This window comes from Spermophilus citellus (genome assembly GCF_964194105.1).
Source record: "Spermophilus citellus genome assembly, chromosome: 18".
In the NCBI taxonomy this organism is placed as follows: Eukaryota; Metazoa; Chordata; class Mammalia; order Rodentia; family Sciuridae; genus Spermophilus; species Spermophilus citellus.
This window is the reverse complement of record NC_138200.1, coordinates 41,217,613-41,360,214: the sequence shown is the minus strand read 5'-3', so window position 1 is coordinate 41,360,214 and position 142,602 is coordinate 41,217,613. Positions and strand designations below refer to the sequence as shown.

Sequence of the window (142,602 nt, the reverse complement as noted above, 5' to 3'; positions counted from 1 at the left end):
TGAGCTTCCCGATTCCTACAGAGGAGTCTGCTTTATAATTGGGGTTGGCACGGAATCAACGGATCAATTTAAGGAGAATTGACAGCTTAACAATATTGAATTTTCTGATCCATGAGCATGTTCTCTGCATTTATGTGGGATTTGTTTAATACGCTTTAGCAATGTTTTATGTTTTCAGTGTGCACATCTTGCACAGCTTTTTAAAAACTTATCCTTAAGTATTTCAGATTTTTTTGATGCATGGTCTACTTTATTTCAATCATTCATTGATACTATGTAGGGATATAATTGACTTTGGTAGATTGCTCTTGGAGTGTTTACATAGACAATTATATATAGTCTTTTAATAAAGAGAGTTTCTTTTTTTTCTCTCCAATGCAGACACTTTTTAATTGTTTTTCTTGCCTTATCACACTGGCTGGATCTTCTAGAGCAAAATTAAATACAAATGATGAAAGTGAACATATTTTGTTTTTGATTATAGAAGAAAAATAATCAGTATTTCATCATTAAAGTGTAGCTGAAGGGTTTTTAAAAAAATATTTTTCAATTGTCACTGGACCTTTATTTTATTTATTTATATGTGGTGCTGAGAATTGAACCCTGTTCTAGGCAAGCGCTCTCCCATTGAGCCATAACGCCAGCCCCTAGTTATAGGTTTTTATACCAGCCCTTATGAAATTGAGAAAGTTTTATTTTATCCACAATTTGCTGCGCATGTATGTTTTCAATCAGGAATCAATGTGTGGTTTTTCAGTGTCTTGCATGTGTCCATTGAAATATTTACACATATATTAAAAAATGTGTTAATATAGTGAGTTGCATTAGATAATTTTCAAATGTTAAACCAACTTTGCACTCCTGGAGAAAACTCCAATCTCCAAGTATTACCCTTTTCTTTTTCATTTATTTCCTCTTTTTAATGGTTCAGTTCTTTCCTGTTTACTTTGGGTTTAATTTTTATTCATAATTTTTTTCTAGATTCTCAAGTTATAAGCTGAGGTCATTGATTTGAGACCATAATTTCTTTTTTTTTTTTTGTTAAAGAGAAAGAGAGAGAGAGAGAATTTTTAATATTTATTTTTTAGTTTTCGGCGGACACATCTTTGTTTGTATGTGGTGCTGAGGATCAAACCCCGGGCTGCACGCATGCCAGGTGAGCGCGCTACTGCTTGAGCCACATCCCCAGCCCCCATAATTTCTTTTTGCTATAAATTTTCCATATACTATTTTAGAAGGATCACATTTATTTTCATGTTTTATCTTTTCACTTACATTCATTTAAAAAAATATTTTTCATTTTCCTTTGATTTCTTCTTTGACTCATGGTTTATTTAGAAGTGTTTATTTAGTTTCCAAATGTTGGGGTTTTTTCCTAGATATTTTTCTTTTAATTCTGATGTAATATCATGTGGTCAGGGAACATATTTTGTGTTTTTAAGTCCTGAGACTTGTTTGAAGACCCTGAAGATGCTCTAGCTTGGTAAATGTTTATTGTGAAGAATGTGTGATCTGTTGTTGTTGGGTAGAGTGGCCGAGAAGCGTCCAAAGTTGATTGACATATTTACACAAATCTTAGATGAGCCTTACAGTTTTTACATCTACTTCTGTTATGGAAAGAGGGCATTGAAATTTCTAACTGTAACTGTGGATTTGCGTATTTCTCCTTGTAGTTCAATTAAGTTTTGCCTTATATCTTTAGAAGCTCTGTTATTAGGTACATATATGTTTAAGATTACTAGATCCTCTTCAGAACATGACCCCATTTATCATTATGAATTGAAGTTCTTTGTCTCTGCCAGAACCAGGGCAGCGTTTAGTCTGGGACTAATTATTCCTCCTATCAAGGCAAAATCAACCTGAGCCATCTATCCGATGTCCCATACATTAACACAGTTTTCCACTCTAACTGGTCAGAGTAGGCCTATTTCCAGTGCTAAAGGAGCTTCAGAAACCATTCCCTTTGATCCTTTAGGAAGCTGTCTCTGCCCACTTACAGAGCTCTCTTGCATGCATATCTGGATCAGTGCTGTGTAGTAGGGTCAAGGGACATCCTGCAGATCTGCACGCGGGTCTTGCTTCTCCTATCCGCTTCCTTGAGCACCTCAGGTGCCTGGTCTCCCTGGGTTACTTTCCCAACTCAGGGGATCCATGAGGCTCTGCCTGGGTTCCTTCTCCCTGTGCCCTGGCCTGGTAACTCTCTCCAGGCAGTGAGCAAAGCAATGACAGAACTTGCCTCATTAGATACCCACAACTCGGAGATCAGCATCCTTCATTATTCCATATGCAACATCTTCAAAGCCACCATTTCATCAACTTTGTCTGATTTTATCACCATTTCAGCTGCAGTATCTAGCTCCTGTGATTCTAGTTTGCGCTACAAAAGGAAGTCTGCAGACACTTTTTTTTTTTTCGATGTGTTCATTTTTAGGAATCTGTGCCAGCCTCCTGCTCCTCCACCTCCCCTCCTCCCCTTCCCCCTCCTCCCAATATAGATCTGCTTAAAAGAACATTGAATATTCACATTTTATGACTTTGAAAATATCACTCGCAGCTGAGTCAGATGGGTACTGGGACTGATTTCCTTACTCTTACATCTTTAACTTGTCAGGAGAGTTAATATTTGCTTTCTTGAAAGGCCGGCTTCCTTGTCTAATGGTTTATTCTTTTAATTTAGAGTTTCAGACTCAAATAACATGAAAGTCAAGAGCCTGGAGGAGGCGGGGGCTGCGAGACCTGGGCTGCGAGGGAAGAGGCTGCTCTGTGTCCTTGGCTGAGCAGAAGGTTGGGCAGGGACTCTGGCTCTGTCACACAGCCCCGGCCTCTGCTCATGCCCCGGCATATTCTGGGATGGAGGGAGGACTTGCAGACTGGGGTCCACAGAGAAGGCAGGAAGTGTGGGTACAGAACAGAACCACATTTTCTGGTTCTGCCTTGTAGCTAACATTCTGTGTGACCACAGCGCGTCCCTCCCTCCCTCGGATGATGTCTCTGGCAAGGCCGTGAGACGAGATGATGCAATGGTCTCCTTTAGACCTCCGAGGTCCTGCAGGGATGGAGTCACCATGGAGACCCTTTAGGGCCTGAGAAATGCTCCGAGTGCCTTCCCCACGTCTGCAGGGCCGTCCTGGGTCTAGGAAGGAGCAGTCGTGTCCTGGGGATCGTCCACAATCCCATGGAAGGGAGCCCCAAGGAGCAGGCTTCAGACCAGGAGGATGGACAGAGGAAAGGAGGACGCCTCTGCGGGTGATGAGCCCTGTCGCTGGACGTGTCTGAGCAGAGTTGGGCCACCCCCGATGAAGCCCTTCATTCCCTCTTGTCATTGTCACACGGAGTCCTCGCTGGCTGTCATCTTCACCGGCCCCTGGATTGGACTGCCAGCCCCACGAGAGCTGAGACTCTGCAGGGGAGCCCAGTGGTCCCCAAACAGGGCAAGTTCCCTCCCGGGGGACACCGGGAGACACCCTGGGCGTCCAGGACTGAGGAGATGCTATGAGCATCTGGCAGGTTGGAGCCCAGGGTGTGGCCCGGTCGTGGAGGCCCAGGGCAGGGCCCAGGGCAGGGGTTCTCTGGGGGAACGTTGGTAGCGCTGCCATTGAGGGGCTGGTTCCGCCAGCGACCCCAATGCAGCACTAGACACAGGAGCCGGCACTTGCGAGGTGATGGGTAGAACTGGGAGAATAAGTGACAAAGCTGGGCAGGGACTCCAACTCTACAACAGCCCCCGGGGGGCACTCAGTCCAGAGCACTGCACATCTGCTCGGGCTCCACAGGGCCAGCTGCCCGGCATGGCCCAGGGCATGGCAGGTGGACCCTGTCTTAACCTGGCCCTTCCCTCCGTGGGTCATGACCCCTCCCATCCAGACGGGGCCTGGGCTGGCCCTCAGCTCTTCCATGCTCCTTGGCACTAAATGTTCCATGGTCAGCCACACGATCCAAGCCGAGGTGTCCTCTGGGCATCTTTGGGCATTGGGATGGCGGCCCCTTGCACCGTGGGCCCATCAGGAGGCCAAAGGGTCAAGGTGAGAGGTCACATTCTTTCCAGGGCCGGAGGGAGGATTCATTTCTCCACCTATTCAGCAAGTATTTATTTAGCACCTCCTGTATGCAAGGCCTAGAAATTGAGAATGCAGCACTGAACCTGACAGACGTAAAACTTCTTGCTATCACGGAGCTTACACTCTAGAGGGAAAGGGAAGCAAGAAATAATGGCCATGGTCAGTAGATGAAGGAAGTGGTGGACATTATGACATCAAGAGAGAAAGCAGTAGTCCAAGCCAGGCAGGGTCCAGGGTATGAGGAGCCAGTGGGGTGGGGGGAATTTAAGGGTTGTATACAGAGGAGACCTTGTTGGGGAGGTGCAGTCTGACCCGAGGCTATCTGGAGAGGAGGGTCCAAGCAGAGGGAAGGGTCAGTGCAAAGGCCCTAGTGAGAAAATGATCCTGGGATGCTAGAGGACCACAAGGAGGCCCTGTGGCTGGGCAGAGTGAGCGAGGTAGGTGGCAGGGGGACAGAAGATGAGGCTGAAAGGTGACAGGAACATGTCACTGGGGCCTGCTGGACACCCCTGACATGGATACTGCCATGAGGAGCCACAGAAGGCAGGACTCGGGGCCTCCTTCTTTTCCTTTTGCATCTGGATCCACTCAGCACAGCCCCGAGGCCTGCACGTGCCCAGTTGTGCTCTCTCAGCTCTGGAGGCCAGGAGGCCGGTGCCCGGCTCAAGGCCGGGGCTGCTGGGCTGGTTCCTGGGCTTTTCCAGCTGCCTGGGTCACTCACGGCCCTGGGCTTGTGGCCCCCCACAGCCCTCTGTCTCTTCTTCCCGGTTCAGCTCACACTCCACCTTCATCTGCTTCTGAAACCTGCTCCGCCATCTCTCCCTTGTAAAGACACATGTGATGTCCTTGGGCCTCAAATAACGGGGCAGTTCTCCTGCCTCGGGGCCTTCCTCCCACACCCGAGAAGTCCCTTTGCTCCACAAGGAACGGATGTATCACAGGGTCCCGGGCATAGGACGTGCCCACCTTGGGGAAGCTATTCTTCAGCTCCTCGCAGGGTCAGGAAGAGAACAGAGACACTCGGGGGCCAGAGGCACAGCCCAGTGGCCAGGACCAGCCATGAAGCCATGGGCAGACTCCACCCTGGGGTAATGCCTCCCCCCCCAGGGTCCTCCTCAGTGTCCAGGACCCTTCAGAGGTACACATCCTGGGGAAAGGACACATGGATCGGTTCATGATGATAGTCCCTGTGTGACCTCAGGCCACCTTCTTTCACCAAACCCGAGTTTCTGCTCCAACATACAGCAATAATGAACCCCGCCCTGCCTTCAAGACACTTTTTAAATCAGAGGATCTGTTCCCCACAACCTCCTGCCCGTCTCCCCTCCCTCTATCTTCTTAGCAGTACTTACCCCAGGACCTTTGCATTGGCTGTTCTGCCTTGGATATTCTTTCTCAGACACTGAAATGACTAGCCTCTCATTTTTTCCATTTCTTTGTTCAAATGTCCACTTTTCATACAAACTGTCCCCACCAACACCACACCCGCTCACTCTGTCCTCTGGTCTTGCTTGGTTTTCCATATCGCCTACTTGTTTGCTATCAGACAAGGTCTTGGGAGGAAGCAGAGGGCGTAGTCGGCTGAGATTCTGAACACGGAATAGGGATTATTTGCAGCGCCGAGGGCAGAGTTTTAGAGATGAGCAAGAGAGCAGAAAGATGAGCCACACAGCAGAAAGTGATTCCTATTCTTAGGACTGCAGGGAGCAGGATGGGGGAAGTAGTATCAGAGCCCAGAGAGAGTGGAGGTGTGGTGTGGTGGGGTCCTGGCAGAGCCAGAACCACTGTGCCAAAGCAGGAGAGCAGCAGCCCTGGCCTCTTTCTCCTCTGATGAACCAGTGCATATGGCGGAACTCATCAGAAGTCCGTGAGAGACGCCCTCTGCGGGACTCCTAGGCATGGAGCAAGGCAGAGGGGGCTCCAGTGGCAGAGGCCTTGGTGCCCACCGTCTGCTTAATTTTTGTAAAATCTGTTTGCCCATCCAGCGTGGAATACCCATGAGGACAAGATCTTGTGTCTTAGGAGAATGACCGTGTCCCCAAGCACCTTGACATCGCCTGGGTGCTGGAAGGAGCCCCATAAGTGGTTGCTAATGAACACAGGAAGCAAAAACAAATAAAAAACAAAACCCTAATGTGCTATGAGCAAGACAGCGCTGTGTCTCTGCAGGAAGGGTCGTCATTTGGCTCTGCTCCTTCTTTCCAGGTGACTCTGAAACAGCATAAGTGAATGAAGGGATCCATCCTGGCCCTGGCTCCCCCTGCCTCTGCCCATTTCCTGGCTACACCTCACCCCGAATCAGGTCAGGTTCCAGGAGACCCATGCTTGCCCCAGGCTGCAAAACGCAGATTAGAGGAGAGGAAGGGAAAGTCCAAGCCCTGTGCCCCTGTTTTACAAAGGGGACCATATGCCCCAGTGAGCTGTGCTTTCTCGGGGTCCCAGGGGATCATTCCTCCGAGTCCCCTCTTGATTCTGGCAGGGGTGCTTTCTTGAGGACCTGGGATGTCTTTTAGCTGACACCAAAATTTGCCCAGGACAACTGCAGGGTGGCCAGTTAGTCCTGGGGTCAGGGGGCCTGAGTTAAAGCCCCAGAGCCTCCTCTTGCCAACTATGTCACCTGTCCTTGTCACAAACCCAATCCCGCCCTTCTCCGTGGTTGCTCTAAGCATTAAATAACCTGAAACTCCCGCCAAGTGCCGCGCACACAGTAGGCGCCCCCAGAGGGCTTCCTTTCTCTGGCTTCTCCTCTCAGGAGTCCTGGGAGACCCCTTCTTCCCCGAAGCAGGGACAGTCGCCAGAAAAGCCAGCCCATCCTCTCCCCGGATCAGCCTCCGCGCGTTTGAAAACTTCCAAGGCAGGAAGACTTCTGTCCCCAGGCCGGCTCTGTCGCCGGCGCGCCATGAAAGGCCCTCCACCTTTCCCCCACGGGCCCGTCGCCGTCTGAAGCAGCCCCGGCTCCTCGGCAGAGCGGCGCGTCGCCGCCAGGAAAGCAGGGAGCAGGGGGGCGCGCTAATGGGGGACGCGGCGGAGCGCGGGAGACACGCGGATGAAAGGCGCGAGCGCGGCGGCGCGGCTCTTGTTTGGAGAAGAAGGGGCCGGGGCCGCTTTATAGCCGCCGCTTTGAGAGCAGCAGCGCTGGGATTTCATGGCCGAGGTTCCGCGCGGAAATCAATCAGCGGGGCCGCTGTTTGGAGAGGCAGCAAGAAAGGCCACTAACGAGGCCAGATTGGAACAGTTCTGCGAGCCGCCACCGCGCTCACCTTACACGGCGGCCGCGCTGCTAAATAATACATCACAGCGCGGCGGCGCGGGCTGCCGAGCGGCGCCATCAATTATTCACCGCGCCCGCAGCCATCGCCGGGCCGCGCCGCGAACAGGTGCCCGCGCGGGAGGCCGCTTCCCCGCCGCCCGGCCGAGGAGCGGGCAGCCGTCGGGGGCCGCGGCCCGCGCCCCGCCAGAGCGTTTTGCCCGACTCCGGGGCTGGGAGCAATTACCGGCGGCCCGCGGGCAGACGCGTGCGCGCGGGTGTGTCTGCGAGTGCGCGCCTGAGGGCATGCGCCGCTGCAGCAGGCGCCTGTGTGAGGGCGGGTGCGAGGCCTGTGTGTGTGCACGTGCGTCTGTGGTGCGAGTGTGTGTGCCTACGCGTGCACGTGAGCTTCATTTGTATGCACACCCGGTTTCCTTGTGGGCATGCGTACTAGGATAGGCACGCATGTGTGTGTAAACGGGGCACGTGCACTTAAGTCCAGTTATGTGTGTGTGTTGTGTGTGTGTGTGTGAGCGTGCCAAGAGAGATGCGCAGGGTTACTCCCACACACGTGTGCATCCCTCCGTGATGCTTACGTCCATGCAAGAACGGTGCATGTGTGGGTATGTGTGAGGTCACTTACGTGTGTGGGCAGGCCCTGCAGTGTGTGTGTTACACGTGGAGGACATGTGCACCAGCAAATATGTGTGGTTATGTCTGCAGCATATGCAGACAGGCGTATGAACACAACAGGGTGTGTGTACGCTCGTTCCTTCCTGTGTTTTGTGCGTGTGTATGCGTGCACATACGATGTGTGTGGTGGGCTTATGAGGGGCACAAGTGTAGAACTGCGATATGTGCACACATGAGCATGCATGTCATTAGACATCTATGTTGCACATGCGTTCATACATGCGATGCATGCGCTGGAGCAGATGTGACTCCATATCTGTGGAATTTTAAAGGCTTGTGGTGTGGATACATGTACATGTACCAATGTGCTCACGCACGTGTGCGGAAATACATAAAGGGAGGGACCGGGGTTGTTGAAACTTGGGATCTTAGAGGCCTGGGATGTCCGAGGAGGGGGGCCTCTCACCTGGCTGGCACTGGTGTCTCAGGGGATGATGGAGGGCTCCATAAATCAAGGACCCACCGGGCCAGAGATGGGGTCCTGGGGCTGGGGTTGGCGCCTCGGAGGAAGCACAGTGAGGCTTGTTCCACAAGAATTGGAAAAACTGCAAACAGGGTTCCAGGGCACCCGCGGGGGTGCTGCTCCCAGGCCCTCAGGCAGCAGGAAGTAGTCAGAAGGGGCAGGTCCCTCCTCCCGCCCAGGCGTCTCTCTCTGGGACCCTGTTCTGGAGCCTAACAGGGAACCAGAGTGGTTTGCAGAGCGCCAGCCCCGCGCAGCCGACTGCGCCTGGAAGGGCAGGCAGGAGCCTGGAAGGGCAGGCAGGAGCCTGGAAGGGCAGGCAGGAGCCCTGGAGCAAGTTTGAGCCCTCGAAGTCCGCCCCCTGGCTTCCCGCGCCGAGGTCCATCATCTGAACCTGAACTTGTGCACGCTCAAGACGACCCTGGGTTTCTGGCTAACTCTACTTTATTCCTAGAAATAAAAAGGCGGCCCCTTCTCCCCAGGCGCCCATAGGCAGTATTCCCTTCTGCCCTTCTCACTGGGGTGTGTCCATCTCCAGGAGGCCCAGCCAGGGCCACTGTGGGAACAGCAAATCCACATTGACCTTCTTTTTTTTAATATTTATTTTTTAGTTGTAGTTGGACACAATATCTTCATTGTATTTGTTTGTATGTGGTGCTGAGGATGGAACCCAGGGCCTCCCACATGCTAGGCCAGCCCTCTACTGCTGAGCCACAACCCCAGCCCCCACACTGACCTTGATGACAGTCCCACAAGGAAAAGCCAACTCTGCACCTCGAGGCCAAAGGTGTGGGCTGTCAAGGTGGCAGGAGTCCAGGCCCCACAGTGTTGCCCGGCCACTTCCCCACTCTGACCCTCAGGTTTTCATCGGTCAAGGATCCCCACGGCAGCAAGATCCCAAGGAGGCATCAGCCTGCAAGAAAGGCTTGTGGGGGGGCAGGACAGCGGCCCTAGAGTCAGACGTCCTATCCACGCCGCCAAACTCTGACCCCGAGGGCTCTGACTTAGAACAGACTTGGAGAAGGTCACCACGGACCCCAGGGCTGTGAGCTAGACGCCAGGAAGGCATGGACACTGACTCTTCCCATGGGGCTGAGGAAGGCCTCCTGCCACATCCTCGCAGTGGGGCTCAGATGCAGAAAGGCACGCGGAAGGTGGAGGGAGTGTCCCCTTGCCACCTTCCTGCCTCAGCCTCTGTCTGTGCCCAGCCTCATTCTATTTTTTTTTTGTTTGTTTGTTTTCTTTCTTTTTTTTTGGTGGGGGGGATAACCAGGAATTGAACCCTGGGGTACTTTACCACTGAGCCACATCCCCAGCCTTTTTTATTTTGAAACAGGATCTTGCCAGGTTTCTGAGGGTCTTGCTAATTTGCTGGGCACTTCAGTGCACGCCTGTAATCCCAGCGGCTCAGGAGGCTGGGGCAGGAGGATGCAAGTTCAAAGCCAGCCTCAGCAATTTAGTGAGGTCCTAAGCAACTTAGCAAAATTCTGTCTCTAAATAAAATCTAAATAGGACTGGGGATGTGGCTCAGTGGTTGAGCACCCCTGGGTTCAATCCCTGGTCCCCAAAAAATAAAAAATAAAAGCAGGAAAAAATAGGTCATGTTGCGGATGAGCTATTTCAGGTACTTCCCATGCACCAACTCAAGTGGGATCATCAGTAGCCCCATTTTCGAGGTGGGAAACCTGAGGCTCAGAGAGGTTAAGTAACTTCCTAAGGGTCACAGCTCCCAGGGGTTAGAACTGAACTCCAGCAGGCTCTACCCACTGTGCCCCCCTGCCTGTCTGAAGGAATAGCCTCGGAGCCTTGCACGGAGTTCTGAAGAACGCAGCCATCATTATAGTCTGGGAATTAGAACAGGGCTCGGGATTATTGTGAGAAGTCACTGTCAGCTGTTCACGGCAGGGGCCAGGCCCTGTCCTCCCCCAGGCCAACCCCTGGGTCTGTAGGAACCTGAGGCCCTGAGGCCCAGCCCTCCTCCCCAGGCTTCCCTTCCCACCCGCCCCCACCCCGCTGGGCAGCTGCAGGGCTGCGGCTGCCAGGTGTTTAATTGGTCCAAGCCCTTGCTCAGCCCTGGCTGGGCAGGATCAGCTTCCCGTCTGGGGCCCGTCGGGCTCCCTGTAGGTGGCTTTGGAGAGAGACGTGAGAGTCTAAGGTAGGGAAGCACGTTTCTCCCTTCCGCGTGCAGGTAAAATGACGAGGGGCCAGGGGTCTTCCTGTGGATGAAGCCCCAGGCTGCCCGGGGGTGTATGGATGTGACTCATTTGCAGCCAGGTTCTGGGGCCTGTGTGGATGCTCCTAATCCGTGGGCCTCTGTCCCCTCATGCCAACAACCACAGTGAGCCTCAGAGGGTGGCAGGGCCTGGGTGAGAGTGATACCCCACGGCCCTGGCTGGCCACAGGGATTCCAGGACTCTGGGCGGTTTCCAGAGGTGTGTTCATTAGTCCAGGCCCTCCAGGCTACGCAGAGCTCTAGGCAAGTGTGTTGTTTTATGATTTTGTGCTGAGTTCCTCCACTGTTTTGACAAATGGCCTTTGGGATTATCAGTGGTATTGTTAGTGACAAGCCTGCTTTGACTCCAGGTTTCACCATGGACAGACTGTGTGACATTTGGCAAGTGACTTGACCTCTCTGTGCCTCCATTTTCCTATTTATAAGACAGGGATGAAAATATCTATCTCGTAGGTTACCATAAGGAGTAAATATGTTATTCCATGTTGAGTTCCCAGACCAGTGACCGTGCAGAGTAAAGACTCAAGACCCTGCATTGTCATTATTTGTAGTATCTTCACACTATGCTCTGATACAGGGCCATTTAGCAGAAGTGTGGTGTTATGATATATTTCCTTCGGTGGGTTGGGGGTTTGTGGTAGCACCATGCTGGTTTAGCATTTGCTATTGGTCCCATGAGATGAGGTCGCACGGTGGAGCTTGCTGGACTCAGGGTTTTTCGTCCTAGGGGATGGTCAGTCATGGCTGCCTGGCAGCATTCAGAGCAGGAGTATGCAGCCTCTTTGAGGCCAAGAGGAACAAGCACGTGATTGACTAGTGGTGTCAGCTACAGGCACGGGGAGGTGAGAGTGGCTTCATTTGATTTGCCCCAAGGTGGGACAATGACAAGATGGGTGCAGGGGATGTTCTTGGGAGGCAAGGCCCTGAGGCCCAGTGAGAGCCTGGGGGACAGGAATCCAGAGAAGAGGTGGGCTGCTCTGGGGGCCTGCAGGAGGCTGGGGCACTGCTCTGGAATCCTCACCCCACCCCGCGGGCGGGAAGCTGGGGTGTTCAGCCGCCACTGTGGCCGCTCCAGGGTGGGGGTGCGCTGTGCCACCAGCTCCTTGGCTCCTGCGCCTGTCCCAGCGTGGCCTGAGGGGCCCCACAGCCAGCAAATTTCCCTGGAGCAGAGATGCAGAGCCTGGAGAGAGGCCAGGGGTCTGCAGGGGCTGTGGGCAGGCTGGGCTCTGGCCTAGGGCCTGGCACAGAGGCAGCCTAGAGAGGCGGGAGGAACTGGCCCCGCCCCTTCCCCCGACCGCGCCTCCTCCCGACCCCACCTCCCTCCGCGGCCCCGCCTCTCCTGGGGCCCCATCTCCCTCCTCGGCCCCACCTCCATCCCTGGGCCCCGCCTCCTCCCCAGGCCCCGCCTCCCTCTGGGTGATGAACCTTTTTTTAGTGGTGGGTCCTGGGGATTGAACTCAGGGGCACCCAACCAGTGAACCACATCCCCAGCCCTATTTTGTGTTTTATTTAGAGACAGGGTCTCCCTGAGTTGCTTAGAGCCTCACTTTTGCTGAGGCTGGCTTTGAACTCTCAATCCTCCTGCCTCAGCCTCCAGAGCCGCTGGGATCACAGGCCTGCGACAGGCGCCGGGGGGCCTCACCCTCCTCCTTTATTATTCCCTCGACTCCTTCCTTGTCCTTCTGCACCCAGCTCTGTGCATCTGTGACCCTGGGGCCATGCGCTGGGAACGAGGGACAACGCATAGTTATGAGCGCCTGTCTGCCCAGTACCAGAGACGGCAGAGACGGGCTGTGTCCCCAGAGGGCGCAGAAGACACCCAAAGCCATTAATAAGTGGTTCCAAGTGGCTCCTTTTCAGCCACTTTCATTTCTGAAAGCAGCGCCCAGGGCTGAGCAGGGCCGGCAATTAGAGACCCAGTCGCTGCACTTGGGAGAAGAGGGTGCGGGGGATGGGCAGCCCCCGGAAAAAGTAAACTTATTAACAGAGACGGTCTCTCAGAGCATGAAATTCACAAAAGCTCCATGCCAGGGAGCACTAATGGCAGGCCACTGTCTTGATGTTTAATTCAGACGCGCAGCTAAAGCAAGAGCTCTTCCCCCGGAGCAGAAGGGGGGGCGGGAACTTTTCTTCCTAATAATTTACTTAAATTGAATTTTATATGGGAAATTAATTTTCCTGGACTAAAACCAAGACATCACTCAAAAGTAAGGAGTCACCTTGGCTGGGTCTGCCACTGTCTCCTAGGCCCGGAAGATCCTATTTGGTGGGTGCTGGGTGAAGGTCCCAGGGGTAGAGGGAAGGACAGGTCTTTGGGGGCCACATTCGTTTTTGTCTTGTGCTCCAAGCCACAAAAATTGAGCAGCTGGTGTGAGTGAGTCACCCAAATTGATCATACGGTTTCATGAACCCTGAGCCTGGGAAGGGGCAGCCGTACCTTCTGCTGAGGTCCTCACCTGAGACCTCTATCAATAGGGTAACCAGGGTTGGGTCTCATTTGATCTTCAGGGTCCTTTGCAAAGCTCATTTAGGTGGTTGTGGGACTAAAGTGCCTGTAGAACTCAAGGGGACTTTCGTCTTCCTAGAAGCCAGCAGGAGAAACGTCTCTTGCACCTCTATCCCCACCTAATTAGGCCAGGCCCATCCTAGATAATCTCCCTTTGGCTAACTCAAAGTCATCCAATTGGTCATCTAATTATAAGAATAAAATCTCAGGGTTTTTTTTTCCATATTCCAAAGGAGGAAGATGGACAGGGTGTGTATACCAGTGGGGACAGGAATCTTGGGGACCATCTTTGAATTCTGTGAACCACAAACAGGACAGCTGGATCCTGAACTTGCACCAGGACTGAGACTTGAACAAGCTGTTTCATGCTGCTTGGCCTCCGTGTTTCCATCTGTAAAATAGGTTAGCAATCTACTCCTTCTCGGGGGGTACTGGCTGGCAATTGAATTCAGGGGGACTTGGCCACTGAGCCACATCGCCAGCCCTATTTTGTAATTTATTTCAAAACAGGGTCTCACTGAGTGGTGCTGGCTTTGAACTTGCAATCCTCCTGCCTCGGCCTCCTCAGCCGCTAGGATGACAGGCTTGTGTCACTGTGCCCGGCCAGAAGCTTCTGAAATGATTAGCTTGATTAGGAATTCGAGTCATCCAAAATGGATCTGAAATCTTTAGAAACAATGTATGCTTACCTATTTGAAGCATTTAATTTAAACAGAGAGGTGAATGGGCATGCCTTGATCTTTTCACAATAGACCACAGAATTTCTTAGAGTTTATCCCTCTGCCTTCTTGCATGAAGGAAGCCACAGTGTTCCCCTATGATGTCCAGCCCTGCCCCGTCCCGAGACCTCTTGCACATGCAGAACAACGTGGAAGCCAATTTTGCCTGTTTATCTGCCCTTGGGTCCTTCTTTTGTTCCTTTCCAATCTGACAACACATTTTCTTTCCAAATTTGCCTTTACTGCGACTTACCTGGAACCCGCCGCCTTGGCTTTGCGGCCTGTTTCATTGGTGTGTGTGATGCTTGACGTATTTGTGCGATGACAGTGACGAAAACAACTGGCACATCAGCACGTTTGGGAAGAAACTCAGCCACAGTGGTGGTCTGGCCTTGCCCAGCTCCACCCCAGCGGCTGGGGGAGCGCCCAGCCGGACTCTGAACGTGACTCGCTGCCCGAGGGCAAAGCGAGGTATGAACCTGAAGGACTCTCATGCTGTCCCCAGGGCTCCTGTGCATTGGATTCCTGGAGGTCAGACCCTCTGCTGGACATCAGGGGTGGGTAAGTCCCCCAGGGGAGGAGAGGTCACCAAGGGGGTCTCCTTGGGCTCCTCCAGCCAGGGTGGGCCTCTGGCAATTGTAGGAGAAGCTGCTGACGGACACAATCCAGAACTGAGTCCCTGATCCAGCAAAAAGCTCTTGGTTGCTCAGATCCGAGGGAGGGAGGGCCCCTGGGCCAGCCTCCACCCGCCCCGCCGTCCCTGGGAGCTCTGGGGGACCCTAACCAGGCAAGGAGAGCCAAAAGTCAAAGTCCAGCAACAGATACGAGGATGAAGAGGAGGAGGACAGCAGCTACCACTGTTATTATTATTTGTCCCCTGGCGTCTGGTTGTGGAGCACATCCCAGGCTACATGTTTTGTACTCCCGAGTCTTCGCCTTACCTTAGCAGGTCAATGTGGTCGTCCCCACTGTACAGATGAAGAAACCAAGGCACCAAGAGATTTGCTAAGATCTGCCGAGCAAGAAAAACGGTGCAGCTGAGGTTCAAACCGAGATCTCTGTGACCCTGAAGCCGTTACTCTTCACCCTACAGAATCATATCTCGGATCTTTTGGGGATCGAGTACCAGAAATTGAACTCAGAGGCATGCGACCACTGGGCCCCATCCCCAGCCCTATTTTGTCTTTATTTAGGGACAGGGTCTCACTGAGTTGCCTGAGGCCTTGCCAATCCTTGTCCAGAGGCCGCTGGGACCCCTCCCAGGGAGAACTGCGTGCCCCAGGGGTCACCCCAGATGGGATCCCAGGACGTGGGCTAGAGAGGGCCAGCAGGCGAGTCTGCCTCCATCCCCAGAGGGTCTCATTCCTCCCAGCTGACTCTAAGGCACAGTGGAATTGAGACCCCAGAGCAGGGGAAGAGCTTTCCCCAGTGTAAGGAAGCCCGTGCCCCCTTCCAAGCTGCCCAGGGCAGGAAAGCCCACCCCAGAGCTCCCAGGGTGGAGCCGTGGCCGTGGGCTTGACCTAGGAGGGCCACTGGCAGGATGAGAGGGGTGGGGACAGGTGGAGCGTGGCAGCCTCCAACTCAGAGGGTCTCTACTGCAGCGAGGGGGTGGACCCTAGAGGACAGAGGGCAGGAGGTCACAGCCACACGGAGGCCAGATCCAGGCCCCACGGTCTTCCCCTTCAGGGGAAGGGGCAGCTATCCGCTCTGTCACCGCTCAGCTGACACAACAGGACAGGACCCCTGTAGGTCATGCGCACAGGACCCTGTAGTTAGGAGGACCCTGCGGAGCTGGTGATCAAGGGTCCAGTTTACAGATGGGAAGACTAAGTCCCAGAGGTGCTGGAACTCACAGCCAAGGTCTCCAAGGATTGGAACCCAGCAGTCAGATACTTTGCCTTTCTGCTCGACCAGCTGCTTCTGCTCAGATGCACGCACACACACACACACACACACACGTGCACACACACACACGTGTATATGTGTGTGCTCCGTAGTGGAGCACAGATTCCTCTGCACAGAAATAGGAGCGCCTGCGTGTTTGCCCGTTCTTCTCTGCCATGCCCTCGTTCTCTGTGCTGTCTGGTCATGTGCACGTCCCAGCCCAGGGCTGCTCGGTTCTAACCCTCCTCCAGGATCCTCGAGTAGCCCCATCAGCCAGCCCAGCTTCACGGTTCCCAGGGGGTGCGCTGCAGGGGGCCACCTGTGCCAGCCTCTGAGGAGTCCTCTGTCCACCTTGTCTGCAAGGGACGCCCCAGGAGAAACTTCTCGATACACAAAGGGCCAGAAGACCCTGCGTCTTTTCACTGGAAGGCCACCCGGGGGAGAGGGTGGGGTAGGGAGGAGGTGCCGATCGGTGGCATGGCCCCGGTCTGCCCAGGCTGAGCAGGGGTCGCCTTCCTCTCCCCTCCACTTGCACAAAGATGTGGCTCTGAGGTTCATACTCACAACCACCAGCATCCAGTAAGCCTGGGCGAGCGGGGACAGGGTGTGTCCAGACGGCATGGTCCCCATTGCACAGAAGGAGAAACTGAGACCCTGGCGATCCCTAAAAGCTACTCAGTGACCTGGAAGTGGCCGAGGCAGGAATCAGCTCAGAACTTGGAGAAAGAGAACTCCGTGGGGAATTCTTGCGTTCCACCCACGGGTCCTCAGAGCAAACGGACTCCCTCCTGAGGGTCTGTGCTGGGACCCGGTGGCCGGGTGTGGTTCAGTGGGAGAGCACTGGCCCAGCACTCCGGGTCCATCCCCAACACTGCAAAACAAAAAACCAACTCCTTTGCTCATGGAATCCCACCCCAGCTCTAGGATGGACACGGTTGGGAGACGGCAGAGACGGGCCAGGGGGAAGCTGGGGGTGTCCAGGTGTGTTACACAGGACCTGGCTGGACGTTGGGGGACCCCAGCCCAACTTCCAAATGGCCTTGCTCAACAGTGGCTCCCTGCACCTCGCATTTCCAGTGCCTGAGATGGAATGCTCCGCTCCGATGCCCGGGCCCTGTGCGGCCATCTCGCCATCTGATCCGTACCTCTGCCTCTGATGGATTTACAAGGCCGGGCTTGGCCCTGATTCCTCTGTGCCTTTCTGTGTGTTGCTGCGTGCGGATGTCTTAATACGCCAGCTGAGACTTCTTAAATCCACATTGAAACAACTGTTGGGTTTTTATACCGTTGTAAAACTCTTTGTAGGGTATTCATAGAAAATGTTTTATTAATTGCCATATGTTTATTGATTTCTCTTTCATGTCGGTTCTTTTGTTCTTTCTTTGTAGTGGCAAAAGATCTCTCTGCATCATCATTTGCAAGTTATCTAAAATGTCAAAGGTGTTCTTTTGAAGTTTATTAGAGATCACATACCATGAGGCCCGGACGCTGGGTATTTCCAGCGAGGGGGGAAATTCCCGCATGGACTTTCAAAGCTCACAAAAGAATTGAGATCATATTGGTTTAAAACAAGACACACACACAAAACCCCAATTTATCATTTTTTACAATTTTTTTTTGAGTGGTGGGGGTGGGTATCCCAAAGAAATTTCAGCCAGGAGAAATGATCCAATGTGTTGGCCTATTTATGTTGGAGGGGGGGGGGCTCCCTCTCCATCTTGCAATCTCCTAACAGTTCAGGTTATTCAATTTCTCCCCAACTTTCACCCAGACCTTGCAAACCGGCATCAGGGTGCCCCTTCCGTTACCCTAAGAAAGGGGGACAATCAAGCCCCCTTTTGTGAGGAGACAATAGTGTGTCTGCACCTCAGTGTCACAGAGCCCGTAAGGACCCAGCAGGGGGTCTGCAGGGAGCATCTGTTCCCACAGAGCACAGAGCCCCAGGTACCTGGGCTCCGCCCCCTGGGACCTGAGGGGATAAGGATTGGGGGAAGACCAGTAAAAAGGGAAAAAATGTTAATAGTGCAATTCCCCAAGTTTTAAGTGAGCTATTGATGTCTAAGTCAGCAGAACATTTTCTTTTGAAAATCCGAAAGTCATTTTTTTAAAAGCCTAACCAGGAAAAAAACTCGCACTTTGATCTAGACGGGGTTCAAATGAGATCCACGCACACTTATCTCCTGCACTCTCCCCCTCCCCCAGGGAGGGAGGGGCAGGATCCCCAAGCTGGTTCCAACCAGGCTCCAACAGGGTCACGGGGATGCCCTTGGGCCGCTCCCTGACTCTTGGGGAGCGTCATCAGGAGTCCTGGCTGACCTCAGCCTCCACTGAGACCTAGCAGGACGGTGGCTGCCTCCTCCACCTCTGGGAGATCCGCCAGGCCCCTCTGGGTGCTCAGCCTCCTGCGGTCTGGGAAGCCATGGAGGGGTGCAGAGGAGCGCTCAGGTTGCAGGCAGCGTGTTTTGCATCTAACCTCAACCAGCTGTGCCTTCCTCTGAGCCTGGGCAACTGGCCCTGGAGCTGGAATCTGGCAAGAAGAGGCCGAGGGGGAAGAGGGCCTGGGGGCCCATGCTGGCTCTGCAGGAGAGGGGGAGAGGGAGACTGGGTGGAGGAAAGGGAAGCTGGGAGCCGGGCTGGAGGCTCCCAGAGACGTGCTGGGGGAGGCCCAGCGGAGGCTCCTGCAGTCAAGCCAACCTCAGGCCTCTGCACCCCGCCTGCTCTGCTGCCTGCAACCCTGGGCCTGGCTCCCAGTTCTGCCAGCAGCATGCTTCATGCTCCTGAGTGCTTTCCATCCTGGGTTGGAGCCTCAGTTTCCTCATCTATGAGATGGAAACAGGCCTAGGATTGGCGGAAGGCGGCGATCAAAGTGCACCCAGGACACAAAATCTAAGGAGACACATTGAGGACTCCTGCAAGTTCAGAGGCAGCTCCTGACAGTGAGTGCCTCCATCCTAGTCTCAGCCCTAAGTGAAGGGCCACGTTCCTGAGATTTGTGAAAATCTGATGGGCCAACTGCTCACAGTGCTGCTGCTGCTGCTGTGTGTGTGTGTGTGTGTGTGAGAGAGAGAGAGAGAGAGAGAGAGAGAGAGAGAGAGAGTGTGTGTGTGTGTGTTTTTGTGTGTGTGTGTGTGAGTGTGTGTGTGTGTGTGTGTGTGTGTGTGTGTGTCATTCCAGGAGGGGGTTGTCCAGGCTCTGGAGCCAGATCCTGGCCCTACTGCTTTTCACCTGTGTGACTTGATCAAGTTACTAAACCTCTCTGATCCTCAGTTTCTTTGTGGAAAAGAGGAAGTATTCTTTCTTGTGAGTTTATAATGAAAGCTCAAATAAGCTATTGGAGGTGATGGGCTAAGCTAGAGCCCGTGACACAGTGAGGCCATAGTAAGTGCTTGCTGTTATTACTGGCTGCTGTGGAGACCTCCCATGTCACCTCTGATCTCTTCTGTTCTTGCCACAAAAAGTGCTCCTACCCCTGCTCCGTGTGTTGGCTCAAGACCCTTTGCCCTCCTCCTCTGGGCAGGATGAATGGGACCGAGCTACCTCTGCCCAAGAGGCCCAGGAAAAGGCAGGTGAAAGGACCCTGGGGAGGTTGCTGGGCGCCCCCCCCCAGGTCTCAAGTACCTTGGGCGCCTGGGAGGGAAGAGCACCTGAAGCTAATTTTGTGCCCTCCCTCCCCCATTGTCCACCGACTGCACACAAATTCCTCTTCTCCTTCCCCAGAGCCGAGAGCTGCAGGGGACCCAGGAAAGACCACCGTGCTCTGCCCATTCAGCCTCAACTGACCAGGTCCTGTGCTGGCTCTGCTGACCCAGTGATGCCCCTGTCTGTCCCCAGGGGGAAGGGGACAGGGGGAAAAACCCTCCTGGTGGCACCTGGGGCATGCCTTGTGGTGGGTGCAGGTGATAGAGGTGGCAGGGTGGGGTCAGCAAGGCTTTGGAAGGACAGGGGCACTGGCTGAAGAGAACCTGGAAAAGCTACGTGCCCCCAGGGGTTCCTGGGAGAGGAGATGGCCTGTACAAAGGTGGGGGCCAGGGGAGGAGGGGAGACCACTGTGCCGTCCAACATCCAGGAGCAGAGAGGCCCGGGGACGTGGCAGATGAGCTGCAGCAGCAGGCTGGGGGCGGGCAGGGTGGAGGGCCAGGCGGGCAGGGATCTGCCCACACCAGGTCCTGGGGCGAAAGCCTGGCTGGGCCCAGGTTCCAGCTCACCCACCTGTTACAGGACAGGGTCACGTTCAAGGCCCCAGGGACAGGATTCTCCATCATCTGGGCACTTGTGGACACCCTAGTGCAAATCCCAAAGAAGTCCCAGGGCCCTGAGTCTCCCGCTGGTGGGTCACCAGGTGGCTGCAGGGCGGGGGGATTCAGTTGACCGCCTTGCAGGAGACCTCAGGAGCCTTGAGGATTCGACTCAGAGAGGTCCACTTGGCCTGTTTCCAGGTCCCCGACCCACGAGGTGGCTTAACAGACATGCGCAGCTCCCGGGAGCTCTCGAGGGGCCTCTCAAGGGCACCTCAAGGGCAGCATCCAATTGCCAAGGTCTGGAAACGGGGCATTGGGTTTGAGTTGAGAGAAGGCGTCTGAGAGGTGGCCTGAGCCGGGGCTCCGGGGCTCTGACCTCCACTGCTTCCTGCCCGATCCTGTCTCTTCAGCAGGAGAGTGAGGTCCATTGGTTCATAGGGACAGAGCCCAGTTCAACTCTCAGGACCTCCTCACTGTGTGTGACCTTGGGCAAGTTGATTGAAAGAAGCGGCATCTGTTTTGTTCCCCAGACCCAAAAACAGAGCAGCGATTGTGGCGCACATGAGACGGTCATGAAGCTGCCATGGACCGATGGGCGGAGCCTCTTCAACCCTTAAACGCTCCCATTTCCAAGTCTGTAAAACGGGCAGGAAAATATCGGCCACCACCTTAATGGCAAACAACCTTCAAAAAATAGGAGACCGATTGACAGCTATCCCCTGCACGACCGCCCACCGCAAAGATTGGCTGTAAGGGGCTGGGGATGTGGCTCAAGCGGTAGCGCGCTCGCCTGGCATGCGTGCGGCCCCGGGTTCGATCCTCAGCACCATATACCAACAAAGATGTTGTGTCCGCCGAGAACTAAAAAATAAATATTAAAAAAAAAGATTGGCTGTAAGTATCAAACGGAATAATCCATTAGAAGTGCTAAACCCGGGCGGGCCTGGGGTGCAGCTCAGTGGCAGAGCACCTGCCTCGCACGTGTGAGACCCGGGGTTCCATCCCCAGGACCTCCCCACACCAAAAAAAAGTGGCTGCGTGCAGTTCACAGTGCTCAGGAACTGTAAGGGAACAGGAGGATGCAACCAGGGCTCTGCAGCGCTCACCACCCCCGCCCCCCCCCCCCCCATGCTCAGGCTTTACAGCCTCCAGAACACGTTCAGTAATGTGACTGCCCAGGACTCCTGCAGGGATAGCTGGGTGCTGCACTGAAGTTCAGAGAGGTCAAGACTCTGCCCCCAACACCCACACTCCCCTCTCCTCACCCCTCTCTAGGGAGGGGGACCCTGACTTCTGCTCCTACCCCCCGGGCTCAGGCCAGCCCAGGGCTGAATGGGGGAGTCCTTGACCAGACTCGGGGCTGAACGACCTGCCTACAGCTGGGATAGGATCAGAGGAAAGGTCAGCCAACTTTTTCTAGAGTCCAAAGAATTCCTCTGTGGGGCTTGGGGAGCCGCAGGCAGCCTCGGTGTCCACAGCTGGATGCTGCCGGTGTGGCACCCAGGAGACGGCAGACAGTGTATCAATGAGTGCCTGTGACTGTTTCCAATAAAGCTTTATTGACAAAACAGCCAGCGGCTGAATCTGGCCCACGGCCCATCCTGGATAGAAGAAAAAGAATCTAAACCAAGAACATGGATCTGGTCTCAAGCATCCAGCTCGCTACCCCGGGGCTCAGTGTCCCCAACAGCACAATAGGAGAGGTGCCCTGGACCAGGGGGCTCACAGTGAAACTCTCTCCAGGGCAGGCGGGCAGGTGTGGGACATGGACAGGGGAGGTGGGGGACAGGCAGGAGCCCTCCTGCCACTGTGAGCAGTCACGTGGGAATGTGTCCAGGGTGGCCAGCTCTCTGGGAACCTGGGCAGGCAGAGACCTGTGCGAAATGCTCACCCTTTTGAGATCTTTTTGTCAAAATATAACACACCAAAAAAAAGTGCCCGTCTGTGTCCTCCTGGTCCCCCTTGGTGAGTTTTCCTAGCTGAACCCGCCCACGTGACCAGCACACCAAAGCCTCCCTGAGCCCCTTGCCAGTAACCGGCCCCAAGGGGACCATTTCTCCAGCTTTGTTCCAACGTTTAGCGAGGCGCCCATTTCCGCTGGGTAAAGACCCCACAAGTGGATGGGCCAGTTAGCTGCACCCGGCTCCCGCCCTGCCAGCACAGCGCCACTGTGACCTGGGAGTGACAGTGGCCTGGGAGGGGCCAGCAGAGCTCACAAAGCCTGCTGCGTGGGGCAGGGTGGGCAACGCCCCGGGAAAGAGTGGGGAGGGTCCTTTTGTCCCCTTAAAGGCGAGCAGGGTGAGCAATCACGGTGACAATGTGGCCCAGGGGGCGTCCTAAGTGCCTTCCGAGGAGGGCGGCAGGAGGAGGCCAGGCCGGGCAGGCGCACTCTGCTGGCTTATTAAAACGACTTTGATCCCTGGCCGCTTTGATATCCCGGGTCTTATAAAGAATTCACTTTCAGGGGTAAATATAGGTAGTTCAGAGAGATTTTTATGCCATACGGCACAGACTCCTCTTCCAGAGACTTATTTAATTACTGAGCTGGGGAGGGCTGGGGGGACAGCAAAAGTGCTGATGGAGAGGGGCTGGGCTTCCGCGTCCCCTCGCCCACCAGGGCACAACGGGGACGACCCACACCCTGGGTAAGGTCCTGCGGCCTGGGCTCCCTGCACTAGCCCCTGCCACAGGAAGGATCCTCTGTGCCGGACGCCCTGCCCAGGACCCACCGAGGCCGGGGAGGGCGGGAGGGGCTGCTTCCTACAGCTAAGTCCTGGAGGTTGGGAGAGGAACGGAGTGGGGGCATCGGCAGTGCTGCCTGGTGGTCAGCGCATGCGCTGCTCAGTCCTGGGTTGGAAGGCGGACTCCCCTCCTAGGGGAGAGGTGTGGGGGTTGCATGCCTTGATGGCCGCTTAGTGGGGATCCCGCTTCCCCTGCTCTCTGTGGCCCCAGCACAAGGGCATTCCCTCCAGGCCGTGGCACAAGTCGCTGGGCTGCGGGTGAGTCGCTCCTTCCCGTCCAGAAGGCTCAGATCCCTTCTCTGTCCTGGAGTTGTCCCTACCCCGTGCCAGTCCGGCAGTGCACACTTGGGAACAAGAAAGACTCACGGGAAGAGCTCTGGGAGGCAGGTAGAAGATTCGAGTGGCTGGCCAAGGGCAAGAGAGGCCAGGGAGCGCTTCCTGCGTGCGCGCGCGGAGCTTAAGCGGGTTGAGACTCTGCGGTTGGTAGGGAAAAGCAAGCTCCCCGGTGCATCCGTGATTGCTGTTCCCGGTGTGCGCAGAGTACCCAGGGTCTCTGCTTCTGCCAGGCTTCTCCCCAGAGGTGAAAAGCACTCTGGGACAGTCTCGGGGAGCACGATCCAGAATAATTTCCCGTCTGTCCCCAAATTCCCAGGTTGAGTCATCCAGAGAGATGACATGCCGAGCCTGTGAACACAGATGGGACTGAGCGTTCAGATGACCACCATTGAAGTGGCTCTCACTCTGACTGCCTCTCAAGACAGGCTTGGCCTCACACGCAGGGGCGTGTGCAAGGACCCAGAACCCATCAGGGGCTAGCACCAGGGCTAGAGGTCAGATAGGACGACTGTCCACCCACGGCTGGCCCTGTGGAATCCCCTCTGTGATTCTGCATACCTGTCCACACTCACACTGCCCACACACATGCCCAGGCTGGTGCCTGCCCTTAGAACTCATTCTTTTTTGCCTCATACAGTTACTTGGTTTCTCCACCTAAATCCTCCCATAGCTCTGCACTTCTAGGAGGCAGGAGTCACATCTGATCCATGGGTGATACCCTAGAGCCTAGCACAGGGACTGGCCTACAGTAGGTGCTCTATTAATGCTTATTGAGTGACTGAATGAGTGAGGACAAGAAATGGCAAGTTGCCAAATATGCCTTGAGACGTGCAGATTTGGGTACTTTTCCTGGTAATCTGGCTAACTAAGGCCCCCATTCTTTCTGCCCTCTGGGAGACAAAGACATATAGAGATTTAAGTCTAGAAAATACTCCCTTCCCCTATCATGGACTGCTGTTTTATCCCAACTTCCCCAAACTGTAATCATATGCAAATTCAATGAAAACAAACTTTGGAAGCAGAAATGCTTCCTAGACAGAGGATGAGAGCCAGGCATTGTTCATTCCAGGGAGCCCCAGGACCTTGGCAACGACCTTGCACGAAGTAGCTGCTCAGTGATGCTCCATGAATAAATAAGCTGGCACTGGGTATTGTCACCAAGGAGGAAGGCGTCTGTCCCCGTGCCCCTCGACACATCTCTCTCCCTCCGTCTCTCTCTCACACACACTCCACCCCTCGAGCCCCCTGGCCACGGGAGAAGCAACCTACTTGGAGGTTTAAGGGACCTGGCACCCATCAGTCTGGGGACAGGGGCCCTCTGAGTGTCTCTCTCTGTCTCCTGGCTCGGCTCCTTGCCCGGGGGCCGAGGCAGTAACTAATATTGTTTCCTGGCCTAAATAGATAATTGCCCTTCTGGCTGGATAAAAGATGTCTCGCAGAGCCGAGTGAAATATCATTAATAAGGGAGACTGATTTACTCAGGGATTCCTCCAGAAGTGAGATTAATAAGCCGTCCCCCGGTGTTAGCTATCATCTCAGGCCTCTCCTCGCGGCATGACTGATTTTTCTGCAACAGCGGCACTATTCTGTCATCAATCATGACAGGAGGCCAAGAGTTGATCTAGGCTCATGGGCCTGACACCCAGCACAACAACTTTTCCTCCCACTTGGCCGGGGAGAAACTCGGGGAGGAGGTGGGGGTGCCGTTCATCAGCTGTGTGACTCCTCTTCAGGAAATAGCTCCCACTTGACCCAAGAGCCAGAGTCCATCCATACTCCCGGCAAAATGAACCGAGGTGCACGAAAATGGATAGGGTGCGGCGTTAGAGATGCGAGGGCCTGCAGTGGGTCACGCTGAGCGTGGCCACGGGCCCAGAGACGCCCACCTTGCGCTCCAGTGCGGGCTGTGTGCTAATCTGTACACGCCCCAGGTCTCCCTTCATCTCCGATTTCCCTTTTAAGTTCAGTCACCTGTGCTTAATCAGAGTCTGAAAATTCTAAGAAACGTCTAGAAAAAAAAATCGTAAGTTTTAAATAGCTTTTATTATAGTAAACTGTGATAACTGTTCTACTTGATGATTGGTTGGTATTGCTCATCTCTCCCCGTGCCTAATTTACAAATTACACTCGTCTTAGGCACGTGTGTGTGGAAGAGAGCAATGCACAGAGGGCTCAGGGCCGCCCGTGGTTTCAGGCATCCTCTGGAGGTCTTGAACTGCAGCCTCCCCCGTGGTGGTGCAGGTGCTGCAAACATGTATGTGCTAGGACCCTGCATGCGTAGACGTGTGCGTGGAGCGCAGCGCAGTGGCTAGGGAGGCTGAGGCAGGAGGATCAGGAGTTCAAAGCCAGCCTCAGCAAAAGTGAGGCGCTAAGCAACTCAGTGAGACCCTGTCTCTAAATAAAACACAAAAAGGGCTGGGGATGTGGCTCAGTGGTCAAGTGACCAAAAATTCAATCCCCGTGATTGTGTGTGTAAATACACATGCCTATGTGTGCTCTTGTGTGTAGATATGAGTGATTTTAGCATGTACATCCCAGCTAATGACTGTGGGCCCAGTAAGTATCTACTGTACTAAATAGAAAAACAAACTGTCCAATCTGAAAACAAACAACAACAAAAAATAACTAGAAGACTTACCCAGCCTCTGGAATTACTGGGTTTCCCCTAACTTCAGCCAAGTTCCCTAAAAGCAGAACCAGGGAAGAGATTCCGCTGCCTGAGATTCATTGGGAGAAGAATAGATGTCCGTCAGTAAAGGACGGCATCTGAAGAAAGCAGCAGATGTGGGCTGTGGAGGTGCCTGCTCACAGTCTCTGGGGTGGGCACAGCCACCTGGTCAAGAGGCCTCATGGGGACCCCTGCCCAGTAGAGGCTGGAGCAGGAAGAGGTGAGTACTGAACAACCAGGTTGTGGGCAAAGGGACCAGGAAGATCTGCAGGGAGAGGGCAACTGACAGACGAGCTTTGGGGGCTCCAAGAGCAGAGCCTGAGCCAGGCGAGGTGATATACACCTGTAATCCCAGATGCTCAGGAGGCTGAGGTAGGAGGATCACAAGTTGGAGGCCAGCCTCAGCAAAATTGAGGCAGTAAGCAACTCAGTGAGACCCTGCCTCTAAATAAAATAGGGAATGTGGTTCAGTGGTCAAGTTCCCCTGAGTTCAATCTCTAGTACAAAAAAATAATAATAATAAATAAATAAATAAGCCAGGCTCCAGGACAATGCCCCTGGGTACACTCCGGGGTTGGATTAGAGAAGAAAGAGCTGGAAAGAGCTGGAGAGACCGTGGGGCATTCACAGCAGGGTTGGGCAGTAAGAGGACAGCACTCCTGCTAAACCTCCACCCTGGTGCCTCAGGAGCGCACGACTACGGTGCCCAGCAGGCCCCTCCACGCGGGCACAGAGCCGGCCACCCACTGCCACCCTGTCCCTCACATGAAGGCGATGCTGGTGACCCTCAATGGTATCATTCAGTCCAATGGGTTCCCATCCCGCGGCCACAGCAATGCCTGATCCCAGCGGGAAGACGAGGGGACCACTGGTGCATATTTATACACCAACCTGCCTGTCCCCGCGCCGGGCAGCGAGGCAGTGCCCTGTGGGCAGTGGCCCTGGGCCCCGCTCCGACAGAGCCCGTGCTTGTCTGGGCTGGGGGAGGCCGCCAACCTGGGCCCCCAGCCTGGGCAGGGGCCAGGCGGAGGCGGTGGCTCGGGTTGCAAGCTGGGCCCCCTCCCCGGGCCACAGAGGAGCGAGGGCGGTGGTGGTGGCCTTTCCGATGTTGTCTTATGAAACCCGAGTGCTGAATTCTGAATGATGGCCGCGCTCCGGCTGAGCCGCTGGTGACCGGGAGGAATGTGGACGGGGGCCTTCAGGCGTCCCTGCCAATTGTAGCTCAGAGCCTGCGGTATTTGTCGGTGGAATTAGAAGCAGCTTTCATGTTCGCAAACTGAAACGAGCAGGCTCTGGTTTTGTAAAATAAACTCCTCTCGGTCCAAGTGGCCTGGTGGTGGCCCAGGCTGCCGAGGCCCACGCCCGCACTCACACCTGAACCACACCCAACGCGGCCACTCGAGGGTGCATTGAAGGGTCCAGTGGTTAAGACCTCAGAGCCCGGCTCGGGTCAGATCCAGATGGAGCCACTTGAGGAATGAGCCGTGTGACCCGAGCAGCTGCCTTAGGCTGACCTGTGAGATGAGGCCGCCAGGAACTCTCTGTGACAGTGCCTCGGAGGCACGCGGCTTGAGTGAGCTTGTATTTGTGCAAATGCTTTGAAGCGCATTTATGTAAGTGGGCACACCTGGGGGTCTCTCCCCGTCTCTGAGGGATCTGTGAGTCCCCTGGCATCTAGGCCCCCTTCATCTGTTAGTGAGTGTGACAGAGAAAGAACTTTCAGGGTGCCCGTGGTGGCTTTCAGTGTCCATCCCTCTCCGGGTTCAAGGTAGGAGAAGGTCTCAGCGCCCGACTGGTTCAGCCCCTGGGTGCTGAGCGCTGTCCGGCCTGCAGACCGCTACTACCATGGCCTCAAACCCTGGGCAACCCCAGCACCAGGACACCGTCCGAGAGCTGAGGCTTCCCGTGTGCATGGAACTGTCCACCTCCCTCCGCCTCTGCCCACCCAGCTGGTGGGATCTTCATTTGGGGGAGGAGGAGGTCAAGCTTGAGGGATCGGGTGACCTTCCTGATGGGGCCCGATTTCAAAGCCAAGCCACAGAGCGGATCACCGGTGCTGCGTGTGGGCTCAGCAGTTATTGGGGAAGGCCCCTGGACATGGCCTTAACCCCACCCATCATGCAGGAGCCTTTGTGGGTTTTCATCTCTGGAAGACACGGGAAAGGAAGTCCTCAGTGGCAGGATATCTTCCCGGTTCCTTCATGTTTTCTAATGTTTCTTTGCAACACAGAGAACCTCGCCTTGAACTTGGAACCTTGGAGTGGCCTTGGACTTGGACCCTTGAACTGGCCCTCTGCCATCTAGGATGGAAAAAATAAGATTCTATTTTCACTGTGCTCCTTTTTATCATTATCTGCTATTTATGCCAAAGGACATTGATCTTTCCATTTCCGGTAGCCATCAAATGTTTCTTTTTAAAGTCAATTACAATGGAGAGTGAGCTGATTTAATCATAACTATGGAAGCCAGGGAGAGAGGAGGCGTCTGTGGCTGCGGGCATCTGGTGGAGGTCTTCAGATGACTTGCGGGTGGGAAAGGCTGCGTTTGACCTCTCTCTCCTGCAGACCCGGGGCACCAGCTGGGGGGGGGGCCTCTCTGTGGGGGTCTGAGCACAGGGGGCCGTCGATAAATGGATTCCTCCAGGAGGGGTGGCTGGGGCCTGGACTGCCCAGGGCCCTCACAGCATGGAGGGGCCCCTTCCCTGCTCCCTGCTGGCGGGCGGGTACTACATCCCCAGGCCAGCTAGCCTGCAGGCCTGCGCTGGGGACCTAGGAGTTGGAGAAGACAGTCTAGCTGGGGGGGGGGGGGGACCAGGTCGAGGCCCCGGGGGGCTGTAGGCTGCTGGAGCCCTTCCCCACGGAAGAGTCCAAACACGGAAGAAAGAAAAAGGGGGACGCAGGGCTGGGACTGTGGCTCGGCGGCAAAGTGCTCGCCTAGTATGTGTGAGGCCCTGGGTTCGATCCTCAGCACCACAGAAAAATAAAATAAAGATATTGCCCAACTACAACTAAAAAATAAATTAAAAAAAAAAGAAAAAGAAAAAGGGGGACGCAGAGGGCAGGACCCATACCCACACACAGATCCTGCCCAACACACACACACACACACACACACACACACACACACACACAAACCCAGATGTATGTGCGGACACATGGACACACACACACACAAGCCTCTGTGTGTGGACACACGGCCATGAGCGCACACTCTGGCCATGTCCTCCTCCCTCTAAGCACCTGTACTGCTGGTGGCCGAATGTGAGGAGCCCCTGTCCTCCTGAGGCCTGCTGCCTGTCCAGGGCACCCTCCTCACCTCTGAGGGGAAAATGGAGCGGCTCTGCTCAGCGCCAGCAGCAAAGGTATTTGTCCGTCCTCTAATCACGGGGCCGCCTGGGCCTGGCCCTGCCTGGCCTGCCCGCCTGCTTTCCTGTGGGCAGGGGGCATCTCTGGCCAAGCCGTTTCCCGGACACGGTGTCCATTAGGCCTCAATCACCTGGCAGGGCCATGGCCTTTGAAGTGGCCACCGGGGCCTCCCGAAGGCTATTTTTCTCTCCCCTGTCACCACGTATTTTCCTGGGCTCCTGGCCTGTGGCCGGCATCTCTGACTCATGGGGATTAAATAATCCGCTGTGATACAAGGGCCCACGCCCAGCCCTGGTCAGTCGTCACCGGAGTCATCAGGCCTCAGCCAGAGTTGGCGGCCCCTCCCTGTGGCAGGGTGAAGGAGGGCCGGGCGGCACATTCTGGAATTTTTTATTGCCTCCTCCTTAGGACTATGATCCACAAACACGACCGCTAATGAGAGGGCTATGAGGACCTCGGGAGAGGAAAGGTTTCATCTGGGCTAGAGAAGGAAGCCATCGTCTGCCCTGAAATAGCAGCGCCATGTCTGAGGCCCTCTCCCCTCCGACAGCCCGTGTCCCAGCCAGCGGTGGACCTTGGGGTGGAGGGGGTGGGAACGGGACCTGCCACAGGAATGCCCCTGAGTCACCAGGGAAGGTGACATTTGCTGTACACTCCCAGGTGCCCAGGCCAATGCCTCATCCCACCAGGCAACCACATAATTCATCCTACAACGGGGACAGGCCTGAAGGTCGAGCATGGCACTGGTCACCACTTTTGCAGAAGAGCAGGCATTAGCCAGGCCCATCCTGGGCCAGGGCCAAGATGGAACCCACGAAGGACCCACTTTAGGTGGGAAATTCAAGAAGGTGCCAAAACATTCAGGATGCATAACATCACACCTATATGTCTTTGTTTTTTATTTGTTCTAATTAGTCACCCCTGACAGGAAAACGCATTTGGACACATTGTACACAAATGGAGCACAACTCTTTTGTTCCTCTGGCTGTACATGGGGCTGAGTCACTCCAATAGTGCGATCCTACATGTTTATAGGGTAATAATGTCTTCCCATCCCCACGGCCCCACCCCTCCCCTTACTCCCCTCTACACAATCCAAAATTCTTTCATTCTTTCCTATACCCTTGCCCCCAATTATGGATCAGCATCCAATTATCAGAGAAAACACTTGGCATTTGGTTTGGGGGGGTGTTTTATTAGCATGATAGTCTCCAGCTCTATCCATTTACCTGCAAATGCCATAATTTCGTTCTTCTTTAAGGCTGAGTAATATTCCATTGTGTATATTTACCACATTTTCTCTATCCATTCATCTACTGAAGGGCATCTAGGTTGGTCCCACAGTTTAGCTACTGTGAATTGTGCTGCTATAAACATGGATGTGGTACATTACTATAGCATGATGATTTTAAGTCCTTTAGGTATAAACCAAGGAGTGGGATAGCTGGGTCAAATGGTGGTTCCCTTCCAGGTTTTCTAAGGAATCTCCACACTTTCCAGATTGGTTGCACCAATTTGCAATCCCACCAGCAATGGATGAGAGTCCCTTTTCCTCACATCCTCATCAACACTTGTTATTACTTATATTCTTGATAATTGCCATTCTGAATGGAGTGAGATGGAGTACATTTGATTTGCACTTCTCTGACTGCTAGAGATAATGAAAATTTTTTCATGTTTGTTGATCAATTGTATTTCTTCTTCTGTAAAGTGATCATACATAACATCTTTTTTTTTAAAGAGAGAGTGAGAGAGGAGAGAGAGTGAGAGAGAGAGAGAATTTTTAATATTTATTTTTTAGTTCTCGGCGGACACAACATCTTTGTTGGTATGTGGTGCTGAGGATCGAACCCGGGCCGCACGCATGCCAGGCGAGCGTGCTACCGCTTGAGCCACATCCCCAGCCCCATACATAACATCTTAATGCAGCATTTCAAAACATTAAAAACTGATGCAAAAACAATCCACAAGGAACAGAATAGTGAAGTTTTAAATGCGGGAGCATCCTCCAGGCCCAGGATCAGGATGAAGAACTCCGGGCCAAGTCATGTCAGCACAGGGTCAGATCCTGTCTTTAGAGATGATGTGCTGTTCATCATGGATTTTGTGCATTAATTCTAACTTTTTAAGATTGCATGGAGATATTATTTATCTTAATTGAAGAGTATTCCCATCCTCCTGAAGTTTTATTTCCGACTTCTGCTTCATTTGCCTCTTCCTAACCCCACCCTGCCCCATCAGGATGGAGAATGGAAAGCGACTCTGCCTCCCCAGCCTTCTGTCCTTGGACAGACAGGACCTGCTCAGCTCCCAGTCTCGCTCTCTCTCTCACTCACTTCTGAGCCTCCGCCTAGGCTGTTCCTTCATCCGCAACGTCTCCTGTCCCTGTCCCTGTAACGGTGGCAAGATGCACATTCACCGCCACGTCCAACACATTAAATCCTGAGCCAAGGGCATCACACACCTGAGCCCCTTAAGCAAACTCAGCACACACACCCCCAGGCAGGCTTGGGGAGGACCCCCTCTTCACAGATGAAGTAAACAAAGATGAGGCACTTACTCATGGCACATGGTCCCTGAGCGGTGACGGCCAGAACTGGGACTTCTAACCCTGGTCTTCTCTTGTCCCTTCACTCAATGGTACCCACAGGACACATGGTCATGGTCAAGAGTAGGGGCTCTGGGTTCCGATTATGCCAGGATCTATTTCTGGCTGCAAGCCTCAGTCCAGTTACTAAACTTTGCCGGGTCATGACTTCCTCATCTACAAATGGAAACAGAATGACGCCCATGTCATGGCTATTGCATGGAGTAAGTGGGTTCATAAATGGCATGTGCTCAAAACCAAGTCTGGCATGTGGGACTCTCCTAGTTTAGCCCTGTGGGTCCGACATCCCAGGAGCGCCCCCAGTTGAGGGCAAACTGGGAGAGCTGGTGGCTCTAACAGGACACATTCCATATATGCTCATTGTTATCCCACAGCTCACCTGGAGTCACTGTGCCCAGGCCTCTTCTCTGACGGCCCACCTCTCCCAGCCCCAAGCCTGGGTTCCCTTCTTGTGGCTCCATAGTCCCTTTTATTACTCTGTCATTGCACAGGGCACGCAGGATGACTGACCCAAGTTCCTTTATCTCTCTTCTAGGAGCCAAGGACTTCTCACAAGGCAGGACTGTGACCGTTCATACCTATTCCTCTGATTTGTAGAGCAGTGTCTATTACGTTCAGGTGCTCAACAAACGTCTGTTACATGGATAAATAGGTGAATGAGTGGATGAATGAATGAATGAATGCAGTCGAGTTTGGCATGTAAAACCAAGCATCAAATATCAGAAAGTAGAAGCATGCTGTCTTAGCCTGTTTTCTGTCGCTATAACAAAATATCAGAGAACAGGTAATTCATACAGAATGGAAGTTTATTTGGCTCACTTCTCTGAAGCCTGGTAAGTTCACGAATAAGGAGCTGATATCTGCACAGCACCTGGTGAGGGCTCCTGGCTGCATCATAACATGGCGGAAGGCAGCACATGGAGAGACAGAGCCCATTCTTCCCCCTCTGATAAAGCCAATGACACCATCATGGGGGCCCCACCCTCTTGACCTCATCAAATCCTAATTCCCTCTCTAAGGCAGCACCTCCAAATACCATTAATATGTGAATATTTGGATTATTTTTAGCACATGAACTTGGGGGAGAAATTCTCAAATCATGACAAATTTTAAAATGCCAAAAAGAACACAGAAATCCTCCAGCCCCACCCCTCCTTCTTCTGCAGAAGGGAATGGACCTACCCTGAACCCCACAGGCAAGTGGTGAGAGAGGCAGAGTTGGGAGGTTGAGCTGGGGCCTTTCTTGCCTTGGAGGGAGAAGGTCGGGGTATTACCACCAACATCCCAGCACTAGTGGGAGATAAAGTGAACCTCTGGACTGTCCTGCCCTGGGAGATCCAGAAGAAGCCTGACCAGCTGCCAGGAGTCCTGGGTTTCAGGCTCATTAGGGAAGTTAATTGTCCCCCACTATCCTCAGCTTCCTTAGCTGACAAATGGCTGTGCTATCTGCCCATCTGGACTCCTGGGCTATCAGGATTCGAATATGCAGCCGACTAGGAGAGAACTTTAGAAACTTCACAGTGTCTCTGCAGACGGCCAGGTGAAGAGACTAAAGCCCAGAATGTGTGCCCCAGTATCAGGAAGCACAGCACCTGAAGTAAGTGAATCCATCTTGAGACGCTAGAGTTGAGTCTGAGAGTGGTGAAAGTCAGAAAGATTCACAAGAGAGATTCTACACCTTGGTAAACAAAGCCTGGTATGTAATAAGTGAAATTTCCCAAAGAAGCTCGACATGATAAAGAAAAAATGAGATGAGGCAATTTAACCATTTTATAATTATAATTATAAAATTATACATCCAATTATTATGACATTAATCATAATGCAAGTGAGCTCCACTTTTAGTCAAGTGCTAACAGCTTTGGATAAATTTTTTTTTTAAATGAATGGTATAAGGTGAGTTACCCACAAGGCACAGCTAAAACTGTGATAGCAAATTCAGTCTTTTAGTTTCAAATAAATACAGAAAGAATAGTTTTTGAGACAACTACAGCCACTGAAGAACAAAAGGTGAACCCCGGAAAGGAGCAAACTTGTGAGCCCCCAAACTCAGTAAATTAACTCTGCCTGCATCTTACACGTTCGTTGAACCATGGGCCAGAAGACAGTCAATAATAAAAGATCTGAACAGAGTTGACTTGCTTCCAAAAACAAAATTTGTGGTTTAAGTCTAACCAAGGTAATTGCTTTCTAAAACAAATAAGCACAAATCAACACTCTTCAAAGGAATATAACAGAGTCCAGAATCATCATGACAACATTTACAATGTCCCTTGTATAACTCACAATTTTGCAATCTAAAAGAGAACAAGAATAAGGTGACCTATTCCTGAGCAAAAATGGATAATCAATGGAGACCCATGGTGAGATGACTCTGCTGTTAGAACTAATAGACAGAATGTTTAAAGCAGTTAATGTCACTGTGCTCAAAGGAAAATGTACTCATGATGAGTGAGATTCTGGCAGAGAAATAAAACTTTTTTGTCATAAACAGAAGTTTGAGAGCTGAAAAATAAAATATGATATCTGAAATAAAAACTAGTTAAGAAGGCTTAGTGGAAGTTTCTCTCTGAATAGTAAAGATTGAAAAAAGAATACAGAGATATAAATATTTGTGGCTTCATATCAGAAAGGTGTATGACACATGAAACTGGAGTTCTGAAATAGATAATAAAGCATAAAAAAATATTTTTTGAGGAAATAATGACTGAAATTTCCCCAAATTTGGTGACAGATACAAATTTATAGATTTAAAATAGTTCAATGAATCCCAAGCAGAAAATATAAAAAAGAATCCACACCTAGGCACATCATAGTCAAACTGTTAAAAACAGAAAAATAAAGAGAAAATCATGAAAAAATTTTAAAAAATTATAATAGGTACAGGGAATGATTTGAAATTTCACTAACTTCTTATTGGAGACTATAAAAGCCAGAATATATTGAATCACATCTTCAAAGTACTGAAAGGAAAAAAAAAAGCCAGCCCCAAACTCTATATCCAATGAGACTATCTTTTAATAATAAAGGTGAAATAAAAATATTTTCAGATAAAAGGAAATTTGGACAGTGTGTCCCTATCTGAACTTTACTACCAAAAAAAAAAAAAAAAAAAGGAAATTCTTCAAACTAAAAGGAAGTGAATAATCTCACCAATGGTAAATATCCAGGTATATTGAGAAGATAATTTTTTCTCTTAATTTCTTTAGCATGCATAGAGTTCGTTAAAGCAAAATAGCATCGCTTTAGAAAGTGGGAATTATGGTGTATGTCAGTGGACTTTATATAGCACTATAACAGGAGGAACGTGGGGATCCATTCCTGGGTGGTCAGTAAATGGATCTATATGGTTGTAAACTTTTTACATTTTAAACCAAGTGACATAGTATTAACTCACAGGGTACTGGGGAGATGGAAGGGTTGCATCAGTCCTTTTGGGATGCTATAACAACATACCCTAAACTCATGTCTTAAAAAGAGCAAATATTTATGCTTCACAATTCTGGAGGTTGGTTAGTCCAAGATAAAGGCACCAGCAGATTCGGATCTGCTGAGCCCCTGTTTCCTGTTACATAAATGGTACCTTCTCCTCATGTCCTTAGGGTGGGAGGGACGAGCTAGCTCTCCAAAGTGTCTTTTGTAAGGGTGCTAGTCCTAATCATGAGGCCTCTGTCCACAGGATCTGGTGGTCTACCAAAAGCCTCATACTCTTGCTTTGAGGTCAGGATTTCAACATGTGCATTTGAGAGGACAGAGACATTCACACCAAATCTACAAGGTGTGCTGAGATCCTTACAGCACCCATTAAAAAATAAAAATAAAGTTATGTAACTAAACAAACAACAAATAAGTCAAAGCTGGATTCTAAAAATATATTCAAATCATCCCAAATAAAGCAGGAGGGACAGAGGAACACAACCCAAGGGAACATAGAAAATAAATAAATAATGACGTGGAGGACCTTAGTTCAGCCATAGCAATACTTTCATGAAATATTGGTGACAAGGCACAGGTATCGATAAGGATCAAGATATCCAAGACCAGAAAAGCCACTGGACCGGCCTGACCCTCACCTGGAAGTGCTGGGGCAGCCCACCAACTCTAAGATACTGAAGGACTTCAGCTCCCTGGCCGGGAGCCCCGGGCCCCCTCCATCCTGGGCCTCACCCCTGTCCCCAGGGATCCCCGGCCCCACCACCCAGCAGCTCAACTGTTCACACCTGGCACAGGCTCGAGACCGGGGCCCTAGTCCAGAGTGGAGGCCACTGTCCTCTCCATTTCAACAGTTCCAGAGCTGGACCAGCTGACCACCATTGGACTGTCCCCGAGGATGAAGGTCAACATTTGAAACCCATCATTCAGACTCCTCCCACGGGGCCTTGGCAGCCTCGGTGACAGGGTTGGTACCTGTTTCTTGTGCGCGTCATAAGCATGTCCTGGCTCACACAAGCGTGTGGTTTCAAGGGACAGTGGTCTTTATTCTCTCACCAAAACTTCAACGTGAAATCTCAGGATGCACTTCCATTGAACTAAGACCTGCTGAGGAACTCTATCCCGTCATCCCCCCCACACACACACAAAAGACAAGGAAGCCAATGTGGAGGCACAGGGTGACACTTCAGTGCTCTGCAGGAGGACCAGGGGGAGCCAGCTTTGACCTGTCTTTGGATGATTGTCATTCTTTGTGGCATCGTACTCACTGCCGCATCTTAAATACCTAAGAGGAAGTGGCAGTAAGAAGACTGAATTGGTCATGGGCTGCCAAGGCCCCCCGACCCTGTGCTTTCAACTTCTCTGTTCTCTAGAACAAAACTGCCGGGGCAGGAGGATGGCAAGGAGAGCAAGACCCTCCAGGGCAACCTGGTGAGGCTCTGTCTCTCCATAAAAAATAAAAGGTCTGGGGATGAGGCTCAGAGGTAGAGAATACTGGGTTTGACCCTCAATATTGAAAAACAGAAGTACACGCGCACTTGCGTGGGTGTGCAGGTGAGTGTGTATGTGCCGGGGAGTGTATGCATGTGAGCGTGTGAGTGTGGGGCGTGGGTGTGCACACATGAGTGGGGGTAAGTGTGCAGGTGAGTGTGGGGGTGTGTGCCGGTGTGTATGAGTGTGTGCATAGAGTGTATGTGAGCATGTGGGTATGGGTATGTGTGTGCATGATAGTGCATGGGTGTGTGCACACAGGTGTGAGTGTCAGAATGTGCGTGGGTGCGTGTGAATGCACATAGAACCACAAGCCTCTCTCACAGGGTCACCTGGCAGAAGGGGGAACAGCCTGTTTTCCTGAGCCTCTGCCCTCTGCTGGCCTCCTCTGCTGGCCTCCTCTGCCCTGCAGGGAGGGAGGTCACTCCCACAAGCCCAGGGCAGGCCGCTTGCCTCCCTGTGGGGTAACGCTGGCCCCAGCCTCTGAGTGCAGAGAGGTCAGCCAGTGGGGTTTTAGAGACACTCGTGATTAGCTCCTGGGTGACCGCCGAGACGGGCCTGTTTGGGGCTGACACCTGTCTAAACATAGCCTGGGAGCAGGGTTGACATCCTGTTCGTCACCAAAGCCACTTTCTTACCCACCCAGACAGCCACACACCAACGGGAGCCACTTACAGCCACCTTCAAAAGGGCCCGGCTGGGTGCAGTGCCCAGGGGAAGGGAGGGCCTGGCGTGGCGGCCTGCGGCCTCTTGACCAGAGAGGAACCTTTGGAACTTCAAGGAGCCGGGGACTGGGTTCAGACTCCACCTCTGCCCGCCAGGTGGGCCCTCTCCTCTCCTCTGAGCCCTTTCTTCTCCCTGGCAGTGGGGACAGGAATGTCCTGTGCTTTCCCGAGGCCCTGGCTGACCTGGCAGACCCCCCCACCCCGCCTGGGGCTGTCTTAGATTTGGTGCTCAGAGAGATCTGGGAAGGTGGCGGCTGGGGCAGGGACTGGGCATGTGAAGAGTGTGGGCATGCGCGGCCGAGGTCCAGTCCACCCCCTGCCACGTGGACATTCCTCTTCCGGAGCCCCAGTTCTCTCAGCTGTCCTCAGGTCCTCCCGGGACTTTGGTGAGGCCTGGTAGGGCACTGGCCCTGGGGACCCTCGTGGAACAGGTCCCCTGGGAGGCGTCTGAGGCCCCCGGAGGGCCTGGCCTTGCTTCCCACAGTAGGGAAGGCCGTCCCCCTCCTCCGGGCCACAGCCTCACTGTCACCTGGGCCCGGAGCTGCTGCTGCCCTCAGGCTCCTGTCAGTGCAGATGAATTGTCTCCAAGGTGGCCCAGGCTGCGAGTCTCCAGATGCAGGGTTTTTTCAAAGTGGAAACAAAGGGGTGACACTCCAGTAGAGCCACTGGGCATGGGTGGCCCCTGGGGCACCCATGGGGAAGATGTCTAGGGACTGAAACCCCCTCCCTCGGTTCCTCAAGTCACAGGTGAGTGCTAATGCCCTGTCCCCTCACCTGCAGGGCTTTCTGCCCCGTCTGTCCCAGAGCCACTGGGCTGCAGGAGAGATGGGATCCAGGAGACCCGGCTCCAGGGACCTCAGGCAAGTCACAGTGAGCAGACCTTCTGCCCAGGTGCTCAGCCTCCTGGGACAATCTGCCCTGAGGCAAGGAGCAGCCCAGGACAGCCAGGGAGCCCCCGGCTTGGGGCCAGGGAGGTCGCACTTGCATTCTGTGTCTGCCCCCAAATTAGCGCCTTGGGCCAATGCTCCTCTCTCTAACCTCAGTCTCCACATCCGCAAAATGGGAGTGAGGGCTTCCCCTGCTGGGGCTGTTGGGAGGTGTGAGAGGGCCGGCCCCTTCCTGCTTCTGGCAGGGCATCTGGGCAAGGTCAGAGGTCTCCATGGGGAGGGGAAGACAGCGAGGACGGTGGCAGTATGGCGCGGGGATGGCAGGACGTGGCCCAGGGCTGTCAGTGGGAGCTGCGCTCCTCTCTCTGCCGGTGACGCTCTTTGCCATCAGCGACATCTGTTTCTCTGCCCTGGATGTGTATTAGGGATGATCACCTGTCCCTTTAAATTCTGGGGGCTGTCGCTAACAGGTGCCGCGGTTTATTTGCCACAGTTAACTTCAGCTGGTGCAGACCCTGGGGAGGGGCAGCGGACAGACACCTGCTGGTGGGGTTCATTTCCATGCGAGGCCAGCGTCCCAGGGAGAGGAGTGGGAGGGCCCTTGCTGGCTGGCAATGAGTCCCAGGAGGCAGCCTCCCCAGCCTGTGGGGATGGGCTCTCATCCCACAGAGCGGGGAGGAAAAGCCCTTCTTAAAGACGGAGTCCAGTGGTCGAAAATTAGGGGAGAGGAGAGAACATAAGATGCCAACCTTGGGGTAAAGATGGGTGGCGGGCTTTGGAGGAGGCTAGACCGGGGCTCAGGTCACAATCAGTCACATTCTGGGGTACACGGTGGTGCACATTCCTTAAACTCTCTGCAAAGAAGAAATGCAGGGCCCTCTCCCCAGTACATGCACACACACACACACACACATGCACACACACACACACACACACACACACATACACACACACATACATATGCACACGCGCATGCACACATATACCCACACGCGCTGGGAGAACTCAATGGGCTAAAAAATGCTGGATCCAAAATGGAAAGTTTGAAAATATTAGGGCCAACAGGAGCATATGAGCACCAAGGTCCAGAAGCCCCGCCCACCCTCTCACACCCCTCCCCAGTCCCCTGGCTCACTGTCAGGGGCTCCTCACCATCCAGTGCGGACCCTGTGCCCACCCTCCAGTTGTGCCCGCACTCCTCCATCCCACACATTGGCCCTGATCCACCCTCAGGACCTCAGGAATGGGGATGCACTCACCAGGCACAGAGCTCACCTTGGGGAGACAGGCTCAGAGCGTCAGCCACGCAGGCCTCCAGAGTCATCTGGGCAAGCACCCAGGATCCCAGGCTCCCCGAGCCCCATCTAGAAATGGGGATACAAGTTCTATCTGTTCTTTTTTCTTTTCTCTTTACCGGGGACTGAACTCAGGGGCACTCGACCACTGAGCCCCGTCCCCGGCTCTATTTTGTATTTTATTTAGAGACAGGGTCTCACTGAGTTGCTGAGCACCTTGCTTTTGCTGAGGTTGGCTTTGAATTTACAATCCTCCTGCCTCAGCCTCCTGATCTATCTATTCTTATACCTCCACTTAACACCACAGATGCGGGGACCCCTGGCACCCAAGACCCCCCACCCTGTCAGGTGGGGCATGGCTTCAGGATATACAGAGCTGGGCTCAGAGAAGGGACCCCTGAGGATAAATGACACCCATCGGTCACTACCAATGAGAGCAGAAAGGAACACACCTCTTTTGTAGGCAATTTGACAGTGGCCACTGAAATCTGAAACATACATAGACCCTGTGACCCCACAGTGACATCTTTGCCTGGCTACCCCAGGAAAAACTTACCACTGTCTCTAAAGAGATATGGGGAGATCTGAGATGATCACATGGTGTGATTTGTTTAAAGGTTTTAAAAAATCAAGAACAACCTAAATGTCCATTGGGTGGGGAATGTCTAATTAAAGCACAGCATAGCCCACCCTGGAGTACCAAGCAGCCACGGAAAACAGCACTCGGCTTTCTGCTTTCTCACAGGGAGCGACTGCGAGGAGGCGTCCCTGGGTGAAAAGCAGGGACACTCTGAGTCGGTTTCTATCAAATCAAAACCAAACGACATCTGTGTGTCCCCAGGTACAAAGACATACATGTAAACACACAAAAACGTGTCTGCAGGAATTGGTGACAATAGCAGAAGTTATGTCACCAAGGGAATGAGGGGGAGGGGACCAGGACTGGGGACAGAGCTCAAAACTCTGTTAATTCTAAACCATAATTTATGTATCTCCTCATCTGTGCGCACTCCTGTGCTAACTAAATTTCAACCTAATTTTTTGCGAGTGGGTGTTCAATGAAATCCATCAGTGTCCCCTACCCATTTGTCTTTAGAGCACTTGAAACTTTCCAAATCATTTCTCACCCTTAGTTAGTAAGTTAGTGGAGCCAAAAGGGTCCCATTATTATAGATGGAAACTGAGACTCATCCCAGGAACTGATCAAGGGTCCCTAACCTGCTCCGAGGGAGGACTCTGTACCCAGGGACAGTAAGGGAAGCTCTGAACTTAATTAATGGGGGAGAGAAGTGAAGGGTCCCGTCTCCTTCTGGCCTCTCTTCTCCTGATCTTCTAACTGCCCTGCTTCTCTGATGGCCTCTGCTGGGCCCCTCGGCTTGCCATAATTATCTCCATCCTTCTGACCATCGGTGGCTTGCCCATCCCATCTCTCCTCCCTCTTCTTCTAGATTAGCTAGAACCAGCGTACCCATAAAGACACTTATTGTGCAACTACTATAGGCAACTTAAAACGCACCATGAACCACTTAGGAAACATCTAAACGACAAACGGAATGGCACTGAAAGTTAAGTGACTCAACAATGAACACTTTCGCAACCTCAGCAACCCAAAATACAACCCAAAAAACCCACTACACCTTTGTTGCCGTCCGTGTCCACTGGGCTCTCCTCGGCGTCCTCCTTAGGGCCTAATTACTCTTGCTCGACAGACAATTCTAGCAGAGTCAGTGACGTGGTTTCCAAACCTGAAGAAGCAACAAATTAGAACGGGCAGGTGGCGTTTCCGCAGCCTGTGCACCGGTCCCGGGTCGCAGAAGGGGCCGCCCACATCCTGACAGGGAAATGAGAGGGGAACTCGGGTTGCAGACAGGATGCGTGAAAAAATGCAGCCCCTGGGGACATCAGCATAAGGACAAACGATCCTCCCTGCTTCGAGGGTCTGGGACACGTCCCCACTGTATCCAAGCAGGGAATGGTCATGGATACGGGTATTTCAGGTCCTTCCTGGAGGATTGAGTCATGTTCAAAGTTCTCTGGGAAAATGAAGGTGTACATGATCTCTATTAGAATGATTTTTATATGAAAAAAAATCAAATAAGAAAAAGTTGTGTGAAGGGCCATGTTCAATACACAATCTTCAAATAAGGCCCCGGGGCCCCATGATTCTGGGTGACAGGCAGGATGGTCCTGACCATCGGTCCATGAGTCCGTGAGGGCTGGTCTTCCCAGGCTTCCTGACTAGTTAAGCTCTTGCTCTGTGCCCACCCTGAGGGCCCCAAGTAGGAAGATGCCCATGTGCCCATGGTGCCAGCTCCGTACTTCTTCACACCCTGGCCCTGCCGGTCCCTGAGCCTGGAGTGTGGCTCTGGCCCTGAGACTCTGGCGGGATAGAGTGACCAGAAATAGGTGATGGTGCAGAGAAGGGAGGCCTCTGGGACCTGAATTAACAAACCCTGAGAGGAGTGGGGGAGGCAGGTTCGCAGACAGGAACACGAGGAGCGGCAGGAATGTCAACTCCACATCCTTGAACATCAGAATTGCTCCTTGAGAACGTGGAGATTCCGTGTGGCCGAGAGGGCTGCTTTGGCTTGCCGACTGCCATCACTTGCTAATGTCTGGTCCAACCAAGCCAAGCCGGTCACAAGTGATCGGCTATCTGTTATTGATGTCTGCCACAGGTACAGAAATAGGGAGAAGGGCAGCGTGTGTCAAAGATTTGTCCTACTTGACCTGGTCCACTGCCCCTTATAGATGGCACAGGGAGGTATCTGAGGTCACCCGGCAAGAAGGGCAGAGATGGTTTCAGGCTGTGCTGTCCAGGTAGGTGCTAGCTGCCTGTGGCCACCAAGCCCTGGAAATGCAGTTGGTCCCAATGAAAATGTCTATGTGAGTTTTAGATGAGAGCCGTATAAAATACATTGTTGACATTTTTATATTGATGACATATGGAAATGATAATACTCTGGACACTGAGTTAGTCTATTATTAAATTATTTTAACCCATCCATCTTACTTTTTTCCACGTTTTACTGGCGCATTATAATTGTACATAATGGTGGGGTGTGTTGTGACAGTCACACGTAACTCTACGATGGAATGTGGCCACTATCCCTGAAAGAACGAACAAGGCTCGTCGTCAGAGAAAATGCCCATTTATTGATCAACAGCTCTGCATATTTATAGAGCCGGAGGTTATGACAATTATGACAGTTTGACAGTTTAATGGTTTGACAGTTGGCACGGGATGCTTTCTGATTGGTGGGTAAGGATCATGTGAGCAGCAGAGCTAGTCTGATTGGTGGGTAAGGATCATGTGAGCCAGCAGGGCTCACCATTGGATGGCTCTTCTGTGGGGGATGGGGAAGTTAGTCTTTGAAGCCGGGGTGACTCCCAACAGTCCCTACCCAGCACTTCCCCTGCCTCCCCTCTGCCCCCACTTAGTCCCTTTCCTTTATTCACTGAGCTCCCTTTGATTTTCATGAGATCTCCTCTCACAATTTTCTTTTTCTTTTTCCTCTTCAACTTCCACCTATGAATGAACGTTTGACCTTTGACCTTCTGGGCTCGACTTATTTCCCTTACCCCAATGGTCTCAAGTTCCATCCATTTTCCTGCAAATGCCCTCATTTCATTTTTCTTTATGGAGGAAGAAAACTCCACCATGTCTATACACCACAGTCCCTTATCTGATCCTCCACTGATGGACACCCAGGCTGGCCTCATAGTTTGGCTCTTGTGAATTGCATCTCACTCTTTAAAAAATGTAGCTGCTAGAGAGCCTCAGGTCACTGTGCACACGGGGCTCAGCTGGCTATTCTTTTGCCGGAGAACTGAGGAAAGGCGCTTTGCCGGTCAGAAGGAACCATCGATGGGGGACTAATCGTCCTAATCTGGGAGGCCACTCCATGGGAGGGGGAGACCCAAGAAGGTTTGGGCAAATCCTTGATGCTTGGCTGCTTTTCTCTTTTTGAAATGATAAAGATGTTGGAACAAGTTGAGAGAACTCTGCAGGTGTCAGCCAGGGAGCCCCGCACTGTCCCACAGCCCCTTCTCTGGTCCTGCCATTGGTGCCCGTCTCTGTCTCCACCCTAGAGCTGCCCCAGCCGGGGCTTCGAGAGGTTAGGTGACTTGTCCAAGTTCACATGGAGGGCAGTGGCAGAGACTCTCCCGCCGTGCGGGGTCAGGGAGAAGGAACCCCTTGGCTGGCGCTTACTAGGAGGCCAACCTGGACCAGGGCACCGGGAAGATTCTCCTAGAAAGCTCCGAACGGAAGGCAACCTCTCAATAAGGCACGATCCAAACCCGACCGTGTGTCAGGGAAGGGAAGAGCTCCAGCCCCACTCTCCTTGGGGGTCCAGGGGATAGCCGTCCCTGCCGTAAGTGTAAGACCAGCCCTGAGTGGCCAGGGCAGCTGGTGGCCCTGCCTCCCCCAGAGCGGATGTGATTCTGCTCAGCCCCTCCATCTTTCCAATTCCAGAAAACCTGCTGAGCTTCAAGTTGGACACTGGGTCACTGGAAAGGCTCAGATCTCGGGACAGTTGTGTGGCGATAGTAGAGATCTAAGACCAGGGTCATGACCTGCTTAGCGTCCCTGCCCTGGGGCACTGTGTTCCTCACTGGGCACCGTTGTGCAGGCTGTTCACTGCCCCAGAGCCTCCCTGATGGCCCTAATGAGGCCCATCTCTAGCGCGTTCTCCGAGGAGCCCATGAAATGGGGTGCGAGGTGTAGGCTGGGCGTTTGCCCCGGGGCAGGTTAGGACTTGGTACAGAGACACTCTCGAAGCTCGAGAGGCCCCATGTCCCTCCTCACTGTGCTCACTCCCCATGACGACTCCACTGACCTCTTCTCTCTCAGTGCTTGAGGCCAGGGACTCATCATGTAGTGGGCCTCCCCCTGAGCGCACCAGCCCTCCCCACCTCTTCCTAAGACCCCAACAGCAGACCCTGGTTTAGTGCCTGTTCGTGGACAGTCGTGGTCTAAGGCCAGAAAAACATGAGCATCTGTCATGACCTCGGAGCCTAAGGGGTGCAAGGGACGGGGCAGCAAGGGACACTGGTGTGCCCGGAAGCCAAGCCACCAAGCAAAGGGACCCATCTACAGGCCTGGGCTTGGAGAGCCTCAGGGTCCTGGAGCCACCTGGCCCCCGTGCCCTGTGTGGCTCTGGACAGTGACTTTCCTTCGGAGCCTCAGTTTTCTTTTCTATCAAACGGGAGTGGGTCGCCCAGCGCCCTGTTGAATCCGTAGAGGGCAGTGGCCATGGAGCACGTGGGGGACCCAGGAGGGGACGGTGGCAGGGGTCAGCACACGCCAGGAGCCCAGCTCCCCTCGGGGACTCCCCAGAGGACCCAAGCAGCTCTGTCCTCTGGCTTGTCACCCACAGTGCCCTCCTCTCGGCCCTCAGCACCTCCCCTCCACAGAAGCCCTGTACGGCTGTCCTCCCACGAAGCCATCTCCAGGACAACGGGACACAGGGGTGGCCAATGCTTTTCACAGAGCGAAGGAATCGTCAGCCCCATCTTCGCTGGACCTGAGGTCCCCTCCCTGGGCCTCGTCACACTGGGGTCTTTGAGACAGCTGAGGCTCTGTCCTCACTCTCTGTCCCAGTCAACGGCACAGAGAACGGGGTTTGGAACCCTGGGAGACATGACAGGGTGGCCCACCCCTGGGACAGGCCCACAGTCCAAGCTCCCTGCCACAGCTACACCCTGGGAGACAGGAGTCCCTGTGACCCATCTGGGTCAAGGTGGGTCTCCGAGCCCCTGTCCACTGGGTGCTCCCCTCGCTGCAGTGCCAGAGCTGAGCCGAGGTGACGGGGCTCATCCAGGCTTGTCTGTGCAGCCCAGGGGGGTCCCTGCTCCCAGACACAAGGCCAAGCCCACGTGACAGCTGCATGGGATCTAATCAGCGGCCATCGAAGGCACAGGGATCAGGAAAGAGGACGCTGACCCAGGCACTTTCTGTAACTGGGATCAAGGGCCCTCTAGTCTCTGGAGAGGAGGTGCCGGGACACAAAAGGTGGCCAAGCTGCCCCCCAGCTCCTAGGAAGATGGGGTCCCAGCCCAGCCCACTTCCAGCAGGACCTAAAGCCACTCCCCCACGATGGCCCCCGCCTCAGCCGCCGGCCCCACAGCTGGGGGAGCAGGAAGCCACCTCCCCCATCCCTGTCACCCCCACCCCCACCTCCCTGCATAGTGGGGAGAGTAGCTTCACATCACCCAACTCCTGGGTTCTGCAGTGCACGGGCGTGTCCCTTGCCACCCTAAAACACCGTGGTACTTACTGCTACTACATAGGAAGGGAAATGGACATTGGCAAGAGCATTTTGTCACCTCCTGAGAGTCCCATCACGTACCCGTGCTGAGCTGAGCGCTCCTTTCTTCACGTGGCCTGTGACAGTCCTCACCTGCGATCCACCTGCTGGGTTCGATTGTCCCCGGGTTTACACGTGGGGGAGTCCAGGATCAGGGCAGAGGGTGCGGCCGTCAGGGTTGAGTCTGGCTCCCCACAGAGCCTGCTCCTGGCGGCTGTGCCCAGCGGCCCTGCTGACCCGCTTGGTGCCAGGGGCTTCCACCTGGACTGAGCTGAGCCCCGCCCCTGATCCTGGTCTAGCTGTCCACGGTCACCCTCCGTGAGGCCCATCTCAGGGCCCGCGCTCCCAGGGGCTGGCAGAGGACAAGGGGGCGACTCCTGGGTGTGCCCTGGGTTTCCCTTGGCAGCCCCTTCACTGGCCCCCCGGTCCCCTGCTCTGTGCCCTGTGTCCCAGCAAGGGCTAGACTCTTGCAGCTGCCCCTGAACTGAGAGGCCACAGTCCCACCTGGCTGACCTCCTCCTCCTCAGGGACGTGGAATCCAATGGCATCGAGCTGCCCTTTGTACAAGGTCCAGGGTTGAGGGAAACACACCATTTCCCCCAGTTCGGCCCCACCTGGCCCTCAGGTCACTGTGCCAAGGAGGCTGGGTCGAAAACCTTGGGTAAGAAAAACTCAGGGAGGTGAGGGCAGCCAGGCCCCGGGGGGGACCCTGGAGTCAGGAGGGGGCCCGGGGTGGGAGGACGCTGATGTCTGACACTGGGGACCCTGACGGCTTCCGGCGCCACTGGAAGGCACCTGGCTTCGCTCTGTGCAGGAGCAAGGGACGGCAGGGGACGGGGGGCCCACATGCTCGGAGATGACGTGTCAGAAAGTCATTCAGGCTGCAGAATATTTACTGAGCACCTCTGATGTTCAACAGGCTGCCCCAAGATCTGGGGACAGAGTGGCGAGCAAGCCTCCCGATGCCCAGATGAGCCCGCACCCTCCAGGATGGCTGGGGACGCTCAGGAGGGGACGCTCAGGAAGGGTCGCTCGGGGGCTTCAGTCCCTTCCCACTTCCTGGGCACCCCCTCCCCAGCAGCCACTGCAGATGGGGGTGCTGCCCACCCCAAAGCAGATCACACTGTCCCCAGGCAGTTCCAAGACGTCCTAGCCCAGGGCCAGCTCCAGTCCCTCTCACAGGAACCTGACCCCTCTCTGTGCTGCCAGCCTCCTCCATCTGCTGGGTCCTGGTCAGTCTCTGCCGGCTCCTACTTGCCACCATTTTTTTTTATTATTGTGACAAAATGGAAATAACTTACAATTTACTATTTTCACTAGTAATTTCACTTTACTGCATTATCGAGGTGCACGGGAGGAGTTTCAGCTTATTACCTCATGGGATTGAACCCAGAGGCACTTACCCAGGGTGCCACGTCCCCATCCCTTCGTAGATTCTATTTAGTGACAGGGTTAATCCGAGCTGAGGCTGGCTTTGAACTTGTGACCCTCCTGCTTCAGCCTCCGGAGATCCTGGTCTAGAAATTTCTTGTCCCTTTGAGCAGCTCTCCATTTCTCCCCTTCCCCCAGGACGTAGGAGCCACCGTTGGATTTCCCATCTCTTTGAGTTTGGCTCTTCTAGGTGCCTCCTGTAAGGACCATCGCTCGGGATTTTAACCAACAGGTCACCGTAATGGTGGGTACATGCCACACTTGTGCCCAAACCTAAGAATGCCCAGCGCCGTGACCGAACCCTCAGGTCAACATGGACTTGGAGTGCTAGTGATGGACAGGCTCGTCACTGTCACCGTGACCTGCCTTGGTGGGGAAAGGCAGGGAGGGTGGGAGATGTCTCTGCATTTTGTTGTGAACCAGAAACTTCTTTAAAGAAATAAAAATCATTCATATAGATATATATATTTTTTTTTAATTTTTTCCTCTGTCTCTGCTGAGGGCCGTTCTGACAGGTGGCCCCTCAGGAGCTGCCTTGAGACTAAAGCCCTCGAGAGCAGTTGGTGTCAGGGCCAAGACCAATTCGCAGGTGGGGGCTCAGGCTGTGCTCGCAGGACTGTGGCCAAGGGGATCGATCCTTTCTTGCCTTTGGAGCGGTGCGTGGTGTGTCCGTGGGACATCAATGGGGACGGTCAAATGGAACAAAGCATGACATGGTGCAAGGGCAGCCTCCTCATGGACACTCAGGATAAAAGCAAAATGGCTCTAACAACCAGCTGACACACAGCTCCTGGTGGACCTTGCCGTGATCCGCGGGGCCTGGGGGCTGCACCGTGGACAGTCGGGCCAGGTCACTCCTCCTGACAGGGGCAGTGCCCTTTGTACAAGGTTCAGCAGCCTCCGTGGCCTCTGCCCACTGGGTGTCAGGAGCATCTTCTCTCCCAGCCATGACACTCCAAACTGTCTCCAGACATGGCAAATGTCCCCAGAAATGGTGGCACAGGATCTTCCCTGGCTGAAAACCACTGGTGTATCCAAGGGCACCATTTGCCACGAGATGCTGTGGCCACGCTGGAAGGGCCCGTGGACGGGGAGAGCCGGGGGCAGATGCAGTCTTGGAAACAAAACTGGCCTTCAGGGACTTCCCGGGCCAGTGGCCACTGCTCTGTGCTAGGGATGAGCCATGATGGAACAGGACCTGGCCAGTAGCCTCTGCCGCTCTGGGTGAGCTGGGCCCAGGAACCCGGGAAGAACATCACTTTCAAACCCAGAGCAGAGTCGGGCACCTTGGGAGCCAAGGTGGGTGCAGGGGGAGCTCCCTCCTGCTGACTGCTGGCCCCGGCTTGGGGTGGAGGGCAGCTCTGGGGGAGATGGGCCAAGGCCCTCCCAACTGCCATCGTCCCTCCTTCCAGTGGAGCAAATGACCTCTGCCAGGTGTGTCAAGTAGGGACAGCCTGGTTTCCAGGGGTGCCCGGCCACTCCTGTCCCTGGCTGGTGTTGGGCAGCACTGAGGGATCTATACAGCGCTTCCCACGAGTGACATCGGGTTTAGCTTCAACGGGGTCCCCGCGTGCCGCAAGGTCAGCTCCACCTGCCCTGTGCAGAGGGCCGCCTGTCTCCCCTCCCTGCGTCCCTGTGCCACTGCGTGGCCAGCTGACTGCGCAGGGCTGGGCCACCACTCTTCATGATCATGTTGCCTCTGGGCGTGGGTCAGACCGCGGGCTCCCAGGGGCCTGCCAGGCCGCGTTGGCGGGGGATGGTCGGAGGGAGAGCGGGTCCCTTCACTTCGGGAACCAACTGGACGGGCCAGAAATGGGTTCCCCTCGGATGAGACCACGGTCTAGAGACTCCCGGGGAGAGCCCTAGAGAATGAGGTTCTGCAGCTGGGTGGGCCCGAGTGGGACCTGAGGGGCTCCTGGGTAAGCCAGGGTGGGAACCGAGGCTGAGGAGTGGGCTCCGGCATCCTGGGGTCTAGGTTCAAAACCAGAGCCCCTGTGTGAGTGTGGACAGGTCACTCAGCAGCCCCCACCTGGGCCTCCTGGCTTGTGGATGGAGCTGACGAGGGGACCCTGGTGAGGAGGCCGTGAGCCGACCTATGGAAAAGACTAGAACACTCCCAGGACACAGCAGGTAGCTCCTCCCGTCCTCCCAAGCTCCCCAGCCTCAGTTTCCCCTGTACAAGGTGGAACAGCACGGCCTTCGGAGGAGACGAAATTAAACAAGGGGACACGTGGAGGGCGTGTCCAGTCCGGGGCCCGGAGCGCAGAGTGATCAGGGGTTGTCAGGGGTTATTTTTATATTATTGACAACACCACGTCCCCAGCTGCTGATCCCTCTGCCTTCGAATTGGGCTGCTTCCTCTCCCTCTCGGGCCTGACGGAGGAGCTGGGGACGTTTCAGATCCCGTTTCCTTCTCCAGTAGAAAGATCCGTGCGAGTGGCTGTGGGTCTGTCCAGCGAGGCGAGATGTAGGCCCCTTCCTGCCCCCCTTGGCGTCTACCTGTTCTGCGACCATCTCCTTGGAAACTGCTGATGGCCGCTGAGCAGATCACTGGACATGGCCCCATGTTCCTCTCCGGCGAGACAAATGGGGCAGCCCTCTGGCCCCAGGAAGCCGCCCAGCCACTGAGGTAAAGACGGTGCCTTCTGATCAACACCAGAGACCCCTAGCCCTTCTTTCTGGGGCCCTTGGATACTATGGGGACCCTGGTGTGTTTGAGCCTCTAACTAGCAGGATGACCCTGGGCCAGGAGTTTGTCCCATGGGACCTCATTTTTCCCACAGAGAAAGGCTGATGCTGTGAGATCCCAGCACCCTGTGAGGGCTTTTTGGAAAAACTCAAAACACAGGCCTTGGTTCTTCTGCTCTAATTCAGAGGAGGGTGAGCTGGACTGGAATTCAAGGGACGAGTTCTTGCCCAGGCTGTGTGACCTCAGACAAGCCACCCCACCTGCCCAGCACTTGTATTGCATGTTTGTAAAATAAGCATTACACACATGCAGGAGTTGTTTGTGTTCCCAGCTATTTATACTCTGCCTGCTTCCAAAAAGGATTTGAGACAGCTTGTAATCAGATGTTGTGAAAATAGACATGGAAAATCAAAGACCACGGAGGGAAGAGGAGGAAGACGCAAATAAAAACACCAGCCACAGGACCGACATAGTTTCTGTGGTTCATCTGACCCTTTTTACCTTGCATCCCAGGAAGCTCGGAGCTAAATTTATTTATTTTGGAGTTACGCAATCTGGACAATGACCTGTTTGGAGAAAATCTACTCTTACCCGTCGTTCAAGAAAGACACGCTTTTTCCCAGAATGAAATTCTGAAAATAATCCACCGAGGTACCAAACTGCAGAAAAGTTCCCACCAATATTAGGCTCTGTGGGCAAGCACTCGTGTGCCCAATCCTGGTGCACCAGTCAGTGGCCTGAATTCATAGGACCCCGTGAAAGACATGTTACACTCGCATCCGTGATCTGCTGCCGGTCGCCCCCCTGGGAACCGTGGCCAGGCTGAGGGCCCCGAGGATGATCCCATGGGTACAAGTCCTGGGGTTCCTGGTGCACCTGGTCTACCTCACACGTGTGGCGGGCAGGGGAGAGGGTCACAGCACACCTGGAAGTGGGAAATGGGACCAGCACCCGAGTCCCTGCCTAGACTCAGGGTGTCCAGGGACACTGCTGGCCCTGGCTGTTAGGAACTTTCCAGAAAGTGACCCTAAGCCCAAGGCCTGCTCATGCCCAGAGCCCAGGACAGGCCCGAGGATGGTACTTCGAGGGAGAGGGGGTCACCGGGGTGAGCGGTGGTGGCAGCCTGGGGCAGGTAGTGGCAGAGCCAGGAGCAGAGTGGACTGATTGGGAGCCAGGTACCCACGGGGCAGGCGGAGAGGGTCTTCTAAGCAGAATGTACGGCGGCAACGGCTGGCAGGGTGCTGACGAACACTTGGTTTTCTTATTTGAGGCCCTCGGCATGATCATACTTCTTTGTGCACTTGAACTTGGCCATGTGAGTGGCTTTAGCCAAGAGACGCTGTAGAGACCGCGCGTGGTTCCACGTCTTCTTCTGCAAGATGGAGCTTCAGTGAGACCCCTGGGGAGACAAACCTGCCCCGACCCACCGAGGACAGGCCGCGTGAGTACAGAGTGAACCTTGCTTTGGAAGCCTCTGAAATTGGGAAGGGGGTTTATTTGTTACTGCAGCCTGACCCAGCCCATCCTGACTGGCCCTTGGCTGGCCCAGGCTGGAGTGCCATCCAGTTTCCTCTTGACCTTGACCTTGACCCCCTGAGCCTTCCAGGCCTCCAGCCTCAGTGGGCAGCCCGTGGCTGGGCCTTCCATGTTTTCTAGAATGAAAGCAGGCCAGGAGAGAGTGTGTGCACGGACCTCGCCCTGCGGGCTGGCCAGACTGGGCGCCGTGCCCCCACCCTGGCTGTGGGCTCATTAGATGAAAGTACTATCACCTGTCAGACAAACTGCTAGAACTGTGATAAATTAATGATCAAATGGAACCGTCGGCGCAGCTCCTGTACTGCCTCGGCCAGTTACAAGCCGGCCGGGTGCTTAAAAAATGCAGCCGGCATTAAAAAAAAATCAGGCGTTAAAGGAAAATGTCACCCAGCTTTTCAAAAAGGATCTGTTTTAAAATGACCACAGACAGCTCGGTTTCAGAGTCTTTATTTGATTCCCGTTCTTTGTATTTTGTTTTATTGCTCTCAAGGAAGGAAGGTGGGGGGGGGGAGGGGGGAGCCAGGAGAGGCGAGGAAGGTTGGAATTTCTGTTTCCCCAGCCTCTGACCTGGGGTAAGGGCCCGGCAGGAACCAGCAGTAATTGCTATACAAATATAATAGTTATAGGAGGGTTTTTTGGAACTGAGATCTCTACTTTCTTATTTCATTACATACTCGGCCATTTGTCAGATAAGAAAACTGCTACTCAAAAAGTCACGGTGACTGTATTTTTCAACATCCGCTGACTGTATTTTTCATGGGCACATCTCATGTGATTGCTACAAGAACTCTGGGTGAGGATAACTGGTGTGATCTTCATTTGAGAGAAGAGGAAAGGAAGGATCAGAGAGGTTAAGCGGCTTGCCCACTGTCACACAGCTAATAGGCGGTAACCAGAAGGACTGAAGAGTTGTTTCTGGTTCCTGGGACCCTGGGATCTCATCCCTGAGGAACTAGGTGGACAATTTCCAAAAGAGTAAGTGGAAAAAGGTCGCCCTTAAAAGTTCAAGCCCAAACCTGGACTCCTAATCACGGAGCAGACTTGTTCCATAAATGCATAGATTCCCTCTGTGAGCGTGTCGGCCCCTCCCGGCCCTTCCACCTATGCTTTTATGAGCTTAATTTATTCTTTTTAATATAAAATCTCATTACCTGAACATGATACTCCCACTTCCACTTTATCTTTGATATAAGAACAGAGAGAAACCTAAATCAAACTTATAAATAAAGTCTATCATCAGACTGCACTTTTACTTACTTTTCAAATTTCTAAACAAAATTAAGTGGCAATACCTGGAGGAGAGAGGGCGCGGAAGGAGAAGGGGGTGCAGGAGGGGCGCCGGGCAGGGAGACTCCCCAACCTGGACCCCCCGGGCGGCCACAGGGGACGTGATTACTCAGAGAAGCCGCTGCTCTGCTGGGCGCCCGCTCCGTCCGCTGCTCTTAGCCTCCGCGGCCCAGGTTTGGAGAAGGAAATCCGACGGGGTCCGCCCCAGACCCGTGTGTGCCGGGCATTGATCTCAAACAGCCATTTGCCTGCCCTTGATCTATTTTTCAAGATACTCCCGTCCAGTGTTAATTTTCATAAAGGGGAGATTGATGATCAGTTTAAAGGACACAGTTGAGGACTCTGATTCCCCGGGAGCTGGCGGGGACGAGGCCAGGGCAGGAGGGTCTGGGCAGGACGAGGGTGGCGGGTTCCTGGGAGGCCAGCTGCTACTGGCCTCCGGGGCCCAGGCTGTCCAGGCCGAGAAGGGGCCCGCTGCCCAGTGGAGAAGGGCGAACCCCAACCGCGCTGTGGTCTGGGGCCTGGGAGGGGCCCGAGGGAGGGGCAGCGGACCCCGGAGTCTCTGAAAGCGGATTCAACAGGTTGGTGGGGTCCCGGGAGGCAGGTTCCCTGGAGCAGGAGGGTCTCCTCTAGGAGGCCACCTGTCCAGCATGTCCATCTGAACAGGAGCAGACCCAGGACCCTGAAAGCTGGCCCCTGATCTGAGGTCCCCCAGACCCCCAGTGAGGGTCCCGGGAGTGGAACCATCATGGGGAGTGGGCTGCTGGCCTCGGGAGCAGGCCGGGCTGTGGAGGGGGAGGTCTGGTTGTCAGCTCTGCCGCTGGCCTGTCAGGGGAGGGGGCCAGTCATGGAGGCACTGAGGGTCTCCCTGAGTCTCCCCACCTGGGCAATGGGGGCCAACTCTCTCCATCTCATGGTGCCAGGCTGAAGCGGACCAGCCAGCCCTGTGTCCACCCCCAGGGCAGGGGACAGGCGTGCTAGACCTGAGAGCGCAGACACGGCTCCTGCTCTTCTTCCCTCAGCACACCACTCACCTCAGGACCAAGCCAAAGCCCCTTCTCCTCCAGGGAGGCCTCCTTGATTGTCCATCGTGACTGGGGACACGCAGGTTGTCACTTCCTTTAGCCCTTGGGTGAGGAGCATCAGAGCCTGTGAGAGGAACAAGCAGCTGCTGGCAGCAGCCTGGGACCAAACCTGGCTCAGTACGACCTTGCTTGTGACCTTAGAAAAGTCATGTCACCTCCTGCGCCTCTGTTTCTTACCTGGAATTTTTCTTAAATCTCTCCTTCACAGTCGTTCCGATTAAACGAGTTCCTTCCAGCACCAGGGTTTGAAGAATGTCAGATACAAAGCAAATCCCAAGAGAGGCCAGCTGGTGACGTCAGTGTCGTCACTACCACCTCCCGAGGCACCTGGGCTCAGGACACTGCTGGTGACGTGCGTGTACTTAGGCAGGCGCGTGCGCGTCTTACCTAGCTCACATGTTCATGGAATGAGGACAAACTGCAGTGCACGCATGGGGAATGCACGGCTCCAAGCGCTTTCCCAGAGAGAACACGGCTGTGTACCCAGCTTTGGGGTCAAGACACAGGTGGGCAGGGGCCATCTCAGAAGACCCCTTCCACCCTTACCCAGGAGAGGAGCTGGCACAACAGAACCCTGGCAGGTGCTGGTAAAAAGATCTGCGCTACAAAGACTCGGGAGAGGTCAGAAAAGGCCATCGTGAGAAGAGTCCTCAAGATGATCTACAGCAGCTGTCCCCACGGGTCTAGGCTTTGTCACTAACTGCCTTTGAGGCCACAGGATAAATGTCCTGCCGTCTCTGGGCCTCAGTCTCCACGTCTGCACTGAACACATCACATAAGGTGCGCTCTACAGCCCTAAGAACAGAGTCAGCCGTTCATTTCCAAATGTTTCTTGAGCACCTACTATGTGCCCCGTGCCGTTCTAGGCTCTTGAGGAAACAATACGCGAAACAGACCCGCATCCTGGTCCCTGGGATTCTGTACTCCAGCAGGAGGAAGCGATGATGATCACAGGCATTCTAAGTAGATGGCGAGTGATTCCACGGTTCTATGGAAGGGCCCAGATAGAAGGTGGACGGCCTCCCCCCACACAGCTGTCTTCCTCCTCGGGTCCCATTGGGTCTGTGACATGCCAGGCCACACGTGGCTCCAAAACTGATTTTCCTGACCCTCGTCCCCGGGGTGTGGGCGTCAGCAGCTCCCTAAGGGGATGAAGATGCTGGGAGAGGTTTCCCATCTGCATCTATTTTCCCCCATCTGTCCCAAGAAAGACAGGATATTTCAGACATACGGACAGAGGAGCAGTGAGACGGGCAGGATCTGGTCAGGTGGCGCGGAGGCTCTTTGACATCCCTGATGACATGAGGGACGATGTCGCCTGATAAGGAACTCCCCACCCCCCTGCTTGGTGGATCTGGAGAAAACAGTCCCGTCTCCCCACACAGTGGCCATTTCCCTGAAAATGAGCACTTGGCCCTCAGGGGCCCTGCTCTCCTCCCAGAGAAAGATGTCATCAGATGCACAAGGAGGTGACATTCTGCAGGGTGCACACCGGCTCTCACCTCCCACGGGCAGGAGGAGGAGAAGAGGTTCAGCTGGGCCGGTGGGGGCCCTGGCTGTGGCCCAGCCCGAGGGGGAAGAAGCAGCGGTGGCAGGTGTTGGGGACCCAGGGAAAGGCTGGTCTTCAAGATTTCAGGGAGGAGCCCAGGGTGGGAAAAGGGTCCTTGAGCCACAGAGGTGGGGGACGTTCCAGATATTTAACACATTGTTCTGCGCAGGCCCCGCAGGCTTCTGGGAATAACTTCCAGGTGGCCGAGCCGAGCCAGGCTTTCTGCTTTGCTTGATGGATTGATGGGAATCTGGGGCTCCTAAGAAGGGCCTCAGACAAGGGGCTCCAGATAGCAGTCTGATGCCACTGGATGAGCTTCTGTATTTATTTATGGTACCAGGGATTGAACTCAGGGGCCCTCGACCACGGAGCCCTATCCCCAGCCCTGTTTTCTATTTTATTTAAAGACAGGGTCTCCCTGAGTTGCTTAGGGCCTCGCTGTTGCTGAGGCTGGCTTTGAACTCCCCATCCTCCTGCCTCAGCCTCCGGAGCCCCTGGATGACAGGTGTGCGCCACTGTCGCCTGGCTGATTTGGATGTCTTAACGACCAGTGTGGCTTGGGCCTGGGCGTGACTGCGAAGCATGAACAATGCCCCCCCAGAAAAGACCATTCGTGTGGGGCACCCACAGAGTACAGAGACTTCTTTCCCGAGTTTTCAGGGTGCAGCTTCACTCAGAGCCCAGAGGCAGTGTCTCGGTGTCGGGAGCCGTTTCAGGTGCGTTAAGGTCCCGTCACCTGAGGACTGCCAGTTGGCTGCCCTCAGTCCCCTAAATTCTTTATTTGAAACTTCAAATGTTTCCTTTAAAACGATGGTTCATTTGTGGTCAACATTTCCAAATGGGGGAATTTCACCTAAAAACCTGACCTTCTGGCAGCGCAGCTGTAGGCCCAGAGCAGGTCCTACCTGGTGCCTGGAGCAGCAGGGGGACCCCCCAGCCACCAAGGGTACACACCCTCCTGGCCCCCAAGTCCCCCATGGTCCACTTCACTTGCTTCTAGCCAAGTTCAAGTGTGAAAAGAGACGGGCTCAGGGCCAGCCGTCCGGGTGGGTGACTCGATCCTGCCTCCCAGGCTCAGAGAGACTCTCGGAATCTCATCTGCAAAATGCAGCTCGTATCATTTCTTCTTCAGGAAAGTTGTGAGGTCCGGATAAGACGTGAGGATCACTGAGAGAGGGTGGCATGGGGACAGAGAGCGGGAGCATCTGACTCAGGTTGCTTTTAAACCCTGGAAACCGCCCAGCGCTGTGACTTCAGATCCACCGCTTACCTTCCTGTCCCTCAGTGGTCTCATCTGCAAGACGGGTCTGGTGAAAAGTGAGCCTCACAGGCTGTTGTGAGGACCCCGGGGGCTGACACAGGCCACACCGTGTGTACCCGTCAACGCACAATTTAAAATGTTGTTATGAAGATTACTATTCTGTGACTTCATCCTTTGGTGCCACTAAAACTTACGCCCTGGATCTGAGATCTGTCTGCAGAACATTCTGAGTATCAATTTCTTTCTTTTTACCCAGAATATTGTCCCAAGGGAAGAGAAATCTTCAATTGGACAATTATCGTTTAAAATAATATTGGTGTCAATGACATAAGAGCGAGTCCATCAGCGATCAGGGTCAAGTTCAGGGGCACGGTTGGGAAGGGCTTTTTATACAATTCCCCAAATGCCTCAGGAATCAAAGCAATTTATCAGTGTCATTGTCCTCTACTCATTCTTTGGACATCTTCCTGGGACGCGTTGGCTGTGAGCAGATTAGATGACCAGGTTGTAATATTCCAGACACAAAACACGACAAACCATTCATCATGGGCATCTTCCCCAGGAGCTGAGAGTCACCCTGAAGAGCGGCTTGGGCCATGCTCAGAACCACCATGTTTTCTATCCTGTCTCAAAGCTGCAATACAGGATGTCCCTAGCATTGTGTGACAGAAGCAGCCTCCGTCCCCTGCCCAGAAGCAATCCAAGGGGCTTAATGGGCCACCTCGGATCAGAATCCAAGGCCCCGATGTCAGATGCAGGTCACTGTAGCCCATGCCCTGCGCGGGCTACGGAACCAGGGCCACTCGGGTGAATGGGGCAGGCACCAACAAATCGCGCAGACACAGGGAGTATCTTCCTCGGGGTGTAAGCTCCAAAAGGCGGCGAGAGAAAAACCAAGGGAGGCAGGTGGGAGACAGCGAGCTCGTCCTGAACCTGGTCTTTATTGAGGAGGGCTGTTCCCGTAGAACATTCCATCCAAATACAGTAAAGGGTAGCATCCAAGGAGACGAGGAGGCAGCCACTCCCATTGGGTGACGCCCACTGCCCCTGCCCAGCAGAGGTGAGATCCACCTGCTTTTCCGCCCATTCCACTCTCCATTGCTCAAGGCTACGGTCCGGTTCAGCTCCCAGGCAGCAGCTCCTGACAGGTCCTGCCTCCCGGAACCTGCAAAGGACTGAACCAATCTCATGTGCCATGATGTCAGCTCCTTACCCCCAGTGTGTCCTGTCCCTCCCTCACCTGTGCCCATGTTCCCAGCAGAAGGGTACCAGGTGGGTGCTTTTGATATCCAGTCAGTGTGGCTCCTGCTCTCTGTTTGCTCAGGGCTCACAAAAAAACAAACAAAATAAAAAACAGAAAACAAAAGCAAACCCACCAGCCGAGCAGCGGAGGAGAGAGAAGCAGGGGTCTAAAGCAGCTCTGGGAGATGGAAGAGGGGACACAGGGAATGGGCTGGGGTCCAGGCGGGGTGGGAGAGGAGGAGCGAGAGAGAGGTCAGCTCCTACCCAAACCAGAGCCGCGGGTTCTCGGCTCCCAAATGCCTGCCCTGGGAACGTTTCCAAGTGGATTCTGAGTCCGGGGGCCTGGTGCGGGGCCCAGGTCCCTGCATTCCCACCCATCTCCTGGGGGACGCTGCTGCCCCTGGCCTGGGACCACCCTGGCCAACAAGAAGGCTGTGGGGCTTGCCCTGTGGCTGCGAGGCTTGGCTCTGGCCTGGTCAACGCCTGCATCTGCAGATCAGGGATGTGGCTCTGCTGGACTCAGGGGGGTGCATCCCACCTGCCTGCACTTTGCTTCAGAATCAAGTTCCAGCTTCTTCCCAAGACCCAGGGAGCCTTTAGCACCACCCACGATCTGCCTCAACCCTGTGTCCTGAAACAGCCTCCTCCATGGCTGAACACCGCCCCCCTGCATTTCTAGGCCTTTCTCATACGCTGTTCCTTCTGCAGGTGACATCAGTACGCGTCCCTCTGCGTGGTGAACTTCCGTGCCTCCGGGTTCCACGTGGACAGCCGGGTCTCCAGGGAGCCTTGCCTGCCTCTGACAGTTACTTTTAAGAGTCAACTTGACTGGGCCACGGGGTGCCCAGACATTTGATCAAACATGATTCCAGGTGTGTCTGTGGACAGGTTGACCCTGCAGATCTTAGACAGAGGCAAGCAAATCGCCCTTCCTAACGGGTGGGCCTCGTCCAATCAGACGCCGACACTCCCCCGAAGAAGGGGACCTCCTCCTCCTACCTGACTGTCATCAAGCCAGGACACTGTTGTATTCTTTTGCTTCCTGTCTTTAGATTTGAACTGAAATATGAGCTCTCCTGGGTCTCAGGTCTTTGGACGTAAAAGTACATCACGGGTTCTCCTAGGGTCTGAGCTATACCTCTGTGGACTTCTGGGCCTCCCTGATCTCATGAGCCAATTCCTTCTAATCAACCTTTTTCTAGGTTCATTCTACTGGATCTGTTTCTCTGGAGACCCTCACTAATCTACTAGCCCACCCAGAGATCTCACCCTCACTTGTGATACTCTGGTATTCTCACCTTACACCAGGATTTATTGTAGGCCACTAAAAATCCCTTATTTTTACCCTAGAGATACACTGTCCAATGAGGTAGGCTCTAACCACATGTGGCTATTGCATAATTAAAAATCAGGCAGGTCTGAATCGAGATGTACGACAAACAGAAAATACGCATTTTGAAGACGCCACAGGAAAAGAGAATGTAAAAAACAAAATCTTGTTAACAATTTACTGTATCGATTACCTGTTAACATGACAATGATTCTGATAGATTGGGTTACATCAGATACATGTTTAAAATTAGTTTCGCCTGTTTCTTGTTTCCTTTCTCATACAATTATTGGAAAATCTTAAATTTTGCTCGTGGTGCGCGCTTCTGTTTCTATTAGACAGGGGTCTCCAGAGCAAGACAGCTACCCAAAAGCCTTCTTAGCTCTGAGCACCCTCAAGATGGATCTGTCATAAGACCTATCCCAGGCTCTAGAACCCGGGTCACCAGCAGCCTGGGTGCAAATCCAGCCTGTCACCTGGGTTTGTAAGTAAAGTTTTATTGGAACATAGCCGCGTTCATTCAAGGACACCTTCTATGGCTGCCTTGGTGGGACAGCGACAGAGACCATCCGTCCCTTGGTGAGAGAGTCTGTGGAGCCCTGCCCGTGGCCGTGAAGGGGAGGACTCTAACTCTGGGAGGCAGAATGGCCGGTGCCTACTCTGCTGCTCAGGACCTGGGGCTGTGGTCGGACACGTCACCTGACCCTCTGAGCCTCAGTTTCCCTTGTTTGTAAAATGGGATCATTGCAATAACGACTGCATGGAGTTGCCGTGAGGCCAGAGCGGGGTTGGGCGACTTGAGAGCTTGCTACCTGAATAACAAGAAGAAAAGTTTTAACAGCTGCTTGGTTTGTCCGTTTTTTGTTTGTTTGTTTGTTTTGCTGGGTTAGAGGCCCCACTCTGTGCCTCCACTGTCCCCTGCAGGGCTGTGCCTCTGTAAGGGACTCATCTGCTCCCCATTCTGGCCTGGGGGGTCTGGGCCCTGCAGAGAACAGGGCCTTGCCAGCCCCATCAGCTCCTCAGGGTGCCTCTGAGTCAGTGCCAGGCCCGAGCCGGAGTCCAGATGTGACGGAAATGTATTTTTAGCCCCTATTGATCTCTCTTGCCCCAAAACCATCATTACCCTGGTGTCAAAAGCTCCCAATGGCAGCAGCCTCTTGGCCCCTCTGGCCAATGGGTGCCCAGCAAATTACTCCCAGCCACGAGGCGGAGAAACCAAAATAACTCCACCAGACGGCTGCTCCTGGGCAGGCCTGTGGGCCCCCCCGGGAAAGGGCTCGTTGGACTCTTGCTAACATTATCCACAGCTTTTCTTGTCGTTTGTGAAACCAAGAGGAAGCCAGTCTCTAATTGGCCTGTTTGCCGTCGGCTCTGCCGGGCAGCTGGGCAGAGGAAGGCCCTGGCCAGGGTCAAGCCCAGGGGATGCTGACCCCCCAGGAGGCCTGGCTGCCCTGGGGGCTCCGGGCTCACAGAGCAACAGTGGCCTCATACACCAAAGGAAACCCAGCCAGCAGAGACGTGATGTTTTGTCCCCTCGGGCCTAACTCCCCCTCACCTAATGGGCCAGAAATAAATCCCCACTCTTTGGAGTGGACAGAGCTCACCTCCTGTGCAAGGGGCACTGCGGTGGTCAAGGACGATGGGGAGAGGCACCCACTCCCTAAACCCTAATGCAGGGATCACAGGCTTTATAATTGGACCTGGGTGAGCCCGGTCTCATGATGAACTGGTAAATATTTAACGACCAGCTTTCTGGGGTAAGGGGAGTGTCTGTGGTTTTTGCCGATTCCCGTGGTGTAAATATCAGCACTGTGGGCTAATTCAAGGCACCAGTGTGATTGAACACAGAGTCGGGACAAGATAGGAACAATCGCAGGCTCTCATGAGCTGTGCATGTCACTGTGGTTCACCACTGTCACTTAACTTCTTTGTGCATCAGGCCTTCAAGTGTAAAAAATAGGGACAATAATCGTTATCTACGTTCTCTCTTAAGATTATCCTATGATTTAAATGCCTGAATAAGAGCCCCATGCCTGGTAGATAGAGAGCGCTCAGTAAATGTTGGGTAGGGTTAGTATCACTATTGTTATTGTTAAGTTCAGAACAGAGTTGGCAGAGCCTCAGTCAGGCAGACAGACGTGTGCACACATGTTCTCAAGAGACAGTGAGTCACTATCTTGGGAAAGGTCAGGCAGAAAGAGCCCGGCAGGTAGAGCAGTTCTGGAAGGCTCCCTGGAGGTGGTGGGATATGGATGGGCGGGCCCACCTGCACTGGCAAAGGGGACAAAGGACTGTGAACCCGGAGGAACCCGAGGGAGACGGCTGGCGCTGCAGTGGAGGTCCAACAGAAGTATAGGCTAGGCTCTTTGGTTGCTCAGATGCAACTTTGGCACATTTGGCAAAAGTAAGAGAAAAAGAAAAGCCGTGAGCAGAGGGTTGGGGGTTGGGATACAGAGGCGGAGGCCGGGAGGACCCAGGGCTGCTCAGGAGGGTGTGGAGGGGGTGACAGTGTGCCACCTTGGTGTGAGCTTCGTGGTGCATGGGGGCTGCTGTGGCCCTGAAGCTTCAGACCCAAGTCCAGGCCAGGAAGGGTCAGACAGGACACCTTGGGGGATCTTGGGCTCCTCCTGCCCGTGCAGCACACGTCCTGGGGAATGGCCCAGCAGCAGGTACTCAGGCCCAGGGGCCCCGGAGTTCCCAGCCACGCCTCCCCACGCCCGCCCCAGCAGCCCCCCTGGCCTGACTTGGGTAATTGCGAGTGATAATTACTAAGGGCACAAAGGCCGGGCCTGTTTCTCAGGCGGTGGGGCCAAGGGCAGCTTTGTTTGGGCCAGGACTGGTCGCCTCTGCGAGCCGCTGTCTGCTCTTTGTTAACATTCCTGCGCACCCGGCTCCTCGGGGACTGCAGACAGGCGGCACCCAGGCCCTGCGCCCCAGCCCCCCTCCTACTCCCCAACTCCTGGGAACTCTAGTCCTCTCTCCTTCTCCCCAGACCCTCTGGGAACAGACCCTAACAGGTGGGGAACAGACCAGAGAGCAGCCAGCTCACCTGGCGGGGACAGGACCGCCAGCCCAGGCAGGGGCCTCAACCCGGGCCTCACCCGTCACCCACTCGGGCTGAAAACAGTCATTAGCTGTCACTTTCCACGGCCGCCTCTCTCCCTGGGAGCAGTGGGATAATCACACACCTGGCCCCCAGGACAAATGCTACCCAGGTCCTCCGGCCCTGGCGCCCGTGCCCACCCGCCACTTACCCAGCCAACAAATGAATGTTTTCGCCTGTCCTGGGTTCACATAAATAGCCACAAATTCCTATAATTAACTGCAGTGAGCAGGCGGGGCCCAAACAAAGGCAGGCCTGTTTACTGGATGTCCTCAAAGAAGCAATTTCCAACATTACAGTGTCAACTGCTGTCTTTGTCTCCCTGAAGCCAGGGAGGGGGACAGGCGGGGGGACAAGAGTGGCGAGGGGCCGGGAAGGGGCTGCATGATGGCTTCCGAGGGCCTACCAAAAAGGCTTTGTCCACCCACCGGTCGAGAGGCCTCTCTGAGTCCCCAAGGGTCACTCACCCACCAGAGAAGGACAGAAGAGCCAGGCAGAGGGGGGCCTGTGCCCCCCGGTCCTCTGCCAGGCAGAGAAGAACCCCCTCCTCGGTCACTCCCTGCAGAAGGGTCTCTTAGGCTCACTTGACAACAGTCCTAAATGTCCATCACAAGGTGAGACTGGACTTGAGAGACCACCAAGCCAGGCTGGTTTTTCTTTTTTTCTTTTCTAGACAGAGACACAAAGCCCCAGAGAGCTGAAGTAGCTGACTGGCTCAAAGTCACTCAGTGAGTTCAAGAGGGACTTGAACCCAGGTTTTCCAATGACAAGGGAGTCATCAAACTAGGGTGCCCTGGGGCCAGTCCTGTTTGCTCCTTGGTGAGCCAAGAATTTTTTTTAAAACATTTTTAAAAGGTTGGGGAGGAAAAAAGTTAAAAGGAGAATAATATTTTATGGTATCTGGATATGACATGAAATGGAGCTGTCCGTTTAAAAGAAGAAGTTTTACTAGAACCCAGCCACTCATATGTTGTCTGTGGCTATTTGTGTGTCACAACAACAGAACTGGACACCAAACCCGGGGACCTTGGAAGGATTCCCATGTGACCCCTCCCAGGGCAAGTTTGCTGACCGCCCCGATTCATGAGATGTCACTCAGTTGCTTTATTTAAAAGAAAAAATTTAGAGCAGATTGTGTCTCTGTTGATGGGACCCCTTCTTCAATCACACCTCGGGCAGCCCCTCAATAGGTAAAGCTGTTCAGAGACGGTCCCTCCTGCTGGATGCTGGGTGGGGCGGGGTGGGAAGAACCCACAGGAAACTTCCGGGCCCTCCTGCCATCAAGGGTCTAAACTTCCAGACAGAAACAGCTTCCGTCTCTGCCGACACCCCCATTACCCCAGAGCTGCCGGAAGCTGCAAGGAGACCTTCCCAAGGAGGTGGCCTTCATCCACAAGTGTGTCCTGTGCTCCTCCGCTGGGTGCGGTGAGGCTCTGGGGACACAGAGGTGAACAGAACAGGAAAGGTCCCTGTCCTCGGTAGAGAGTCTAAGGAATGGAAGTCGGGTAATTACATGGTATAAGGCAGGAAAGCAGACCCTGGGGTTAGAGAGAGACAGGATGTCCCACTAGACAGAAGAGGAAAGGAAGGCTGGTCTGGGGGTGTCAACTGACTGGGGAATGAGTGAAGGAGTCAGTCAATGAATGAGAAGGTGAAAGGAGGGAGAGAGATCCGAACTTGTGGTTGGTCGGGGACAGAATGGCCCACGTAGGTCACAAGACACAGGGTTCAGGAACCTGGGGAGATGCCGATTGGATATTGAAAGATGACCTCAAAATGTCAAAATTTGTGCTGGTCGCAGAATGGTGGGGGGAGGGGTTCTCCTGCAGACACAGCCTGAAACCCTGTGTCCCCCCTCTTGCAGTCCTAGCCAGACCCTGAGAAGGCACCCCAAAGCACAGACTCCTGTTCCCATTGGCAGGCCAGGCGGGGATTGGGTCCCCAAAGATGCTGGCCAACAGGAAGGACCCTGGAATCTGGAGCAGCCCACCAGGCCAGGGCAGGCTGCTGAGGCCCCGGGTCATGACTAAGGTCACACAGTGGATGTCTCGTGTCTGCAGCCCATGCTCCTGGATGGGACTCTGTGAAGTCCAATCCCTTATTTATTTCTTCATCTTGAAGTTGCACCTTCAGGGTCTGCCATCAAGGCCGCTTGGAGTGTGGCAGGGTGACAATGTACCTAGAGGTCAAGAAGGTTGGAGCTGGGGCTGGGGCTCAGAGGCAGAGCGCTCACCTCACAAGTGTGAGGCCCTGGGTTCGATCCTCAGCACCACATAAAAGTAAATAAATGAAATAAAGGTGTTGTGTCCAACTACATCTAAAAAAAAAAAAAAAAAAGGTGTCCAACAGCCACCCAGCCGGGCGGCAGCCTGCCAGCACAGCTTCCGGGGCCAAGGGCCTCGGAACCTGCAAAGTCAGCAGACTGAGCCAGAACTGGGGAGAGGCACCAGGAGCCATGGAAACAGAGGGAGTCGCCGGCTCTGCCCAAGGTGACCTTAGGCAGGTGGTCCCCAGGCTTCTAGTGCCACCTCGAAAAACCAGAGGTGGGATGGGGAGATGGTGGTGCACTCTCTTAGGGTCACCCTAAGAGACACACTAGAGCCCGTTGAGGACAGTGAGAGAGGCCCTGAGGCCAAGACCAGAGTGGGGACAAGGAGAGCCCGGTCTAGCTAAGAGGAGGTCCAACCTCACCAAGCCCAGTTTCTCCGTAGGCGGCCGGCTATGTGTGCAGAAATCACCCAGGTTCCCTGGACGCAGGCAGCTTGGATTCAAATCCAGCCCTGATCTGCGGAGGCCCAGGGATTTGGGCCAATAGCCTGGTCTCCCAGGGTCTCGGCTTCATCCCCTCGTGGTGGAGATAATGATGGTCTCAGTCTTGGGGTTTCTGCCAGAATCGCCTGTTCCTGGTGTAAATAAAGCAGTGAGAATGTGCTTTGCTCCTTGCTACGAAAGGGGACCGTGTCTGCTGCCCCAGGCGGTCACAGAGATGGAGACGGAGTCAGCAGACATGGTGGGGGGCACAGGAAGCAAGACATGGTTGGGGTACTTCGTGGGTTTGGTGCTGTGGAGCCTCAGCCTCTTACTTCTCTCTTCTCCCTCTCTCTCTGGCTTTTCACCGCAGGTGAGAGCAGGCTAGATCTGTGGTGCGGAGATTCTTTTCTTCTTATCGAATTATTTGCTAACTAAGTGACAATCATTAGTTTAAAACACAGTCAGAAACAAGGAGACCATCTTTTAAACAATAAATAAAATGCAAACAAGTGAGGGGCTGGCGACAAGTGCTGGTGTAGCCAGAGCAGCCCGTGAGGGATGGCCTCCCAAAGGCCTCCTCCTCTGGGACCCTCAGTCTCCTCATCTGCAGACACACGGCACCAGGAGCCTGAGCAGGATATTCCCCTGGTCACTGTGCCCACTTTGCTACTGCCTTGTGGGGAAAGGTCCTACTCTGTCACCAGGAGTCAGACTCTAAAGTGTCCCCAGCCAGCTCCGGCACCTGGCTCCCTGCACAAGCAGGACAATCAGCCCTGAGGAGAGCTATGTTTTTTTTTTTTTTTTTTTTTAATTAGGGTCAAAGATACAATTAACAACCTCCTCTCCTCCTCTCAGGTCTGGCCCAGCCTCAGGGCCTCCTGCTCAGGGCTGACTGACCAGCAGGAGGGAGAGGACCTTTCCAGTCCCCCTCAGTCAACGGCCAGGGCTATTTTGGTGGCTGCTATTTGGTCAAGGAGTAGGCTAGTGGCTTGAGGGAGGAGGGACGAAGGCAAGATGCTAAAAATATTGGAGCCAGGCTGAGGTAACAGTCCCTCCCCGCACAGGGGCCCGGCCTCTCTCTGTGGGCAAGGAGAGCCTGATCTGGGTCTCAGGCTGCTGTGGGTTCAAACCCATATCCAGGAGCCGTGGATTTGGCTGATCTGAGTCACGGCCACCATTAGTCAGGAGGTCCCAGAGATGAAGTGGCCTGCAGAGGTGACCAGGAGAAGCAGCTAGAAGTCGAGGCAGGTGACATCCCAAAGAGGACAGGGCTTGGAGGAGTCTTCATGATGATGTCACCACCCAGGGGGCACCCCAAGTACCCCACCAACACCACCTGGGGCCCTTCTCCACACATCTAAACCCAAAAGCTCACGGTCACCCCCTCTCAGGACATCTGCAGTCAGGACCCCAGCTGGGGGTCTCTCCGCTGCTTCCTCATGTACCAAGTGAGAATCCACATGGGTGGGCCCTGGGGACCAGGAGCAGCAGGACTGTCACCCCTGGATCTTGGGCCCACCCCAGGGCATCACCCAGTTTCCTGGGCCTCACGTCTTTGGCTCTGAACACCTGGAAAACACCTGTCCGGAGGCTTCAGCCAGATGGGAGACGCACCCGGACAGGATCTGGGATCGATCCACTTGGAAGTCAGTTCTTCCGAGCCCAGGGGCACGGGGGGCCTCAGGGAGGGGGCTCGGGGCACTTGATGTTGGAATGTGGCCTTTCTGTTAGTTCGTTCATTCATGTGCTCCTTGGTCCACTCATTCTTTAAGTGTCCTTTGAGTGAGTCCCATGTAGATGGTGGCCTTGTTCTAGGTACTAGCCCCGCAGGGGTCGAGAACTTGTAGAGATTTCAACAAAGAGAGAAACAGTGCCCGTAAATCACCAGTTACAGGTACGGGTGCGTGTGTGCGTGCGTGTGTGTGTGCGTGTGTGCGTGCAGGGGCGAGGAATGGTGTCCAGGGCAGGGCCCATCTGAACCACATAAGGACACAGAGTGAAAGCCACTCACACCCCGGGGGAGCTTACAAGCACTCAGGGAGGAGAGACCTCCCCCGCCAGGCCTCCCATTGCCCGTCCCTGCAGGTCCTGGGGACAGAGGCCCACCTGCTGGCCATCTTGTCCACCCCAGCCCGCTCCACGCTGCCCACGCTGCCCAGAGCTCACCCCACCTGCGCCTGGCGGGGGAAGGGGGCCCTAGGTCCCCTCCCTCTGGGCTGCCTGCTCCTGGGCAGTCCTGCTCTTCGGGGCTCCTGGTGAACCTTCTCCCTACAATTACCGCCCTCTGCCCAGGGCTATTTCCTGCAGACGTGTAAATAGAATCTCCCTCAGCTCCACACACATTATGGTCTGTCTAAAACAGTGTCAAAGGAGCCAATTTCCCCGAGCAGGGGGAGCTATGTCGAGAGGTGAGGTTTACAGAGATTCCCGCAGGACCTGGGCCTGCAGGAGTGGAAAACAGGGCCCCGGATGTGGCCGCCCAGACCTTTCCAAGGGTGGGGAGAAATAGAGAAGCTGCGAGGCCAAGACTGACCGGCCCTATCAGGGAGGGGCCAGCTCAGGCCCGGGAGCCCCATCTGGGGAGTCAGAACGACGGGGTTGTGGACCTGGCTCTGTGTGGCTCCATGTCCTTCTCTCTGAGCCTATTTCCCTCTTGTGAGCAAATGCCCATGTCACCTGGCTCGCCACCTGTGACAAGGTCAGCCATCTTGCAGAAGGAAAGGAGGTTTATTCTCAGAGAGAGGAAAGAGGGGTAGATGGTGAGAAGGTTCCAAGGCCGCAGCCCCCTCCACGTCGGCCATTCGTGGCTACCCAGGAGGCCACCAGCCCATGTGAAGAGTTTGCATGGAGAAATGGCACTTGCTGCACACAGCAGCAGCCTGCAGGCCTCGGGGGTGGGTCCGGTGGAAGGCAGCTGGACTGCTGTCCCTGTGGACTTGGAGTTATCACCTCCCTCCTGCAGATGAAGGAACCAAGGCCCAGAGAGATGCAGTGACACGGTCCAACCGTTCCTTGAATAAGTGGCCAAGGAAGGATTCGAACCCGGGTCAGCCTGACCCCAAACCTAGGAGTCTTTCTCATCTTCCAGACGCTGCCCCTTCCTGGTTCCACTTGGTGACTCCTGGGCAGGTCCCTGTGAGCAGGGAGCCTCCATCGGCCTTGACCTTCCTGTGGCCTCAGGGGAGCAGCATGCCTTCCCGTAGCACCCATCCCTCTCCAGGACCCGGGCCTGAACCTTGTAAGGCAGCTGCTGCCAGTTTTGGCCCAGGTTCTACCTCATCTGTGTTTCTATGAATAAAGGTTCAGAGAGCATTTTAGGAACGAAAGCCACCCAGCAATCTTCCCTGCTTTTTTTTAAGGAAACAAATCAAAAGCTAGAACAGATGTTCAAGGGAGGTCCTAGCTAGAAAGTCACTCACTTGTGCTATATAAGGATGTCCTGGGATATCTGGAGGTCAGGTGCTGGATCCAGATTTATCTCCAAGTCACCTAACTTCTCTGACCTTCGGTCTCGTCCTTGGCCAAGTGGGAAAGGTGTCTGCCCTGTTGGTGAGCTGCTGGCCTCACGTGGCCAAACGATTGGGAACCGAGGCTTTGGGAGCAGACGTGCCTGAGTTTGAATTCCTGGCCCTGTGATCGCTGGCATCGGACACCTGCCTCTCTGGATCTCGATTTCCTCAACTGCAGAATGGAATCAACAGTCCTCACCCGGCCTTTCTTGCAGAACAGCTTAAGACTCCCGAGAAGCCGGAGAGGATAATGTATAATGGGTTTCCCTCCTCCCTCTGGGGATCGTTAGTTGTTAAAAGATTTTTTTTAAGTGCATTTAAAAGGTAAAATCACGACTCATATGTAAGCATAAAAAGAACACGCGTCAAAGATTTTATTTAACTCATTAATTAATGAGGCAACTCGTAAGCTTCAGTCTGTTTAAGGGAGAATTCAAAGAACACAGATATATAGGCAATTAAGAAAGCCGAAATGAATTTACAAATAGATGCAAAAGTAATCCACCCACAGGACATTAATCAATTGCTTTCCTACCAAGTGAAATTTATTTGCATTCCTGTGGACAAGAATCATTTGCATTATCCTCTTTCGACAGGTTTCTGGAAGATGTTAAAGTAGCCCAGAAGGCGAGGAAACAGGGACCTAACCCAGAAAGGTGAGCTACACGGTGGAAATAAGGTAATAAGAAAACAGAGCCTCAGGATGCATGGAGCCCACCCGGAAGACCCCCCAGGAGGGCAGGGAGACCTAGGGACAGAGGTGCTTCTGGGGACAATCATGCTGGGAGTGGGGGTGGCAATGATTCCCAGAGGGCAGCAGGCAAGCCACACTGAGAGAAAGAGTCCTTCCTCCCAGAGGGATTCAACCGAGCTGCCCCCCAAGGGGGACTCTTCTGGGGTGACCGGCATCCTGGGTGACCAGGCGGGAACGTCCGTGTGGGTGACTCTGGGATGGGGAGCAGGAGTGCCCACCTCATCCTCACTCATGGGGCCTGAGCTGACCTCGTGTCTTCTTTCAGGGCTTGCGATGGCTGAGCTGGGAGAGTCTCAAAGTGGGTCTGGCCAAAAGCAGAAGCTCTCAGACACAGGAAGTGGGTGAGCTGAGGAGGGAGCCCTGCTCCTGTGTCCCCCAGGGCAGAGTTTCTCGGGGAGCAAACGTAGGGGCCCGTGGGTGGCAGACGTGGAAGTGTACCATCAATCAATAAATATTTTTTTTTTCTTTTAAAAAAGAGAGAATTCAGGAGATAACTATCACCCACGGTCCTATGGGGTGGGGAGGAGTGGGGACCATAAAGCCGTGACCCTGCAGTGGCCAAGCTGGCTCCCACCCCGTGTGCTCGCCGGCCTTTATTAAGGAATTCCAGACGCGCACTGTCACCCGAGCCTTTGGTCTGGCAGAGACTGAGAGGTGGCATGGCCAGAGGAAGGGCCACCCCCCTGCATCTCTTTTGGAGGGGGTCTCACAGAGATGGGACTGGGCGAGAACCTTCTCTCACCGAAGGGACACAGGCCGTCACCCCTGCCATCAGCAGCCAGTGTCTGCATGCCCTGACCACAGCACACAGGACCTCGAGGGCGAGAGAAAACCAGAATATGCTCCCTACCCAGCCACGGTGCAGGACCCACCACACCCTGACTCACAGACATGGAAGGACCTAGTGCCTGGGTGGGGTGATGCACCTGTTCACCATTGTATGTGCTCAACGACTGCACAGCTATGACACCACCGAGTGGCAGGAAATCCATTTCCCCGAAAGCAAGCCTGGGTTGCATGTATAGGAGCATCATATCCAGAACAAAGGAGGTGCTGGACTTGCCCTGAGCCCAGGCGGGAGCTGTGTCATCATCTCCATCCCTCAGGTCACCATCCGTCAGCAGCAGCCGCACCCCCACCCCCACCCCCACTGTCAACATTATTTCTCTTTATTTTAACCTTAGCACCTAGCGCAGAGTGGGTGACGAGCAAGTGTTGTGGTGACACCCTCCAGGGTGTGCCAGGGTGGACCACGGAGGAGGCTGATGAGAGGAAGGAAGCGGGAGTCTGGGGACTACCCTCCGTCCTGCGTGACATCACTGCTCCGTGGCTGAGTGTCCTCATCTGGCAAGTGGAGCCACCACAGTCCCTCTTCCCAGGACTGTTCTGACAGCTAAGGAAGGCACGTGGGCAGAGCAGACGCCGTCATAAATCCTCTGCCGTCATCATTTTTACTGTGACAAATGTGATCACTTGTCAGGAGGGACCCAGGCTGCGGCCGGGTCTGGAACCCTGGAGACCGCAGAAGAGGAAGTCCTTTGTGGATGACCATGACCCTGAGGATTGACCGTGGCCTCTCGGGCCTCGACGGGCCTCCTTGTTCACAGACGCGCTTTTCCCCTGGGCCCGTTCTTAGAAGCCAACCCCAAAGGATGGCTCATTCCATGTGTCACTTGGCGAAACCAGGGTGACCCGCTGTTAGGTCCAGGTCTAGCCTAGAGACTGCTGTCACCATGTTTCCAAAACGCTGTTAACATTTACAACCAGCGGACGCTAGCTAAGGCAGGTCAGCCTTTATAAAGTGGGTGGCCCCTGGCAGCTGGTCGGGTGCCTTGAGGAGAAGGACTCAGGTTTCCCAAAGACGACACTCTGGCTCCCGAAGGCAGCGTAGAAGCTGAGCTTCTGGCCTTCAGACTTGAGACGGGAGCCTTGACTGTCACCTCTGTCTCCAGGCTGTGAACGCAGCCTGTGGATGGAGACTTGCTGGGCCCCACAACCCAGGGAAGTGGGATTCAGCTTCTTATAATAAATATTTTCTTAAAATCGACAGATGGATAGATAAATAGGTAGACAGCTACCGGAGCATTGGTTCTGGTTATTGTGACAATATTACACCTGGTGTCAGCCCAGAAGCCCCACGTTGGAAATGTTCAGGAACCTGCAGGAAACCCTTGGTTCTCAAAATATACTGCTTAAAATTGAGCTCCCAATAAATGCTGCTTTGTTTGGAGAAAATACTGGGTAAGATATCCCCCTTCCCATCACTACGGACAACTATAATTCACCAATAAAAAATGTGCAAAACCAAAAAACAAAACAAAACAAAAAAACAGGGGAAAGACATTTAGAGATCTGCGCCCTTTGCCTGTTTCCTCCTTGTCATTCTGCAGGGTACAACTGGGAACATTCTGGTGTTCCTTGAGCCACCTGTCCTATAAGCCACATTATCTGCCATCAGGTCAGATGTGTATATCTTAAGTGAAGGTGGATGGAGCCCTAGAGGCAGAAAGTGGAGTCCCCCTGCACCCTGCATGGCCACCCCCAGACACGGGAACACACAGCCCTCACACAAGCAGCTTATGGCCTCCTTCTGCTTCTTGGAACCAACACTCAACAGTTCCAAATGCATGTACCATCTTCCTGACCTCCCTGGCTGTTGGAGGAGATTTGAGAACCACGACTTTTAAATTTAGAGATTCAGAATGCCTCGCTGGGTGTTGGGAAACTCTGAAGTGGCACTCAGAATGAACTCTTACCCAGCTGGCTCTGAAACCGTGTACCCCAGCCTCCAGAACATACTATGGTTTCTGTGAGCATTGCTGGCTGGTTCCGGGGACTCTGTCTTCTCATCTCTGGCAACTGCTGAAGAAGCATGTAATGACAGCCTGGGATTCAAGTCCTGTATCTCAATTCTTCTAGCTGTCTGAATTTGAACAGACACTCTCTGCCAGAATTCTTTGTCAGGTTAAAAGGAGGAAACTGCCATTTTGAGACCTACCTGATACCCAAGTGTATCAGTCAGGACAGGCTAAGTTGTGCTGCATAACAAAGAGCCTCAGAATCTCAGTGGTTCAAAAATAAGAAATATGTATGCACCTACTCATTCTATATGTCACATTAGGAGGGGCTCTGCTCTGTGACATCTTCATTCCCACAGGCTGTCAGAGGTACCACCTGGAACATCCCTGGCCATCGTGACAGGGTAAAGGGGAAAACAAGAATCGTGAATTATCTCTGAAAAGCGTCCAGCAAAACTGACACACTCACGATGAGTCTTGGCAAGTTACAAAGCCATGTTTACTTTTCAGGAGAGAAGGAATGCGATCCCCCCGTGTGTGTGGAAGGGGAAGAGACCTGGGTTAATGTCTTGCAGAGAGGGTCCCTTGTGTCCCAGAGGACTCTGGGGTCCATCGAGAGCTTTCACGTCATGACTAAGCATATTTTAGGACGCTGGGATGTCACTTTATAAGGGGGAACTATTATACTTTCCGATGTCACATCCGCTTTGGGGTTTACAGTCGTATTGTTTCAAGATGTACAAGTATAATCACTGAAGGCAAAGAAGAAAAGAACAGATGCACTTTAATATGCAAAGATGCCTTGGTGACAAATGAGGAGCACTAGACGGCTATACTATAGGATGTTTCCAGAACTCAAAAGAACATTGGTATAGCGGTCGGCACCCAAGTCTTCTTTCAAGTGGAAATTAGATTTTGTCAACATGATGTTATTCATCTTAAATAAATATTTTTAAGTTTGGATGGTACAGCTTTTCAAACTCAATTTATATTTAATTCATCAATGTATTTGTGTCTGGCAGCTTTTCTCAAAAGCTAGTTTTGAGTTTGCCATCTGTAAGGGACACTGGCTGAGCATTTGTCACCCAGGATGTGAACTCTTCTCCTCCTATGTCTGTGTTGTCCCCACCTTATGAACCAAGGTCGGCCTCCTCAAGGCTGAAAATGCCAGGAATTCCCTTTCCCTGGCATCTAGAGGACCTTCCTTGATCTGGGTCCCCCCATCAGATGCATGAACCCAAGATTTGGGTAAGATACCTGTGATAAGTGTCCTGTGATAGAACAGAGGAGAGAAATTATGTAGAGCATTTTCAGTGGTGGTGGGGGGATTGGCATGGGGGGCTCTCACCAGGTCCAAGCAGCAGCCTCTGGGGTGCAGCCAGAGTGGGGTCTGCAGGAGCAGTCCCTGCACTTGTCGCTGCAGGGACCTCTCACCAGACTCTGCAGGACCAGCTTCACCATTTTGTTTGTTCTAAAGCCTCCACCTTGTTCTCTGGGCTGCAGGAGACTCTAGAAGCCACCCCATATCATTTCATGAAGGTATTTTCTCCTTCAATTAGATACCTTTGTGGGCAACAGACCTATAAATACTGAAATCATGTTAAGACAGAACTGCTCTGGGTCAAATCTTGGCATCCACCAGAAACACACTCCCACTGTCCCCTGCAGGGGTTGGGCACACGATGGAAACCTGAGAAACTCTCATCTGCTGTGACTCTTTATTTTAAAACGGGAAAGACCGAGAGGTGGCAGGAGAAGGATCCCATAGCAGGTGAGCAGTGGTATCCACGCCAGGACTTGAGAGCCTTCCGACCAAGCGTCCTGGGCAGCACTGGCCCTCTGTGGGCCTGTGGTAGGTTGGCATCAATGGTAGCCGGTCAGGGCACCCGGAGAGCTGTCCACCCCCGGCAGCTGCTCCCTGAGCATCTTGGCCAGGGCACTCGGCCAGCCTGGGGCCCGAGAGCCCGCAGGGGGAGGGGGAGCAGCCCCTGGCCCTGGAGCCACCAGACAATGGCTCCCTGGTCCCCATCCCTCCTGTAAACAAGCTGTCGTGCCTGACAGAACACGATAATAGCAGCCCCTGCCATCCTGGCCCCTCTCTGGGCTGGGAGGCCTGCAATTATTGTCTTAACCAACTCGGCTCGCAGGGTGGGCATTTCCTGAAGCTGTGTACAATTTTTGCAAACTTTCTCCGACTCTCTGACACTCCTGCTTGCAGGTCCGAGGGGGCTCAGGTTCCCTCCCTCCAGCCCCACCCCTAAAACTGCTCCTGGGATTGCAAGTGGCCCACACTTTGGAGATCCCAAAGGCGCCCTCTCCAGAGACCATAACTACAGGGTCTTCCCACCCTTAATATCCGCAGCTGCTACCTTAGGCCTGGGTGGGGGTGAGCACAGACAGGTCCTTGTTAAATACAGCTTCCTGTCGACGTCTTTGCTGTACCTGGAAATTCACCATGTCAGTCGGTCCTTTTGGTAAAGCCTGGCTCTTATGAGGTACCTGCCTGACAGTGTTTATGCCTGAGGATGTCAAAAGGACTTCCTCAGAGAATCCACCGGTTCAGATGCCTGTAAAGAACCTATGAGCAAGTGGATCTGCTCAGACACGAACTGAGCCAGGGGTGAGGGGTCTGAGAGGCCGGATGGGAGTTCCTGCAAAGCAGTTCTGGGCTCTCACCCTTCCCTGAGAGCTCCGGGCTGTACAATTCACTGACAGTGTCTGAATGTGACATGGCTGTAATCACTTAACCTCTGTATGTTGGTGTCTCCTCGTCTGTTAAATGAAAATGATGACTCCTCGAGTCAGGACAAGCTAGGTTCTGCTGTCATAACAAACAAGCCCCAAATCTCAGTGGTTTTCAACAGCACAGTTTACTTCTCACTCAGATGTTGTATCCGTCATGGGTCAGTGAGGAGTCTTGCTGTGGTAGTCAGCTTTCCATTCTTTTCAACAAATACCTGAGATCACCAACTTGTGAAGTGAAACATTTTACTGTGGCTCACAGTTTTACAAGAGTCAGTCCAAAGTCAGCTCTGGGGCCTATCCTGACAGGCAGGGCAGAGAGAGAAAGCTCCTCATCTCGAGGCTGGGCTGTGCAAAGGAGAGGAAGAGGAGGGGCCGGGGTCCCAGTGATCCCTTCCAGGGCACAGCCCCAGTGACTAGGCCCCACCTGCCACCAGGCCCCACCTCTTAAAGCCTCCACCACCTCTGGATAGCACCAAGCAGGGGACCACACCCTTCACACAGGGGCCTTTGGGGACACTCCAGATGTAAACGGTAGCCCTCTGCTTGTCACGTTTGGAGCATCAAAAGGCTCAAATGTTGTTAGTTGATGAAACTGAAGGGGAGAAAGAATGGTAGATCTTGGACCAACAATCGCATGATCTGGCCTGTAAATGACACAGGTCCCTTCTGTACGTGACACAGGTCCCTTCTGTACGTAACCCAGGGCCGGAAGTAATCTCCCAGCTCATCCAACCACAAGGGGCCAGAAATACAGGAAGTATTTGGTGAGTGACATTAATGCCTACCACAATTATCATAGAAACACCTCTAGGGATGCTGAGGTAATTAAATGAATTATATTCCTAATAAGTCCTATGTAAGTATAGGCTATTAGAATCATAATTAGGATGATAGGTCATCATATGAGTAAAAATAAAATAAGTTCATCATTAGTAAGTATATTAAAGTAGGACCCAATTAAACTATGAGCAAAAGAATAATTACTGTTTAAATTGATATTAAAATTATATTAGAAAATATGATGTATTGTCAAAAAAGGACCAAATCCTGGCTTGGCCACTCATTTGCTGTGTGATCTTAGGAAAGATGTAACCCATCTCTGAGCCTTCATTTATACAATAGAGTCTTACACTCAATATCCAGGAATGAGCTCAGGGAATAAGTAGGGCATGAATGATGGGAGTCGGCGCTGGCTTACCCCCATTAGCTGGGGTGGGGGGCATGCACCCCTTGGTCCCAGGCTTAGGAAAATCCTTGACATTGGAGCTGTTTGCAGAGGGCTTATGAATCTCAATCCCTAAATTATAGGTGACAGTGGCTTCTTAAAGAGGAAATGAATTGTTGCAACACAATCCAGCCATGTTGTATCGATATGATTAGCTAGTTATCCATGGAGTGCAGTAATTTGCTTTGATTTTTAAGTATCCGTTAGCAGCCAAGTCCTAATGAGGCAGCTCTAAATTGATTAGATATTCCAAGATACAGCATGGTTCACAGATTGTTTCAGAAAACTGTCAAGATCCGGAGACTGGCATTTCATTGGATTTAATGATTGCTGGGGAAGGTGTGCATCCCGGCCAGATACAATCAAATTTGTCAGCATGATCCTCTTAAGCACAATTCAATTAAAGTGTTATTCTCTAATTTTATTAGAACCGGAGCCCAGAGCTAATGCAAGCTCCCGATATTGCATCAGGAGGGGAGTGCACACGATTTAATTTCCCTAATTGGAGTTTAGTGATCTAACATGCTTTTCATATCTTAATTCTTGGGATAATCTCCGGTTTTTGCACCTGCTACAATTCTTCTAATGGAACCGAGCAGTCGGAAGCCCTGGTTACTCCGGGGGGCGGAATCCTTGGGTCACATCTGCCTCATGGAAGGGAATTTGCACCTCTGGATCCCTGGCTTCTACCTGATTCTTTCCCACTGATCTTGGCCTCGGCCTCCTCTGAGAAGGAGGCTCTCTTGCTCTGATATAATCTGCTTTTCCAACAGGCTGGAAGTCCTGCCGTGGGGGGGGATGGGAAGAACAGGGACCGTCCAATCAGCCCAGATGTGCGTCTCGGCTCCACCAGGCACCCATCCTTCTAATCAGTATTTAGTGGGTGCGTCCTTGAGTGCTCGCGGGGGCTGGGCACTGTGTCAGGCGTTGGGGGTACACCGTGAACAAATCAGATACAGCTCCGACGGCATCCAGGGCAGAGCCTGTTGGGGCTCATAAAATAGTAACCACACCAACAGCCAAACAGATGTGAGAAATGATGTGGCGGGAAAGACCTCCTCTGCTGGGCTTGGGATCAGGGAGGGCCTCTCTGGGGACATGACTTTCCCACCCAGAACCTATGGAGTTCCCATGGTCTGCAGATCTGGAAAGAGGACCCCTAAAGGTATCTAAAGCCCTGAGACGTGGTGCTCCCTGTGGCTGTAACTCCTGTCCCCCTCCCTGAACTAGTCTCATTCTTCAAGTCTCAGGCAAAGCCTCGGGGTAAAAAGAAGGTGGGAACAGAATATTTGTGGCTAATGAGTGGACCTCTTGCTAAATGAAGTAGAAACTGTCCAGGTGTTAGGTTAGCCGGGTAGGCGGGGCGGTTCCCATAGTCTCACAGGGAGAGCATTGGATCTCTCAGTTTGCACCTACCTGTCTTCCGAGTGTGACCCCAGGTGACCTACTGGACACCATCATAAGTAGCACCCCGTTCAGTCTCCAAAGCACCCCAGGATGGGTGATGAATCATCTGGGCCCCCACTTACAGGTCAAGTAGGGAGGACTTTTTGTCACCCACATGTCCAAAATTGCCGAGGCACGGTGCTCGGGTGGCGTCTAGCTGTGACTCTAAGGGTCCGTTTCACCTCACAGTTTGGTTGCTCCGGATGGATGCCAGGTTGGCTGCTGACACTGTTTGCTAAGAGTTGAGTCTTCTAACTGCTCTCGGATTGAGGCCAATGTGACCCAAGGAATCCACCTCAGGAGGAACCACTGTATGTGATGATGGAGAATCGCTGTCACAGGGAGATGAGGAAGAACGTTGAGTTGGTTCCTTCAATTTGTTCTAGTCTCTATAGACATTGAGCACTGTCCCCCCAGATGGCTGTCACCATCCCAGCACCACCTCAGCACTTAGTGCTTTGACTGTGGGGAGAAGGTGCTGGGATGGAACCCACATACGGAGCCGCTGGGCCAACCTCAGCCCTATATTTGGAACTTTATCCCGTGAGCAGCAGGAATTCACAGACCCGTGAACACAGCGCTCACTGCCAGGTCTCCAGCACCTAGGACAGGGCCTGGGACATGCACAGTTTGGCATTTCTATTCATCTTAAAGATCGCTCAGGCTTCTCGGTGGAAATGGATTAGAGGGTGGCGGCTGTGGAGGCCCGGAGGCCAGTCGGGAGGCCTTTGACTTTTTTCTGGGTGAGAGATGGTGGTGGCTTTGACTCGAGGGAGCAGAGAAGAGATGGGGAGAGAGTGGAATCCAGACATGCATTAGCCGTGTGACCTTGGACCGTGCACTTAACGGTACCATCCACAGTTTCCTCATCTGCAAAATGAAAAAAAAAAGAAAATGTATTTCAAAGACAAGTCAGGAGGTCATCTTGTACCCGGCTGGGAACATGTGCACTGAAGTGTGGATGGTTGGCCGCCAAGTGTGTTGGCTGTCTTCCAAGCAATGGGAACCATTATCTGTTCTTGGCCATTTTCTTCCAGTTGGGAGCCCAAGCTATGGGCTTAGCTACAGGAACTAAGAAGGGTGCCCTGGGTCACCCCAAGCCCACAGGTGACCCTCTGCCCAAACATGAGTCTTGAGGGCTGAGCAACTTCCCGTGGTTCACGGCAGACTCAGTCCTACCTCCAGGGGGGTCAGAGCTGGGCCTCAGGATGGCAGAGGAAAAGGGCCATAGACAGCATTGGGTCCAGATACTTCTGATACACTAGGGCGTCCGAGGCCACACGTAAGTTGGGGACAGAGACAGTTTTTTGGGTCAGTGGCCCTGTCTATCACAGAGCACTGAGCTGAGAAAACAGCAGCCCCCAAGTTCTCTACCCTACCTGCCTCCAGGGAGCCCAGCTCTTGCTGGAGCCATAAAGAAAACAGTAAAACAGTTCAGGCCGGGCGCGGTGGCGCACACCTGTAATCCCAGCAGCCCAGGAGGCTGAGGCAGGAGGATCACCAGTTCAAAGCCAGCCTCAGCAAGTTAGTGAGGCGCTAAGCCACTCAGTGAGACCCTGTCTCTAATAAAATACAAAATAGGGCTGGGGATGGGGCTCAGGGGTCAAGTGCCCCTAAGTTCAATCCTTGGTGTCCCCCCACCCCCCAAAAAAGAAATAGCTCAGCTGCACTGGGCTCTGGATGCCCAGCTCTTGGGTGCATTATCTCATTTAATTCTCTCAACGGCAGTAGGAGGGCACTGTGGTTGTGTCCTTTTCACAGATGGGAAAACTGGGGCTCAGGGACTACAGGGGCAAGGCCATCTGCTAGTCAGCAGCAGTGAAGACTGAAACAGCACGGCTGACCTTCACTTGCACAGTGACTCCACGCGCACCATCACCCTTCTCCTCAGGGCACCCCTGAAACACAGGCAGAGGGCAGGTTTCAGAGCCTGGCTCAGACCGAGTGGGGTGTCCAGAGCCCTGTGGGGCCCACAGGGCAGCGGCTGGGAGCTTCCCTGAGGCCAACACTGCCCCACTCCTGGGACCCAACCTGGCTCCCCTGCTGCCCGGCCGTCCTTGGGACACAACCTCCACCCGTGGCCACAGCTCCGAGCCAGGCCAGGCAGCTCCTTTCTGGTCAGAAATGGACCTGTGAGCCAACGGGCAGGTGGCCGGCCACACATCTGGTGACAAAGGTGCCGTCCGTGCTGCCACATGCCACACTGGACCCATCATGTTACCTGCCCAGGCATACGGCAGGCACATATGTGACACGGGCTGTTGACAGAAGACCCAGAATCCAAGCAAGGGGACCTTATACAAGTTGAAGTGTTCAGGGAGCAAAAGCTCTGAGAAAGCAGCAGGGACAGGGGACTCCTGGTGGGTCCCCAAGGGTGGAGAGCCAGTGTAGACGGTAACGCACACCTTAGGGCGGGAGCCAGCCCTCCCGAGGCAGCCCGTCTGCCGCTCACTCTGTGCTGCCCACGTACCCTCCCTGACATCAGGTCCCCAAGTGACACTCTCTTGCCCACAACACAACCCAGACACGCAGACAGCTCCCGGCTTCCTGGTGTTTCTCCTAAGCCCGGGGCCTCGCTGGTCATCTGAGCTTTGGGGTAACATGGGAAGCAGACAAGGAGGTACCCCCACTTCACAGATGGGAACACTGAGGCCAGAAGAGCCGAGAGGCCTCTTGAAGGTCCACACCAGATCCCAAGGACCAGCTCTAGGAGTCTCAGCGCCTGTCACCTCCTCCAGCTCCCCTGTCACCTCCTCCAGCTCGTCACCGCTCTCGCTGACTCCAGAACTAAGACTGGCCGGGCTGAGCCTGTCAGGATGATTTGGATTTTGGTTGCAAACGAAGAGCTTCTGCCCTGAGCCACCCAGCGGGAAGAGAGGAGAGAGAAGAGAAGAGGTCTTCAGAGACAGAGGCAGGTGGGGAAACGTTTTTCAGGCATGATCTGTGATACTCCCGTGACAGTAATAAGGAACACGTGCCCCATGTCACTCTGCACCAGACGCTGTCCGGAGCACTCTACTCAAATGAGCAGATTTCGCTCTCCCAATAACCCTATGATGTGGTGGTGGCCGGTATCACAGGTAGATGAGGTTAAGCAACTTGGTCAAGGTCACACATCTAGTAAGTGGAAGAGCTGGAACTTGAACTCACAGGCCTGGCTTTGGAGTCTGCTCTTAACAGACATTTGCTCATATCATCTTCACACTCCCTACGCAGGACACTCTGGGGACCTGCCTGTACAGATAATAAAACTGAGACTCGGGGAGGAACGGTGAGGTGCCCAGGGTGCCTTGTTTCCAGCAAGCTAACAGGCTTGTCTGGTGGGGTTCCGTTCCCTGAAGGCTTGACCCCAGGAGTGGCGACATGGGATGGTAGCTTCTGACCATCTCATCTAGCATTAAATGTGTGGTTGCAGTCAGTCCCGAGTGATGTGTAAGGATCAGCACACGGAACCCTTACAGGAACCCCGGGAAACAGGTATGACTGGCCCTGTTATACAGATGAGGAAACCGAGGCCCAGAGAGATTGGGAGGTCTGGGAGATCACACAGCTGGCGAAGTGGCAGAGGCTGGCTCCAGAGCCCTCGGGGTTTGCTGCCTGCTCTTCCAGACGAGGGCTTTCTTGAGGCCTGAGGGGCACTGAATACTGCAAAACAGCATCTGGCCATGGGGGAGGGTCCTGGAGAAGCATCCACCTCTCCTCCAAAAGGCCCACGGAGAATAGCTGAGTGCCCCGTTGCAGCCCTGACCAGGGGTCGGAAACGCCCTCAGCTGGGACCCTAAGGCCTGGGATGAGATGTGCCCCCAGGGGCTGGGTGCGCAGATGGCAGCCTGTGGAATCAGGTAGAATCTCGCTAATAGAAACCCCAGGGCGCACCCGGCAGAGTGGGCTGCTGATTGAGAAGGCGGGCACCTTGCTCTGCGCAGGGGTGATCCCGCTGTCAGAAGCCATTAGGGGTCAGCTTTGCCTGCCAGCCAGGCTGGGGGCCCATGGCAGGGAGTGGGAGGAAGAGGGGAGGGGGCGGCTCCTACAGCAAGAGCAGCGAGTGGAGAGGAGGGGCAGGAGGGGGAGGGGCGGAGCGCCTGGGCCAGGAGGGGGAGAGACATGTTGAAGCAATTGCAGGAGAATCAGCAGAAGGAGGGGGAAGAATTTTGAGCAACCATTTCTTCCTCCTGCCCCATCCCTGTTTGCCTCCCTGATCCAAGTGGGTGAAGAAGTGATCCTACAAATAACAAATAGAATGAGTCTGGCTTACCAAAATAAATTTAAAAAATAGGGAAATAATTAAATAACTGGCTTTTGGAGCACTGGCCAAATAAAATGATCCTGGCCCTGTTTTCTCCCTGGATGGGTGGCACGCCATGTTGCTCAGCGATACTGTTCCCTTGCCCACCCCCTGCATCCTCAGGTCTGACCACCTGGGCAGATACCTGCTCAAGACAGTGAAACATGACCTGTGGCCCAGGACGGGCATCAGAGAAATAAAAGCAGGCCTCCAGCCCTGCTCCCCAAATGGGAGCCAGACCCCAGCAGCTGGGATGATGGGGCCCCCAGGACTGTCTCCAGCCAAGGCTGCAGTCCTTCCGTCCATTTTTAGGGCGGGGGTCTCTGCTCTCCTCCTGGACTCAGGAAAGAATGGGGCCACCATGCCTGGTTCCAACCCCAGGCAGCAGCAGGGGTGGTGGCCTGGGGAGGGGAATGTGGCTTCTGATGATACATAGGTTCCACTGGAATCAAGCAGAGAGGTGGCCTTGTCCCCCCAGGAGAAAGCAACTCTCCCCGGGGGGCTCTGAATCCTGCATCAGAGCTCCTGGCTAGGGAGAAACAGCCTCCGTGGATTCTTTGCGGATGGGAACTGGTGGCCCCTCTGCCCACTCAGTGACAGACGGAGCATCATGGGTGTGGAGCTCCTGCCCAAGTGGGTCTCCTCTCTCCTGGCTCCCTTTCTCTCCTCCTCTCTCCCGCCACCAAACCTTTGTTGAGCACCTACTCTGCTATTTGAAGTTCTGGAAATGCAGCAGGGTCCCTACCCTCTTGTAACTCCCATTCTAGGGAGAATCTGTAGAACCAACCCCACAAGCAATACTATAAATAGTGCTGAGTGCCTCGAAGGGAAAATGTCCAAAGGTCATGGGGTGGGACAGGGTTGGATGGAGGGACAGGGAGGATCCTCAGCTGACTGTCGGGTGGGTACCGCTGGGGGTGAGGCTGACCCTGGATGTGTGTCGGGGGCGGAGCTAGCGCGACATGCCAAGGAATCCGAGAAAGAAGGGTGCCATCCCCGGATGACCCCACGGGGTCCTGGACACGGTCAGAGCTAGGCACCAGGGGTGGGACCGGTGGGACCCTGTCCCTGGCTTTAGTGAGGGCCTTCTCCCGGGAAGGGAAGAAGCGAGGGAACACTGCATCCTGCTTCCCGAGCCTGCTGGTGGCCTGCAGGGGGAGAGGCGCTCCTCATGGAGCATTTATCCTCGTCACCCTCCGGAGTCTCAGCCAAGGGTTATTACCCCCTTTTTGCACAAGGGAAAAAAAAATATGCCTCGATTTCCATTGATCCATCCTGAATCGATGCTTTTAAAAAATCTCACGCGCATTTGGCTTAAGAGCCGGGCAGCCCCTCATGTCTCGCACGGTGTCATCGATCGCGCCTGCGCCTGCGCGCCCCACCTGCAGGAGCCCCCGCCCACCCCCAGCAGCTGGCCGGGTCGCCCCGCGTCCTTAATGGCCTCGCCCGCGCCCGCACCCTCCGCGCCTCCCCTGGCCCTCAGCCAGGTCCTTCCTCGGGTTTTTTGAAAGGATCGATAAGGTGCCGAGGCCTCCCGCCGCCGCCTGTCACTCACTCTCCGCCAGCCCATAAATTATGCATCCGCCTCTCTTCCCTGCTCCAATTTCCACTGCGTTTGTTGATGGCTCTGCGATGGTTGGCTTTGCTCAGCCTCCGAGGCAGGGGTGCTGTTGAACTTGGGGAGGCGGCAGCAGGCTTAGGACGAGGGGGGCGCATTACAAGGTGGGGCGGGGGGGGGGAGACCGCAGCTGCTGGTTGAAGGGAGCCCAGAGGGAGGCCGGCTGCTGGGGCTGCCTGTGGTCCTGGGACCTTCCTGATGGGCCAGGGACGCCTCAGAACCCAGCCTAGGGACAAGGGACACGTGTCTTGAAGGGAGCATTAGGCCATCTCCTGCTGGGCGCCCTGCCCAGGCTTTGGACCCACAGGCACTTGGGTGAGGCCCACTGTGGCTGTGACAGCACTTGGGTTTGCTGGGGAGGGGGCCTCCCCACTCAGGGGCCCCAGAACACCCGCCTGGGTGAGGTGTTAAAAGAACAGTTGCTGGAATTCAGAATGCCCATTCTCTGTCCCTCATTTACTGTGTCACCAGAGACAAGCCTGTTCCCTTCCCAACAAGGTGTACTCAGAGGACCAAGGTAGTGATCCTCATAAGTGCTGGGGAGCCCTTTCTCTGCATGTCTCTGTTCCCCTTCACAAGCATCTCGGGGTGTGTGGGTGGGACCCCTGTTTACAGATGACAAACGGGATGGAGAGGTTAAGGCATCGCCAAGAGGCCTGGCTAGAAGTGAGGGAGACCTGAGCCCAGGCCCGCCCCAGGCCCGCGGCTGCAGAGGCTGTGCCCCGGTCACTCTGCCCTGATGTTTTCTCATGGTGTCCCAGACTCTCCTGCTCTGTGCCCCTTTGATGCTCTTAGGAATCCTTTCCCTTGGCCTCACACTCTGTCTTCCTCAGCCATCCTGTCTCTGTCCCAAGCCCCTTCTTGGGGCCCTCCCCAGCTCCCTCTAACCAAACTTCTCCTCCCGGCACCTCCCCACCATCGCCCTCATCTGCATTGCCACCGTGTCCTCCTCTCTGTTGATGCCACAGTGGTGGCCAACAGATTGGTATGTTTTCCCCCAACTGCATGGATTTTGTCAATGAAACACTAAAAAAACATTTGAGCCAGAAGTCCAAGTTATAATCCCTACCTCTCAGCACGACCCAGCCCATCCTTTTCTCCATTTGACCTCAGTTTCCTCATCTGTAAAATGGGTTACAGTAATGTGCCACTTACATACTTCATGATGAAGATGGGGGAGATGGGAGAAATGGGTACTTCTTCAAAATCAAAGTAGATAATCAAGGAAAAAATACCTCAGAGCTCTAAATGTATACACGACAGATTGGCACAACTATTTGAACTAACACAGGAGCATCCTCCTCTCACCTCCAGGGAATGGTATTCTGACAGGGGCATGAAGATTCTGTAAGTGACACTGGAGAGAAGCCAAATGGACAGTGGGGATGAGGCAGCTCTTTGGAAACTTGACAACCTCATGGGGTTGAGCAATCCCCATCTTTCCTGCCCCTTGTCCTCTGATAAGGGAATTTTGTTGAAGCCAAGACCTAACATTGAGAAAGAGCCTTCAAACCAGCTGGGACTCAGCCCTGGGGAAGCATGCTCCTGTCTCCCAGAGAGGAGAGGGCACCAGTCCTGACCTGAGAAACAAGCAGAAGGACCCTTTCACTCAATATCCATTCCTATGTTCATTCATTTTATAAATAAGTTAGTATCTGTAGTGTACCTGGGGTCAGTGCCTGGCATACAGTAGGTGCTCTATAGGTGCACATTTGTCATTCACTCTTTTGCTCACTTACACGACTGGATTGCACAATTCCAGGGGTGCCATTCACAAGCACGCAGAGGCCCTGCTCATTCCTCTTTGCAACCAGATCCTGGGCCAAGTTCTTTGGGTCTCACAGATGAATAAGAGTTCAGTTTCCAAGGGCCCCCAGGTAGCAGAGTTTAAGGTGTCATGAAACATAGATAACCCCAACTTAAGGTAGAAAATAAGAAATAGTACCTACCCAAAAAGGAGTGGAGGACAAGATGGAGGATCAGGAGGAGGAAGGGGAGGGAGAGGAGGAGAAGGAAGAAGGGGAGTCGGGGAGGCAGAGGAGGGCCCCAGTTGCTTGAGCTCAGGAGGAGAGGCACAGTCCATCCAGGGAAGCATCAGAAGGCCTGCCCCGCCTGCAGGGGGCAGCAGTTAGCCATACCCAGACAGCTGTCCAGGACGTGCGGCCAGGATTGCCCACCTTCTGACTTGGTCAGAAAACTGAAAATCAAAAAGAAAAAGGAAAAAAAAATGTGGTAGTTTTGGAGTTTTTAAAAATACAATGCAGGTCAAACAAAGGGGACATCAACCCTGGATTGAGCTGGTTTATAAGAAATAAATTGCTTCCCAGGAAGGGCTTCATGGTGGCATTTGAACTTGACCTTGAAGACCTGGTAAGAATTGCAGGTTGAGAGGAGAAGAAAGGCCTTCTGGGCCCAGGGAATGGTGTGACCCAAGGCAATGGAGGGAACCTAGCCTGGTGGGTGGATGGGGACCTTAGGGAAATCCCATGTGGCTAACTCAGTTCACAGATTAGGAAACCGAGTCCCACTGAGTGGTGCCTTTTGGCTACCAGGTCATAGGGGATGGGACATGGGGGGGTGTGTGTGTGGGGGGGAGTCATCTGCAGATAAACTGTGGAGGGCCTTGAGGGGCAGGCTAAGGAATCTCGGCCTGAATAAACACGAATGCCTAAGAGTTGACATTCCCTCTGTGCCAGGCCCTGGGGGCGCCACATCATTAAACCTTCACCGTAGGATTACCATCATCCCCATTTGACAGATAAGAAAACGGAGGCTTAGAGAGGCAAAGCCGCTGGCCCGGCCTCCCAGGACAGCTGGTGAGTGGCCGGGCAGGTGCTCAGACCTAGGCCTCTCTGTGCCCAAGTACTACTCTGTTCTACAGAAGGAGCCCATGGAGCAGAGCGTTCTAGAGAGGGATTCCGTTGCCTGGACAGATTTTTAAATTCTCTAACTCCTTGGCTCCTGCAGCTCTGTTATGTTTTATTGACTTGAAGATCAGGTTTCCACACTTCCTGAGCCGGTGGCACCCACCCCTTTTCAAACACAGCTGTCCTGGAGGGTGGGGCGGAGCGTGCTCTAAACAGGAGTTGTTTAACTAATTGCCAATTATCTCTGAATAGGGTATGGTTTCCAACAGCTGTAAGGGATTTTGGTCCCCATCCATCCCCTACTGTTGCTGGTCCTTGGAGTGTGGTAAGGTATTCTTGGCCTCTGGCTTCAAAGAGAGAAGCCAGTGCTCAGCCCTCCCCCTGTCTCGGCCCTTCTTTTGGGCTGACTGGTTGGTTGGCTTGGAAGGGCCCTCTCTGGCTCTAGGAAGATAATGGGTAAAGTCTCTCTCTCTCTCTCTCTCTCTCTCTCTCTCTCTCTCTCTCTCAGTCAGTGAGTGCACTGTCCTTAGGAGGGCCCATGTCCCCCCAGGACTTTATAGCATACCATCGTGCCCAGTAGGTTCAACGTCTTTCCTGTGCTTTGCTCAAATCTGAGAACAAGCTTTGCCTCCTGCATCCCAAACTGAGCAGAAAGCTCAAAAGAAAAAAAAAAATCTTCTAATACAAGATGCCTGAAGACCCCAGTGAGGATGGGCTGTCTGCTGGATTCCTGGGAGTAGGCGGAGGGGCAAACCTTTGTAAATGTTAATCTACTTATGCTTAAGATATCTCACTGCCTTTGATGTTTCCAACATGTTGACGCCCATCTCAGTGGAGGGTGTGAGGCCTAGACAGGCCAAGTGCTTGTTTTGACTATTGTCTTCCTCCGGGAGCTCAGGGATGGTATGTTCCCCTCCAGCTGAAACACTCTTTAAAGCCAGGCGTGGGGAGAGGGCCAGAGACACCATACACTCAGGGCCACTACACCCCCATCACCAAAAACCAAACCTCATTAGAATCATTTCCTCATTCTAGACCGATCCATTCACACAGACAATCCTTTATTATAAACTCTTCCTGCCAATATTGCAAGGGAAAAGGAACAGACTTTTGTTGTTTTTGTTCAGTTCATTCCTACGTGTGTCCGTTTAGGTCCTGCTAGCTGCTATAACAAACAAGGCCCAAAACGTTCGTGACTCAGATATAACAGAAATTCTCTCTGATGTCATGTCCAAAACAGATCCCCCAGACTGGAGGTGATTTTTCTCCAAATGACGATTTGGGATAGAAGATTGATTCCATCTTGCAATTCGGGGTTCATTTCATCTGCAGTACACGCTTCCCAGGGCCTGTGTTCCTTCCTCTTCTGCAAGTTGGAGGAGGAGAAGGAACACCCATCTTGTACCTGCCATTGGCTGGAACTAACGAAAGTCATTCCCATCATATTCCATTGGCTCTTGCCAATTAAACATAGGACTTCATCCAGAAGGAGCCTATGGTCATCTCTGGCTTGTGGCTGCTTCCCATTACCAACCTTCCCCACGGAAAGGGGAGCAGGAGTCCTTGGTGTACAGGTAGCCTGCACATCACACACGGCACTAAAAGGAAACTGGGGATCACAAGAGGACTGAGTCTGAAGGTGCAAACCCCAGGTTCAGACTCTGGCTGTGCCCCTTTAAGTGATGTACTTGACCTTCCTGAGCCTTAGTCTCCTGACCTGAAAACAAAGATAATGGAGGATGAGAACAGATAACAGGAAGCAGTGTGTGTTACGTGCTCTCACACACCCCACGACTGCCAGGGTGAACCTTACAGTATTTAATAGGAAAATATAGGAGATCGTTGGCAATTTATATGAATTTCAAGTTTCCCTTAGAGAAAAAAAAGCATCTCAGGAGGCTGAGCAGGAAGATTGCGAGTTCGCGAGTTCAAAGCCAAAGCAACTCAGTGAGTTGCTTTTTACTTTATTAAATAAAATACAAAATAGGGCTGGGGATGTGGCTCAGTGGCCGAGTGCCCCCGAGTTCACTTCTCAGTACTGCAAAAAATAAATACATAAATAAATAAAGTGGAAGAACTGGCCACCTCCAGTGTGCCTTCCATCCTGGGGACAATCAGCTCAAGGTGAATGTAGAAGGATCACTATGAAGTCCCCTGTAGCTCCCACCACTTCCGTTTGGCCAGCTTTGCCCATGGACATGGCCTGCCTGGCCCTCCCTGGCAGGTGAATCTGAGACCCCTGAGCTTCCAAGTGTGGCATAGACTGATAATGATGTCCCCGTTCAAGCTTCGAGAATGATTTACTCTACTTTTCTACCTTTGAAAAAGCTTAGTCATTTTCAAACCCCCTCCCCAGCGGAATCTTGTGCATTGGCTAAATTAACTGTAGAAATTGCTTATTAAGGACTAAAACTGATGTACATAATATTATTACTTGTCAATGTTTTACCTTGGCAGAGCATCATGTTATAAATACTTTGCCACAAACTTCAGAATACTGTTCGTTTTCCTAAGATAATGAAGGAGAATTTCTGGAAAGCTTTTATTCCAGAACTCAGAGCCCTGTGAATCCAATAAGATGATTAGGAAGTTGGCCTGCTGAGGCCCGTGCTGGGGGCGATGAATGACTGACAGCTATAATTGATTGGCACTGGTGTGGATGCCAGGGGCACGGCTTTGTTGGGGCAGGCTGGTTATCTCCTGCCAATGTCCACTTGGATATTGCTGAGAAAGCAGGAGATGAGCAATCATGGAAGATTTTTAATGATCTGTTGACAGAGATAAGTTAGGAAATGGAATTATAAGACAGAGAAAGTCAACAAGGAGAGACGGGAGGAAGAAGGAAGGGAGAAAAAAAAGAAAAGGGAAGGTAAAGAGGGAAAGGATGAGGAAGAACGAAAAGAAGAAGGAAAAGAGAAGAAGGTGGAGGAGAGAGAGAGCAGGAGACAGAAATAAGAATTCTGAGCATATCAGTAAGTATAGGTTAAGGTTTGATGCTATAACAAATGACCCAGTATCTTAACGGCTTAAAGCAACAAAGGTTTATTTCTGGCTCACGGTACATATCCGCCAAACATCTGTGCTTGGTCTGTGCTTCACGTTGTCCTCAAGCTGGGACCCAGGCTGATGGAGCCTCCACCATCTGCAACATCATTATGGGAAGGAAAGAGAGAAGGTGAATTGTACACTGAATCTTAAACAGCCCACCGAGAAGTGACAGCCATCACTTCTACTTACGTTTTGTTGACAATGAATGCCACATGCCAGGCCTCACTCAGAATGAGTGACCAAGTGCCATCTCACCACCTGCCCAGGGAAGAGAAGCTGGAACGTTTGTGAACGGCTTTAACATCTATTTCTCTGAGGGTCTCTGAGGCTGGAAGGGATCTGTCCCGGTTGGGACTTTTTGGTTGCAGATAACAGAAGGTGAAACTCAAACCCCTTCAACAAAAGGGAAGTTGACTCACAGAACCCAAGTCCAGGGGTTCCAACCGTCTTCAGGCAAAGTGTAATGCCAGGGCTCCAAGTGTCTGAGGTCTGGTCTCTTGTCATCTTCCAGCTCTGCTGAACTTCATCCCAGGTTTCTTCCTTTTTAAAACTATTTACTGGTTTTCTCTAGTCACACACGACAGCAGAACCCGTTTTGATGTACGTATCCAAGCATGGGATACCTCTTATTCTGATGAGGCTCCCGTTCTTATGGATGTCCATGGGGTGGGATTCACTGTGTTGTTTCCCTGTATGAGTCACAGTCCCAGGGTTCAAGTCCAACGGGAAAAGGAAGCTGCCCCTTCCCTTCAACTTTAATAAAAACCCTAGGTCTCAAGTCACTGGGTCCAGTTAGGTCTTGTATCCGTTCCTGGACCAATCTCTACATTCACGGGGATGGAATGTCGGCCATGCCTAAATCACATGCCCAGCACTGGACCCAGAATTGAATTAACTTCCTCAAAAGCACAGAGAGCTGGGCACGCTGGTGTAAGCCTGTAATCCCAGTGGCTTGGGAGGCTGAGGCAGGAGGGTCACAAATTCAAGGCCAGCCTCAGTAACTTAGCAAGACCCTGTATCAAAATAAAAAAATAAAATAAAATAAAAAGGGCTGGGGATGTGACTCAGTGGTTAAGTGCCCCTGGATTCAATCCCCTAGTACCCCCCCCAAAAAAAAATTCCTTCAGGCTAAGACTGGGCCATAGGCCTCTGCTGATTCCTCCCGTAGAGTTGGCCTGCAGTAACCTTCTCAACCCTCACAATAATCCTATGAGACAGTGAATCACACGTGACTCTTCACGTGTCCCCCTAGAATGAACTCTTACCTATACCTGTGTCCATTTTACAGATGGAGAAATTGAATCTCAGAGCTGAACTAAATATCCAAGTCCACACAGAGCAAAGGGTAGAAGTGGAGTTGAACTCATGCTCGTCCCTTGGTTTAGACCTTCGGCACAGAGAGGGGCAGGGCACTGAGGCAGGGACTTTAAGCATAGACCTTTCTGTGGTCTGTAGGAAGATGGGAAGCCAAGGGGGTGAGAGGACATAAGAGGCAGAGGAAACAGCATGTGCAAAGGCCCAGTGGTGAAATGTGCGCAGACACGGCAAATAATTTTACAGCTTTAGAGCATCCAGTTTGAAGGAGCATGGTACTTAGGATTCTCTGGGCCCTGTATGAAAACAATAGGAGGCATGAAATGGTTTAGGTAAGGAATCTGCATCGTCATGTGTGCAGTCTACTCTCAGAGGGGAAAATCAACTGCTGGGAACAGACTAGAGCTGAGAGGCCACCCAGCAGGTGAGAGGTGACAGTGGAGAGGTGACAGTGGCCAAGATGTCCCTGGGGATGGAGAGGAGGTTCAAAGAAAAGATGTTGAACCAGCAGATTTGGAAGTGGATGTGACTCTGTGGAGAAAAGGGGGAGGGCTGGCGGGCCCTCCCACTGCTGGGTGGTGCTGCCACCTGCTGAGGTGGGTGGCCACGCGGGAGGGCGTCATGGGACCCAGCCTGACTCCGGGCACTTAGTGCCTCACCATTGCTGAGGCTGGCTTTGAACTCACCATCCTCCTGCCTCAGCCTCCTGAGCCAATGGGATTCCAGGCGTGCGTCACGGCACCCGGCTGGGACTTCAGGTTTTGAAGTGCCACTTTCGTTTTGTCACTCTCAAGCTCTGCCACCGTCCAGCGCTCCACTGTCTCTCAGCCAACAAGGTAAAAGTGTGTAGGTGGGACGATGGGGGGACAGCTGGGAGGCAGAACCTATGAGGAGGCCAATGTGCCAGTCCAGGGCTGGCAGAGCAGAGCCTGGAGGGCAGGAGGAGCCCTGTCACTCTGAGGGAGGTTTTGTGTGACTCCCGCCCTGGCTTCCCCTAGGCCTCTCACCAAATGGGGGACTGCTTCTCCCCCACAGAGTCAGATGACAGGTCAGGCTAGCAACCAGCAGCCACCTCACTCCATGCCATAAATAGCTAGAAAACCAGCCAATGCCTAAAGCAGCGAGAGCAGCAGCCTCTCCGGCTTGGTTCTGTCTAAGCACAGAAGACGACAGTCAGACATTCTGGGCTCTTATCTCACTGTGACAGCCACTTAGCCAAGCGAATCTTTCAGTGCTTTAGTTTCCTCATCTGAAAAAAGGTTACAAACACAGAGCCTGTTCCACAGAGGTTGACTGACGGGGCTCTCCGGAAAAGATGGGGGTAAAAACGTTAGCACAATAACCGGCACGGTGGCGCACACCTGTCATCCCAGAGACCGGAGAGGCTGAGGCAGGAGGATCGTGAGTTCAAAGCCAGCCTCAGCAACTTAGCGAGGCACCTACCAACGCAGAGGGACCCTGTCTCTAAATAAAATATAAATAGGTCTGGGGATGTGGCTCAGGGGTTAAGTGCCCCTGGGTTCAATCCCTGGTACAAACAAAACAAACAAACAAACAAAAAAACACCAAAAAACAAAAACAAAACAAAACCTCAAAACAACGCGGCATTAAAGCTTAATAAGGCAGCTTTTAATACCGAGGACAAAATAATCATTTCAGAAACAGGTTATCCCTTGCACTGTGCAATTAGCAGCTCTTAGCAAAGGAATTGGTGTTGCAATTCTCAAGTATCATTTCTTTTGACCCCCAGAGGCAGAAATTTGGGCCTTATGAATTAGAAATGTCAAAAAAAAAAAAAAAAGAAAAAGAAAAAAGAAATTCAAGAAGTTATAAATTGTCATTTCCTCCTGCACAGAGAATTGCTGGTTATAGATACACCGCTAGATGAACAGATGATAAAAATAATATAATATAAACATATTCTTTATGTTTGAGGTTCTAAATGCTATTAAAAAGGAAAAGAAAAGAAAAACCGGTTCTTCTGCCACAGGTCCCTTCTTGTGTGACAGAAGTCCGGAGTGTCACCTCCAGGAGTTTTCATTATTCAGCTGTTTTGGGAATGAGTGATTGATGTAATTAAAGTTATTGGTAAAGAAAGACTCAGTTACCAAGGGACAGATGAGTCAGCAATGAGTTTAAGTAATGAAATAATGTTCCAAGGAGTGATTCCTAAAATAAGCTTTTTTTTTCCTTTTCTTTCTTTTTTTTTTTTTTTTAACTCTAGACATCTTAAACATTGACAGGTCAGCAAAAAGATGTGAAGTAGTTACAAATTGGGGAAAATACACTACACACAATTTTAGAAATTCTCGGATGAAGTCATTTTTCCATCCTATGAAACAATATTTATGAAGTCATACCGGTTGGGACGTACCTTTGTTCAGAGTCGGCTGCGTGCTTTGGTGGGCTTTGTGCACATGCTCTAATTTACCCTCTGAGATTGATAACTGTTATCATCCCTGCCTTACAGAGGAGGATACTGAGGTTCAGAGAGGTGAGGAACTTGCTCAGGGCTCCAGAGCTGGCTGGGAGCACAGATGGGGCAGGGATCGGGGCAGGCAGGCTCTGCAGCCCACCTTGGTCACCACCTCGGGTCCTGGGCCCTGTGTTCAGAGTAACCTGGGTCCCTAATTCACCCCAAATAACAGAGGGCAGCAGTCAGGATTTGAACCCATATCTGTCTGACTCCTGAGCTTTTTCACAAATTCTATAAGAAAGTACCAACAAATATGTTGGGTTAGGATCCATGGATTTTAAAAATTTTCTATCAATACCCAGGACACAGCGGGCTTTGGGCTCTGTGTTGGTGCTACAGAGAAGATGCCAGCAAGGGACCACGCCTGCCCCAGATGACAAAGACGGGGGCCAGAGTCGTGGAGAGGAAGACTTGAAGGAGACCCCTCCGAAGGATCCAGGAGACGTGGGAGTGAGCGCGTGTGAAATGTGAAAGGAGAAAGACGGATGGAGGTTTCCAAAGTCCTCCACCAGTGGAGGCCAGGAGGAGAGGCTGATTTGAATGGCAATGGGGAGGGTGGCTTCAGTTGGGTGCATTTTGGATCCGGGTTGCTGTGGTCCTTCCAGCTAGGGATATATATTTGGGTGCTCCCTGACGTGTTGCTTGGAGCCAAGGCAAAGGAGGGTCTGGATGCTGAGCCAGGCGCAGCTGCTGCAGGCCAAGGGGCGTGGCCAACCTGCCAGGGCACGCAGGGGAGGGCCCACCTGAATCCCCACGGGGGAGGGGGAAGGGGCGAGGCATGACCTTGAGCAGCCCTAACCTGGGAACCCCTCGCCCCAACTAGTTAACAGTTAGTCTGCAGGAACAGGGGAGGCCAGCAGGATGGGCACTCCCACAGCGAGCAGCAGAAGGCACATGGGGGAGCCCGGGGGAAAGGACTCTCAAAGGGAGATGGCAGCCACCCCCCTAAAGCCCTTTCGGCTGTCCCTAGTACCACCACCTCCAAGCTTTGCTCAGAGCTGGGGGCTCAGCCCCTCTACCCCGGCAGGACACAGGATGGAGACCCTTTCTGTTGCCAAGAAGCATAGTCGGTTGTTGGCTTTGGCCTTGTATCCCCAAAGAGTGACCACAGGCAGGAAGGCACGGGCCAGGCATGGCAGCCCCGGTGGGACAGGAGGGACAAAGCTGGGCAGGCTTGTGAGGATCCTCCTTTTGAGTCCTGCCTCCCCAGAAGCTCAGCCTGAGGTGGGCTTTATGGGTGGGGGCGTAGGGGGATCAGGTTAGGGAAGGACAGCATGTCCCTGACTCTGTCACCAACCTATGGGACCTTAAGCAAGTTGCTGGACTCCTGAGATTCTTAGCTTCCATACCTACAAAAGGAGCCAAAGCGATTTCCCAAAGTGTAGGAAGGGCGGGCCTCATGCCCCTGGGGAGGTTGAAGCAGGAGGAGTCACTTGAGACCAGGAAGATGCCCTGAGCCTGGGTGACCCAGCAAGACCCTGTCTCAAAAGGAAACGAAACTGGGGGTGCAGCCCAGTGGTCGACTGCTTGCCTAGCGCACATGAGACCCTGGACTCTGGCGTTGGATCCCCAGCACTGCAGAAAAAGAAAAGCTAAATCCAGAATGTAACTGGGGGAGGGGGGCGCAGGAGGTGATTTCTGGGGGTGAAGAGACACTCATGGGGCACCTATGTTGTTCTGAGGGTCGCCTGCAAGACAGAGAGGATAGGGCAGAGGAAGGGCCAGACGAGCCACCGTAGGCCTTCAAGTCCGGGGGCAGCACATCCACTGAATTCAGTGTTTGTTCTAATTGTCTCCTGCTACAGTCACAGTAGCACTATCCATACCCCTTTCAAAATCAGAAAATGGTGACAAAATTTTAAGGGAAAAAAAATATTAGTTCTAAGAGTCAAAGATCCTGACAAGGAAAGGCAGGGTGGGGCGGGAGCCTGCGGCCTGGAGTCCTGGGGGCCTTCTCAGACATCCCCCCCAGATGCGCTGGGGCTGGCAGGAGCCTGAGCAGATTGAAAGGGAAATGAAAAAGAAAAAGAAAAAAAATCTGCAGAGAAAAACAACTCCACCAACCCAAACAAACCAGGGCAGTGTTTCTCCGCCACACTCCTTGTGAGAGCAGAGAGGTGGCGTTTATTCCAAATGAGCCCTTTTCTCCAACTTGCCACTCATCTGCTCTTTTATGTGATCCAGGAAAATTGGTCCTCAGCTCACCGGGAGCGTCTTTGTACATCTGGGTATTTGGAGAAAGAGTCGCCGATTACACAGGGTCTGCATTTAGGTACCGGATACAAATAGAAGGTAAAAAAAAAAAAAAGACAAACAATAACAACAACAACAACAACAACAAAAACCCTTGTGGTTTGAATCTAAAAAAAAAAAAGACTCAGAAACAACTATGTAGTGAGTCTGATGTCAGACCGAGTTAGCCGGGAAGGTGTCTGGAACATTCTGGAAACCATGAGGGTATTCGGAATGTGGGGCTAACAGATGTCTCACTCGGCTTGAAAGATGTTGAGCTGCTAAGGGCCTGTGGGTTCCCTTGGGGACAAAGTCACTGATAGTTTACAGGAGAGGAAAAAAAAAATTCCCCAGCTGACGACTGTACATACAATTCAATACAAAAAGTCAAGAAAGGGATTGAGAGGAAGCAGGCTGAAATGTCAAAAAAAAAAAAAAAAAACAAAAAACATTCAAAATAAATGCATAAAAGAGTCAGGGCTCAGAGCCGCGCTCCCACTCAGATCTGTTTGATAGAAGGTGCTCCGTAGAAGGACCGGCGGAGGACATTAATTTTTTGCTTACACTTTGAGAGATAATTGTGGGCAGGCACAAGTGGCTTCCAGTAGAGGAATGAGCAGATCCTCTCAGAGCGCAATTATGTAGGGAAGAAAACGCTTCTTGGCAGGGAAAGGGTCCCTCGCTGTCGGGTCTCTGGGAGGGATGGCACACTCCTCATCTGTACTTCACACACAGTCCCGAGGAGGCCTAAGATGTTTCCCCGGCCCAACCTAAAAATATCTCCCTTGACAGCCTGTCACCGCGTCTGAGAGGCTGCCATTATAAATTCATCCCTCTCTGTTAAGTCATTTTGTTTCGGGGACTTCTCTGTGAAAATGCAGACATCCTGGAGAACTGGGCTTGGACGAGGAGGGGAGACTTGGACCTGGGCTTGGGACCTGGCTCTGCCCGTGCACTCTCTGTATCTGCCTGGACCAGTCCTGTTTGCTTCCTGAGCCTCAGTGTGTCCCCTGGGAGAAGAGATAGGAAGGGAGAGGAAGCTGGGGGCAGAGGACAGGGATTCTGTTGGCTCTGGGATTTTCCCCACATGCATCTCTTTCTGGACGGTTGGGCACCTGGTCACCGTCCACCCAACATGTCCATGAGAACAGCGACTGTGAGCTGAAGGGCTTGGGGTCCATCAGAGTATCTGATTTCCCTGCTCCTCCCTTAATGTTTGACATCTCAGCAAATGGCCCTCCTACTCTGGTGCTCAGGCCCCAAGCCTTGGGAGTACCCAGAACTCTCTTCCTTCTCTCATCCTCCAAAGTGTGGCACAAACCTGGCCACTTCTCCCCACTCTCTGGCTACTGGTGGCCCAAGGCAGTGTCGCCCCCCACAGGATCCTCCATCAGCCTCCCAACTGCTCTCTGATTCCACTCTGGCCCTTCCAGAATCTCAGCTCCTCCCACCTGGGAATGTCACTTGTCACTCCCATCAAGACCTCGCACTTTCTACTCCAAGTGAAATGAGCCAAAAGGTCCCCTCTGAAGTGCAAGCTGTCCCGCCATGAATTCCAAACACCTCATGAGGACCTACCAGGCTTTTTCTTGGCCTCCTCCCTTCCTAAAAGGTTCTCCTTGCTGTTGCTCAACCTGCTCCTACCTCAGGACCTTTGCATTTACTATGCCTTCTGCCTAAAACTCTCTTCTGCCAAATATCTGCATCCCTAAATTCTTTCAGATCTCGGCTTAAGTACCACCTCCTGAGGGAGCCTTCCCAGACAATGTCACTGAAAGAGTGTACTCCTTACCCAACTTAAAATTTCTTAAAACCCTTGCCACCAGGACATGGTGATGTCATTGGCACACTCATTTGTTTAGTTTCTGCCTTTCCCTCTGAAGTGTAAGCTCCAGGAGGGCAGGGATTTGATTTTATCCATGTTGCATCATCAGCACCTGGAACCGTGCATCTGGCATAATGTAGGTGCTCAATTAACATCAGTTGGAGGAAAAGAAGGAAACTCACAAGGAGACCAGTGGCAAGCATTCCCCTGGAGAGGCCAATGCCAAGGTCTTTCGGGCCTTCTGTTGCAGCAAGTCAGGATGCCTCCTGGAGGCAAAAGTACAGTTGGTTGTTGAGAAATCTAGGGACAGTTTGAGGGGCTGCAAGGTCGGAAGGGAAGGTGTTGAATAAAAAGAACCCAAGCTCACCTTTAGAGTCCCTAGAGACCAGTCCAAAGGTCCCTGTGTATACATTCTAAATAAAATGAGCCTGCAGACAAAGGGCTGGTGGGAGGAGCCCCAGCCTGTCCTGCAACTCACCTGAAACTGGATTCTGCTACCTAGAGGAACCCCAGGGGACCTCCACTCAGCACCCCAAAGTTCAGCCTTGAGCAGGTTCTGCCTTCTCTGGCTCCCCCACTGCCCTTCTTTAAGTCCCTGGGAGGGGTGCTAGGTAGGAAGTGGGAGTGCTAAGGGACAGGCTATTCTAGCAGGATTCTCCCCCTCAAATCAGAACCCAAAGGCTCTGTCTCCCACCTCCTCCTCTTCCCCAAGTCTGGATTAGTGACCCCAGTGAGCTTGTCTTTAAGTTAGTGTGGCTTTAATAACTGTGTTGAAGAATGTCCACCAGCCGTGCACTGCAAACCACGTTAAGCCCAGGGGGTCCAGCCCCAGGTGAAGACAGGAGGCTCAGATGGGTTTTGGACCTGTCCAAGGACACATAGCAAAATAAGTTGCAAGGTCTGGGCTGAGCCACCAAGGCCCAAGCACCCACCCAGGAAGCCATATCGGCTCTACAGGACAGCCCACGCTCCTGGCTTTATGCTCCCCGGGGCTCCACGTTAAGGTCGCACTGCCATCTGAGAGGCCTTGGCTTACCTGTGGGCCTGCAGCAACCCCAGGCTGCCTCCAGGCTCCGTCAACCTGCCCGCAGGGGGCGATGGCGCGGCGCTAGAACCTGCGCCCCCATCCCTTCCTGACTCCATTCGCACTCCTTAATCTGGGGACTGGGTCTGCCAGCAGCAAGCAGTCACAGGGTCCGAGCCAGGGAAAGCGCCCAGAGCCAGCCACTTGCGGAAAGCCTTGCAGACTCTGGGGCCCAAGGTTGAACCCCAGCTGTGTTGAGCGCCGCCGCCAGGCTGCCAGGGCGGACGCGAGCTCTGAGCCGCTGTTTGATGAGCATCGGCCAATAAATTCATTAATCATCATTTTATGCCTCATCAAACCCCCTGCATGCCCCTCCATGGGAGTTACACAAATTAGCCCCTGAAAAGACAGTAATTTCAGTTTAGCGAGGTAAGTGCTTTCTGATGGGCTCCGCGCACGGAGCTCTCCTGACAAGCCAATCCATCAGCGCGTCGGACGGGGCGCGGCCGGGACGTCCTGCCCAGCCCGGCCTCTCCCGACTCGGATCTCTCCAGCCTCGTCAGGTTTTGACGCTCTCCTAGCTCAGCCTCCCGAGGCAAGTCGGGGAGGGTCTCCGCCCAGAGCGCGCCTCTTTCCTCTTTCGCACACCTCCTCCGCCAGCGTCTTCTCAGATCTCCGCCTGGCGCGCCCTGACCCCCTCTCCAGCCCTTCAAGACAGATTAACTTTTCCCGGAAAAATCGAAACCCCAAATTGGGGAATGAACTGGAGGAGCAGGAGGACGCGCTAGCTCTGAACTCTGTCCCCGAGGGGGAAAAAAAAGTCGGGCAGCCCTTTCTCCTCCTAGCATCTAGCCGTCCGGGTTCTGAGACCCCTGGCGATTATTAAATTGTCGTGTGTATTAAGTACATGCATTATTGGGGGGAGGAGGGGTTAATCCATGGAGTTCAGCCAACTCAGATACACAACCCAGACTCCCCAGAGAAGGCCACCCGGTCATAGAGAAGGGGGTCTGCCCGTGTGGAGGGCAGGTCCACCTGACCATGGTGGTTTTCCCTCCTTGCCCTCTTGTCTTTCTTACTGAAAACGCTTCCTGGGGTGTAAGGACGACGCCTGCGGGGAGGAGAGGTGGGCTTTCCCGGTGTGACCCAAGCCTGGGGAGCTGGGTACGAAGGAGAGAGGTCCGAGCCTCAGTGGAGACGTCTGTGGCGAGGGCGGGTATGTGCCTTCTCCTTTTCCCAGCCTGGCCGCGCAAAGGTCCCGCGGGAAGCCCACCCGGCATGCAGGGCCAGAGCCAAGGATGTCCAGGAGGAGTCGCAGCCCACGCGGAGTCCGCCGGCCAGCCCGCCACCGCTGCGGAGAGCTGGAGCGCTGAGCGACGCGCGGCTCCTTCATTAGCTTCCCCTCCACGCGGCGCTGCATGCCTCGGAAAATAAGTTAGCAAACGGGGAGCCGTTTATCTCTTTTATCTTGGGGCCTGATCCAATTAAATAAGTGCACATTTACATTTGCATCCATCAGGCGGGAGCGCTGAGAGCCTGGGGTTTGCTCGGAGCAAATAAAAGCAGATTTCACTGGGAAGTGGCGTCTGGGCGCGCTGGGCTCGTTCGGGCGCCGGAAACGAGCGCTGCCCTGCGGGCGGCCTTGGGGGACGAAGGGCTGGGAGCTTCAGCGGACAGGAGGCCGGAGACCCCCAGGGGACCTGAGGGGCAGGCCAGCTTAGGGGGTCCAGCCAGGAGCGGCTGCCCTCTCCCCGAGGCCTTCTCCTGTTAGGCCATCTGGTCCCGCCTAGTACCCGGGACCCAAGTCACATTTATCGCCCCAAACGAAAAGGAGACCGGGTCTGGCCTGGTCACAAAGGGAGACCTGCAGGGCGAGTCCAGGGATAGTCCCTCCAAAGCTTTGGTTAGTTTGAGGGAAAGACGGACGGCCAGGTCTCAGTTGGGCCCGATTTCTCTGTCAGATGGTGCAGCCCCAAGGGATGGGAAGCGACAGCCCGACGGTGCGCTCTGCTTACCCACATGTCCCCGCAGCAGAGGGAGACCAGTCAACACCACCCGTTAGCACTTCCGGCCGGGTGGGCGGACGCAGGGGTAAGCGTCGCACCTCTGCCATTGAAGGTGCTTTCGAAATAGGGTTCTAAGCGATGGCGGGGTAGCTTTTGTTTTCTTTGCTTTCCCTTTTTCTATAACGTCCACCCCACGGGGGGCAAAAGCTCTTAAGAGCAAAACGGTTGCGCGGTAGCCACACCCGAGCTTTCCAAACTGCAGCTGGAACCCGACTGCGCTGTGTCCTGAGCGCCCGCCTGGACCGGCCTAGAGAGGTGCCCGCGTGCGCACCTGGCGCAGAGCGGGACCGTCGCGCACAGCCTGGGCGGCGCAGCTGCGGCCCCACCCGCGGGCTATCTGGTAGCTCACATATTTCTCAGTTGTCTGATGCCAGGTTTTTGAGACAGTGCGAAGCCATGGCGGGAATCCATAGGGTTAAAGCTGTTTTAGTCATGGGCCCTGTTCCACAAATCCCCAATGCTAACTGGGTCCTGGGGTCCTGGGCCGAGGCAACCTGGGGTGGTGAACAGCTTAAGTTTGACCAGCTCAGAGTTCAGAGCTTAAGCCCTGCTGTGGGTGGGGGCTTAGCAGGGTTTCTCTTAACTCCCCCTCTCGGAGAGCCCGGTGGCTCTGGGGGACCAGTAGGCGGCGCCCTTCCTAAACTGCATCCGCTTCGGGCTCCTTAGGAGTGCAGTCACATTCCTTTCACTTTGAGCATTTTGCAATGCGCTGTTGCGTGCCTCCACCGGATCTGGCAGCCACTTGCCCGGGACAGGTGGGCTGAAAGACAAGGCTTGCGCGGGAACCGCATTCACGACCCTCTCTCGCCTCAACCTTCCAGATCCCAAGAGCTGCGCACGTCTTGGAATGACTGGCCCCGACAGCTTTACAAACTAGGAGGCCTCGCAGCAGGCCCCGCACCCGAGCTGGTGGAAAGACATTTAGGGGCCGGGTACCCCAGGAAGCAGGGAGCAGGAAGGAGAAAGGTCCCATCTTGCAACCTCCCAAGGTCCGCGTATGCCCCCTCGGGAATTAGTTGTAGTTACTGTCCCCTCACTCCCAAATCCCATGATCTGAAAATCGGCCCCGTACAAAGGGGTAGGGAAAGGGACCCAGCCCTTTCCTGGTTTGGCGCTGCCTCAGGGGACTGTCTACACAGACTCCACTCAGGGATCCCACGACCCTTGTGGCTTGGGATTGATTCAGTGCCTTCTAGTCCCTAAATACCAAATGAGGCTGTCCTTGGGACCAGGAATCGGCCCAGCCAGGCGCAGGTGGCTACAGCCCCTGCAACCCAGCACCGAAGTGTCTTAGGCACTGCTTGTCGCAGCTTGAGCATCCCAATCCAAACCTGCGAACAAACACTGATCCCTGCACACGCAAGAAGGTCCCCAATCCCCAGCCCGTGCCTCCCTAGACGACCGGAGAGGTGACAAGATTCTGGGAAGGACTTGGGGCCCTACAGACAGACAGAAAACTACTTCTGGGATTAAACGTAGCCTTGATTTCCTAAACGTCCGCAACCTACATCTACCTGGCAGGCCATCTCCGAACTGGAAAGTCACTAGACAGACATCAGAAAAGCCGCTGGCCATCGAAATCCTGCCCTGAAAAGAAAACCCCGGACTTAAGTGAGGGCTTTTACTCCAGACAACCAGGCGAAGAAAAACCATAGACCCTGCAGAGGTCAAGGGAGGTAGGGATGTGGGCAGAGGACAGCGACTTGGACACCAGCAGCCGAGCCCTGGGGAGTTTTGCTGAGCGGCCGGCAAGCTCCAAGTGCAGCCCCTCGGTGGGGAGAAACGCCGCGCGCTCCCGGGGGCGCGGTGCGGGTTCCCAGGCTGCCCGGCGGCGGACGTTCGGCTTGCAGCCCTGAGCCCTCGCAGTCTGACTTTGGAGGCCGCATCATTTGCATACACCCAGGAGCACAAGGAGGCCTGTAATTTTCTTTTTAAAATCGTTGGTCAGGGTTTAGGGCCGTTGCTTCCAAAACCCCGCGGCGTTGAAGTCGTCCTTAAACTCCCCCCTTAAGGGAAGGAGACTGGCCCATTCTTCCCACTTTTTAGGAGACAAGGTGACTCCTGGGGCTGCATATTCAACTGGGGGTGAAAAACTGATTGTGAGCCAGGCTGGGGGGGGGGGCGTGGAGGGAGGGATGAGGCGCTGGAGGCGGTGGTGGGGAAGGAGCTAGTCATCTCTGGAATTCAATTGTTTAAAAAATCATTTATAATTAAAGGGACAAAATAAAATAGGATCGTCTCATGCATATTTGATCATTCACACTTCCAGCTTTAAAATTATTTTCCCGGCGTGAATTTTCTCACTAATTGAAGCCTTCAAGTTCGACCACTCTTCGCTAAAACATCTGTACAAACGCTACTTTCAAAACTTGTTTAAATTCGAATAAACTAAAGAAGCCCCGTTGCAGGTGAAAAACGGGGGGGGGGGGGGAGAGCAACAACTTCGGTGCAACTTTGGCATGTGTTTAAAAAGCCGAGTAGGGTTAAAGCAATCCTGAGTAGAAATGCAAATATGTGCATTTTGATTTAGCCTAATTAAACCGGTGTTATGTGCAAACACATTCTCTCTCTACACCGAGACTTGGGTTTAATAGAGCAAATTAATTCCCCTCGCCGGGGTATGTTTTTGCTGTAACACACCCCTTCTCCCCCCACCACCAAAAATTTCCCATGGAGTGAAACACGTTGGCGGCTCCATGTCAGGCGCAAAATGGAGACTCGGGCACCCCAGCCAAGCCGGAACAGCGAGGGTTGGCTGGCCTCCGACGCTGGGTGGTGTCTCTTCCTCATTTAGATTTGAGATGCATCCTGAGTTCGCATTTTGAGATGAAATGTGCGATACTAAGACGAAAAAAATATATAAAACCTCAAAAATACTTCTGTAGCTACTGGGCCAAAACTCTTGAATCTGAACTGGGAAAAAGTGCTAAAGCGACGACAAGCCTCATCGAGTCCACAACGGCCTCCTTATCTAGGCATAGGACCTCCAGCTTCTAAAAGCCACTTGTCCAAAAAGAGGCCCTTGGGGGAGGGTCTCCGGATTCCTTCCGGGGCTCCCCTAGCTTCCCCTCAAATGACTGTGGCCTTCCCTGCCCCCCACCCCCTTACTCCCACTACCGGATCTCCAACTCTGCAAAGTGCAGGCTTGAAATTCAGGACAAGTGTGACACCTACCTGTGAAAGGGGGGAACGGTCCTCTCGCCGGTCCCAAGACCCCAGCCCCAAGGCTGCTTGGGCATCCACAGAGCCCCCCGCCCCCCGAATGGTCGCGGATGGAACGTTCACTAATTTAATCAAATCCAAAGAAGAAATCAATGCCCCATATTGAAGGAGTAGAGGAGACAGTGACTTGGGAAAGCCTTCCCTTGGTATCCCCTAACGCTCCCCTCCCGCATTAGCCAGCAGCACCTTTGAAATAGTAATAAGGGCTAAATCCGGCATAAAATCGAACTCATTAGCAAAGTTCACCAGCTGATTGCTTTGCATAAAACACGACACTGATTGGAAGTAATTAGGTTAAGCGCTGGCGCTGGGGTGCTGCGTGTCTCTAGCTCGCTTTGCCATCTTTTCTCCCTTCTGGGCATACACTTGGGTCTCTTCTCCTTCCTCCAGGGTCCAATCTTCCCGGAGCAGCCCGCATCAGTGATCCAAATCCGCATGGCCCGCGCAAGGCCGGGTTCCCCCAGGCTGGGAGCCTAATTATGGCTTTCCCCATGGGGCTCTGAGGGGCTGCGGAACCTTTCATTTCCCACTTGGAAAAAAAGTTGCATTTGCACCTTTTGGACCAAGGCAATGGACAGTTTATTGAGGCTTCTAAAGAGTAATGAGTGGCTCTGATTCTGTTAAAATCTCTTTTAATTAAATATTTTGCATTTTACAAAGGCGGCTGCAGTTTCTTTTACTTTTTAAATCTAAGAGTATATCCTGTTTCCTTTCCATAATAATACTTTAGCTCATACCCAGAAAAATCAATAGGTGTAAAAAAATTAAATTAAACTTGGTATTTTTTAAACTATGAAACAGTTTTGGGGAAAACACAAATGTATATATTTATATTACAAAAAACATTAAATGCCTGTACAGGTGTCTTGATTTCATAATTTACTTCAAAGATATTGAATTATCAATTTAAATACAAAAATGCTACATTAAATATACAGAATAAGATTTAATACAAATCCTTTTTTAATTTTTTTCTTTTCGGTTGGTTAAGACATTTTTTTTGTATGTGGAGATGTTTACATCTTTATGTCATCCATCTCCATAAACTATAAACTTTTGAATAGAAGGGTAGTTTATTTCTCTGTCTCTCTCTCTCTTTTTCTCTTGGTGATGGAAAAATAACTGCCAAGGCCATGGTTTTAATAAATTATGCAAGTCCGGGACCGACGCAGCCCGCGTTAAATGTCGGACATACCTTTCTTCAATTCATAGGGAGAGTCTTTGCACAGGTCTAGCTGAGACTGGCTCCGCAACATTTTCGGGTCTTTAGCCAAAGCGTCCGCACGGTTCAACACCGTCTGGTTTAATCCATTGAAATGAGAGCCCGGACCGGTTGTGGGACCTGGCCCGGGCCCCGGGTGGCCGTGAAGGTGTCCGAAGGAGCCATAGTTCGTGTAGCCGGGATAGAAGGGCGCGGTGTAGTAGAGAGGCCGGGACAGCACCGTCCCGCCAGGAAAAGGACACTGCGCGGAGGGCGAGCGCGCCGGCGCCGGGGCCGGCGACGCGCGGCTGCCTCCCAGGGTTTGCCCGGCTACAGGCCCGGGGCACGGTGGGCACGGAGAGCCGTCGCTCCCGCCGCCCCCGTCCTTGACCTTGTCCGAGGATGTAGCGATCTCTGCCAAAGACCATAATTTGGGCTTGGCGAGCACCGCTGGCGGCGGCGGCGGTGGTGGCGAGTGGATCACCGAGGGCCCGCCGGGACCCGGGGGCAGCTCTCCGGCGGATGGGTGCGAGCCAGGCGGCGGCGCACCCGCGGGGTAGTGAGGAGCCGAGTCCTCCGCTAGCCGCGCCGCCGCTGGCCCGGCTGGGGAGGGCCCGCCGGCGCGGGGGGGCCCGGGCAGCGAGTCGTGGCGGCCCTCGGAGGGCGGCTCCTTAAAATCCGAGTCGCTGAGACTGCCTTCGGTCTCCTTGCCGGCGGGGGTGGGCGGCCCCTGAAGCCGTTCGCAGCCCGAAGTCGCCTTCTGCTCGGCTCCTGTGGGCGAAACCCAGGCTGTCAGAAACGCAGAGGCCACGCGGCGGGGCCCCGGTTCCCGCCTGCAAAGGCAGAGACCCTGGCCCCAAACCTCCAGGCCCCGTGCGCGCCCCCTCCAGGCCCCCTATTCACTTAACTCCAGCTCCACAAATCCTTTCCCTCATCCACCAACCTGCTTCAGCGCCTTCGGGGTCGCCCTTGTCCTCGGGCTTCTGGGGCTCGTCCTCGTCATTCTTCTCCAGATCAATGTTCTCCTCCTCCTCTTCGTCCTCGCTGCGGTTTCGCGGAGTCCACGTCATCTTGTTCTCCTTCTTTAGGCGACGGCGCGCGTTGGCGAACCAGGTGGACACCTGGGTGAGGGTCATCTTGGTGATGATGGCCAGCATGATCTTCTCGCCCTTGGTGGGGTAGGGGTTCTTGCGGTGCTCGTTGAGCCAGGCCTTGAGCGTGGCCGTGGCGTCCCTGGTGGCGTTCTTCCGGTATGCAGGGTCCCCATACGGGTAGGAGCCCAGGGGCGCAGCATACGGGTGGTACCCCAAGGAGCCCGCCATGCCGGGTGTGTGGTCGTAGGGAGAGCCCTGCGGGGGACAGGCAGAGAGGAGGTGAGTGTGGGCCTGGGTCTCCACTGCCAGTTGAACAACCTTAGCACACTTTGCCTACGCCCCGGGGTTTGCAGGCGAGCCAGGCCCTCACTCCAGCTTCCCCTAGGGGAGGGCTGGTTGACTCAGACCCAGAAGCACACCGCCCCCCTCCTCAGAAGACAGCCGAGGCCCCAATTCCTGAATCTGGTCCTTCGGGGACCCCTGAAGCTGTCCCGACCTCGGTGTCACCCGGTCTGCCGGGGAACGACCGTGCCCTGTGCGCAGATCTGGCCTCCGCGCCCGGCCCACCATCCAGATAGAGGCCTGGGCAGGAGCAGGGACTCCTTGCTCCGCTCTGGGGCGACCTCACGTTGGGCGCACGGGGGTAGAACAAGAGAAGCCAAGGCTTGCTTTCTTTCTCTTTTAATCCACAAAGAAACGCAAAGGAAAGGCTGAGCCTTGCCTAGCACTCCCACCCTCCAGAAATGCTAACCCGAATCGAAGCCACTGCGCTTTTCCAGAAAGTGCACCCGGCCGAAAAATCCCGGATGCACCGCAGCTCGGTCGACTTTTCAGAAATTTAATACCTCCAAATCGGATTGTGAAGATAGGATTACGGATTTGCAACATTTTGGAGGATTAATTAAAGGCGAGGCCAAACACATTTGCATAGATTTAGCACGCTTCTGTTCTGATTTCGGATCTATTTCTTTTGAACTTTTCCAAAATGGCAAAACCAAAAAAATAAAATTTGCAGGGCGGCCCGGAGTTTCCGTTTGAACCAAATCCGGCTTTAATTGCAACGACCTTTCCCCTCAAAACCCTTCCCTCCACCTCAAGGATCCTAGCTAGACGCGGCTTTTCTCCGAACAACTCCTGAGCCCAAGGCCCGGACGAAGCCCAGCGAGACAATCGCCAAAGTTTGTAGGGACCGCGAAGCCTGGCGGGGGAGGTCGGCAGCGGTGCCTAGGCCCGTGTCCCCAGCAGCCCTCGCCCGTTAGCCGAGCCCCGCTGCCCTCGCCCGCGGCGGATCCCGCTCACTCACCACGTACGAGGAGAAGGCGGCGGCGGCGGCAGCCGCGGGATCGGCGCCGTATTGGAGGTGCGAGTTGTAGCCCGGCGAGGGCGCCGTGAAGGCAGTGGAGCCAGCGTAGGGAGAGAACGCAGAACCCGAAGACGAGCGGCCGAGCTCATCCGTACGGGGCCCCGAAATGACGCTGGTGCTGTATGCGGGGCACGAGTAGAGCGCCAGCGAGGCGGACGGCTGGTACAAGTAGCCCTGCGGGTAGGACATGGCCACACACGGGCATGGGGCGCGCCGCGCCGCGGCCGCCAACGAGCCGGGCGGCGCCCTGCGAGGGCGAGCGGGCGGGCACCTGGCCTCTGGCTGCCCTGGGCCGCTGCTCCTCGAGCCCGGGCTCCGGGGCTCCGGCCCGCGGCGCCTCCTTGTTGGCTTCCCGCGCGCCTCCGGCTGCGACCGCCGCGCCCGCTCCTCTGCGCGCCTCGCTCGCCCGGGCTAGGCTTTTTTCCCCCTCCCCGCCCTTGCTGCTTTCTCTTTTTCCCCCCTCGCTCTTTGCACCGGGGGGCTCTGCTTTTGGCTTCGCAAAGGTCCTGCCAAGATGCTAAGTTGGAAATTGAGGATTCTGACGCCTTGTGCGCGCCCGAAGCTCCTCCTTCCTGGGGTGTAGTCGGTGGGAGGACTGGCAGGAGCCTCTAGGCGGCCACAGCCAACCCGGCCGCCAGGCGCGCCTCGCCCTCTCCCTCTTCCTCCCTGGCTCCCTCTCCCGCTCGCTGGCGTTCCCCTCGCCCCTCCCTAGCGCCCGCCTCTCCTCCGCCAACCCCCTCTCCCCCCTTTCTCTTGCCTCCCCCTTCTCCCCTCCCCGGTCTCTCCCTCTCGCTCTTTCTCCCAGACTCTCGAGCGCCGGCCCCAGGATGACAATCACATCCCGAGCGCGCCGATCTCCTCAACTTTCCTCCCTGGCTAACTCGGGGCGGAGCGGCAGTCTCGACGCTCGGCGGGCCCCGATAACGGGTCCGGCCGCTGGAAAGCACAAAGGGAACGGAGCCGCAGGCTGCTCGGGCGAACGCTCGGTGCTCTCCTCTCCTCGCTGTGAGCGGATTTCTTGTTCTCCCGGAGGCTGGGCTACGAGGTGGTTCGCCACCCACTCCCCACTGGCTTCTCCCTCAAGCCAGGGGTCCCTGGAGCGAGTTGGAGATCCGGGATTAAGGTCCCCGAGACAGCCAATGGATGCCGGCGCCCTGGGCACAGGGAGTCCGGGATGACTGCCCCTCTGCGCTGGCAGCAGCAGAAGCAGCAGCGGTAGCAGCAGCAGGTGGGCGAAAGCCAGGCCTCGGCTCGGCCTTCTTTCCACTGACCGCCCGGCGGGACAGCGAGGGAGGCGACACTGGGGTCCTGGGACTGCCGAGGTAGCCTTTTTCTAGAGGAGAGGTAGTGGGCAAGAACTACCAAACGGAGAAGGTGCTACACTGGAGTAGGTCCCCAGACCTCCTCGCCCCCCCACACCTCCCCTTCCACCCCCATGTGGCGCAGCGTCCTTCTGTCGGTTTTCCATGGGCAGCTCGCCCTGCTAGCTCGGTAGTGGCGGAGGGTGCGGGTCCCCTTCCCTTTTGTTCAACTAAGTTGCCTTGCCTTTCACATGCACTCTCGCACCCGCCCAAGCTCCACTGCAAACACTAGGCAGAGCAGTGCCCAACCCAACCACTGTTTGTTCAGCGAGGCGCTGGCAAGACAAACACAACTGAGTCACAGGCAGATCCCTTGCCCACCACGGCCACTCAGTTAGAATACAAAACAGATCCTCTCCCAATCTCTCCGCCTCCCGCCGCCTCAAGTCACCGACGCACTCGAACTCTGGGACAGACAGGGGCGCTGGTGAACCAGACGGGGGCCTGCCCAGTGTCGGGCACTGCGGTCGAGTTCTGTGTATCAGAGACTTCGTGAGCTTTTATAACGGAGCCACACGCCACCGAAGCACAACATATACAAAGTTTCTTACAATGACTTTGACGCGCAAGACACACTTTATATCCTGAGCTTCAGCCAGAGCAAACACTAACCCCAACTCCCCACACTAGCACCCGCCCGGCGGCGCGCCTTCACGCACGCGCGCTGACTCCTCCCCTCCGTCTGCTCCCCAAAGAGGTTCCGCCCCTCAGGCCGACAGAGCGCTCCGGACTACAGTACCCGAGAGCCTCTCGGTCAGTCCCGCCCTTCCCTTACACGGCCTTCGCCTCTGATTGGACGACGTCTTCCATTGGCTCCGCCCCGTAATGACGCAGCTCGCTTCCCTCCGAGTCCCGGCACGGAAGGGGCGGGGCCGGGCGGGGCTTCGGTTGCACTATTGTCATGGAGACGAGAAGCCGACGGCAGCGTGCAGCCGGGACAGGATTCGGGGCCGAGGGGGTTGCGAGCCCGCCGACACTGGAGCGAGGCGCAGCGGCCAGCACAGCCCGAACCCGGGAAGCGCGGAGCAGGCCAGTGGCGGCCTCTCGGCTCACCCTCCCGGGCTCGGGGCGGTCTTGGTGGCGGCAGGGAGCAGCCGGAGCGTCCCCACCCCGCTGCCTGGGCTCCCGCCTCCCGCGGCCGCGCGGCTCCTCCGCGCCCGCCCCCGGCTCCGCCCGCCGCCGCCGCCGCTGCAGCCCTTCGCGCTAACGGTCGGTGGCAGCCCGCGTGCGCCGCCCGCCGGGGACTCGCGCCTGCCACGAGGGAGCGTCCGCGTCCCGCGAGCCCGCTCCGCGGAGCAGAGGTGAGCCCCCTCCGAGCCGGGTCCCAGTGCCGCGCCGCCGGCTTCCGCCTCCGAGCCGCGGCCGCGTCCCCTGGTGGACCAGGAGGACGCTGCGGGGCCCCGCGCGTGGGCCGCGAGAACCTCCGATGCGCCTCTCCCGGTGTCACCGTTCGCGGGAGGACGCGCGTGAGCGTGTCCCCTGCGTCCACGCGTGTCCCCTCCATCACTCTCTGGGCTCTGGTCCAGTACGATGGGTTTCTGAAATGGAGCCGTGGAGGTTTGTGCCACCGAGAATCCGAGTCTGTCACGCAGACATCCTCATTACATAATCCTACCACGCTGGACCCACGGCTGTTTCTCTCCCCCCCACCACCACCACCCTGCTCCCCCCACCCCGCTTTTGGTCTCTTCTTTTTTGTGTCAGGGAGGACTGGAAAGAATCCTGCAAGATATTGAAGCATTTAGAATTTATGGTTCTGTTGCCGTGGTTGTCACCTCCGCTCTACGTCAAATTTAAGACTCATTTCTTAAGGATGTCTCTATTTTCTGCTTTATTTGCACATTGATGGGTCTGCTGCTCTGCTGGCCACGGCCGCCCGGCTTCTGAGATAGAATTGTGCTAATATGTGAAAGGGAAGGACTGATTATTAGTAGGCAGGCGGAATTCAGATTGCATCAGGCCGATGTTCTCCCTTTTTTTTTAGATGGTCGCTTTCACGTTTTCTCTGGTAAACAACCAGTTTTAACTTTGTATCTTGGTGGTGAGGCTCTGTTCCCCATTCTTTCCCTTTCTATTCATCAGCTTTTCCATTTGAGAATCAGTTTACTTGTTAGCAGTAGTTTCACAGGTCTCTTGTCACTGAATCTCTTTTCTCCACCAGCAGAGGTGAGATCAACCAACCCAACTCTCATCTCAGATTACCCACAAATTTTTTTTCTTGGCTTTTCTTTTTACTTACCACTGCATTTGTATCTTTCTGAATATGTTAACTTACAATAGGGATAGGTTTGCTCTGATTGTTTTTAACATGGGGCTCTTACACTTCATATTTAAACTTACTAAGGGTTTATTGGTTTGCCCTGTCTGCTTGGATCCAGTTATGCATAACTCTTAAAAGGTAAAGCTTTCAAACATGATCCATAATTGTATTGTCAAGACATGGCCATGAAGCTTGCTCTTTGAGTTTTTGACTGTATAGTTGTCATTGTTTCAATCATGTGCAAAAGAGGTTACTCCTGTTTGCTTAGTGTAATAGCTGTTTACTGTTAAAACTTTAAAGACTCATAAAAGTAGGGCTGCTGTATTTTAAAGATCTCATCATTCTTGTGGGAGAGACACAACACCAACTCCAGGAAAGGCAACAGATTGCTTCTGTCATATCGCTTGGCTGTTTTAGAGTGTACTTAAAGGATTATGATTGATAAGGCTGTCTTGCCAGAGAATGTTGACACAGGTGTGCATCGTTATCTTAATTAAGATCCTGAGAAAATGTTGTCTATAAATGGAGACATAAGAAGGGCAGCATATTTTTTTTGTACAGTTTTGCTTTTGGAGAATTTAATTGCACTTGAAACTTCTCTTTCTGCTTGCAGATTTTGTGAGCCGCTTGGCAACAGAAGTTTTAGAGAGAAATGGTAGTTTAATGTTAAGTGTTCTGGCATGTAGTAATACTACTTGTGGCTTTTTAGCAATATATCTTCTCAGCTTACTTTCTTTGTACTCTACCTTTGTAGAATAAATGGTTTCTGATTTTGAAAAAAAAAATTAAAAACATAAGACTGCAGTATATGATTAAGCAAACATTGGTGTTTAGAAAACACCTTTTGAGGAAGCCATGCTTAATGTTCAGAAACAGGAATATGACAAAAAGGTGCATACATGAGAAATGTATGCCATTGGAATTTTTTGGAGAGGAAAGAGTCTCCCATGGTGTCTCAATGGTGGAAAACAGTTTCTTTTCCATATTATCAAGTGCCTAGCTGCAACATTCGTGGAATGCCTTGTTTTCAGTTCTAGAAATAGAGGAGAACTTATCTTTTCCAAAATATTGTTCTGTAAATTTGAATTGATGAGCAAGTGGAGACGATGCATTAGTTTAAGGATCTGAATCATAACCTGGGTGACCACTAAAATAACATTACTGTCCTTCACTCTAAATCTCTGACTGCAAAAACAATGGCAAGGCGGATGTTGCTGGTTATATTACCTTTGGCTTACCCAGCACCTAATACCCCTTAACATAAGGATTACATTAAGATTTCCCCCTCTCTTTGTAGCTCACTCTTTCCTGGAAGCTGGCTGTCCATCAGCGTGTGTGAGAGAGGTGTGTGTGTTTTCCCTTTAATATTAAAACTCATTGTAGAAAGAGGAAATGAAAGTAGAGAAGACCACAGGCATATGATCATGATCGGAAAAGCCAGGTGTAGGGTCCCAGCTCATTCTTGACTCCAAGGATAATTAGCTGGTTAGAATTACATGGTAAACTAAAATCAAAGGGAGACTTATTTAGATTTGTTTGCTCAAACTAAAACAAGAGCGTTAATTTAGAGATAATTGCTTTATTTATCCCTCAGCCCCCCATCAAAATTTTTTTTCTTTGGCAGCTGCATCTCCATCCTCATGCTGTTATCCATGTGTTATTTAAAAATTTATTGTGTTGGAAGAGATGAAATAGGAACATGAACTAATTGCATATCATCAGTTTTGATTGATAGCATCAAGTAATTATTAATATATTTATATATTCTAGAAATCTTAGGAAAAATTAAAAATGTTCTTTAGTTGATAACATGGAAATAAATGAAATCCTATAATCCTGAATGGATTAAATATGTTCTTTTAAATAGATTATAAATATTATACTTTGAAACCATGTTTTTATTCTAAACTAGCCCAGCCTGTTTTTGAGTGGTAGTATCTCAGTATCTTTGTTTTTTTTTTTTTTTTCCTCCTCATTATCTAGGTTATGTGTTGATGTCTGTATTTTTAACATCTTTTTGGCATATTCGGTAGCTGTTTGGTGGAGAATAATTTTTCTAAATAGGATAACAGCTGGCACAGCTTTAAGAATGTGTAGAAATTCTATTTTCCTTTTCAGTAATGAGTTTGGATTGCTTTCTCGGCACTACTCTGAAGTGTGATACTGATAACTTATTTCTGCATAAATCTGCAATGTTTTTATAGCTGTATTATACCTAAGCACCAATTTAGCTTGGCAAATTAACTTAAATGCTTCAAAATTGAAAACCAGTATATTCTAATGTAGTTTGAGTTTAAGTCTTTATTAGTGAGGATGAACTTGACATTTGTTCAGGAGAAGGGAATATAATTTTCTCCTGCAGTTGTGATTTATGTAATCCATTTTTCTAGCCTTTTCTCAAGCTAATGATATTCCACACCTTGATACAGCTTTTATTTGTTTATTCACCATAATATGGAGTGATACCTTGGAGAAAATTAGATTAGATATTCATATCTAATATCCCAGAAGTATTGCTAGTCTTCTGTGTTTCCTTAAACAGAATCATTTCCATTTTCTATACAGGTGATAAGTATGATGCTTCCATAATACGTTTGGATGTTTTCAGCTAAGTTCACTTTCAAACTGTGGGGTTCCTCCAAATGTTGGCTGAAATTTATTCTTGCATGTCCCAAGGCTCATCTGCAGGTGAGTGTCTGCACACACACACCGTGGGGATGCTTGTGTGTGGAGTGACTCAAAATAGCATGAGGGTTGGCTTTACCAAAGAATTGACACTGGTGACAGAGGTTAAGTACAGAAGGTAGAGAATTCCACTTGAGGCCTTTCAATATTAAAATTCCATTATTGCATTCACCGAGAGTGTAGTAAATAGAAAGTTTTTGGATTCGTAGAATGACACTGGGTAATTTATTTATTTTTATTTGTCATGTTTCCTGGAATTACATTGAATAATTCATTTGAATGTTACTACTGGGTAGCGAAATTTATAAAGTAACTCATTACCTTTCATAAATATGAAGACTAAGATATTTTATAGAAATACAATTATTATTTTTTAAAAAGACTCTACTTGTAACAAATCACATTTTGGCATTATTTTAATTACCTAGTTCTTTTAATGGTAAATTTTGTGATCCGGTCATGAGTACCAAACTCTTAGTAGCGAATAGTATACAGGTGTAGGCAGAACTTGCCATTTCTCATTAAAATTTGGCTGCTGAATATAGGTGCATGAGAAAGAATTATTTTGCAGAATATTTGTGTTGTCTAGTGGGCAGAGCAAGGAATAGGACTTAGTAACAGAATGTTTTGTTGAATAAAAAAATTAGTATATGACAAAAATAAAAAGCTAGTTTTACAGAAGGCAGTACAGTTAGCATATATTTCGATAGAAAAAAATGCTTCTCTGTGATACTTTTTAAGGCATTAAAGTGATTTTTACTGTAATGTGAACTAATAATTGATTATAAATAATAGACTTGACTTCCCCTGTTACTGATTAGGACTTATGGAAGGGAGTTTCGTGTATGGCGGAGAGCTGAGGCATTCCAGCAAGTGAGAAAACATGACACAAATATCAAGAAAATGCTCAGCGGGGAGGGCGGGCAGTCTGATTCCTCTTTGTTTACCTTTCAGCTTCTTTTTTGTTTTGTTTTAAAGCATGTACAGAGTTGTTGAATTTAAGAGATGAAAGGATCTAGATGGTTGTTTCTTTTCCTTCTAAGGATAAATATGGGGAAAAAATCTAAACATATATGCAGATTTGTTGAATTTCACATCTGTCATCTGCCAAATTTATTATGAAAACTCATAGTTCACATGCACTGAAGGTGTGATTCAAATGTATTTAAACTCTATTCCTTTTGTAATAAAATAGACATGGGCAAGGTCTGCCACTGTAGAAACCAGAAGGAAGCGGCCTCCAGTCTTGGGCTAGGGTTGATTAATGGATAAGGTCATACTAAATGTTCTCTGGTGGAAATAGCTAACGAGTATGCTTTTTGAGAAATGTATCATTCAGGAATAAAATCAATTGAAGAATTGGTAATTAAATTGTGATCCCACGAAGGAAGGAAGAGGTAGGAGAGAGGGGGCTAACCATTCTGTTCTTCTTTCCAGGAGTCCACAGTTCCTAATGGATCTAGTGTCCTGGCTGTAGGAAGAGGAGAGTCTGCAGACAGGAAGGTAATATTCTCTCTTTTAAAAGAAGACTTTTCTTTGTAATCCTGAACCATCCTTATATATATAAGAATTTTATCCACTAGACAGCCTTTTCTTTGAATTTGGGATATGTAAGCAGACTTATTTTCCTCTGCTAAGTTTTTGAGCCTGCTTCTCTTAGGGTATGTCAGGGCTGCGTTGGGAACACTGAGAAATCTCCTTTCGGCAGACTCAGCACCCTTAAAATAGCTTCTTTCTGAGACTGAGCTCTGTGATGGTGTCCTGGTCGGTGCTAGTAGGTGACTAACATTTCAGTTTGTGGTTGACACGCACCAGCCTTGTCCCACTGTCCCCGTTTACCTCACGTCCTTTGTTGGTTCACTGGGGGATGTGTTCTCTGCAGGGAGATCTGCTGCCAGCCATAAAAGCCAGGCTCGGAGGGGAGGACTTGGTGGTTGGCAGCTGGTTCCAGAGCCCTGGCGAGAAGTGAGTTGGGCCCGCCTGGGGTGTTCCAGTGCGTGCACCAGCAGCTCAGCACATGGCTGCCTCTCCTGGTTCCGAGCTGTGGGTCTCTGCTCTTCCTATAATCCTAGGCCTGGTGAGGCTTTCCTTTTCCACTGGCGAGATTGCTTGGCTACCGAGCCTGCAGCTGTTGCGGGGATTCCCATGGAAGGAGGACTCTTGCTTGGTTCTGGGGGATGCCTTTGGTGCTTTACCCACGTGCTTTTTCGTTTTCAAAAACCTGGAGTTGGCCTTGGAGAAATACACCTAAGATTCTTGAAGAACAAAAATTGGGTTCGATTTGGATCTATCAGAAAAGACTTCACTTCCTGATGCCAATCTGCACATTGATGATGCAGGTTAAATTAGAAATTGGTGTTTGTAAAAGACCAATTACTTCCTCTCAGAGCTTTCTACAGGCTTCTGTTTTGGAATGGTATTTGTATCTATTTGTTTTCCTTGTTAAGAAAAACTACTTTTCTAGTCATCAAAGATGTCTGCCCCCTGAACTCTATCTAGGGAGGAATATTAATAAACAATAAAGGACTTCATGTGTCTAATTGTATAATTAGGCAATTGGTAAGAAATGTGATAGCTAAAATTGGTTTCACCCACTAAAGGAACTAGTGTACATTTAAAAACACAAACCTTCAGAAAAGAGACTAATCTTCATGTCAAATAGTGTTTGGGGTTAACCCAACAGAAAGGCAAAATATACCAATTTTCAGATTCTTTTATTCATGCCTATACAGAGGGTTATAAGCAGCTGAGGAGACCATAAAATATAGTGTAAGAAAAAAATGGGAATATCAAAGTGATTATTTGAAAAGCAGTTTACATTTGTAAAACTATTCAATATTATGACCTTGAGCAACTTTTGCACTTGGATGCTGGGTTATCGCACTGGTTTTTGTATATCCCTCTGTGGTGTAGCTTGTATATGGAGCTCAGGGGTGTGTTTAGATTGAACAGGTCTTACTGTATTCCTTTACAGCTGCTCTTAAGTCATCAAAGTATCATCTTGACATCAATGACACTGTTTTTTAATCATTGTTTTGAAAATAGAATTATGAATATTCTGAAATGGAAATGTCTTATTTGCCATTCCAAATTTTATTCTCTGTAATGGACTTTTAAAATAAAAGGCCTGTGAGTATACTTTGAGTCCTGGGCTAATTTTCTAGGCATCAGAACACAGAAAAGCAGCCTTGATTAATTTCAAACCGCAAAAGAGGCAGGTAAAACCGTTTTCAGCGGAAATTTACTAATGCAGCAACCCTTTAAATTAAATGTTTGTTAACATAATAGTGATGGCATTTTCTCCTCCTCCTCCTTGTGGTTTTATCCGACTGGATGTTCCAGTGGCAGTCGCACCGACTGTTAAGTGTTTAAATGATGACACCATTATGTGAAGTGATTTTGAAATGAGAGATTCCAGCCAAGAATTACATCTGCTCCCATCTCCTTCAAATCATACTCTCTGGCAGTGCAGATTATGATTGATTTGTTTGTGACAGATTGCAGGAAACAGTCATTGATTTTTCAATATTTTACCTTAAAATTATTTACAGTTGTAACCATGGGGAGGTATTTCCATGGGCTGTCAGCCCCTGAAAGACTAGGATAATATTCCCTGCTCTCTGACAAGACAAATTACCTGTAATGAGTGCAGTAGCTGAAGGGTATACTTTTATTTTAAAATATGTCAATAACCCCAGTGACTAAACGAATATTGATTTAGCATAATGAAGCCTGAGTAATGTGAAAATGAGCTTTTTCAAGGGGCTTGGTAAAGACTTTCCTTTTAGCTGGTTAGAAGAAGCTTTTCATTCTTCCCAGCTAGCTGGTTGAAATCCTGAATTTTATAAGCAGGAATGGTAGTGTTGCTTGTGATAACTCAATATTTCTTCCTCATTTTAATAATTCTTTTCAAGTCTGATTTTCAACCTTCATTTTTGCCATGGAATAGCTACTGATTTGTTTGATACTATCTTAAACCGACTTCAGTATCTTTACAATTTCAATATATTTTGCATGGAAACCTCAGGTACTGAATATTAAAATATAACTGTATCCACAGTTGTTTGTAGAGGACATTATAATTGCATGAAGACATTTCAAGTGGGTCATTGTAGTATTTAATGTGCCATATTTTATGGTAGACCGACTTTCAGTCTCTGGACATCAGATTGCGTTCCCTGGGAATGAAGATTAATTTACTTAAGAACTGATTTTTTAGGCATCAGTGCAGGTTTTCATTTTTGTTAGACTTTTGCTCTTTTTGGGGGGAGGGGGAGGAGTGTATTAAGATCTCAATACATAAAATCCTTCCAACAAAATAATAGTAAGAGGTATATACCTGCATGTTTATGTGTCCAGGTGTTTGAAGATTTTATATCTGAATATCTCCATATCTAACTTGGTAGGTGGAAAAATAGGGTAGACAGGGCTGGGAATGCAGGGAGAAAAGTAAGTATTTGAACAAGATGTCAAACTGATATTTCATGAGCACCTAACTCATTCTATGGTAACTAGTAGTCATAAAATCATTAAAATCAAAATAAACAAGGAGAGAAATGAATTAGAGTAGATGGGGTAGAGAGAGAAGATGGGAGGGGAGGGGAGGGGGATAGTAGGGGATAGGAAAGGTAGCAGAATACAACAATTACTAATAGGGCATTATGTAAAATTGTGGCTGTGTAACCGACGTGATTCTGCAATCTGCATTTGGGGTAAAATTGGGGGTTCATAACCCACTTCAATCTAATGTATGAAATATGATATGTCAAGAGCTTTGTAATGTTGTGAACAACCAATAAAAAAAATAAAATTAAAAAAAAATCATTAAAATCAATAGGAAAAATCCCTTCAGAAATTAAAAATGAGTTATGATTTAAAGGAACTTCAGATGGCTGTATGAATGCAAGCTCTCCTACGGCATGGCATATTTCTTATATGGAAATTATAAATACATCTTTTGATGGCAGAAAGGATAGACTTGAGAGTATAAAATAATTGTGTTTTTCCCCCCAGGAATTTGCCTAAGGGTATGACACAGATGATCTCTGCCAGTGTCTTTGTTGTGTTCTTAAATGAACTGGGTGCTTCACGAAATCCTGCACTTGTGATTCCACATGCTGCAAGATTTCATGTGGCCATCGTTACCTGCCTCCCATGTTCTTTCTCTTTTTCTGCAAAAGTAGTTTTAAAATCCAGAAACATGAGGAATGTGCCGTCATCGTATATGAAACTAGTAGGCCCAATCCTTCAACGATTGATTTGGTCTTATGGTTTTTTTAAATCAACGCAGAATCCATAGAATGACTTATGTCTTCCAGAAAAAATAATTTAGATTTTTCTTTCTCAATAGATTTTTGAATAAAGCATATTTTCTTCAGGCAGATCTATGCCAAGAAAATACCTATGTTGTTGTTTAGTTTGGAGTAAAATTAAAAATGCATTAAAATCAATACTTTCTTACCCCACCATTTAGTTTGAACATGTGTGCTCATTTTACGGCACACAGAGAACTGTTTATGTGAGTTAAGAAATGTGTAGGTAAAGTGAAGTTTTTTTCTGGGAAAATTATTCTCTTCTGGATACTATGCCCTTCTCTCTTTTTCTTTATTTTTTCCCCCTTGAAAAAAAATCACCCTGCTCCTATGCTTCTTTGGGGAACAACTATTTATATAAAAAATTTTAAATTATGCAAGTCATTGCCTGGGGTTAGTTAAAACACTTGTTTTTGAAAATGACAAAATACCCCTGCCTTAAAAAATCTTTCTTATATTTGTATCTATTAAGATAAACAGTTTACTTTGATACGGTACATACCAACCTATTTAGTTAATTATTTTTCCAGAATTCACTTTACTGTGTTTCGTCTAACCTTTATGATAACTTAATATAGGGACAAATTAGCATATAATTCTATTTTCCATGTGACCTCAACCAGTTGCAGGATTGTACCACCATTGGGGGCCCCTGGATAGTCCATGTAGACTGTAGTATGAAATGTTTGTAAGTGTTCGGTGCGGCCTGGCTAGTGTTTTTGTTACCAAAAATGTTTTAAAGTAAGCAATTAGAAGAAACACTTCACCCCATTACTAAGTTATTAAAATACCTCCTAAGGTAGCATTTTTAATCAGTGTATATAATCGATTGGTGATTTGTCTTCTCCCAGGCAGAAGCAGCCTGGTGAAGCTCAGTGTGATCAGGAAGTATAAGGTACTGGGGACTGACAATGGCAGTGATCGTGACAACTAAATGATTTTTTTTTTCCTTTTAGATTCAGCCATCGGTCTTTGAAATTTCCTGACATCCGTTTCAGTCTCAATGGAAAAGAACTGGAAAAGTCGAGCGCTCAGGGGATTTAAATATGTCTTGAATGTTTCTGTTTATAGACAACGGTGTTTTTCCAGTTGAGCTCCTTGTTGTCCATGTGGGGAGGGTGAACTCTTCTTCATCATCGATTTTGTTGAAAATGCTTTTGATAAAAATGTCGCTGAAATAATTTCTGTTTGAAACAAAGTGAAGGAAAAAATGAAATAAATTTTATATGGTAACTGTTTTTCTAAAATGTCTTTATTGGATGGAATGAATATTTAGACCTGAAAAAGAGGGTCCAAAAAGATCCCTTTATCTCAGTGATTGTGTCAGGTAGCATGAGAGTGTTCAAGATCACTTTCTAATAGGACTCTATTATAGTTATTGGACATAAAAGTCTTGAAAGGTATCATATGTGTATTTTAATTCTCGACATTAGCCCCTGTGGGATGGAACATTTCCTTTCTGAACAGCTCTATTAGTGCAATTCAGATAAAAGAAAAAATTGCCACACGAGGTGGAGCATTGGCTATGTGTTGGAACGTTTGATTTAAAACAAAAAAGATTGGCGTCCGGGTCTCCATGGAGTGGACACATTTGGGGTTACTTTGCCATTGGCGAATTCCTTGTCATGACCTCTGTAGCACCTATGGCAAAAATGGAGGGGTAGCTCTCCAAAGGAGGCCTCCTGCCCTGTGGCCAGAGGTCGTCCCTTCAGGGACCTGGGAGAGTCCCAGGACCCTCGCAGAAACTGCTGGGTGTGGCCCAGTTTGGGCTCCACCTGATTCCACAGTTTTCACCGACTCCAGGGGCCATAATGAATTGACCTCAGTGAGGCCAAATACATTTAGTAGGCTAGAATGTTTCCTTTTTTCCTTTTTATTGAATTTGTAGATTTTGAGAGGATTCTAGATTCACAGGCAGCTGTACAGTATAATGCAGAGAAGTCCTTGAACCCCTACCCAGGTTTCCTCATGTCTTGCAACATACAGTAGAATACCACAGCCTGAATGTTGACGTCCTTATAGGCAGGACAGGAACTGCTCTCGCCACCACGGGGATCCCTCATATTACCCGTGTGCGGCCACACCTGCTCCTCTCCCATCCCACCGGCTCTTTAACCCTCGTGCTGTGGAGTGGATGTGAGGTGTCCCCTGCAAAGAGTGTTCAGAGGGGAAATGATTATGAGAGCTGCAGCCACTTGGGTGGATTTGTTAGAGTCTGTAAACAAGTCAGGATGGCGCCTGGCATTTTGCAGAGGGAGTGGTTTGTGAAGTAACGCCAGCGAGCCATTAAGTGTGGAGATTCCTTATTGGTTGACTGCTGTATCTAGTTTATGTTAATTAGATAAGCTGTGTGGAATGTATAAATACCCCTCCTGTCCTACAATAAAGGGCTGCCACTCCTGCTGTATCAATCTACACAAGTTTTTCGTCTCCCCCGGGTTATTTTGCTGCAGCTGGACTGCGGCATGGATTAATCCATTTGATGGATTAATAATGTGAATGGACTCCCGGGTAGTAACTGTAGGCAACTGGGGCTTGGCTGGAGGGAGGGGGTCCCTGGGAGTGTACCCTTGGGGATGGTGTCCTACCCCTTCTTCCTCACTCTCTCTGCTCCTGACTCCCCTGAGCTGAGCAGCCTCCTCTGCTGCTCCCTTCTGCCATGATGTTCTGCCCCACTCAGGCCCAGAGCTGCTGAATGGGTGGACCACGGACTGAGCCTCTGGAACTGTGATCCCCAAATAAACTTTTCTTACTTTGAGTTGTTCTTGTCAGGTGTTTTGGTTACAGTGATGAAAAGCTGATAAACCTATCAACCACCGGACTGTTCTCATTTCTATAATTTTGCCCTTTTAAGAATGTTGTATAAATGGGATGATGGCAGGTAACCCTTTGGGACTGGCTTTTTTTAGTTGGCCTTGTTCTCTGGACATTCCACTTGTGTGTGTCCATAGTTTGTTCCCTTTTTGTTGAGTAATATTCCACAGGACGGTTGTAACAGCTCCTTTAACCAGTCCCCTGGTATTGGAACTTCAGGATACTTTCCAGAATTTGTTACAAATAAAACTGCTATAAACATCGATGCAGCAGTTTTTGTGTGAATATAAGTTTTCGTTTTCCTGGGCCAAATGCCCAGGAGTGAAATTGTGGGTCACATGTTAATTACATGGACTATTTCTTTTTAAGACTAGAATTGATTTTTGTGGAACAGAAGTGGCAAGAAGGGCACCTACATTTTTGTAATGTTTTCACATTCACTAAATCAAGTGAGTTTTTTATGATTTTAAAACACAGACTACCTTAAATAACTTGTAGCTAGATATAAGGAAACTATGTTTCCAGAATATAGATTTTATTCTCATTTTATAGAAATAACTTCTGCAAAAAATTACTTCTCGGTAAAACAATTCCTATATAAGGGAACAAGGCTAACACATACACTAGAAAATCAACACATCACTTGGGGAAATGGGGGCCCAGTTTTCAAAGTGTTCTCAAAACTTGACATTCAAGGGCTGATGGTGAGCCAGGCCTTTGTCACTACCATCTTGCCTGCGTTCTTCTTTGTCGAATGAGCTCATTGGCACAATCTAGTCAGCGGTGTTCCAGAAAAAGCTCATTTTGAACTGTTTGCACTTACTAGGAAAATGGAAGAACTCAAAAACAAGAAGGAGCTTTTCCTGGCCCGTGATCTCTAAAAGTGCAACTACTTTACCAAATGCCTGAGGGAAGAAACAGCTCTGTTTCCACCAAACCCTGGTGGAAATCGTGCTGTTATATTTACTAAATCATGATGAGGCGTGTACAAAACCAGGTATGCTATATTTTGGGGGCGATGCATAGAAAGAACTTTCAGGGAAAGTTTTTACTCTGATTTTCCATCACGTATATTGACATTAGAACTCTTACTACAGGTGTAACAATGTGACTTTATACTTTTGGTTTGTTTTTAATAATAATAGAAAAAATTGGATGTGATTAACTGGCCCCAATGATCCCTCCAACAACTGTCCACGTTATAATCTTTATTTTTTAGAGTGAGATACGAGACCCAGGAGACCCCGATCTTCAATGCTTCTAAGTATGGTTTCATCTTTAGCCCACAGTGGTCATGTCCATAGGGACACAGGGGCCAGGAGGTAATAAAATAGCCCTTGTTCTTCAGAATGACTGGATAAAAGATACGAGTACACACCTGGAATCTTTAAATGCTGATGCAGTCATTCACTCATGACGCAGGAAGTGGAGCATCCTGTGGAAACTCACTAGAATGTGCTAGAAGAGCCGCGAGTGCTTCAAGCCCCTGGAAACCTAACAGTAAAGGAGCCGGTGCAGCCGCCCCTGTTCCAGCATGGTTCCCACAGCTCCTAGATTGGGCGACGAAGACAGGAAAAATATCAAAAGCAACTAGGAATAGAATCTACATAATTTTACATTATTGGAAGCTCATAATGCAGGAGGAGAGGGACACCGGCAGAGCTGAGACGGAGGGAACCCGCGGCACAGGAAGGACAGGCTGGCCTGTGGAAGGGGCCAAGTCCTGCCAGGAGGACAGCAGAGAGGAAGGGTCAGTGACAGGCTGCAGCTGCTGTCCGCCAGGTGGAATCTAGTCAGGCTAGAATTTCTGGGGGTATCAAAAGTGGTATGTTTTTGCCCCAGAGTATATTTAACAGCTTGCTATGGCTTAGGAACTTACCAGAAATGAGACATGTTTAAGAGTAATATTTTAATTTAAATATGTGGGTTTGGGGCCAGGGCTGTAGCTCAGTGGCAGATCACTTGCTGCCTGTCGAGCTTGTGCAGGGCTCTGGGTCCAGTCCCCAGCTCTGCAAATAATCCACAAATGAATAAATAAATAGACTGAGAGTGTGAAAAGCAAATGGGTTATCTTCAGAAAACTAGGGCTTGAAAGATTCCTTTAGGTTATGAGGTTCGATCTGATAAGGAAGAATAAGATATTTTATACTTTTCTGGTGAGTTGAATGCCTAATCTATAAAACTGTAATCAATTTAAAAATTGTAGACTCTGTTAGGTTTAAAAATAATGCAAGAACCTAATGCTCTTTTGGAAAAGCTTCAAAATTAAAACTGCAAGATCACAAGTAGATAAAGAGTTCTATAAAGACTACATTCATAAGATTATACACAGAAGTGACGATGATTTTACTAAGAAATTGTTTGGAGCAATCTAAGAAAATTCAAGTAAGAGTGTGCATTCATTTATTTTTTTTTAATTTTTTTATTGGTTGTTCAAAACATTACATAGTTCTTGATATATCATATTTCACACTTTGATTCAAGTGGGTTATGAACTCCCATTTTTACCCCGTATACAGATTGCAGAGTCACATCAGTTACACTTCCACTGATTTACATATTGCCATACTAGTGTCTGTTGTATTCTGCTGCCTTTCCTATCCTCTACTACTAATTTTTTTTCAGTGCTAGGATCAAACCTGGAGTCTCATATGTGCCAGACAAGTGCTTTACCACTGAGCTACATGCCCAGCCCTACATGTATATGTATATGTGTGTGTGTGTGTATACATATATACATGTGCAAATATATATACTAGAATACACACTAGAATGTGCTAGAAGAGCCGTGAGTGCTTCAAGCCCCTGGAAACCTAACAGTAAAGGAGCCGGTGCAGCCGCCCCTGTTCCAGCATGGTTCCCACAGCTCCTAGATTGGGTGATGAGGACAGGAAAAATATCAAAAGCAATTAGGAATCTACTAATTTTGCATCATTGGAAGCTCACAATGTGGGAGGAGAGCTGAGAGGGAGGGAACCCGTGGAATGCATATATATATATATATATATATGTTTTAAGTGTACAATGTACTAAATGCTAAGAGCTTTTGCTGAATGTATATCCAATTTTCAGACACTAGGACACTCTGGTCACACTTAGAAACTTGGAAAATGGAAGACAAAGGTTTCCATCAGAGTTTCTTTAAATTTATGTAAACCATAGATTTGATCAAAGTGGTTATAAAGCACATTCAAATTAAGATACTCACGATTTGAATGTAGCAATATCGATTCCAGTATCCTCAGCTACATGGCATTGCCAACGGGGAGGCCAAAATAAATTGTTCTAGGAAATTGTGTTCTGCAAAAGGGCTACATTAAGCCAGCAGCTTACGCATTCTGAGTATGTATAATGACAAAGCACCGTGGAATCGTCTTGTCATACTGTTTATGTAGCAGTTAAAAAATGAAAGAAAAGGAAAATGGTGCAATTTTAGGCAGTTTTTGAAAAAATTTTACAAATACTGTAAATCATAGGTTGTTTACCACTAGACTTCCTGACTCTGCAATGATTGCTGTATTCTTGTGTTTTCTTTTAAAACACCAGGCACTTTATAATTTGGTCCATAATTGTTTATATATATTTTCTCCACAGAACAACTTATGGCTAAATCATTTTAAACCACTTGCCATCTTTACATTTTACATATAAACATAACTCAGTGTCAGATGTGAGACACACTAGTAGCCTATTTTTCTCCCCTAGAAATCTTCTGATTCAAGCTTCTTTCAAATTTGGTGCATGAAAAATGGCAGACAGTTTCAACTTCTGGGCAACTGGGGAAGATTTGTTTTTCAGATGAGGAAACTGGGTCCCAGGAAGGACCAGTGACAGACTACTAAGTGTTAATGAGGATTTAAACTCACCTTTTGATGTCTAATCAAGTGCTGCCAAATGGAAGATGCTTGTCCTGACATCTAGAAGTTCCCAGATGTTTGTGCCACAGATCTAGCCATAGTAATGTTTTATTCTGTGCATGTCAGAAATAAATATCTACTTGCCCCTCATACAAGTTCTACAAGTGGGTTAGGGTTAGGGTTGGCACTGAATATGGGTATAGGTAGCACACATCAGCGTGTTCATCTCAGAACTGGATTTTAGCCAATAGAATGTTCTAGTTATTCACTGTTGTTCATACTGTTTTTACATGGCGCTAGATCTGGGGAATCAAATAGGGAGATGGCATCTTTCAACAAGGTGGGCATTGGGCTCAGGCCAGGAGATGAGCAGTGGCTGAGAGCTTGGTGTGTCCCATGGACATAGCTGGAAACCTAACAGTAAAGGAGCTCAGCTTGACATGACAGCAAGGCCAGGTGCCCAGGAGCACGGGGCAGGGGCAGCCTTTGGCCAGGCCAAGGGGTTGAGAGGTCAAGGAAGCCTTCCTGGAGGAGAGGGCTCAGTGGGTTGAATCCTAAGGGACAGGAGGGGCAGCAAGGACCAGGAAGAGCATGGTACATTTGGGAGCCTTGCAGGAGTCCAGTTGGAGAGGCGCACCAGGGATGGGTGTGGAGAGCCAGCAGGCAGGGCCAGGCTGGGAAGGGCATTTAAATGTCTGGCTGCTGAGCTTGGACTTCATCCTGGAAACAGGAGGCCCCTTAAGGCTTGGAGCATTCACCTGAGCGGGTCTGCATTTTGCAGGTACCATGTTGGCGTTGGCGGGGGAGCGTGCTCACTGGGGGCAGCAAGGTTGGATGTGGGGAACCAGTCCTGCTGTGCGAGTGGTCATCCAGGTGAGAGACCGTGGTCGGAGCCACCAGTGTGTCCAGGGCAGGGGGGGGTTGAGAAGCAGATGGGGATGGAGATGACAGGAAGGAAGGACCTGGGGACTGGTGGCATTCACAGACAGAGGAAAGGCATGTCCACAAGGCCCTGCAGAAGGCTGAGCACAAGGTCACAAGATGTTTTGAAATGGAACCCAGAAGGACAGGCCTAGAGGGAAGAGGATAGGTGTCCAGTGTGGGCCCAGACTTTGGTTTGGAGGAGCTGGTGAAGTACCCAGGGGGTTGAAACTCATCTGTTCTTTCATATTGGGGCACTTCTTCCTCTTGAAGGGCAGATTTCTTTTTTTTTTTTTTTTTCCCCTTGTACCAGGGATTGAACCCAGGAGCACTTAACCACTGAGCCACATCCCCAGCTTGTTTTTTATCTTTTATTTAGACAGGGTCTTGCTAAGTAGCTAGTTTGCTTAGGGCCTCACTAAGTTGCTGAGGCTGGCTTCTTTGAACTCACAATCCTCCTGCCTTGGCTTTGGGAGCCACTGGGATTACAGGTGTGCACCACCACACCTGGCAAGGGCAAAATTTTTAAGAAATGTGCTTTCTTTCATTGTTTTTATTGATTTTTGGTAACACAGCTGTAATGATCCTATGTGAAGCAAGTCTTTAGACAAACGGCTCGATATTATCAGGTGTTGTTTGTTTTAAAAGTGGTTCAAACATGCAAAGGGCTGGGCTGGGGGCACATGCCTGTAATTCCAGCAGCTCTGGAGGCTGAGACAGGAGGATCACGAGTTCAAAGGCAGCCTCAGCAACTTCGAGGTGCTAAGTAACTCAGTGATACCCTGACTCTAAATAAAATACAAATAGGGCTGGGGATGTAGCTCAGTGGTCGAGTGCCCCTGAGTTCAATTCCTGGTACCACCAAAAACAAATAAAAAAAAATTAAAAAGCAAAAGAGGGAAAGAGCAGAGCATTCGTATCTCTGTTGTCCTCTAAACATTTCAGTGAACTAACTGTAGGAATTTCAGTTATGCACAGAGGTTCACAGAGACAGAAGGGTGAGACAATTCAAAGAAAAAAGGACTTGGGAATTTTTTAGAAACTTGATCAGTTTGGATTATGACATATACTTAAATGATCGTCATGTTTTTGATAGAATGTTATCTGGATCTTATGCCTCGAATAGTTGTGCCACAGATACTCAGCTCAGTACCTACTTAGTTCTGGGTGCTGGGACAGTATGGGCCATGGTCCTGCCCCGCTGCGTTTGTATTCTAGCTGGTGTGTCGTAACTCTGGAGGTAGCTTTCTATGCTGTTCCTGTCTGTATCTGCTTACCACAATTAGCATATGTCATGAGCATGATTTATGACTCTGAAGCCCTGTAACAATAAACACGGCACCTCTAGAGGGACTGCGTGTTCAAAGGTGGGAAATGAAGGCAAGGAGCAAGTGCTGCCTTGACTTGCTGCCCTTGGACGTGGGGCTGGGGATGACTCCTCTGAGCAGGGAGCAGGACCAGATAAGGACAGTGGCTCCTTGTTATTCTTGAGTGGCTGAGAGATAAGCAGTTATGACTTGTTTACTCAAAGAGGGGAAGACACAGAAACATAGAGGTTGAACACGCTGGAGCTGGAAAGCTGGAGCCTTGAAATGTTCACGTTGGAAACCTTGAGATCCACTAAGAAGCCAAACTCACACGGACTTTAAATTGCAAAACCCAGGAAAAGGGCTGGGGTGGTGGCTCTGTGGTAGAGCACTCACCTAGGATTCGAGAGGCCCTGGGTTTGATCCTCAGCACCTCAGCACCCCATAAAAATAAACCAATAAAAATAAAGGTACAACTACAACTAAAAAATCATATATATATATATATATATATATATATATATATATATATATATATATATATATCTGCAGGAAAACATTTCTGGAGCAAATCCCAAAGTATTATTTCTCGATCTTTCCTGTGCCCACCTTTACCTCCTTCTCTCTGGATTCTCCTTTCCTATCTTCTCTTGATATTTTACTTCTCTTATTTGTCCAGGGATTTCTCCCTGTCCATGGATTTATTTTCCAACAAGGGCTCCATTCTAGAATATTCCCTGGGCTCCACTGGGGATATCGGCCCCCAGGAAAGCAGTCACAGGAACGCCCTTGGGTGGCCTTGCTCCTCCCTGGACGGCTGCCCCTGCCAGGCTGCCCTCCACCTCTGCTCTCCTGGGCCTCGCCTGGTGGACTCTCCAGCCGCCCTCCTCTGCCCCCCGGCCCTACGCCCAGCCTCTTTCTCTGCCCCCTTCCACATCTCGCCCGATTCCTGACACCCCTCCTGCCCCCAACACCCCGTGGGGACCCTCGTCTCAGGCAGGTCGGGTCCACTCTGCTTCCACGGCTTTCCCCCGCCCACAGCGCAGCCTGCTCCAGAGTCCCAGAACCCGGGCCAGGGGTCAGGCACACAGGGGAGGAAGTCACGTCTCTCTACCTACAGAGGCCCACGGTCCATGTGTCCCCTGCACACGGCGCAGCCTCTGTGTCACAGTGAAGGAGCTTGCACCCATGTCACCTCTGCGGGTTTGGAGGAGCATAATGACCTGCGTCATGTCTCTTACAGTCACGTCTCTGCCCCGCGAATCCCGTTCCTTGTGTCCACCCTTCCTTCTCCCCAGCCCCTGGCTACCTCTGATATCTTCATTGCCTCCATAACTTCACCTTTGCAGAATGTCACGTCGCTGGAATCCTGCATCATGGAGCCTTCTATGACTGATTTGTTTTACTTAGTGATGCACGTTTCACGTGGGCGTCACAGTGCAGCCTGTCATCCCAGCAGCTTAGGAGGCTGAGGCAGGAGGATCACAAGTTCAAAGCCAGCCTCCACATCTTAGCGAGCCCCTAAGCAACTCAATGAGACCCTAAGCAACTCAATGAGACCCTGTCTCTAAATAAAATATTAAAGGGCTGGGGATGTGGCTCAGTGGTTAAGTGCCCCTGGGTTCAATCTCCAGAACCAAAAAGTGAAAAAAAAAAAAAAAAAAGGAATACACATATTTCCTCCATGTCTTCTTATGACTTTGTAATTCACTTCTTTTAGGGCTGAGTAATATTTCATAATATGGATATGCCAGGTTTTTTTTTTTTTAATCCATTCACCAACTGAAGAACATCTTGGTTGCTTCCACATTTTGGCAATTATGAATCAAATTGCTATGAATATCTGTGTGCTTTTGTGTTTCATCCTTCCTGGGTAAATACCAAAGAGCCTGAATGCTAACTCAAATGGTAACAGGATATTTAATTTTATAAGGAACTGCTAAACTGTCTTCCAAAGTGGCTGTGCCATTTTGCATTCTCACCAGCAATGAACGAGAGCACATGCCACTTCACACCCTTGTCAGTATTTGGTGTTGTCTGTATTCTGGCTTTTGGCTATTTTAGTAGGTTTGTAGTAGTATCTTGTTTTAATCTGCATTTTCCTAGTAGGTTATGTCTATTTGCTATTTGCATTTCTTCTCTTACATTTTTTAATTTTGTTGTGGTAAGAACACATAGTATGAAATCATAACAAAATTTTAGGTGCACAGTACAGTACTGTGAATTATACAATGTTGAATTTATTCATCCTGCATGATTGAGACAGTATATCTAATGATTAGCAACTCTCCAAATTCTTAACCCCTAATCCCTGACAACCACAGTTTTACTCTTTAATTCTGTAAGTTTGACTATTTTAAACAACTCATAATAAATGAAATTGTACAGTATTTATCCTTCTGGGACAGGCTTATTTGACTTAGCATTATGTTCTCATGGTTCATGGATATTATAGCATTTGTCAGATTTTCCTTTTTTAAGGCTGAATATTATTCAATCATGTATATATACCTCATTTTAAAAAATCTATTCATCTGGTAATAGAAACATAGGTTATTTCCACATATTGACTATCGTGAATAGTACTGCAGTAAATACTGGTGTGCAGTGTGTCTTCAAGACCCTGACTTCACTTTTTTATTTTAGATATATACCCAGAAGCAGGATGGCTACATCATATAGTAATTCTATTTTTCATGTTTTGAGGACTCTCCCTACTGTTTTCCACAGAGGCTGCCACTTTTGCATTCCTAAACATTGTAGAAGGTTCCCAGTCTCTCCAAGTCCTTGTCAACACTTGGTTTGGGGGCTTTTTCTCTGTGTGATAACCACCCTAGCAGGTTTAAGGCATCATCTCAATGTGGCTTTGATCTGCGTTTCTTTGCTGATTAGTGATGTTGAGCACTTTTCCATATCCACATCGCTTGCTTTGATATCTTCTTTGGGGAAATGTCTAGCCAAGTCTTTAGCCCTTTTAAAAACTGGGTCATCAGGGGGTTTTGTTGTTGTTTGTTTGTTTTGTCATTTTTGCTATTGAATTGCAGGAGTCACTTGTATATTTCAGAAATTAGCCTCTTATCTGGCTTATGGCTTGCAATATTTTCTCCTCTTCCTTAGGATGTCTCCTCACTCTTTTGATTATTTCCTTTGATGTGCAGAAGCTTTTTAGTTGGAAGCAGTCCCGATTGTCTATTTATGCTCTTGATTCCTGTGCTCTTGGTGTCTCAGCCATGAAATCATCGCTAAGATCAATGTCATGAAAACCTTCTCCTAGATTCTCATCTGGGAATTTTGTGATTTCAGGTACTATAGTTAGGACTTTAATCCATGTGACTTAATTTTTTGTTGCATCTAAGATAAAGCTTAGTTTCATTCTTTCCTAGGTTGTTATTCAGTTTTCCCAGCAACATTTGTCTCTCCCCCGTCAATGTTCTTGGCACCCTTTTTGAAGATCAGTCAACCTTACATACATGGGATGATTTTCCATCTGTCTGTCTTCTTGGGTGAGGTGTCAAAGTCTTTGCTCTGTTTTTAAAAAAACAGATTGCTTTTATTTATTAATTTTTTAATGGCTGAGTTTTAAGAGTTCTTTGGATACCTGTGTTTCAGTGATGTGACCAAGAAATTGGAAACAACAATTATAGGAGGAAAAGATGGCCCACTCTGTTGCTTTGGGCCTGAGGGAGCAGAACATCATGGTGGGAAGGTGTGGAGGAGGAAAGCCACTCAGGAGTGGAACCAGGAACAAAGTATATACCCCAAAAGCATGCCCCCCCCCCCGTGACTCACCTCCTCCAGCCACACCCTGCCTGCCCCCAGTTACCACCTAGTTAATCCCTACTAGGGGATTAATGGGCTGGTCAGGTTAGAATTCTTCTCACCTCTGAGCCTTCTTGCACTGTCTCACACGTGAGCTTTTGGGGGACACCTCACATTTAAAGCCTAACAGTATTTCCTTATCAAATGTGTCCTTCCCAGATATTTTCTCCCAGTCTATAGTTTGTCTTTTAATTCTCTAGACAATGTCTCTCACAGAGCAGAAATTTTTAGTTTTATTTAAGTCCAGCTTGTCAATTCTATCCTTCATGGATCATCAGTGTTGTATATAAAAATCCATCACCAACCCCAAGGTCATCTAGATTTTTCTCTTACATTATCTTCTAGTGTTTTATGGCTTTGTATTTTATATTTAAGGTTTTTGTTGTTGTTGTTGTTTGTTTGTTTGTGGTGCTGGAGATTGAGCCCAGGGCTTTGTGCATGCAAAGCAAGCACTCTACCAACTGAACTGTATCCCCAGCTATATTAGGTTTATGATCCATTTTGGGTCATTTTTTTTTGTGAAGGGTGTTAAGATCTGCCTGGATACTTATTTATTTATTTATTTATTTATTTATTTATTTATTTATTTTGCATGTGGTTGTTTGATTATTTCAGCACCATTTGTTGAAAATACTGTCTTTATTGTATCACCTTTCTTTATTTGTCCAAGTTAAGTCAACTTTACTTATGGATATATTTATAGGTTCTTTTCTGTCCCACTGATCTATTTACTTATTCTTCACCAATAGCAGTGCTTTTATTACTGTATCTTTACAGGAACTCAAGAAATTGATACTCTCAGCACTCTCACTTTTTCTTTCGCTTTAATACTGTGTTAGTTATTTTAAGCCACTTGCATCTCCCCATCAACTTTAGAATCAGTTTGTCAATATCACAAAATAACTTCCTGGGACCTCATTGACTCTCTAGATCAAGTTGGAAGAGCTGACGTCTTGACAGCATTGAGTCTATCCATGAACATGGGATACCTTTCTACTTATTAAGGGTTTAAATTTTTTTTTCATCAGATTTTTGTAGTTTTTTTTAAGGTATGTATACATATTTATACCTAAGTACTTCTTCTGGGGGAGTAGCTAGTAAAAATATACTATGTTTTTAATTTCAAATTCTTGTTCATTGCTAATATACAGGAGAGCAATTGATTTTTGCTTCCTGCTACTTTTTTGTGTTATTTATTTATTTTTATTTATTTACTTTGTTTATTTTTATTCATTGTTATTTTCTTACTTTGGATTTAACTTGCTTTTCTTTTTATACTTTCCTAAGGCTTAAATTTTGGTTCTTGATAGATCTTTCTTCTTTCCTAATATATTTATTCAATGCTACAAATTTCCCTCTAAGCAATACTTCCTCTGAATTTCATGATTTTTTGTTATGTTTTCATTTTACTTAGTTAAATGTTTTAAATTTTCTTTCTATATTTCTTCTTTGACCTAAGTATTAGTGCAAGTATGTTGTTAAATATTCAAGCATATTTTTTTTCCCACCTATCTTTCTGTTAATGGTTTCTTGTTTATTTCCTTTGTGTTCTGAGAGCAAATATTATATGATTTTTATTCTTTTAAATCTGTTAATGTGTGTTTTAGTGCCCAGCATGTGTTCTGTCTTGATGAATGTTCCACATGAGCTTGAGAAAACTGTGTGTTCTGCTCTAGTTGGTTGAAGTTGTCTGTAGATGTCAGTTAATATCCAGTTGGTTGCTGATGTAGAGTTGAATTTATAGTATTGAATAAATCTATTGGGAAAGAAAAAAGATCTATAAAGGATCTAAATATCAACCTTAGGAAAGTAGAAAATGAAGAGCAAGTTAAATCCAAGCAAGAAGAAGACAAGAATGAATAAAAATAATAAATACAATAACAATTATAAAAAAGTACAGGACAGAGGAGCTGACTTTCTGCCTGCTGCTCTCTCCATGCCTGAGCAGCATGTTGAAGCCTCCAACTCTCACAGCAGATCCACCCTCTTCTCCTTCCATTTCTGCCTCCTGTAGTTTTGGTAATCTGTTGTGGGCATGGAAACATTAAGGATTGTTATGTCTTCCTGACCCTTTATCATGATGCAATGCCCATATTTATCCTTAATAACTTTCCTTGCTCTAAAATGTACTCTGAAACTATTACAGTTACTTTCACTTTCTTTTAATTGATAATATAAATGGTCTATATTTCTCCTCCACTTGCTTAAATTTGCATGTGTATTTTATTTTAAATGGGCTTCTTGTAAGACAATAACCAGTTGGTCCTTACTTTTTGATTCACTCTCATACTTCGTCTTTTAATTGGTGCACTTAGATCACTGACATTAAGAGTGATTAATGGTATATTTGAATCACTATGTACCATATTTGTTATAGTTTTCTATTTGTTGCCCTTGTTCTTTGATCCTTTTTAAAATTTTTCTTCCACTGATTCTCTACCATTTGTGGGGTTTTTGTTTTTGTTAATGTTGTTTTTGGTTCTGGGGATTGAACTCAGGGACACCTGACACTGAGCCACCTCCCCAGCCCCATGTGGTATTTTATTTAGAGACAGGGTCTCACTGAGTCGCTTAGTGCCTCACCATTGCTGAGGCTGGCTTTGAACTCGCCATCCTCCACTTTCAGCCTCCTGAGCTGCTGGGATTACAGCCTGTGCCACTGCCCCCAGCTCTGTAGTGGTTTTTAATTTAGCATTTTCTCTTCTTTCTTAGCATAGCAATTACACTAGTTTTGAAACTTTAAGTAGTTGCACTAGGGTTTGTAACCTACGCTCACAACTACTCCAGGTCTTCTTTCAGGTAATAGTACACTGCTTCACAGGCAGTGCAAGGATTTTACAATAATAAAATGCTCCTACTTTCTCCCTTTCATCTCCTGCCATTCATTTAACTTAAACATAAGTGTGTGTGTGTGTGTGTGTGTGTGTGTGTGTGTATGTGCGCGCATAATCAGATACTACTATTCTGTTACCGCTATGATTTTGGCTAGTCTTACCTGTTAGGTCAATGAAAAATAAAATAAATAAATTTTTTAAAAAATTTTTTTAAGAGAGAGAAAGAGAGAGAGAGAGAGAGAGAGAGAGAGAGAGAGAGAGAGAGAGAATTTTTTAATATTTATTTTTCAGTTCTCGGTGGACACAAAATCTTTATTTTATTTGTATGTGGTGCTGAGGATCAAACCCAGCACCCCGTGCATGCCAGGCAAGCACGTTACCACTTGAGCCACATCCCCAGCCCAATAAATTTTTTATTTTACCTTCACTTATTCCTTCTCTAGTGGTCTTCCTTTCCCTTTTCTTTCTTCTTCCTCATCTTTTTTTTTTTTTTAATTTCCTTTTTTGAAGATCCAAGTTTCTAGCTGTCAGGTTTGTGCACACTGAGTCCCTGGTGGTTGGTCGATTACAGATCAGGTTTCCTACCTGCTCCTGTTCCCACCGACCTACCTGCTCTGTATGTCGGTCTCTGGGGGTGTGGCTTTTAAGGTCTTTACTTGCCAAACCGGGAACTGGAAGTCTGCAAACATATTTTTTTGTTGTTTTGTTTTTATCAGCCTATGACAGAAAAAGAAAGAAAGAGAAGCAGAAAATGAAAGAAAGCATTGAGAGACGTTCCCAGCAACTGGACATTGCACAAGAAACAAGTGTGTGTTTCTATGCTAAATAAAATCTCTCTACAGCAGCCATAGTTTGGATCTTGAATGCCCCCAAAAGGCTTTGTGTTAAAGGCTGGTCTTCAGAGGGGTGCTATTGGGAGGTGATGGTATCTTCAGGAGGTGAAGCCTACTCACTGGGGGCTGTGGCTTCAAAGGTGATTGTGGGACCCTGATCTTTCCCAGTTTCCTTTGCTCCTGGGCTTGTGAAGTCAATGGTTTTGCTCTGCCTTATGCTCTCACCATGCTTCTCTGCCTTGCCACAAGCCCAAACCAATGGGGCCAACTGATCATGAACCAGAATCTCCAAACTATAAGCCAAGATAAACCTTTTCTCCTTATAAGTTTATGATCTTGGGTATTTTGTTGTAGCAACAGAAAACTGGCTAACACAAATGGCAGATTAGAAATTGGAAAGAAAAGAAAGCAACAACAATTAGTCCTTCACTGCACAGACAGGAAGATGGGACCAGGAGGCAGTCAAGAAAGGGAGAGGGAGACAACTGGCGATTGTATCCCATCCTTCCAGTTGTCTAGGAGTTTCCTGAGAGCCCAGGAAGGTCAAGCAGTCCAGCATGCTTAAGCAAGGATAAATATGAGTGTGCCAGGTGGATGTGGTGGACAGAGCAGACCCTCACCACTCCCCATGACCTTGCTCTTGCTATTAGAGGGACCTTCCTAAAATGAGATGCGATCATGTCAGATCCTTAGTTAAATTCTTCAGAGATGCCCTTCTGCCTAACACTCCTCAATTGTCATTCCCGAGGTCTCACCACCTGATTGACAGACTCAACAGCTGCTTCCCACTCTCCAGCCCATCCGCCCTTCTCAGTTTTCCTAGAGCAGTCCTGGTGCCCTGCCACCTCCAGGCCTGAGCTTCTGCTCCTTCTTTGGTCTAGAAGATTCTTCCTTCTCTTGGCCTTTCCAGGCAACAGTCCACACTTCCTTTAACATCTGTCTTCTTTATTTATTTTTATTATTTTGTGTGTGCATGCAGAGGATTGCACTCAGCTCCTTGCACGTGCTAAACATGCACTTCGCCATTGAGTTCTTCTCCCAACCAACATCTGCCTTTTTGAGACTTTCACACACCTGAGACCAAATGCACAGACCAGGCCCAGGGGTTCAGTCAGTCCTGAGCGAACCTGGAGCCAGAGAGGGAGCTTACCAGTTGAGCCAGGCCTTGGATAGTTTCACAGCTGGTATCTCCACGTCTGGAAAGAGGGATGTGTCTTAGACCTTTAGACAGAAGTCATCGCCAAGAAACACTGGAGCCAGCATCTCAGTATCTGAGCTCTGGGGTGAGGTGGGGGGACAGGGAAGAGGTTATTAAGACTGGGTGGCAGGGATTAGCTTCCCAGCATGGAGGCAGCTCTGCTGGGTCCCCATCCTTCTCAGAGAAGACGCTCCAGAGCAGGGATTGGTCAACTTTTTTCCAGACAGTGACTATTTTGGGTTTTCTGGGCCAGGCTATCTCTCTGACAACTACTTTCTCATTGCAGAAGCCGTAGACACGGGGGTGTGGCTGTATTCCAGGGACACTTTCTTATAAAAGTGTTCCATTTACGAAAACAGGCTTCAGACTAGATTCTGAAGACAGAAAACATCCCCCTTATGCAGCGTCCTCTTACCAGCTGTCTGAAGCCTCCTGGGGTTGAAAATTCAGAGTTCTTGACTCCCCAGGTCTTTTCTCTGTCTTAATCTGCCTCTTCTCACCAATCAGTTGAAGAGGTCTGAAATGTCCTTCACTGGTGAAGTAAGAAGTGAATGGCGCACCTTAGGCACCCTGTGACTCTAGAATTTTTAACCCAGGTTTTAAAAAGGCAGATGCAGAAAATTCTTATCATGAAAACATTTGGGGACTAAAACCATGCCATCGTATAATTTCGTAATGTCAGCAGATCCTGCCTGTGTGATGACGGCCATGTGAGTTTGGGACCTGAGAATAGAATTTAACTGATCATAAACTGGGGTGAGGCTGGGAGTCAGGGGGATCCCATCCCCATGTCCACGATTCATACTCCACGGGGACAAATGCAAAGATGGCTAATATCTTTGAGGTTATAGAGTGGCAGACAGAAGAGCATTCCATAAATTTAGCCAGTAGACATTAAAGACAAGCATCCCAGCCCTTAGGTTGACATACTCTATAAAATGGCCAAACTGAATAGCTGTGTGTGTTAGCATTCCATTACTGCAGCAAGTACCCAAGATAATTAACTAATAAAAACAAAAGTCTTCTTTTGGCTCTCGGTGTTGGAGGTTGGGTCCACGATCTATGAGCTCAGTTGCTTTTGGGCCTTCGGCAGGGCATTACGTCACGGTGGGAAGACCAGGTGAAATCAAGCCATCGCTTCATGAAAGGGGAGGACAGAAAAAGGCTTTAAAAGAGAGGAAGGAAGGAAGAAGGGACAGGGTCCTGCTTCAGGGTCACACCCTCAGGGACCTCAGCCTCCCACTAGGCCCCCCTCGTGACGTTTCCATCCCTACTCAGCACCGCCACTCTGGGGAGAAAGCCTTTAACACATGGGCTTTGGGGGAACATTCTAGAGTCATGGTAAACCCCATGCAAATTAGAACCCAAAACCATGGTATCCTTGAAACCCTGACCTAGCCCATGCCAGGGAAGGAGGTGACGGAGGCTGGCTCACAACACCAGAGCCCTTCTCAGGGGCTCCATGGAGGTCACCCTGCCACCCTCCCTCTGCACAGCCACCCGTCAGTACGCCCTTTGTCAGCTTCACTGAATGGAACCACCTAGGAGTGAGGCCCGGGCGGGGGGGGGGGGGGGGAGCTGCAAAGCTGGGCTCTGAGAGAGAGAGAGAGTCTTCAAGTGACAGTCTCCTATTCTGAAAGCCACCTGGAACGAGACTTGGTTCCCACCGTCACCCAGGTGCACTGGAGACTGAAGGGGGCTGGCACCTCTGAAATTTCTGAATCTTCTCTTACGTTTTAGATCTCTAGACACCCCTCCCCCAAAAGCTGACAGTCCTGATGTCCCTCATTTCTTATCTGACATCCAAACAACTTGTACATTCCATTGCAGTTCATCACCCACCCATGGAGCACCCGTGTCCTTAAGGTATCCAATGGAATCAGCAAGGTGTCCAGTATTAGCTCATCATGGATCACACAGATGGGTAAACCCAGTCCCCTTTCCTGCATCCGCCTCTCACATGAGCGCAGTGTGTGTAAGTTCACAATTTCATACCTTTTTCTTACATTTATCTTGGGACATTTAGTCTTCCTTTTTAAAGTCCATTTTGAATGAATTTATTGACAATTTTGAAGAGGACTAGTTGATCTCAGTTCATTTTAATATTATGTACTTTTATGCTTGAGTTATTTACTACGGGGTTAGTTACGGACCGATTTTATTTGTCATTTTATGGCATACATATTTTCAGTGGAGACACTTAGGCTAAGCTGTATTTATTTATGCCACAGTACATTAACCATAAAACGATCTAACTACAGTAAAACCACCATAATCTGGAACCCTCAGGGAGTGGGTTATTGAAGATAGCCAAGTTCTAAGAATTTAACTATTTGTGTTGGAAATCTTTGTTGAATGGATCAGACCTTTGCCTCTCATCTTGAAAACAACATACAGAGTCTCCTTTAACTTTGATGATAACCCACAATCATTAGTGAGCACTGGACTTCGTAACTCAATTTGCATTCAAGGACTCGTTTTTGTTTTGTGTTGAGGTAGCTCTGTTGGCCTGTTTTGTTCCTTTTAGTTATTTTCGGTAGCTCTTTTGGTTCTCATTGGAATTTCACAAGGCAGTCTTCCCATTGCCTGACCTGCCGTTCTCCTTGGTCCTTCAAAGGGCTGCTTTTATGCTTCTGCAGACGTGGAGGCCAGGCAACCGGACTCATTAGAGGACAGCCTGCACGAGTGAGAAGGGCCTCCCAGAGGCCACGGGCAGCTCAGACTGTGCAGTGCTGTCTGCAGTTGCAGGCAAGCCTGCCCCGCCTGAAGCACCCTTTCCAGCCGCAGGGCTCTGCAGGGCTCATTCCAGGCAGGGCAGGGGAGCACCGGGCCTAAGGGAGCTAGTTAAATACCTTACAATACAAAATCAACTCGAAATAGGCAAGGTAGCGCACGCCTGTAATCCCAGTGGCTTGGGAGGCTGAGGCAGGAGGATCGCGAGTTCAAAGTCTGCTTCAGCAACTTAGTGAGGCCCTGAGCAAACTCAGTGAGACCCTGTCTCTAAATAAAATACAGAATACGGCTGGGGATGTGGCTCAGTGGTGGAGTGACCCTGAGTTCAATTCTCAGTACCCGTCCAAAAAAATCAAGTTTAAAATAAGCTCCGTTTTAAATCACAGTTTATTAAACGATGCCTATTTTGTGATACTGCCCTGCTAATCTGCTGACTCCCTGCTTCTTTCTTTCTTTTCCTTCTTTGCTTTCCCACAGGTGGGATTTGAACCCAGGGCCCCAGGCATGAGAGGCCAGGCCTATGACTAACACCCCCGCCCCCTTGGTTTTGCACATTATTTGAGGTGCAGTAAGTACATGTGTTGGGTTCCGAGCACAGTGACAATGGAAACTGTTGAAAGGGCTGGCAGAGGGCCCTCAGACTGGGAGCCTCCAGGGCCTTAGGTTCACTTATGTGCAGCTTCTCGGCTTCTCGGGGATCTGCACCATCTTTCTCGCAAGGTCATCAGAGCAGTGTGGGATGATGTGGTTCCTCTGTCAGAGCCCAGGACAGCAAGGTGCAGAGGGCTGGAGTGGCTGGCCCAGTGCTTAGCATTGTTAGGTTTGGCCTCAGACCCAGCAGGGTTTCCCACCCTTCCTGCAGGCACAGACTGGGGAGGAAGAGGGGGTACTTGTCCTGACTGCGTAGGTCAGGGCTGCCAGCCCTCTGAGCCCATGGAGTGCCAGGTCACACACACAGAGGAGGGAGCTTGGTCACAGGCATGTGATCCCGAAGGGGAGACTTCTTGTCATCCTGCCGTTGCCAGAGAGGGCCGGAGACCCTCTATTTGGGAGATCCTCTATTTGGGAGACCGTCTATTTGGATTTGACAATCAGCTTCAACTTACCAGCTGGGGGCAATAATTTGGGGATACTGGTACTGAATATAATGGCTTTAATTATTACCCTAGATCGTAGTCCAGTGTTTTTAGAGAACTAGGTTTTATTTTGTGTAGTTGTATTTTGGCTATATATTAGTTAATAGTTAATTAGTCAGTTAATAAAATTACTATATTTTAAAATTAGGTACATAAGTGGGAATGAATTCTGATCCATTTCTCCTCTTCCTCCTCTTCCTCCTCCTCATCTCCATCCTCCTCTTCCTCTTCTTCCTCCTTCTTCTGTTTCAGTATTAGGGATTGAACCCAGGGGTGCTCTACCACTGAACTACATCCACAGCCCTTTTAAATTTTCATATTGAGACAGCATCTTGCTAAGTTGCTAAGGTTGGCCTAAAATTTGCAATCCTCCTGCCTCAGCCTCCCAAGTTGCTAGGATTACAGTTGTGCACTTACCATACATACCCAGCTGATCCATTTCTAATACAAACAATATCTCTATGGATTGTATTGAAAATACAAGTCCTCTTAATTTTTGGATTTTAAAATATAGCTCATCTTCAATGTCATCTACAAATTTAATGGCTTATTGTTTAAGAATTACTAAGGATCCCTAGCACCAAAAAAAAAAAAAAGTTTATGATTAGATGAATTAATCCGATGTTTTTGATGGTTTACTGACAGATGTTATATTTCATACAGATTCACATATAAATAAACCTTTAAGAAATTTGGTTCGTTTTTGTTTTTTTCCATTTCTTTGTGGGTTTGTACGGTCAGACAGGAGATCGCTTCCCAAGACATCAGCTAAAGCCCAGAAATCTAAAATGTCATTAACCAGTTTAGTTTGAAAAAAAAAAATCAGAAATTTAGGCTGATTTATTTATATGAACCGACGGGTGCTACCAAGTTAATCCTGTAATTAAAATTCATTTCTCAAAGATGTTACTATAATCTTAGAAATATTAAAGATTTAAACCCTAAAGATTGCTGTGGAAATGATTAAATTTTCTCAATTATTTCTCCCCTCTCTCCCAGAGTGATTAATTTCACTTTCTGTGTCTCAATCCTTGAGCCAGAAGGCTTCTGTGGAGGCTCCTGACTCAGGGAAACCTGTTTCCGGGATCATCTTGGTTAGACACACAGCTGCCGCCAGGACGCTCCCTTTGCAAGCATGGGTTTTAAATTATGGCCAATCAAGAGGCCGAGCTGGAAGAACACCTGTCAGGGACAGTTTTTCTACCAGGAGATGGTCTCTTTCATCGCATTTCACTGTAGTTCAGAGAAAGGTTCATTTGAAAATGTGGCACCTGCTTCTAGGATTCAACCTCCTCTGCTGAAACACCAATTTGGAATTTATTTCTGACGTTATTCTATAGTGAAACGAGAAACTGCGACAAAGTGTTTAAAAGGGAAGGAAGGACTTTCCCAGACTTGATTTGCAACTTTCCCTGGTGGAAAAAAAATCTAAAAAATGTATTTTTCAACTTTTCTGTGTGAATATAATTAATGATAGGAATTCTTTGGAGCAAACTTTAACAACATTGGAGGGAGATGGTGAAAACATTTCATGAACTCTGGGCGATTTTCCTGTGGTGAGATTGGTTACATTTATCTGTGAACAATGTCAAGTATCATTGATACTGACTGGTGCTTGGAGAGACTTTGAACTTGGCTCTAATGGGGAGCACCCTGAAGTCCGTTAATCGCAGGTACTTTCTTACGTCCTCAGACTACATTGTGTAACGATCAGAAGACAAACTTCATTTTGCAAACTGTGATTTAATGGTAGAACAGTGTGCAGACCCGAATATCAGTTAATTTTCAAAACATTTTATTCTACACCAATTAGCTCAGGTCCTGGAGGGCAGAATGACAAGAGGTTACTCATTCGCTATGTATTTAATTAATTGAAAAATGCTCAAATTGCTTTTACAGTTGTTATTAAAAAGTAGAATCAGTGTTGCCAGTGCTCAACCATAATTGGAACCCCAGGGAATTAAATATTTAGCATTAGTAATGTAACAGCACTTAGGACACAAATTTCTATTTTCGTAATGAAAGCTATACACTGCGAGTGCAAGCAGCAGAAAGGACAGATGTGACAAGCCGAGCGGCCTGGGATATTTCAATAAGACACCTCATTGGACAGCAAGTCTTACCACATTACCCGTTTGTAAGAGACCTGCAAGTTTAATTCCCAACAGAAACCCGTTACCCAAGTATTTAGATTTCTAATTGCATCCGGGACGAACAGCCGGGCAAATGTCTTGCTGTAAGGGGCTGGAAATGTAGACC

The 142,602-nt window shown here is 51.0% G+C and overlaps 1 protein-coding gene and 1 long non-coding RNA gene across 3 annotated transcripts; one reads left to right on the top strand and one right to left on the bottom strand.

Moving 5' to 3' along the window:
• Positions 1-32,326: 32,326 nt before the first annotated feature.
• IRX5 (iroquois homeobox 5) lies at positions 32,327-107,943 on the bottom strand. Of its 2 annotated transcripts, XM_081274865.1 has the most exons (4): positions 107,214-107,943; positions 105,760-106,165; positions 104,811-105,587; positions 32,327-32,389 (listed from the first exon to the last, which is right to left on the bottom strand). In XM_081274865.1, the coding sequence occupies exons 1-4, from the start codon at positions 107,460-107,462 to the stop codon at positions 32,379-32,381; spliced, it is 1,443 nt and encodes a 480-aa protein (XP_081130991.1). In that variant the 5' UTR covers positions 107,463-107,943; the 3' UTR covers positions 32,327-32,378. The 2 variants fall into 2 exon arrangements, with proteins under 2 accessions (XP_081130991.1, XP_081130990.1); XM_081274864.1 differs by lacking the exon at positions 32,327-32,389 and having other exon boundaries at positions 104,291-105,587.
• A 1,613-nt stretch (positions 107,944-109,556) lies between these two features.
• On the top strand, positions 109,557-120,129 carry LOC308637960. Its single transcript, XR_014019716.1, has 4 exons — positions 109,557-109,935; positions 113,460-113,582; positions 115,017-115,082; positions 119,848-120,129. It is a non-coding gene; the product is annotated as an uncharacterized lncRNA (long non-coding RNA).
• The last annotated feature ends 22,473 nt before the right edge of the window (positions 120,130-142,602 follow it).

Coding starts and splice junctions, on each gene's coding strand:
- IRX5 (XM_081274864.1), bottom strand. CDS start 107,462: ATGTCCTACCCGCAGGGCTACTTGTACCAGCCGTCCGCCTCGCTGGCG. Junction 106,166..107,213: donor CCGCCTTCTCCTCGTACGTG/GTGAGTGAGCGG, acceptor TGTCCCCCGCAG/GGCTCTCCCTACGACCACAC. Junction 105,588..105,759: donor CCCCGAAGGCGCTGAAGCAG/GTTGGTGGATGA, acceptor TTTCGCCCACAG/GAGCCGAGCAGAAGGCGACT.